We start from the raw sequence: 144179 nt of genomic DNA, 5'->3' as shown, positions 1-144179 counted from the left end.
CAATGTCCATCCTCATTCCTCTTACACAAACTTTCTTGTCACCAATCTTACATTCTTTTCCTTTCCAAGTCCCTAACCGGGTGTTAGCCACTGTCCCAAACTCAGTGTAGATCAATTTCTTAGGTTATTCTTCTCCCGTAGTGAATAGTCATAAGAATTGCTCCAAGCTCTGTCTACTGGCTGGAATTTCCTTCACCACTATCCTTGAACGTCATGCCTAATTAGACTGCAATATGGCAGCATCCACTTCTGGCTAGAGCACCTGTAAACCAGGCTCAAGTTCTTTCTTTCTCTATCAACTAGGTAAAGGGAGGTCCTCATAAGGGCACAGGTGTGAGGTGAAGGAGCACCAGCACTACAGCAGAAGATGGTAGATGTAACTTGCTTATGCCATACAGATCTACTTGAACCTGATCTCATAGATACCACTTCCATTTGAAAAGAAATTGTTTCTGTACACACCAACCCTTATGGCTTAGTGGATCAGAGAGCACTCAATTCATGACAGGAAGCTCAAGCAACATAGTCACTCAGAGTCCATGATATAGTGGATCCTATGGCACCCTGCCCAGAGGCCCCAATCCAGGACTGAGACACTCATTACCCTGCTGTAATGACACTATTATGAGAACGTGATCACAGTTGATCCCCTTCTGGAAATTTCCCAGAGCCCATGGAAGCAGCCTTGCTCAAAGTTATGCTGCCCTCCCTGGGGGCAAAGACCACATCCAGTACCTGGGTGATGTGGCAATACCTGGTTCCCTTTCCTCTTCAAGGCAAGACGACTTTATAGAAACATCCCAACTCCAGAACTCCCTGTGTGACCAACTGAGGCCTCTGTTGCATCTGCATCACAGTTCAACTCCTCCCCTTGCCCAGTCCTGACTCTTTCACTCTCTTAGAGTTGTTGCACCCAAGTGCAGTCCCCAGTATGCCTCCTGTACACCAGTCTCCATCTCAGACTTGGCTTTGTGGGGAACCAAACACACAGTCAAGTGCTTAGACTCTGTGAAGTCCTTGAGGCATGCCAGGGTCTTCTTCTCAAAGGAAGAATAGTTATCAGCTCAGAAAGGCACAGCTTTGCTTCAAAACTCTATGGGACTATGGTGTGATTCTCTTACTGAGATTTCCTATTCCAAAAAACTTTGAGTACCATTGAATCTGTTGGGTCATAGGCCTGAGTGACAGCCTGTACCCACTAAAGAATCTGCTCTTACTCTGATCCCCTCTTGAAACTCACAGTCTTGCAGGTTACTTGGTAGATACAGAATATATATCCACTGAAATCTAAAGAAGCTCAGAAATAGTACAGATAGTTCAGTAAAATACATTAATTTTATAGACACTTACTGATGTCTACTATGTGTCAGTCACTCTGGGAGATGCAGGAAAGAAATGAAAAGTGGCTTCACACTTAGAAGAATTTCATCTAGTTAGTTGCAGAGCAATAAGAGTCATGATGATGGCTTTTTGTGGGCAATGCCATACTACATTTATGTATGAAGTGTCACAAGCATGCAAGAAGAGAGTAATCATTCCTGCCCTGGGCTGAATAGGAGGAGTAGGTGATATTTGGTCATATTAAACTGTGAGCTGATCAGCTCAGTGAACAACAAAATACTTTTTTGAGGCCAAATATGAAAGGTGTTAAGATATTTAATGACCCTGAGATTTAAGCTGTTCCTAAGTACGTAATTCACCTATCAGATAAATTTGCTTTCTGGGTTTGGAGCCTAAAAAATGCAACAGAATGAATTTCTGTTTCAACTTTGTGAAGGGGGAATTTAAAAATAATTTCTGACTTCTCTTCAAAACAACAATATAATTCTCACCATTGTCATTTTCTGCTCATGGCCTGGCATTGAACAGTGATAAACAACTATACACTTAATTATAAATTATGTGCTAAATGGATGTTCTAAGTAGATTGTTGGACATATAATATCCTCACCAAATTTTGAGAGTTGAGTACAGCCTTTCTTTTGTCTCTTATTGATGAATCAGATGCAAGATACTCAGAACACCCTAGCATTAATTGTCATTCAGTATTTCTAAAGTGTTTTTTTTTTTTTTTAAATAGGAAGTCTTCTTAGAAATGAAGTCAGGAAATGTTCAGCAACTTGGAGAAACAATCTGTATACAATATCTCATGCAGTCTTAAGTCAAACACGATCAAGATTGAATAATTTATAGTTTGCTATTGACATAAAAGATTATTCTGAACTTTTTCTTACAAAAAAAGGAATTTCTCTGATGCCTTTTTATTCTAAACGAACACACACACACACACACACATACACACAGAGCTATTGAAATGTCTTGCCTTATAGTGTCATAGCTAATATTTTAAGGCTTAATGTATACTTGAGGTGATGTTGATAGTTAACAATAGTGTGTGCAAGCAATATATCTCTAATAGTTTTCTTGAAAATTCAAGGCTTTTTAGCTGACTGTTTGTCAGACCTGATTATTGGATGGTTGATGTTTTCAACCTTGTAACCTGGCAGGAGATATATCAGGTTTGCCTCTTTTTTGTTGTTCAATTGTGCTTGCTCTGTTAGTGTTCTCTTTGATCCAAGGCCCCTTTGAGGCCCAATTTTACGATATTTTGGGAGGGTTACTTAAGTTAAAAGGAGATAATATAGTCTGTAAATCCATGTAACCCAATGCCGGTAAATGTCAGTGCATTGCCATTGGCTGGAAGAGAGGAAGCTCTCAAGGGCACCGTTGTCAGCTTCTCCAGGTCATGGACCCACCTCTCATCCCTCACCTCCTGGGGTTCCCCTGGAGAACATGTGGATGTCATGGTATTGGTGCGATATGAACTAAGTATTATCACTAATCTAATTCTGTGTATCCGAAATTCGACAGTAAAAGAATTGAGGTAGGTGAAATCTGAGGGCGTGGATCTGTCCACGGCATCTACAGATGGATTCCACTGCTTTCTAATGGAGGCGGCAGAGCTTGTGATCTTGGGGACTACGCTCTTCAGCAGCTCTCCTGGACAGGTGCTTTAGGCCAGGGCTATCCCGGAAAGCGCTCAGATTTCGCTGTGTGTCCTGTGTGGGGTAAACTAAGGCAGCTCTGCATCTATCCTGAAAGAGAGAGCCCTTGAGACTGGGTGGTGTATAGTCTGCTGCCTGATTGTGTGGGCCAAGCGTCAGCCCCTTGGAGACCACTGCAGGGGATGCAGTTGGAAGGGGCCTAAAAGTCTAGATCTTAAAAGTTCTCACCACACAGAAGAAGAGGGTCTTGCTCGTGGGGCGGCCTCAGCAGGGAAGGAGGTAGAGAGTTGGGTCCGCAGAGGCTGGTAAGGTCCAAGAGCGCGGTCCTCGCACGCAGTCCTCCTCAGAGGGGGTTATTCTACAGAAGCCCAGAGCCGCTGGAGGGGAGGGGCTCACTTCAGGTTTCAGGAGCCCCACCTGAGAGCCTGTCACTCCTGCACCTGGCAGGTGCTGTGTAGGAGGGATGACCAGGCCCACAGCTGCCTGTTCTGTGTGCAGCAGAGACAGTGATGGTGGCTTCTCCAGCCCGGGGGTCTGGTGGCAGATCAGGAACATTCAATCACTCACTAGGAGAGCTCCCCGCCAACTCGAACCTGGCAGGGGACCCTCTCTGATTTGCCACCAAACCTAACTGTCATCACCCCCTGAGGCGGCCTTGACCTAGTGTAGGGGCTGCTGTTTGGATTTGTTAGGTTCAGTTCTGTCCACTGACCCCCCTGTGTTCTCTTTGATTTCTGTTTATTTTTATATATTTAAATGTTTATGAATAGGTAATACGATGACATAGTCCAGAATTCGAGAGCAATAAACAGTTATATACAGTGAAAACTCTCTTCTATCCCCCAGTCCGTCCTTCTCTCCAGAGGTAACTGTTGTCAGATCCTTGTGACTATCTGAGGCTTTATATACATATGTGTATGTGTATCTCAACAAGCATCTATTCTTTTCTATCCCTGGCACACTCATGGTAGAATACCATGTCCATGGTCTTATACTTTTTTCATTTAATTTATCTCAGAGGTGTTTTCATATTAGTTCATTAAGAGCTTTGTTATTATTTTTAACAATCACATGACTTTCCTCTGTATGTATGTATGGTACCTTATTTAACCAGTCACCTATTGATGGATATTTAGATGTTTTCCAATCTTTTGATATTACAGTGTTACACAGAATGACCCGGTACAGTGCAATTCCCATGTGTGAAAATATCTGTAAGGATTAATTCTGAGAAGAGGAAAATCCCAAGGCAAAAGGTATGTATACTCATGATTTTGATAGATACTGCCAAATTATCCACCATAAGTGCTGTACTAATTTTCAGTCCCACAAGGACTATGTGAGAGAACTTGTTTATCTGAATCTTTACCATCCTAATGTGTTATCAATCTTTTTGATTTTTGCCAGTCTACTAGATTAAAAATGATATCTTGGTGGGTTTCTAATTTGTTTTTCCTTAATAAGAGTGAAGTTGAGCATATTTTTATATGTCTAAGATGAATGCATGAATGCATTTTTTTTATCTGTGAACTGGTTGTTCAAATCTTTTATCCATTTTTCTATTGAGTTATTTGTCTACCAGTGATTTGTATGTCCCTTTGGGATGTAGTTTGAGTATTTCTGGCACTCACATTTTGATTTTTCTCATGGTATGTTGAGTGTGTGGGTAGCCAGATTTATCATATATGTATATATGTATGTATATGTATGTATACATTCCCCTCCTGCCCCTTTTTGCATGGCTTCTGGATTTTTGTCTTAGAAAAGGATTCCTCACTTCTTATATTGACATTTTTTCACCTTTATTTATTCTAGTACTTTGATGGTTTCTTCCATTTTTTATACATACATTTTGATCCATTTGTCATTTGTCCTTATGTAAGTTGTTAGACATTGGTGTTCACCTGATTTCCCAGATGGTTACCCAGATGTTGCAATACCATTTATGAAATAATTCATCTTTTCCCCACTGATTAGAACTATCATCTTTATTACCACATTTTTTGTTTGTATTTAGATCTATTTCTGAATCTTCTATTATTTTCCATTGATTTCAGTACCACCTTTTAAACTACTATAGTTTTATGTTTTAATATGTGAAAGGAACGTTGGCCCGTCATTATTTTTATTAGAATTCTTCTAAATATTATTGTTTATTTACTGTCTTATTGTTAAAAAAAATTAGAACCAGCATGTCTAGACGCACATATACAGACGAAAAAAACCATGTTAACTTAAGGAAAATTGACATCTTTGATGTAGTGATTGATTCTTCCCATGCATGTGGTAAATTTATATTTGTTCAAGTAATTTCTTGTGCCCCATAGGAGTAATTTAAAATTATATCATAGATCTTGCCCTGGAGTTCAAGTATGCTGTCGTGTGGTCACTGTTAGACCAGTGAGAAGGGTTAACCACCCAAGGGGCCACCAGTGGTATGCATCATTTTTTTTAGAAAATCAACTTTATTGATTTATAGTTTACATACAATAAATTGCATCCTATTCATGAATTTTTACTCAAAAATTAAATGTCAAAAAATTGTTCACTGCAATGAAATACCGCTTCACACTTTTCAGAAAGGCTTTCATCAGAAAGACAACAAGTGAAGGAGAGGATGTGGAGAAAAGGGAAACTTCACGCACTGTTGGTAGGAATGTAAATTGGTGCAGCCACTACGGAAAACAGTATGGAGTTTCCTCAAAAAATTAGAAATAGAACTACTGTACAATCTAGCAAATCTATATACTTCTGGGTATTTTTCAAAAAAAACCCAAAACACTAATTTGGAAAGATATATGCACCCCTATGTTCACTGCAGCATTATTCACAATAGCCAAGATATGGAAGCAAACTATGTGTACATCAATAGATGATGGATAAAGAAGATGTGGTATATATACATATATCTATACACACACACACACACACACACACACACACACACACACACAATGGAATACTACTCAGCCATAAAAAAGAATGAAATCTTGCCATTTGTGACCACATGGATGGACCTAGAGTGTATTATGCTAAGTGAAATAAGTCAGATAAAGACAAATACCACATGGTCTCACTTATATGTGGAATCTAAAAAACAAAACAAACCAACAAACAAAACAAAACAAAAACAGACTCATAGATATAGAGGACAAATGGGTGATTGCCAGAGGGGACGAAGTAGGGGGAGCAAAATAGGTGAAGGGGATTAAGAGGTAGAAACCTCCAGTTATAAAATAAATGTCATGGGTGTGTAATATACAGTGTAAGCAATATGGTCAATAATATTGTAATAACTTTGTATGGGGATAGATGGTTACAAGACTTGAGGTAATCATTTCATAATATATGCAAATGTCAATATCACTGTGTAATACACCTGAAACTAACATAATATTGTACATCAACTATATTTCAATTAAAAAAAAGGAAAAAATATAGCTAAATTTTTTAGCTATAAAATGACACTAAAAAGGAAGGTGCCAGGAGCTTTTCCCAAACCATGAGTGCATAGTTTAATCAAGGACTGCTTGGTACACTCCCTGCTGCATTTGCCTCCCTCTGGTCCCAGATAGGTCATATTCAACTCCTTTTTGGAGTCTGTGACCCCAAAGCATCATGGGTTCTTGGAGCTGGAAGATGCCCTTTGGAGGCTAATGAGTCCAGCTGACCAGATCAGTGTCATGTAGGAGAAAGAATGATGCATCAAGGCAAAGGAGACCTGGGCATCCTCATGTAGGCCCATCTGGTATCCACCTGACTGGCCAACACTTTCAGCTTTTTTGAGACTCAATTTCCACAACTGTGACAGAGGGATAAGTAATACCTGCTTGGTCTACTTTTAGGATTGTTATGAGGGTGAAATGAGATAGAGCGTGTGCAAGGTATTAGTAAGTCAAAAGGTAATGAAAATACAAGCGGCTATTATTAAACAGATGGGAAAATAAGATGTGGACATATTAAAATCCCCTGTACCCAAGGTCATCTTTTTTGGCTTGGTGGCACCAATCAAAAGAGCTCTGTATCATTCAACAAACTCTATAGAGCTTACCCTCTGTCCAAGCATTGTGTAAAGGATACAAAACAAGAAAAGAAAGACATGGTTATCCCTGCTCTAAAGAAACTCATCATCTAACGGGGTAATATATTTCTTTTTGAGTGCTGGTAACAAGAGTATGTTTACTTTGTGAAAATCCATTGAGCTGTACAATAACTTGTATACCTTTCTGTATACATGTTAGGTTCAATAGAGTTTACAGAAAAGTAAACTGGATTCATTTTAACTATATGTTTGTAAGATGCATTCATAGATTTGAATGTGGCATCGCTTTTTATTATATGTTCCACTAGAATTTATTTGCCTGTTCTACTGGTGATGGACATTTGGATTGTTTCTGTTACGGGGCGTTTGTGAAAAATGCTTATATGTGTCTCCTGGTGTGCATGAACACAAGCTGCCCGGGGAGGGGGACAGCTGAATCATTGTTTGTGGCCATCTTCAAGTTTACTAGATCGTGCTAAACTGGTGTTTGAAGTGGTTGCTCCAATCCTCCTTCCCACCAGCAGTGTGTGAGATTACTGTAATTGGTTTGACAGTCATTACAATTTTTGCCAGTCTGACCAGTGTCCTGTGGTATCTTATCGTGGTGTCACTTTGCATTTTCCTGATGTTGAACCTATGTTTACTGGACTTTTGGATTTCTTCCTTTGAGAACTCCTTCCTCAAGACTTTGCCCATTTCTCTACTGGGATTTTCTTTTCTTATTTTTTTTTTTTTTATAAATTTATTTATTTATTTATTTTTGGGTGTGTTGGGTCTTCGTTTCTGTGCGAGGGCTTTCTGCAGTTCCGGCGAGCGGGGGCCACTCTTCATCGCGGTGCGCAGGTCTCTCACTGTCGCAGCCTCTCCATTGCGGAGCACAGGCTCCAGACGCGCAGGCTCAGTAGTCGTGGCTCACGGGCCTAGCCGCCCTGCGGCATGTGGGATCTTCCCAGGCCAGGGCTCGAACCCGTGTTCCCTGCATAGGCAGGCAGATTCCCAACCACTGCGCCACCAGGGAAGCCCCTTCTTTTCTTATCGATTTGGATTGAGGATTACTCAAGAATTCTGGGACTCTGAGTGGACAGGTACTTAGAGTCATCCTAATATATCCCACGGGAAGAAGTTATAGCTTCCACATTTCTCAGGTCACCAGCTGTGCTTCTTTTCTCAATGTGTCACTGGGGAGGATGGATTTTCCATTATGTTTTTATTATTGATTCCTATCTTAATTGCATTATAGCTAATGCTTTGAAATTGTTGAGATTTGACTTATGGCCTTACTGTACAGGCAATTTTTGTAAATATTCCACGTGTGATGTGAAGGATGTATATTTTGCAGATGGTTGTTGCAGACACACCATGTGCGTTACATCGAGTGTGTTACATGTGCTCTTCAAATCTGTACCCCTCGTTGATTTTTTGGTCGCTTGTCCTATTAATTACCGAGATGAGTATAGTAAAATATTCCATTGAAATTACAGATTTGTCTATTTATCCTTGTAATTCTTTCCACTTTTGCTTTACATATTGTAAGACCGTTTCTGTCTACTTTTGCTTTACGTGGTACAAGTCCATGTCCTTAGCCCAGCTTGCTGTCATAGGAAAACAAGCCCCTATGTCTGCCTGGTAGTGTGTCTACAACCTCTGTATCATGAAGCTTTTCCTTTCATCTCCCTTTATAATCCTGCCTCTCTTACTTTACAGAAGGAACGTACCTTACCCATTTCCCTTCTTACTATGCTTCTTTGCCTCCGGAGCACCAAAGGGTACTCTGAAATATTAGTTATTAATATTAATCAAGACACCATAAATTGAAGGCAAGGCTTTGTGTTTTTCATTAGTTAGACATTTATGTGTTAGGGACACAGCATAGCATTAGATGATGATAGGATTTGGGACATATAACTTAAGAATATTTTAAAAGTTGAATGACATTACATAACAAAATTTCTCCCATTTCCACCCATTGATATATATAAACATATTTTCTAATGATTTACATATATATAGAAATGGAAAGAGGAATAGAATTTATGCTGACCCTTGTTTCATTCTAATAATCAGTCATATTTATCACAGATGTAGAACTAATTGAAAAGCAAAAGCCCCAGTCATTTCATTAAGAAATACATACATACTTTAATATAATTTAAATATGATATATTTAATGTAACTTGAAATTTTATGTTTAAGAAACATAAAAATTTATAATTATGATGTTTTAGCTAAATTTAAATCAATTTTCCCATGTTTTAGTTGCAGATAAGGGTGATAAGGTAATCAGTTTTCAAAACTTTGAAATATAAATGTGTATTTTTATGTAAAATTCTGAGTTCAAGGAGAAAAAAGAATTATGTAAAATTTTTGACTGTTAAAGATGAGTTCATTCATAATATGTTTTAAATGGAACAACAATGGGAATCAAATCGCATAGTGTTTATTTTCCATTGAGTGTATTTAAAAGAATGATGTGAAAGTTTTCTTTTAAAATGTCAATTTCTGTAATGTGCAAGAAATAACAAAGGTTTTTGAGATCAACTTTTAAAAAGTGTACAGTTCTTTTACGGGTATGTGAGCAGAACACGGTGAAGACCCTGACCTCATGCTGCCCTAGTCCATCTCCTGTCTCTGGGCATTCAAATCCCGCTGGACACTTGAAGAACTATGAATTTCCTGGGAAGAAGTTTCCTCCCTCGGTAAAAGTGTTTCAGTATCTCAGCACATTTACCATCTGGGAATACTGATGCTTACCTTTCTATCTAATGGAAGGTACATGTGAGAAAGGGCTTTATTGTCCAATCAGGAAAGGAGTGTCACCGTGTAGCAGTGAGTGCCCAGAGCTGGAAGTACTCCAAAGGAGCTGGAATGGTGGACCTCGCTCCCTTTTAGAGCTCACATCTGATTGCCCACCTTACTCCTGCTGGAAAGAATAGGGAGGAAGGGAAAATGAACAGACAGGCTAGTTATGAACTGCCTACCATGTTTGGGTATCTTACTTGTACTTTCCTGTATGTTGTTTGATTTCTAGAACAATTCATCCCTACAGATGAAGAAATGGAACCTCAGAAAGATGACAGGTGTGCCAAGTTTGCACAGCCTGTCAGTGGCGAGGCTGGGGTTTGATTCCAGGTCTGTCTGACATGGCTACATCCATGGCCTCACAATCGGAAGATGCATGTGCCCACAGGCAAATTACTTAGCTTCTCTGAGCTCAAGCTCCCTCATCTGTAAAATGGCATAGTAATAGCTATTTTGCAGGGTGGTATTCACAATCTAGGGAGTTAATGTGTGGACATACTCAAATCTTTAGCATAGGGCCTGGCCCATGGAAGGCCCTGAAGATATGAGAATGAACTATTCAGGCACAAAGTTGGGTATTCTGGCACAATACTTCTGCCAGCAAAGTGTTGGCTAGTATTGGGGACATAAACCTTTGGGCATATAGCTGTGTCTTGAAGGCGACAAACTGAGTGGTGACTTGCCTTAAACTTTGAGACCAATTAGGTAAGACTGAAGGCTGGACTTGGACCTGGGGGTAGCCAAAAGCAAAGATGGCTGTTGCCTCCCAGACCTGTCCATTCCAACCCCTCTTAACCAAGAATTTCCCACCACCCACTATGTTAAGACAAAACAATGTGGTCCACAGAGCCCATTCTTCTGTCTGCAGGAAAAGAATAAAACCTCATGTTGCCTCATCCAGGCAAGGCAGCAGCCACAAGGAGACACCCTGCCTCCAAGGTTCCCTTCCAACCTTCTTTTTTTTTTTTTTGGCCTCACCGCACAGCTCCTTGGATCTTAGTTCCACTGCCCCGCCCTCCAACCAGGGATTGAACCTGCGCTTGGCAGTGAAAGTGTGGAGTCCTAACCACTGGACCACCGGGGAATTCCCTCCCTTTCAGTTTTTTATATGACAAAGCAGTTTCAAGCCCAAGACCCATCCTCAGCCTAGCTGCAGATGGTAAGCTTTATCAGAAAATGGCAAGCAGAAAAGCTCTCTTTAGGTATCCTGGACTGAGGCAAATCTCAGAGAGTGAGGGCTATTCTTTATTATTTTTTATTTTTGAATCACTATTCATATAACCAACATGATCTTTGATGCATTCGCTATTCAAAGCACTAATGTGTGTGTCTAAACTTTCCACTGAAAAGATGAATCTATTGGGACTTCCCTGGTGGCGCAGTGGTTAAGAATCCACCCACCAATGCAGGGGACACGGGTTTGAGCCCTGGTCCAGGAATATCCCACATGCCGCGGAGCAACTAAGCCCATGCGCCACAACTACTGAGCCTGTGCTCTAGAGCCCGCGAACCACAACTGCTGAGCCCACGTGCCACAACTACTGAAGCCCACGCACCTAGAGCCCATGGTCTGCAACAAGAGAAGCCACCACAATTAGAAGCCCACGTACTGCAACGAAGAGTAGCCCCTGCTCGCCACAGCTAGAGAAAGCCCATGCACAGCAACGAAGACCCAATGCAGCCAAAACTAAATAAATAAATAAAATTTAAAAAGATGAATTTATCAATCTGGGAGAATCCAGCCGTCAAGTTCTTGGAGCCATTGGTGTTGTTTGGGTGCCACCTGGTGGCCAATGACCTTCCCTGTTGGAGAGGTTATTGGCACTGGTCATCAGTTTCTTCACCCTGGCTACCTGTTAAGAATCACCCTGAGATTCCTATGGGACTTCCACTTGCTAGTTCTGCATATAAGCGTCACTCTGCTCTGACAATAAGTAAAAAGCTGAACAGATTGAGAAACCAACAACTCTTTTAGGATCCCTAAGAGAGATGGGACACAGGGTAAACCACTGCCCCCAAGATTAGAGAGACCAACAGGCAGGTACAGAGAATAACAGCTTAATGGAGCAGAGATTCACCAGGCAAAACGGCTACAGGAGCCAGTGCTGGGTAGGAAAACCTGAACTGTAGCTGAGGAATTGAGGAGCCTGTCACGGGGGGACTGCCACAGTATTATGAGATTTACCTCCAGGAGCTTGATCAGGTTCCACAGTAAACAGCAGAGAAAAATCCCCTCAGGCTTCCATGAGGGGGAGGGGGAAAGGAACCATTTTGAAATATGCCAGAGCACTTTGTTCTTCTTAACACCTGCCCTCAGAAGAAACTGGTTAAGTAGAGCATAACTGACCTGGGGGAAGGGAAAACCCAACTCCAGCCCACTCTGGACGGCCTGTTCCACCTAAGGGGGTGGGAGTGGGGATGAGAAACACTTGTGAAGCTCACAGTCCAGAGGCAGAGGCTTACTAAGAGACTGAGACCTAATCACAGGACACAGGACAACGGAAAGCTTCCCCTCCTCCCCACACTGCCCCCCCCTCAACATTACTAAAGGCCCATTTACAGCCGTTCCTTCTACCTGGTACATCACATCCAGCTATCAAGAAAAAATTACAAGCCACGCCGAAAGGCAAAAATTTGAAGAGATGGAGCAAGCATCAGAACCAGACATGGCAGGAATGTTGGCATTATCAGACTGGAAAGTTAAAATAACATGATTAATATGCTAGGGCTCTAACGAGTAAAGTAATCAGCATGCAAGAACAGATGGGCAATGTAAACAGAGAGATGGAAATCCTAAGAAAGAACCAAAAAGAAATGCTAGAGATAGAAAACACTCTTACAGAAATGAAGAATGTCTCTGATGGGCTCATTAGTAGACTGGACACAGTTGAGGAAAGACTCTCTGAGTTTGAGGATATCTCAATAGAATCCTAAAAAGAAAAAGCAAAGAAAAAGATTGAAAAAAAAAAACCAGAACAGAATATTCAAGGGCTTTGGGGCAACTGCAAAGGGTGTAACACACACAATGGAAATACCAGAAGGAGAAGAAAGAAAGGAACAGAAGAAATATTTGAAACCGTGATTGGGAATTTCCCCAAATTAATGTCAGACACCAAACCAAAGATTCAGGAAGCTCAGAGAACACCAAGGAGGATAAATGCCAAAAAACACCCTACACCTGGGCACATAATTTTCAAATTACAGAAAATCAAAGATAAAGAAAAAATCCTGAAAGAAACTATAGGGGAAAATATATCTTATCTATAGAGAATCAAAGATAAGAATTACACCCAATGTCTCCTCAGAACCCATGCAAGCAAGACAAGAATGGAGTGAAATATTTAAAGTGTTGAGTGAAAAGAAACCACCAACCTAGAATTCTGTACTGTGTGAAATTATCCTTCAAAAATGAAGGAGAAATAAAGGCTTTCTTAGACCAACAGAACTGAGGGAATTTGCTGCCAGTAGATCTGCTTTGCAAGAAATGTTAAAAAAGTTCTTTAGAGAGAATGAAAATAATATAGGTCAGAAATATGATCTACATTAAGAAAGGAAGAACATCAAAGAAGGATTAAGTGAAAGTAAAACAAAAACTTTTATTTTTCTTATTCTTTTAAATTTATTATTTATTGTTAAATACTATTATTACATTTTTCTTATTCTTAATTGATTTAATAGTTTGTTCAAAATAATAATGGCAATAGTGTATTTAATTATGATGCATGTATATATACATATACATTTACATATGCTTATAGATAAGTGAAATGGTATATGGGAAATCTCTGTACCTTCCTCTTAATTTTTCTGTGAACCTAAAACTGTTCCAAAAAAATAGAGTCCTTTAAAAAGAAAAAGTCTATGGTTGGGATGGACATTAGTATTGTTAAAAAAAAAAAACCCAACTCCATAGGTGATTCTAACGTGCAGCCAGGGCTGAGAACCACTATACAAGGAGAATTTCATTTAAAATTACTGATGGATGTTTTTCTTTGATTGATTCCCTTCAAAAAATATTATTGAGCTCTTACTAGGTGCTAAGCACTGTGATAAGAGATGATGAACCAAAAAGACCAGTCTCCTGTTCTCATGTAGATTACAGTCTAAATAAAATAAGTATGCAATTCTTTAATAGTTATTACAGCTAAGAACAGGGCAACCTGAACTCATCTAGGGGTTAGCAAAGGTGTACCTAAGGAATTGACTTTTTTTTAAAAAATTAATTAATTAATTAATTTTTGGCTGTGTTGGGTCTTCGTTTTTGTGCGAGGGCTTCCTCCAATTGTGGCAAGCGGGGGCCACTCTTCATCACGGTGTGCGGGCCTCTCACTATCACAGCCTCTCTTGTTGCGGAGCACAGGCTCCAGACGCACAGGCTCAGTAGTTGTGGCTCACGGGCCTACTTGCTCCGCGGCATGTGGGATCTTCCCAGACCAGGGCTCGAACCCGTGTCCCCTGCATTGACAGGCAGATTCTCAACCACTGCGCCACCAGGGAAGCCCAGGAATTGACTTTTGAAGTGAGTTCTGAAGAGTGAGTTGGAGTTATCTAGGTCAGGGTGATATACTGAACTACCCAAGTAATTGCCCCAGCTGTCCTTGCCCTTTTGGGCGAATGGCCTATGAAGCTGGAGGTAGGTCTTCCTTGATCTGACTCTGATCTCTCCCGAAGTGGACAAGCATACCCCTGGGTGACTGAAGACGATTACATATTTATTTCACTGGGTTAACGTGAGAAAACATTAAATGTAGGAAAGTGTTGTCTCTAGGGACAGCTACAGGTGTGTGGCTGAGGAAGGTAGGGGAGGGAGGCAAGATGGAGCACTGAAAAGAAAGAAATGCAACTTAAAACAAAAAGGTGTCATATTTGGTGAAGCCAATTGGCAAAGGCGGATAATACACAGTGCTGGTGAGAATGGAAAATCTCTCTGACCCAGCAAATTCACTGTTAGGAAATTACCCTAGAGAATTATGGGCATGGATATGTGGAGAGTCTAGCAGAGAAAGGGAGCGTGGCTGGGCTTAAATAATAGGATCATAGCCCCGTTGGCAGAGAGGTTTCTTTCTGAGAGAGGAAGAGTACGTACCGTGTAGGAGGTTGTCTCAGAGGCTGAATGACCATTGATCTCTCCATGTGGGATTATGTAAAAGCAGATTCATGTGTAGAAAAATTTCTACATAACAACCTCTCCCATCCTTTTAGTTTCAGTTCAGTTCAACACACTTATTGAGGACCTGCTGAACAAGTCTTTGGCAGGGATAAAGAGCTGCATTACAATGAGAATGGTTAACACCCTGGCTTCCTGTACTTCAGCAACATGGTCTAGAAAGGAAGGCTGACATGTGACAAATCCAAATACAGTAATTATACTGAAATAATTGTTATATTCTGGGTATGAGAATGTGGGTTTAAATGTGTTGTACGAAAGGAAAAGCACAATAAATTGTAATTGAAGAAATGTGAGTGAGGAAGATTCCCAGAAGACATGATATTTGAACAAATTTTGAAGAATTAATTCGACTTCCATAGATTTGCCATAGGAGTAGGGGAGGCGGCAAGGTGCTTCTGCTTTAAAGAAAGAATTGCACGAAGCTTTATTTCTTTGATAAGTCTTTGTTGAGCTCCTGCTGAACATGTTATAGATGCTGTGTGGGATACAGAAGGATGAGGACCTTCCATCATGAAAAGAGACAAAAACACATCACAAGGAGAAAAAATTATGATGTTAAATTATGCTGTGTAATTAGGTGTCAATATTGTCAGCAGGACCCAGGGATGGGGCACAGCCATTGCCCCAAATATTTGCACCATAGTGGAAAAGAGCCTGCTGATGGCAAAGGGAAAGATGAGAGGTACATTGTTACCATCACCTTTCCTCAGGCTTCTGGATTAATATGTATTATATTTCCTAATGTTTTATGAATTATATCTGAAAATATTTTGGCAAAAAATTCAAGCATAAAAGGTAAAAAAAGAAAATCAAAGCCTCCCTTTACCACTCCCAACTCCCTCCAAGCCCACATCTTTCTGCAGATATAACTGCTATTGCCAGTTTGGTGTGGATCCTCCCAGAACTTTGTCTATGCATTTACATACAAATCTGTGTATACGGAAATATATATAGTTTTTTGGTCTCTGTGTTTTATAGAAATGGTAACATTCTGAACATTTTCAACTTTTTTTTACTCCAATATATTTAGGGAAATTTACATGTTAGTCCATCTATATATACCTCATTTTTAAAAACTAGTGCTCTATGGTATGGTGCATCTTACTTACTTACTTAACTATTCTATCTGATCAACCATAAAATGGGCAACACATTCAGGTTCTTCTTTTTTTAACGTTTTATTTTATATTGGAGTATAGTTGATTAACAGCGTTGGGCTTCCCTGATGGCGCACTGGTTAAGAGTCTGCCTGCCAATGCAGGGGACACGTGTTCGAGCCCTGGTCGGGAAGATCCCACATGCTGTGGAGCAACTAAGCCCGTGCGCCACAACTACTGAGCCTGTGCTCTAGAGCCCGTGAGTCACAACTACTGAGACCACATGCCTGGAGCCCGTGCTCTGCAACAAGAGAAGACACTGCAATGAGAAGCCCGTGCATCGCAACGAAGATTAGCCTCCACTCGCCGCAACTAGCGAAGACCTGTGCTCAGCAATGAAGACCCAACGCAGCCAAAAAATAAATTAATTAATTTTTTAAAATCACTGCTTAGTTTGTATTAAAAAAAATAATAAACAATGTTGTGATAGTTTCAGGTGTACAGCAAAGTGATTCAGTTATACATATATATGTATTTATTCTTTTCCAAATTCTTTTCCCATTTTAGGTTGTTACATAATATTAAGTGGAGTTCCCTGTGCTATACAGTAGGTCCTTGTTGGTTATCCATTTTAAATATAGCAGTGTGTAATGTCAATCCCAAACACCCTAACTATCCTTTCCCCCACTCTTCCCCCCGGTAACCATAAGTTCATTCCCTACGTCTGTGAGTCCTTCAGGTTCTTCTTGATATATACAACAACAACAACAAAACCCAGTCTAGGTTTAGTAACTGGAGGCTTGTCTTAAGCCACCATTCTAGGGAGTCATGGTGCCATTGCTGATTCCTAGATCTGAGTCAATTCACAGATCCAGGAAGGAGGGGAAGCTGGGGAGCCCTGAAGAAGAACCCAGTGACGGCACTAAGAGGGTGAACTGAGAATCTTACTCCAAGCCTTCCCCAAAGAGACTAGTGGCCATTGACTAAGTAACTGGGTGCTGAGTAAAGGGCAATACCGAGAGCTTGTCAGCCATCGTTGTCCATCAGTGAGGATGGGGGCTCCTAGTGGGCAAGGGAATAAATGGTGCTTTGATTTGAACCCATCTCACAGTAGGCTGATTGGGGCATGGACCTTAAAGACATTCAAAAGTGTTTGGGGTGGGGTAGGGAGGCCTTGATAGAGCTCTTTGCCTCACCAAAAATTAAGGAAATGAAGATTAAAACACGATCCCCGGGACTTCCCTGGTGGCGCAGTGGTTGGGAGTCTGCCTGCCAATGCAGGGGACGCAGGTTCGAGCCCTGGTCTGGGAAGATCCCACATGCCGCGGAGCAAGTAGGCCCGTGAGCCACAACTACTGAGCCTGCGTGTCTGGAGCCTGTGCTCCGCAACAAGAGAGGCCGCAATAGTGAGAGGCCCGCGCACTGCGATGAAGAGTGGCCCCCGCTTGCCACAACTAGAGAAAGCCCTCGCAAGAAATGAAGACCCAACACAGCCAAAAATAAATAAATAAATAAAAATTTAAAAAAACAAAACAAAACAAAACACGATCCCCATTTTACCAAGCTGATCGTTAAGTCAATACATTGTTTATGGGATGGAAATTAGTATTTTCCCTTTGACCCAGTGATCCCACTTTTAGGAATTATCCCTTAGAATTACCTTCACTGATAGGTAGAGAGAAGAGAATGAGAGAATCTGGTAAACTTCTATTTTACTTAAATTATGGAATTAAAAAACCTCTGAGGTAAGGTATTTTGAACCTATTTGGTAATTATTTCCCAAATTCCTGAATGTATAGTTGAAATTGATATACTTAGAAATTAGCAGAATCTTCACACTGGGTCCCTGATCCATGGAGAGAGAGCTATTATAGTTGGAAAACCCAGACCTCCCCCTTTTTACCAAATCAAAGAGTAATACTGCATCCCTGGGAAAATTGCAGCAATTAGTGTTGCCATCAAAAACTTGAAAGATGCAGAAGTGATAATTTCTCTTCCATCTGCAATTTACCTGACAGTGTGGCTAATGCACAGTTTAGAAGAACTTGGAGAATGGAATGACAATGACTTTAATAGCATCTGCTTTCGCAGATGTTGTCTCTTACATGGCCCCTGATATGTATTATCAATTTGGCAGGTGCTTTTCTCCATGTCAAAAAACAGTGACACCAGAAGCAGCTTGCTTTCACATGGCAGGGACTGCAGAATACTTTCAATATCTTGCCTCAGACTTATAGCAGCTCCATGGTTTTGTGCTTCAGTTTTGTACTTAGAAACCTTGATCATCTCACCAACCCACAGGACACAGTCCTGGTCCTCTACACTGATGTCATCATGCTAAGTGGGCTTGATGAGTGGGAAGGACTAGGTCCCCTGGCTGCCTTGGAAGACACAGGCATGCTGAAGTTGGTAGATAAATCCCAAGAAAAATCAGGGAACTACCATATCAGTAAAGTTTCTGGGAGTCCAGTAGTCTGAGTTATGATAGATACTTGCTCCAGAATGAAAGACAAGTCTCTTCATCTTGTGCACCCCCTACAATCTTGACAGATATACTATATAGGATATTTTTGGAGAAGCAAAAGCTTGCCAGCTTTGAGTGAGGCCTAGAGAAACGGAACACTTCTCAAGCTAACTAGGCTGCAATGAAAGTAATCTGACCCCTAGCCTTTCTGGCCCAGTATATCCAATGATGTTCTAAGTGTCTGTGGAAGATTGGGCTGTGTGGAGCTTGGGGCAAGCAGTATGAAGGCTACTGTATATATGGCCTAATATTTCCATTATTGTAATTTTCCTGTGATGGTACTACATGATTTTTGTTGTTATTGTTAATATTTTAAGAAAATTTTAATTGTGTAAAATATAGATAACATAAAATTGACCATGTTAACCAATTTTAATTGTACAGTTTAGTGCTGTTAATTACATTCACATTATTATGCAACCATCCATCTCCAAAACTTTTTTTCACCTTGCAAAACTGAAACTCTGTATCCATTAAACAATCACTTTCCATTCCCTACTCCCCCAGCCCCTGGCAACCACCATTCTACTTGCTGTGTCTATGAACTTAACTGTTCTAAAGTACCCCAGGATTTTAATTTTGATCTCTGTATAGTATCTTTTGCTCTCTAGAAAGTCAAATTTTTCCTCATTACTCTTTAAAAAATTTTCCTGAACACCCTTGTACATTTGATTTTCCAGTTGAGTTTTTGAGTGAGCTTATCACGTTTCATAAACAATTCAGATGGGATTTTTGATATTACATTGAATTACCATTTCTAACATGTGACAATTCAAACTTCAGAAGCAATTTGTAATTTATTAAAGCAAGTTAAGTCTATTATATAAAGCCATAAGACTCTAATGACTCCAAATGGAGAATTTCTTTTATTTTCAAATAAGTAGTCCTATACTCAGGTTAATTTTATTCAGGTAAGAAAATATTTTGTTTAAATTTAACTAAGTATATTCTCAGGATGTTTTCATTATATCCCTACAGAAGGATAAGACCCTTCCCATGGACTGTTAATAACCAGGCTCATGAGACTTTCTGCTCCTCCAACACATGGTGTTAGAAGGGGAAGGACAGGGGCATGGAGGGTGTTGGGGGGAGGAATCTAAAGACTGAGGTTACAACCTCAAATTTTCAAAATAGTTTTGTATCAGATAACCTAACATTCCTAACTAGGTTTTAGCCATCTTGTATCATAAAATGATTTGATTCTCCCCAAATTCCTTCCACCATATGCCAACCAGCCATAGGGTGAGTTTTGTTGACCCTCGCAAATGCTATAATTCAATATGGTGTGTGGAATCTGTGTAACATGGTAGTCCTAAAGGTATTGTCTCATAATTTTACTTTCTTTGATGATAAATATACATCTTTTTAAAAATAGATCTTTATTGGAGTTTAATTGCTTCACAATACTGTGTTAGTTTCTGTTGTACAACAAAGTAGATCAGCTATATGCATACCTATATCCCCATATCCCCTCCCTCTTGAGCCTCCCTCCCACCCTCCCTATCCCATGTCTCTAAGTCATTGCAAAGCACTGAGCTGATCTCCCTGTGCTATGCTGCTGCTGCCCACTAGCTATTTTACATTTGGTAATGTATATATGTCAATGCTACTCTCACTTTGCCCCAGCTTCCCCCTCCCACCCCATGTCCTCAAGTCCATTCTCTACGTCTATGTCTTTATTCCTGCCCTGCCACTAGGTTGATCAGTACCATTTTTTTTCTTTTTAGATTCCATATATGTGTGTTAGCATACGGTATTTGTTTTTCTCTTTCTGACTTACTTCACTCTGTATGACAGACTCTAGGTCCATCCACCTCACTACAAATAACTCTATTTTGTTTCTTTTTATGGCTAATATTCCATTGTATATATGTGCCACACCTTCTTTATCCATTCATCTGTCGATGGACATTTAGGTTGGTTCCATGTCCTGGCTATTGTAAATTGTGCTGCAATGAACATTGTGGTACATGTCTCTTTTTGAATTATGGTTTTCTCAGGGTATATGCCTAGTAGTGGTATTGCTGGGTCATATGGTAGTTCTATTTTTAGTTTCTTAAGGATCCTCCATACTGTTCTCCATAGTGGTTGTATCAATTTACATTCCCACCAACATTGCAGGAGGGTTCCTTTTTCACCACACCCTTTCCAGCATTTATTGTTTCTAGATTTTTTGATAATGGCCATTCTGACGATAAATATACATCTTTAAGAACACTTTTAAAGTCATGCCTAGGACCATGGAGCTTATAATGTGATGTGGGATAGTGCCCCTTTCCCAGAAGAGGAATCCGTTAAAACCCTACCAATTCATGTATGGATGTGTCCCATTCAGCTCTTCTAAGCAGAGGCAAACAGCTTATTTCATGTAGTACAAAGATTGGAGAGGGTTACCTAGGAGCCAGAACTCCCATTACAGAGAGTAAATGAGGATAAACGGAATATATGGACAGAGCCCTTCCTTAGTCTGAGTGGTAGAATTTGATATTGGAAAATTCCTGGACTGACAATCAAATCAAAATCCAATGCATTATAGTTAAGTTTTTAGAAATGTCCTGGCTTCACCCATCTTGATGATTATCCTTTCATGTGGTCTAGAACGTTGAAAGAAGACTTCTCTGGATGGCATTCTAATTATACCAAATTTGAATCAATCACTTTGTAAGTTGAAGTATTCAAAAAGTATATATGACTAACCACATGCTTGACATTAAAGAAATTTTTTTTACAGAATGAAATAATGCTGTTTGCAGCAACATGGACGGACCTAGAGATGATCATACTAAGCAAAGTAAGTCACAAAGAGAAAGACAAATACCACATGATATCACTTATATGTCAAATCTAAAATACAACACAAATGAACCTATCTATGAAACAGAAACAGACTCACAGACATAGAGAACAGACTTGTTGTTGCCAAAGTGGGGGGAGTGGAGGAGGGAAGTATTGGGAGTTTGGGGTTAGCAGATGCAAACTATTATATATAGGATGGATAAACAACAAGGTCCTACTGTACAGCACAGGGAACTATATTCAGTATCCTGTGATAAACCATAATGGAAAAGAATATATATGTATAACTGGATCACTTTGCTGTACAGCAGAAATTAACACAACATTGTAAATCAACTATACTTCAGTAAAATTAAAAAAAAAATTTTACACCACACTTTAGAAAAAACACTGCCCTCCATATTTTACAAATAGAAATTATGTTTGTAGTTTCTGAGATAATTTTTATATGACTGATTATTTTACATATGTCAAAAAGAAATAGAGTTACATCCCACATATAAAGGCTGAGTGGTTTACCCGTGCTACATGGCAGTACTGAGAATGGGACAACCAGATGTGCCGTGCGTCCTGAGATGATGAAACATGCAGTGCACAGCAGCACAGAGACAGTGCCCTTGCCTAAGAGAGAAAAATTCCTGAACCCAAGTCTAATCAACCAGTGGATCCAACAACATGTTAAACAACATCACAAGGATACAGTCAGTTTAAAGATACCTTTTCATTAAAGAATATCACCACTTTCCAGATTATTGGTATACACTATTGAACTAATTCCACAGAATTAAAAATATACACACCCACCATAATGAACAAGAATTCATCTTACTGAACCTTGACCAGAATTGCTTATTGTATAATTAATTTTAAATACTGTACACTATTTGTATTAGGCAAAATGGCATTTGTTATTACATTAATTTGCATACAGGTGAGGCTAAATGTATTTTTGCCTGTTAGTTATTTTTTCTTTTTTTTTTTTTTTAGAATCGTCTATTTATATTTTTTGCCTATTGATCTGTTTGATCCTTGATGGTTTTCTTACTTCTACTGGAGGCCTTTATTTGGTAAAGATATTTACCACTTATCATATTTGTTGCAATCTTTTTCCAGCTTCTAGTTGGTCTTTTAATTTTGTTTATAGTCTCATATAGATTTCAAATATTTTAATGCTGTTAAATATGCTGCTACTTTCCTTTGAGTTTCTGACATTGCTCTTAAAATTGGGAAGTTATTTCTCATTTAGGGAGATATGCTGCTTGATGAATAGAACCTGATAGATATGCAACTTTATTTTTTTCTATTTATGGCTTGATGCTTACATATTTAACTCCTTGATCTACCTACACATTTTTTTGGCATAAGGTAGGAAAATAGGATCTAACTTATTTTTTTGCCCAAATAAAAAAACCTGTGGCTTGAGTACTATATTGAATAATTCCTATTTTCATATAATCATTAGTAAGTGAAGTTACAATGTCATCAAGACCCCATGTTCCTTCTTTATTGCTGATCTAGAAAGACCAATTTTGCCAAGACCTGAATTGCTTTGGTCTGGATATATTTTGCTCTATTTTATTGTTTCTGTGAGGTAAAAATGGAGGCTAGCTTTTTCCTCCCTTATATTACTGAATAACAAACAAGAGATCAACTCATTTGCATTTGATATTAGTGAATATTTTGCCTGTTTCACATTTTGTAATTTAATATCATTTAATTTTCACCGGTAGCAATACATTTTGATTTCTGTTTGCATGCACTAGCTAAAACTAGGAAAGTCAATTTCTTAAATTACTAAAGGTGAAATCCTGACTGATTCTGGCTTTAAAATATACTCCTAAAGGGAAGTTCAAAATTTAAAAAAATCAATTCACAAACAGAGAAAATAAATAACAGCCAGCATGTCTATTGAATTAAAGGACCACAGGAAGTAAAGAGAAGATGAATTTTGTCATGGGAGGAGGGGACAAGAGGGCTGCCTGCCCGAGGACAGAGCCAGAGTGGGGGATGGCCCAGACATTCCAGAGTCGCTGTGAGATCCAGGGAGAACCCAGCAGGGCTGCATTCTGGTATGCTGCTGGAAGATATCTTTTAATATATTGAAAACCCCATGGTGAAAACATTGTCTGCCTCGGGATACAACACTGGGTTTAAATATACTAAATGATGCCAAAGAAGGAGCATATGCCAAGTGTATATGAGCCTTCCACGGCCATTCCTGCATGTCAGAATTGAGCACAGGTGCTGGGATTGAGTAGAAAAATCATCCAGTGAAGACAAAGTTGTGTTATCCATTGAATTATTAATACACTGTTAAAATATTTCACTCTTCACACAGCTGACATTTTGAGTTCATTCTTTTACAAATTAGTAAAGAAGCAAGCCAAATTGCTCAAGCTAAGTTATACAAGCTTTTCAAAGGTAAGAGCAGAAAATGTTCAGAAACTGTTCAGTGAGGGCCCACACTAGCTAGACCAGAATGTCTCAATAAATTAAAGCTAAAGGTAAACATGCAGCTTAGTTTACCATGCTTTTGTAATAAATATAAAGTGTTCGTATTGACGTATTTTATGTTCCCTCCCCACAGGGGAGGAAAAAACCCATAAATGTCTGTCCTTAGAAGCAGAGAGTATCATGGTATCGATATGACCCATCACTAAAGGGTAGAGCTAGCCTGGGAAGAAAATGGAAAAGTTTGGAACAACCTATGCCTTCATCGGACATGTAAAACATCTCAGCCTGATGGTGTCATTACCGGCATAATGGAACACTCTTTGACAATGCCTAGGGTCTATTTAAATATTGGACCAAGGTGGAGCTGGCCATGCAGATGTGCAATACAGTACATCTTCAAGTGTCTGCTATGGGTCTGTCCCCAACCACTGCAATTAACTGTTGGGACCCTGTGTGGGTCTCACCTCGTCCATGAGCCTGCAGGGATGGGGCACTAACCCCTGAATATTCCTGCTTCTGGTCTAGCTCCCAACAAGCTCTCCTGTGTACTCACTGAAGAGCATTCCAGAGGGGCCCACAGTTTATGGAGACGCTGTCTGGAAGGTCTCACAGACATTAATTTATATTTGAAAAAAAGAAAAAATACATTTGGGAGAACCATGGCTGCTGTTGTGTACAAAATAAAATTTTTTTTTATTGTTTTGCACTTTAAACAATAGATTCTTTTGCAGCTGAACTTCTAGACCTAAATCTTTTCGACCTTGAACTACACTTGAAAAATGAGCACAAACAGATTGTGAAAGATGATTGCGAGGTTGTGGAAAGTACTGACGTCAGAATCAAAAGAACAGAGTTTAAGTTTCTGCTCGTTTAGTTTTTGAATGTGTGATCTTGAGCAAGCCACTTGACCCATATACAAAAGACGTAAACAAAATAGAGGAAAAAGTTAATGTTAAAGAAGATACATGCAAACTTTGGGCTGGCCAAAAAGTTCACTCGGCTTTTTTCCATTGGATGGCTCTAGTAGCACTTAGTTGTCTTTAACTTCATTTGAAACAATTTTGTTAGATTGTATGTGACAGCTGTCATTATCAGCGTGCATTTAAAAAAACATCAAAATTGGTGAATTTTTGTGTAGCCATTTTAATATTGAAGATTGATGAAAAAAAGCAACATTTTTGGCATATTATGCTTTAATATTTCAAGAAAGGTAAAAACACAACTGAAATGCAAAAGATTTGTGCAGTGTATGGAGAAGGTGCTGTGACTGACTGAACATGTCAAAAGTGGTTTGAGAAGTTTCGTGCTGGAGATTTCTCACTGGAGGATGTTCCACAGAGTTGGGTAGACCAGTTGAAGTTGACAGCGATCAAATCGAGACATTAATTGAGAACAATCAATGTTATACCACATGGGAGATAGCTGACATACTCAGAATATGCAAATCAAGCTTTGAAAATCATTTGCACCAGCTTGATTATGTCAATTGCCTTGATGTTTGCATTCCACATAAGTTAAGCGAAAACAACCTTCCTGACCGTATTTCCTCATGCGATTCTCTACTTAAACATAACGAAAACGTTCTGTTTTTAAAACCAATTGTGATGGGCAATAAGAAGTGGATACTGTACAATAATGTGGAATGGAAGAGATCGTGGGGCAAGCGAGATGAACCACCACCAACCACACCAAAGGCCGGTCTTCATCCAAAGAAGGTGATGTTGTGTATATGGTGGGATTGGAAGGGAGTCTTCTATTATGAACTCCTTCCAGAAAACCAAACAATTAATTCCAACAAGTACTGCTCCTAGTTAGATCAACTGAAAGCAGCCCTCGACAAAAAGCGTCCAGAATTAGTCAACAGAAAATGCATAATCTTCCATCAGGATAATGCAAGACTGCATGTTTCTTTGACAACGAGGCAAAAACTGTTACAGCTTGGCTGGGAAGTTCTGATTCATCTGCCATATTCACCAGACATGGCACCTTCAGATTTCTATTTATTTCGGTCTTTACAAAATTCTCTTAATGGAAAAAACTGCAATTCCCTGAAAGACTGTAAAAGGCACCTGGAACAGTTCTTTGCTCAAAAAGGTGAAAAGTTTTGGGAAGATGGAATTATGAAGTTGCCTGAAAAATGGCAAAAGGTAGTGGAACAAAAAGGGTAAATACGTTGTTCAATAAAGTTCTTGGTGAAAATGAAAAATGTGTCTTTTATCTTTACTTATGGGCTTCCCTGGTGGCGCAGTGGTTGAGAATCTGCCTGCTAATGCAGGGGACACGGGTTCGAGCCCTGGTCTGGGAAGATCCCACATGCCGCGGAGCAACTGGGCCTGTGAGCCACAGCTGCTGAGCCTGCGCGTCTGGAGCCTGTGCCACGCAACAGGAGGGGCCGCGGCAGTGATAGGCCCGTGCACCGCGATGAAGAGTGGCCCCCGCTTGCTGCAACTAGAGAAAGCCCTCGCACGAAACAAAGACCCAACACAGCCAAAATAAATAAATAAAGTGAAAAGAAAAAAAAAACAAAAAACCAAGGGATGGGGACTTCCCTGGTGGTCCAATGGTTAAGACTTCGCCTTCCAATGCAAGGGGTGCGGGTTCAATCCCTGGTCCAGGAGCTAAGATTCCCACATGCCTTGTGGCCAAAAAAACCAAAACATAAAACAGAAGCAATATTGTAACAAATTCAATAAAGACTTTTAAAAATGGTCCACATCAAAAAAAAAAAAAAAAAAAACTTAAAAAAAAACCCAAAAAATGAAGGAGCTTTTTGGCCAACCCAATACTAACGTATTTAACGTCCCATATCCTCTAAATAATCTTTACAAGAGTATTTTCTGTAATAATCAGTAATAATAATTTTCTTGATTTGTTCTTTAGTTTTTTATAACAACTAACTATTTAAAAAGAATTGATATAGGGCTTCCCTGGTGGTGCAGTGGTTAAGAATCCGCCTGCCAATGCAGGGGACACGGGTTCGAGCCCTGGTCCGGGAAGATCCCACATGCCGTGGAGCAACTAAACCCGTGCGCCACAACTACTGAGCCTGCACTCTAGAGCCCGCGAGCCACAGCAACTGAAGCCCATGCGCCTAGAGCCCGTGCTCCGCAAAAAGAGAAGCCACTGTGATGAGAAGCTCGTGCACTGCAACAAAGAGTAGCCCCCGCTCACCACAACTAGAGAAAGCCCACGCACAGCAACGAAGACCCAACGCAGCCAAAACAAAAAAGAATTGATATAAATTTTAAAGATATTTCACATGTGAAGTAAAATTTGCACTTACCAATAAAAAATGTATTTCACAATTGGCTATTTCAGTTTTCAGTAAAAACTCCAAGAGGTCGCAAAGAGTGATGGAATTGAAGTAACTCAGGCTCTGCTTCTTTCCTCATTGCTTAATGTCAAATTTACCATCTAAAGGCATCTAAATACACCTAAAATCGTATCACAAGCTCTGGAGGCACACACACTACACCAAAGAAAGCTTGAATGATCCTGAATGGTTTGAACTTAATCTCAAAACAAAAATGCATAGCTGAGTGTGTTGGGGTCAACAGTATAACTGGGAGTTTTCCAAATTAGTCTCCACATAAAGCATAATGCTTACCAAAGTATAAGTGGTAAACAAATGTGCTAATTCAACGCTTACATATGTTCTTAAAACTCAACAATAACTACTATTGTTTAGAACATAGACCAATAACCTTTTTTTTAGGGAAGAGTATTTTTAAAAAAATGTTATTGAAGTATAGTTGATTTACAATGTTGTGTTAATTTCTGCTGTACAGCAAAGTGACTCAGTTATACATGTGTGTATATATATATATATATTCTTTTTCATATTCTTTTCCATTATGGTTTATCACAGGATATTAACTATAGCTCCCTGTGCTATAAAGTAGGACCTTGTTGTTTATCTGTCCTATATGTAATAGTTTGCATCTGCTAATCCCAAACTCCTAGTACTTTCCTCCCCCCAGGGAAGAGTGTTTTTTTGGGGGGGAGGGAAGACTATTTTATCATTGACATGTTTTAGAATTGTCAGAAGTAGTGATAACAAAAAGCAGATCAGCTTTCAGTCAGTTTTATTATTATTTCTAAATTCTCTTCAGTGTTCCCCTGTTGCCTGCTTACCTTGCCCTTGGTAATCCACCCTCCCAAGTCTCTTGCATTTTGCCACTTTAATGGTGAGATAACCACTGACTCACACCCGCCAGCCCACCTCCCCCCAGCAGCCTATCATGGCCCAGGGCTCATATTCACAGAGGGTTTTACATTTAGATGTGTCATCTATATGAATCTATTTTTTAAAATATATGAAACGGTATTTATTCTATGGCTCTGGTAGTTTTGGGACCAAACCCATAACTTGCTATTCACTGAGTGCACAATCCTGTTTGCGCCAGCATTGTATTCTGCATTCTATTACTCTAATATGTTGTTTCAGATGAAAGATATTATGCTATCCTAATTCCCATACAACATACCACATTTCTAATTCAAATCTTTGGTCAAGGATCATATTTTTTATGAAGACCATAACATTCTTACTTGCTGTCTTTTTTGAGGCCCTGTAAACCTTCCTACCTAATTATTATTATTACTACTCAGTAGTCATGGTAATTACTTCTTGGCTGCCTGTATTCTACATTAGAATGTGAACTCTTCAGGAAAATGACCTATTTCTTCTTCACCTTTCTATCCACAGTGCTTAATTCTGTGTCTTATGTATTCTAGGTTCTCAAAATTTTATGCTTAGTGAATGAATATTAAATTAATGAACTGAAATTCTGGATATATGATTTTAGTTTCCATGTAAACTCTAATTGTGGTGGATTGAGAAAAAATACACAATTATCTTTGTCTGTATATGTTGAAGGTTTGTATACATCCTCCACAGGTGGATATTGATTTAAGAGGTGAGATTGTGAATGTGGATTTGAGGAATCTTGTTAATATTTAATAATGAGAATTTCCTTTTCTGTTCAAACTTATTTGACTGTGCCCTATTTTCTTCAGTAAAAAGTATAAACTCTTAAGCATCGTAGTCAAGGTCCTTCCTGATGTGCTGTTTCCTTATTGTTTAGTTTCACGGTTCAACTTTTCCCTATGATGCTTCTTTCACTTAGAATATTATTATGTAGTTGATTTCTTTCAACCTTATGAAGCTGTTCTTGTGGTCACAGAGACAGACCAACAAGAATGAAGGAAGATGTTCACCTTACAATTTTTAACTTGTGTCATTACTGGACTGCTACACGTACATTAATATTGTTTAAAATTCTGAAATTATCTTGTGACTAGCACAAGCATAATGTATTGTACATTTGGGGTGTTTAAAGTAGGTTATTTTGTTGTTACATGTAAATGTTAAAACGTGCCACAATTTTTAATGACCATTTTGTCATTTCTACAAAATGACAAAGTAATAGATGTAGCTGAGCCTGTTTGCACCACTAGGGTGACCAATCCTATGAGTTTTCCAGGAACTAAAGGGGGTTCTCTGGGTTACAGGACTTTCAGTGCTAAAACTGGGACAGTTCAGGCAAACCCAGATGGTTAGCCATCCTACCTGAGCCCCTCAGAGAACAGCACACTCTGATCTTATAGGATGGCTGGTTTCTCGCGTGCTGAGTCTGGCAGTCTTTTCTGAAGAGAAGCAGAAGCCAGCCATTTCCGCTTCCTGCTGAAACAGGCACTCAGACTACGAGCCTTCAGCCTAGAAGCATGACTGTCTCCATACACCGCTGTCCTCTCCTCCCTAAACTGATGACCTCTCTCTACCTCAAACAGAGCATTTCTTTGATGACAACAACAACAAATGCTATTAGGTAATGTCCTTTATATAAGTCACAGTAGAGTGTTTTACAACGAATGCAAGAAGAATGTAGACATTTTGCAAATTTTAAAGAACGTAGAGATTTAGCTTTCTGGAGATCATCCGAGGCTGCTGCCGCACCTGTGTGATGTAAATCAGAAAGCCCTGGATTTGGGGTTTCAGAGCTGAAATTTGAAGTGTCCAAGATAGTTGAGGGATCCAGACTTTTGAATATGTAATGAAATAAGAGGCTTGGACAGTATATGGTCCTGCTAAAACTGTACCCCATTTGAGGTAAATAACTAAAAAATCAATACCCAGTGTTACTGACAACCAAGCTATTGTCTTGTGGCGATTTTGTGCTGAAACAGTTAGCAGTAAAAGAGACTGGTGGAGTTTTTCACGCATCATATGTTGCCCTCCAACCAAAGGCATGATCTGGGGCAATCCATAAATGATGATTTATGGCAGGACTCAATTGTTGAAATAAGTCATTTGTGATCAAGTTTGATGAACATCTTTGCCTGTTTTTACTTTAAAAACAATAAAATAAAAGGCATCTAGGTCTGAAAGATAATCATCAACATGTAAGGAGAATAGCTTACAGAAACTTCATTAATTGAACACTTAAAACTTGGTCTTTTGCAGCACCCGTAAGATTTAAGCTGCAAGGTCAGTCAAAACAAAGGCAATTGTCGTTGATGAATGATTGAACATGCATTAGCTTTATGAAAGTGGAGAGCCAAATAGGAAGGTCCCAGAACAAGGGTATGATTTGAACACTCACATCTGTGTTTGTTGGAAGGTATATTGGTACAAATTTTTTGGGAGGCCATTTGGCCTTATATACAAAAATTTTAAATACAATGTCCTCTGATTGAGCAAGGCCATGTCTAAGAATTTGGTGCATTGACATATTGGCACGGATCTGCAAAAATATATGAACAAAGAAAGCTTATTGCTGAATATTTATAATATTTGTGATAGTGAAAAGTGGACAACCTGTATGTCTCATAGTAGAGTTAAAAACTTTATTGTAGATCCATACTGAAGAATGCTATGCAGCCATCAGAACAAAGGAGGTAGCTTTATGTGCTTTGGCTTGGAAATAAGACTGGGATATATTGGGGAGAAGATGGCAAGTTGCAGGGCAGCATGCATAGTATGATTTTATTTTGTAAAATAAATTTAAGAAAACAATCTGAATACACATTTAATGTGCGCTTCTAAATAATTCAGGAAATACTATATTTGCAGCAAACTGTTAAGAGTGGTTAATACTTGGGAGTGGAAGTGGGGTGCTTCATTTGAATTTTTTAGGATGCACTTACCTTACTTTTTGTGTTTTAAGACAATATTTTTTTTTCTTTCTTTTGAGAACCAGGGAGCATGTTGTCAGTTAGGTCCTGACCGAAAATCATTGTACTTTTCCCTTGCACTGACCACATCCGAGACAAAAGACAGTGGTGATTGGATATAAAAAGACACCATTGACACTGTAAGTAAAATCAGACCTCGCCATCAAAAGAGAGAGCTGCTCTATCCTATGGTATTTTTGGCAAAAGATTTCAGCTGGGTAATGTACTAAAGTCACTTATCAAATAGAGATCATATATTTATTTAAGGAATTAAAGTTATATATTTGTGCCTATTTATATTGCTCTATTTTAAGTTTGGAGGTTGGAGAATGCTTTTTCGTCTTCCCTAAGTTATTTCTCATTTCCTGGGTCTTCCCAAGCCTACATCTGTCTCTCTCTAGACACCATTCAATTAAAGTAAATTTTAAGATATTTTAAAACAGGAAGCAGAAGCTGTCTTGTGAGTGGCTCTAAAAGAAGTGTTATTTCTGGAAGTTTCCAAATGGGCTAAGGGAATGGAGTGGGTCAGGACATACTTGTGGGATCCAACAAGTAATACAACAATTATTAAGAGACTGAAGAGCAACTACCCAAAGACCAAGAGTTCTCACCACTATGGCAATTATGTCTCCACCCGTGAATAATGCCTATCAATCAACTTAGTACCTGTGAAAGCAACCAAAGAACTAACAGAGAGTATGAACAATATATTATTCAATTGCTTTGAATAATAGCAGTTTAATCTTGCAAACATCATTTGAACTCTTATAAAGGGATTAAAAAAACTTTTAATTGAAGTATAGTCTACAAACACAAAAGTACACGTATAGTATATGTACAGCTTGTTAAATTTTCATAAACTCAACACTTCCATGTAAGTAGCATCCAGATTAAGAAATAGTACATTATCAATACCCCAGGAACGCCTTATTGTTCTTAATGTCAGGTGACAGTATATGTGTGGGCCTCTTTCTGGGCTCTCCTGGGAAGGATCAACGTTGTCACAATATTGAGTTCTCCAGTTTATCAACATGGTTTATCTCTTACAAAGGGAAGCTTTATGATTCAACAGCCTTCCTGGGAAATGCAGGACAATCAGGAAAAAGTGACTAAGTTCATCAGTTTCTCTGGGGCTTCTGAGGGTCCCTGCAGGGAGATGTCCTGCTTCACCACTTCCTCCAGGAAGAAGGTGGATACGCCCCTTGGTTCATGGAGTGGGTAGACTTGCCAGGTGGAGCCTCCAGTTTTCTAGCCATCACCCCCATTTCACCTTCCCAGTCACTGCAGGTATTCAGTGGCTTCCTCCCTCCGTAGGACGTACTCCATCATCTTATGCCACTTTTTTCTCCAGTTCCTCTGCTGAGAATTTTTAGGATGGCCCAGAGCAAAGCACTTTGGTGGCCTTCCATCTTAGCGCAGGGATCTTGGTCCAGCCTCCTTCCTTTCTGGTCACTTCTAGTGGTGCTACTAGTTGTTCCTTGTGGATTGTGACCTCCTATCCTGGAACTTTCCTAAATTTATTCTTCATGCTTGTGTGTCTTAAGGGCAAACAGGGATACATTCTTATTTTTTATTGACGTATACTTGATGTACAATATAAGTTACAGGTATACAACATAGAATGCACAATTTTTAAAGGTTATACTCCATTTATAGTTCTTATAAAACATTGGCTATATTCCCTGTGTTGTATAATATATCCTTGTAGCCTACCTTATACCTAATAGTTTGTAACTTTTAATCCCCTACTCCTATATTTCCCCTCCCGTCTTCTCTCTCCCTACTGGTAACCACTAGTAGAACCGCTATAGAACCACTTGTTCTCTATATCTGTCAGTCTGCTTTTTTTGTCATTGTATTCACCAGTTTGTTGTATTTTTTTTTTAGATTTCACATATAAGTGATATCATACAGTATTTGTCTTTCTCTGTCTGACTTATTTCACTTAGCATAATGCCCTCCAAGTCCATCCATGTTGCTGCAAATGGCAAAATTTTATTCTTTTTTTATGGCTGAGTAGTATTCCATTCCATATATATATATATATATATATATATATATACATACATACACATACCTATATATATATATACATACACATATATATATATATATACACACCACATATTCTTTATCCATTTATCTGTTGATGGGCACTTAGGCTGCTTCCATATCTTGGAATATATACATTCTTTTTCTATATTCTTTTCCATTATGATTTATCCCAGGAGATTGGATATAGTTCCCTGTGCTATACAGTAGAACCTTGTTGTTTATCCATTCTAAATGTAATAGTTTGCATCTTCCAACCCCAAATTCCCAGGCAATCCCTCTCCCTCCCCCTCCCCCTTGGCAAACACAAGTCTGTTCTCTATGTCTGTGAGTCTGTTTCTGTTTTGTAGATAGGTTCATTTGTGCCGTATTTTAGATTCCACATATAAGTGATATCATATGGTATTTGTCTTTCTCTTTCTGACTTACTTTACTTAGTATGATAATTTCTAGTTGCATCTATGTTGCTGCAAGTGGCATTATTTTGTTCTTTTTTATGGCTGAGTAGTATTCCATTGTATATATGTACCACATCTTTATCCATTCATCCGTCGATGAACATTTAGGTTGTTTCCATGTTTTGGCTATTGTGAATAGTGCTGCTATAAACATAGGGGTGCATGTATCTTTTTGAATTACAGTTTTGTCCAGGTATGTGTCCAATTGTAGGATTGCTGGATCGTATGGTAATTCTATTTTTAGTTTTCTGAGGAACCTTCATACTGTTTTCCATAGTGGCTGCACCAACTTAACATTCCCACCAACAGTGTAGAAGGGTTCCAAAAGGGATCCATTTTAACCTGAAATGCTTCGCCCTAATTTCCATGATAAAATTTTTAACATAAAGAAAGAAAGAACAAATTGAAGAGTTCATACAAATCAAGTAGAGTTAACAATTGTTAACATTTGCCATATTTGCCACACTGATCTTGTTAAAGTGTTGTAAAGTAAATACAGATGTTATCATATTTCACCCTAAACATCAGAAAGAATCTCTAAAAATTAGTACCTTTTCCTACATGACTAGAATAACAATATCATCTCTAACAATATTAAAGATAATTCCATTATATAATCGAATATCTAGAAGTTATTCAAGGTTTTCCAACTGTTCCCCAAATATCTTTACAGCTGCTTTATTCATGTGTTGTTTTGTTGTATGTTTCTTCATCTTGGACTACCTTACCATTCACTTGTTGAAGCCCCACCATCTGGATTTGTCTGCTTGCTTCCTCAGAGCAGTGTGAGTTGTTTCTTCATCTCATCCAATTCCTTTCACCTAGGAGTTAAATATTTTTTGGCAAAAAAATACTTTATAGGTGGTGAAGTATATTTCATATTTCATCATATTAGAAGGCACATGAATCTAATTCTCTCAATATTTGCAATGCTAAGATTGATCCTTGGGTGAAGATGATAACAGCCTGATCCTAGGATTATAAAATTACATTTTCCTGCTTGTGCTTAGCAAGTAATCTGTGAAGTGAAATTTTGCAAACATGTAAAGCACTGGTTCCCCGTCGATCTTTCATAAAATGCATTTAACATCTTTTGTTGATCCTTACCTGAATCAATTCTCTCACTAAGGGGTTGTAAATTGATTTCCTAATTCTATTATTTCTTTTACATTTATTATCTGGCATTCTTGTATAACTAAGACTCTCCCTCATCAGCAAGGTTTATTTGATTATCCTGATAATAATTCCTAATGAAAAAGCAGAATAAATGCCTAATTACTTTCCTTTAAAAAACTGTTTTCAAAGTAAGAAAGTAATTACCAATTTTCAAAGTTAATGTTTAGCCACCACCACTGATAACAAATGAGTTTGTTGTTTTATTCTTATTTGAATATCATTATGGATTTTTAATATGATATCATTATGAATTCTAAATATTTCAAATATTTTTTATGTTTACATTGTTATACATTTGGCCAGTAGAACCCCTTCAAGCTGGCTTATTCCTCTGACAAACTTTTATGAGCCTTTGAAAGTTTCACAAGTTTCTTAAACTCTCTAAGCTCCAGCGTCTTCACTTACAAGATACAAATAGTGGTACCTACCTCATAGGATTAATAATAAGAATAAATGGGATAGTGTTAATTGGCATGGTAACTGACATTCAGTAGGCAGGTAATGAGGCATAGTTTTTATTATTATTGGTCCAAGCTTTGCATTTAACAACCCTAGTAACCTTGGATAAGACATTTGTCTTCTCTGGGCCTCAGCTTCTCTATCTGTACAATGGGAGATTTAAACTTTGAGGTCCTTTCTACTTTCAACATTCAGTAATTTTTTTTGGTAACCAGACCAGTGGTTTTGTATGGGCTTAACAAGAAAACAAAAACAAAACAAGAGAAAAACCCCAAGAAGGGCATTTATGAAAGTCCCATAGCTAACATCATATTCAATGGTGAAAGACTGAAAGTTTTCTCCTTAAGATCAGAAACAAGATAAGAATGTCTTCTTTCATCACTGCTATTCAACATAATACTGGAAGTTCTAGCCAGAACAATTAGGAGATGAAACATGTTGAAGGAGCACTGAAGTAGTGCCGTAGGACTGAGCCACTGTGCAAGGGCTGGGAGAGGTTTTTCTCTCCGTGTCTGTCTGTCTCTCTCTCTCTGCATTCAATTCCTGGTATCCAAGGAAATCTGTCAAAATGCCAGCTGAATATAAGCTAGAGGAAAAGAGACGTCAGAGACCACATATAAAAAAGATTGAAGACTTTACAAAAATAATTTAGAAAAGTAATTCAGCAAACAAACAGCCAAAGCTTACAGCAAGCAACAAAAACAAACACTGAAGGAAGGAACAAGCTGATCTCCAGAGCTGCTACATTATAATATTCAAAATGCTCAGTTTTCAAAATAAAATTACGAACCATGAAAAGCAACAAGAAAGTATGGCCCATTCACAGAAGGTATTAACAGAAACTGTCCCTAAGGAAGTTATTGAACTTACTGGAAAAAGACTTTAGTGCCACCCCCCAACCCTGCCCACAGCCGCACCACCGCCTCGCTCAGGAGGGACCCAACAGCCGAAGCCCTATTTGCCCTCGGGGCCAACCGCGAGGTTCAGTGCCTGGAACCCAGAAGTGAAACTGAGAAAAAGCAGACTAACAAGAGAACAAAAAAAGTTTAAATGACATATGTACAGAGAAACCAAGATGGCAGAGGAGTAGGAGGATGTGGAGTTCATCTCTCTCCACAAATGCATCAAGAATACATTTGTAGATGGAACAACTCTCACAGAACACCAGCTGAACACTAGCAGAAGACCTTGGGCACTGGAAAGGACAAGAAAGATCCCGGCATAACCAGGTAGGATGAAAGAAAGAAGGGAAAAAGAAGAGAAGAGGAAGCAGGGCAGGATCTGTGCCCCTGGGGTGGAGCTAAAACAGTGGAGAGGTTCCCACATCTGGGGGAGCCCCCTCACCAACGGGGAAATCAGTTGCAACAGAAGGGGAGCATCTGAGGCTTTCGGAGGAGGGTGAAACGGCCAGTCTGTGGCAGACAGGACAGAGTGAGACCTACACAGACAGTCCATGCCACAGCCCTGCATGCCCCAGACTGGGACATGTGTCCGCTAATGCACATGGGGGCTGATAGCTGGAATGTGGGGACTGCAGAGAAAACCCAGGAGGAGGAGTGCTGTTGGCTTCAAGCAGACAGCATGAGGGGATGGGAGGGAGGAAATCCACAACCAGGAATGCTTGTGGAGGAAACCCAGACTGCCATTGAAGCAAGGCGCCACTGATGAGTGATGCACAGGGGGTGGAGCCACCATTGCAGCCTCTCTTTCACCATGCGCTGGCCCCCTGCCCCACCAGGCACTGGGAAAAGCCCCCACCGGGGCTGACCTTTTCACACTGGCCAGCAGGCACTAGGAAAGGCTCCCACTAGGGCCGGATCTCTCACGCCCATGGCCACCAGCTTTCCCATGCACCTGTTGCCACCAGAGCCCCCGCGACCCAGGCATTCATGCTACCTCCATGCCTTGTCCTCACCGGGGCAGACCCAAGTGCTCCAGGGCAGCCTCGGGAGCAGACTTCTGTGGGTGGCCCACATGCAGAGGTGGGGCTAAAACCACAGCTGAGCCCCAGGGGCGGGGCGACTAAGGAAGAGGAACAAAAATCTTTCCATGCAGCTGCACAAACTGCAGATTAAATCCCCGTGACTGGCTTGGTAAACCCTGTATCTATGGAATATCTGAATGGACAATGAGTGTTCCCACAACTGAAACCAGCTTAGCTCTAGCAGCTGTGGACTTTGGGGACTAGAACACGTGGGAGCTGGGCCAAGTCAAAGTCTGAGCTGCCCTCACAGCGCCCACAGAGGAACCAGACACCTACCTAGAGGTTGTGGAGGGCCTCCTGGGGAGGCAGAGGTTGGCTGTGACTCACAGTGGGGGCAAGGACACTGACAGCTGAGACCGCAGGAAAATATAATTATTACTATTTTTTTAAATGTTTTGTTCTGTTGTTTTTTATTATTATTTGTTTTTATTTTTTTTAGTTAAAATTTTTAAAATATATTTTTTATTTTTAAAGTATTTCTATTTCTACATTACTTTTTTGTTGTTCTGTGTTTTTTCCTTTTGTTTTCTTTCCTTTATTCTATTTTGTTTTTATCTTTTTTCCCTTTATTCTATTCATTCTTATCTTTTTCTTAACTTAAAAAAATCATTTTGTGTGTTTGTTTTGTTTTCTTTGCTTTTTCCTTCAGTTTGCCTTCTGCATTCATTTTGTTTTTTATTTTTTGTTTTTGTTAGTGTTGTTTTTAATTGATTTCATTTTGGGATTCTTTTGTTTGGTTGTTCTCTTGTTTTCTGTTTTCTCTGTTTTTGTTTTTGTTTCTTATTTTGTAGGTGTGTGTTTTTCTTTGGTTTTTTGTTTTTGTTTTTGTTTGGTTTTGCTTTTACCATTAGTCTGGGGTTTTGTTTGTCATTTGTTTGTTTTTAATTGTTGCTGTTGCTGTTTGCTTGTTTTTGTCTTTGTTATTTGTCTTGGGCTTTGTTTGTCTGTTTGTTTTCATTTGTTTTCTTCCCACCCTTCTTTTTTCTTTTTTCATTTCTTTTTTTTTCCCCTTTTTTCCTAAGCCTGTGGCTTGTAGGGTCTTGTTTCCCAGGCTGGGTGTCAGGCCTGAGCCTCCGGGGTGGGAGTGCTGAGTCCAGGATGCTGGAATGCCAGAGAATTCCCGGCCCCAGGGAATATTAATCGGCAAGAGCTCTTCTGGAGCTCCCCATCTCAACTCCAAGACCTGGCTCCACCCAACTGCCTGCAGGTTCCAATGCTGAATGCCCCATGCCAAACAACAAGCAAGATGGGAACACAAACCCACCTATCAGCAGACAGGCTGCCTAAATTCACACTAAGCCCACAGACACCCCAAAACACACCACCTGAAGTGGCTCTGCTATCAGAAGGAAAAGATCCAGCTCCACCCACCAGAATGCAGGCACCAGTCCCTCCCACCAGGAAGCCTACATAAGCCACTAGACCACCCTCACCTACTGGGGGCAGACATCAGAAGCAAAAGGAACTATGACCCTGCAGCCTGCAGAAAGACCTCAAATACAGAGAGTTAGACAAAATGAGAAGACAGAGAAATATGTTGCAGACAAAGGAGCAAGGTAAAAACCCACAAGACCAAATCAAAGAAGAATTCAGAGTAATGATAGTAAAGATGATCCAAAATCTCAGAAATAGAATGAAGAAAATACAAGAAACATTTAACAAGGACCTAGAAGAACTAAAGAACAAACAGTGATGAACAACACAATAACTAAAATTAAAAATACACTAGAAGGAATCAATAGCAGAATAACTGAGGCAGAAGAACGGATAAGTGAGCTGGAAGATAGAATGGTGGAAATAACTGCTGTGGAGCAGAATAAAGAAAAAAGAATGAAAAAAATTGAGGACAGCCTCAGAGACCTCTGGGACAACATTAAACACACCAACATTCGAATTACAGGGGTCCCAGAAGAAGAGAAAGAGAAAGGGTCTGAGAAAATATTTGAAGAGATTATAGTCGAAAACTTCCCTAACATGGAAGAGGAAGTAGTCAAGTCCAGGAAATGCAGACATTCCCATACACCATGATCAACTGGGATTTATCCCAGGGATGCAAGAATTCTTCAATATACACATATCAATCAATGTGATACACCACATTAACAAATTGAAGAAGAAAAACCATATGATTATCTCAATAGATGCAGAAAAATCTTTTGACAAAATTCAACACCCATTTATGATAAAAACTCTCCAGAAAGTGGGCATAGAAGGAACCTATCTCAACATAATAAAGACCATATATAACAAACCTACATCAAACATTATTCTCAATGGTGAAAAACTGAAAGCATTTCCTCTAAAATCAGGAACAAGACAAGGGTGCCCACTCTCACCACTCATTCAACATAGTTTTGGAAGTCCTAGCCATGACAATCAGAGAAGAAATAGAAATAAAAGGAATACAAATTGGAAAAGAAGAAGTAAAACTGTCACTGTTTGCAGATGACATGATACTATGCATAGAAAATCCTAAAGATGCCACCAGAAAACTACTACAGCTAATCAATGAATTTGGTAAAGTTGTTGGATACAAAATTAATACACAGAAATCTCTTACATTTCTATACACTAACAACAAAAGAGAAATTAAGGAAACAATCCCATGCACCACTGCAACAAAAAGAATAAAATACTTAGGAAGAAACCTACCTAAGTAGGCAAAAGACCTGTACGCAGAAAACTGTAAGATACTGATGAAAAAATCAAAGACAACACAAACAGATGGAGAGGTATACAATGTTCCTGGATTGGAAGAATCAATATTGTGAAAATGACTATACTAACCAAAGCAATCTACAGATTCAACAAAATCCCTATCAAATTACCAATAGCATTTTTTACAGAACTAGAACAACAAAAAAAATTTGTATGGAGACACAAAAGACCTCAAATAACAAAAGCAATCTTGAGAAAAAACAAAAACAAAAAAATGGAGCTGGAGGAATCAGGCTCCCTGACTTCAAACTATACTACAAAGCTACAGTAATCAAGACAGTATGACACTGGCACAAAAACAGAAATATAGATCATTAAAACAGGATAGAAAGCCCAGAGATAAACTGACGCATCTATGGTCACCTAATCTATGACAAAGGAGGCCAGAATATACAATGGAGCAAAGACAGCCTCTTCAAAAAGTGGTGCTGGGAAAACTGGATAGCTACATGTAAAAGAATGAAATTAGAACACTCCTTAACACCATACACAAAAATAAACTCAAAATGGATTAAAGATCTAAATGTAAGGCCAGGCACTATAAAACTCTTAGAGGAAAACATAGGAAGAACACTCTTTGACATAAATCACAGCAAGATCTTTTTTGACCCACCTCCTAGAGTAATGGAAATAAAAACAAAAATAAATAAATTGGACCTAATGAAACTTAAAAGCTTTTGCACAGCAAAGGAAACCATAAACAAGACAAAAAGACAACCTTCAGAATGGGAGAAAATATTTGCAAATAAAGGAACTGAGAAAGGATTAATCTCCAAAATATACAAGCAGCTCATACAGCTCAATATCACAAAAACAAACAACCCAATCAAGAAATGGGTGGAAGACCTAAATAGACATTTCTCCAAAGAAGACATACAGATGGCCAACAAACACATGAAAAGATGCTCAACATCATTAATCATTAGAGAAATGCAAATCAAAACTACAATGAGGTATCACCTCACACTGGTTAGAATGGGCATCATCAGAAAATCTACAAACAATAAATGCTGGAGAAGGTGTGGAGAAAAGGGAACCCTCTTGCACTATTGGTGAGAATGTAAATTGATACAGCCACTATGGAGAACAGTATGGAGGGTCCTTAAAAAACTAAAAATAGAACTACCATGTGACCCAGCAATCCAACTATTGGGCATATAACCAGAGAAAACCATAATTCAAAAAGACACATGCACCCCTATGTCCATTGCAGCACTAGTTACAATAGCCAGGACATGGAAACAACCCAAATGTCCATCAACAGAGGAATGGATAAAGAAGATGTGGTACATATATACAATGGAATATTACTCAGCCATAAAAGGAACAAAATTGGGTCATTTGTAGAGAAGTGAATGGACCTAGAGACTATCATACAGAGTGAAGTAAGTCAGAAAGAGAAAAATAAATATCGTATATTAACGCATATATGTGGAATCTGAAAAAATTGGTATAGACAATCTTATTTACAACGAAGAAATAGAGACACAGACGTAGAGAACAAACGTATGGATACCAAGGGGGAAAGGGGGTGTGGGATGAATTGGGAGATTGGGATTGACATATATACACTGTTGATACTATGTATAAAATAGATAACTAATGAGAACCTACTGTATAGCACAAGGAACTCTACTCAATGCTATGTGGTCACCTAAATGGGAAGGAAATCCAAAAAAGAGGGGACATATGTATACATATAGCTGATTCACTTTGCTGTACAGTAGAAACTAACACAACATTGCAAAGCAACTATATTCTAATAAAAATTTTAAAAAAGAGAAAGAGAAAAAGACTTTAAATCAATTGTCTTTAATATTCTCAATGAGCTAAAGGAAACCATGAACAAATAGACAAAGGAGATCTGGAGAACAATATGAAAAATTATGAAATAGTAACACAGAAATATAAATGATAAAAAAGAGCCAAAAAGAAGTTCTGGCACTGAAAATTACCATAATTGAAATGAAAACTCACTAGAAGCATTCAAGAGCAGATTTGAGCAAGAAGAAGAAAAAAATTGGTGACCTTGAAAACAGACCAATTGAAAATACCCAGTTTTAGGGACAGAAAGAAAAAAGAATGAATAAAATTTAACAGAGCCTAAGAGACCTGTAGGACACCATCTGTCATACCAACATATGTATAATGAGGATCCCAGAAGGAGAGAAGAGAGAGAAAGGTACACAGAGAATATCTGAAGAAATAATGATCCAAAACTCCCCAAAATTTATATAACACATGAATCTATACATTCAAGAAACTCAACAAATTCCAAGAAGGATAAACACAAAGAAATCCACACTGAGACACATAAGTAAAAGGCCAACAGCCAAGGACAAAAAGAAAGCAGCAAGAGTTAAGTGAGTCTGTATGTAAAAGTATCCTCGATAAGATCAACAGCAGATTTCTCACCAGACACATGGAGGCCAGAAGGGAGTGGGATGACATTTTTGAACGTTCTGAAAGAAGAAACCTAGCAGCTGAGAATTGTGTAGGAGTGAAGGAAAAATTAGGACATCCCTAGATGATACAAGCTAAGAGAATTTATTGATAATAGAACTGCCATACAAGAAACACTAAAGGTGTTTTTAGGTTGAAATAAAAGGGCACTAACAGTATCCCAAAGCCATATGAAAAAAATATAGATCTCCTATAAAAGTGACTACATAGGTAAATATAAAAGCTGGTATTATTGTATTTTGGCTTCTAACTCCACTTTTTATTGATACATCCTACATGATTAAAGGACAAATGCATAAAACAATTATAAATTTGTCTCAGTGGGTGCAAACATATAAAGATATATTTTGTGAAAAGAACAACCTAAAGGGGGAAATGGAACTGTCTAGGAGCAGAGTTTTGTATGCTATTGAAATTAAGTTGGAATAAATTCAAACTAGATTGCTATAAATTTAGAATGTTAATTGTAATCCCCATGGTAACTACTAAGAAAAATATCTAAAAATTATACACAAAAGGAAATGAGAAGGCAATCAAAATGGCACACAAAAAAAGTTAAATAAGCACAAAAGAAGGCAGTAATGGAGAAAATGAGGGAAAAAAAGGTATAAGACATACAGAAAATAAGTAGCAAAGGGCAGAAATAAGTCCTTCCTATCAGTAGTTACCTTAAATGTAAATGGATGAAACGACGCTAACAAAAAGCAGAGATTGGCAGAGCAGATATTTTTAAAAGAATGATCCAGCTATATGTTGTCTACAACAGAGGCACATTAGATCTGAGGACATGCATGGGTTGAAAGTGAAAGGATGGAAAAATATATTCCAGGCAAATACTAACCAAAAGAGAACTGGAGTGACCATACTGAAATCAGAGAAAATAGACTTTAAGTCAAACACTATTATAGGAGACAAAGAAGAACAGTATATATTAGTAAAAGGGTTGATTCATAAAAGAAGTTATAACAGTTATAAACATATGACAGAGCCCCAAAATATATGAACAGCGACAGAATAGAGAAATAGACAGTTCTACAATAGTAGTTGGAGACTTCAATATCCCACATTCAGTAATGAATAGAATATCTAAAAAGATCATAGGAAAATAGACTGATAATATAATAATAGGACAACACTATACACTGACTAGATTTAACAGACATATATTGGACATTCTACCCAATAGCAGCAGATACACATCCCACTCAAGTGCACATGGAACAGTCTTCAGGTTAGGCCATATATTAGGCCACAGAAAAACCTCAATACATTTAAAAAGATTGAAATCCTACAAAGCATCTTCTCCAAACATAATGGAATTTGAATAACATAAGGAAAACTGGAAAGTTTAAAAATATGTGTAAATTAAACAACATACTCTTAAACAATCAATGGGTCAAAGAAGAAATCACAAGTGAAATTGCAAAACATTTAGAGATGAATGAAAATGAAAACACAACATATCAAAACTTACGGGATGCAATGAAAGCAGTGCTAGGAGGAAAAATCTATCGATGTAAATGCCTACATTAAAAAGAACAAAGATCTCAAATCAACAACCTAAATTTACAACTAAGGAACTAGAAAAAAATATAGAAAGTTAAACCTACAGCAAGCAGAATAAAGTAAGTAATAAAGATTAGAAAGGAGACAAGCAAAATAGAAAATAGAATTATCTATTCTTTTCATAGAGATCATCAATGAAATCAAAAGTTGGTTCTTAGAAAAGATCAAAATTTACAAACTTTTAGCTAGAATTACTAAGAAAAAAAAGAGAGAAGACTTAAACAACTAAAATCAGAAATGGAAGTGGGGACATAAAGACTGACCTTACGTGAATAAAAAAGATTGTAAGAGAATACTGTGAACAACTGCGTGCCAACAAATGGGATAACCTAGATGAAATGGAAAACTCCTAGAAACATACAAATGACCAAAACTGGCTTAAGAGGAAATAGAAAATCTCAGCAGACCATCAACAAGTAAAAGGATTGTGTGAGTAATTAAAAAAAATTCCCAATAAAGAAAAGCCCCAAACAAGATGGTTTCAATGGTGAATTCTATGAAACTCTAAAGAAGAATTAACACCAATTCTCAAACTCTTCCAAGAAATAAAAGAGGAGGGAACACTTCCTCACTCATTCTACAGAGCCAGTATTACCTTGATGCCAAATCCAGACAAAGACATCACAGGAAAGAAAACTACAGACCAGTATATAAATATAGATATAAAAACTCTCAACAAAATAGTAGCAAACTGAATTCAACAGCATATTTAATAAGGACTATACACCATGGCCAAGTGGGGATTGGCTTTTCTCACTCAGCGTAATTCCTTGGAGATTCATCCCAGTTGTCAAATCGGTAACTCTTTCCTTTTTATTGCTGAGTAGTATTCTGTGGCATCGATGTACCACAGTTTGTTTAACCATTTATCCATTGAATGACAGTTGTTTCTAATTTTCTGAGTTATTATGAACAAAGTTGTTATGAATATTCATGTTCAGTTTTTGTACATTTTCAAGTCTCTTGGATAAGTGCCCAAAATTGCAATTCCTGAGTCATATAGTTGTTTCATGTTTATTATTATTATTGTTAGTTTTGGCCGCACCGCACAGCATGTGAGATCTTATTTCCCTGACCAGGGATTGAACCTGCACCCCCTGCACTGGAAGTGCAGAGTCTTAACTACTGGACCACCAGGGAAGTCCCTTCATGTTTAGTTTTATAAGAAAATGACAAACTGTCTTCTAGAATGGCTACATCATTTTACATCCCACCAGCAATTTATGAGTGATCCTGTTTCTCTGAATCCTCAGCAACATTTGATGTTGTCACTCTTTTTATTTTAGCTATTCTGATATGTGTGTATCTTGTAGTGATTTTAATTTGCAGTTCTCTAATGACCAATAATGGTGAACATCTTTTCATGTGTATTATTTGCCACCTCTGTATCCTCTTCAGTGACGTGTCTGTTTGTGTCTTTTGCTCATTTTCTAATTGAATTTTTTTCTTTTACTCTTGAGTTTTGAGAACTCTTTATATATTCTAGATACTAGTTCTTTGTCAGATTTGTGGCTTGAAGATATTTTCTCTAAGTTGGTAGCTTGTCTTTTCATCATTTCTTGGACTAAATGTTATTAATTTTGATGAGGTCTAACTTATCAAATTTTTTTCTTATAGAGATCACGTTTTTAGTGTCAAGTCTAAGAATTTTTCACTTAGTCCTAGATCCTGAAGATTTTCTCCTGGTTTTTTTTCTTAAAGTTTTATACTTACGTCTGTGATTCATTTGAAGTTAATTTTTGTATAAGGTGTGATGTTTGGGTCGAGTTTCATTTTTAATACTGTGAATGTCCAATTGCTCCAGCACCATTGCTCAAAAAGGTTATCCTTTCTCCATTGTTTTGTGTTCACATTTTGGAAAAAATCAGTTGGGCAGATATGTCTGGGTCTATTTCTGGATTTTCTGTTCTGTTCCAATGATCTATGTGTCTATCCCTCTCCCAATACCACATAGTCTTGATTACTGGTTAATATTTTTTTAAAGCTCTGCACTATTTATAAAGTACAGTAAGGACTGAGACCCACTGCTGGAGCTAGAAAAAAAGCTTCCAAGAGGTTTAATAGTCAGCGAAAAGTTTGCTGTACTTAGAGTCAAAAAACCTGGGTTTTGTAGTCTTATTGCATCAGGATATGACTGGGTGACCTGGCCAGATCTTTTAGCCTGAGCCTCATTTTTCTCATCCACAGAACTGGGATGCTAATACCTGTGTAGTTCACCCTCCCAGTAGGCTTGTGGGTATAAAAGGAAATATAGAGTCTATAAGGTTTAGACTAAAACCAGTATTCAAATATAAAATGTTATTATTTGAGGGATAAGGAAAATGAGATCCATAGAGATCAAGGTCCTTCTTACCAAAGGTCACCTTCTACTTGATTTGGTAGCATCCGCCAGAAAGTTTCACATGTTATTCAACAAATACTTACACATTCTTCCAGGTACTGTGAAAAGTCCCTGAGACGTAGATACAAAAAGACATGGTCCTGTCCTTATGAATCTTCCTTTTTAGTGGGAATGTATTCCATTTTTCAAAAATTAAGTGAATTCAAATTGAATGTATATCGAGCACTCCTTTTTAAAAAAATTGTATAGTTATCTTAACTACTCCCTTTTATTGAAACACTTTATTTTTATTTTTTTATTTTTTTGGCTACACCATGTGGCATGTGGGATCTTAGTTCCCTGACCAGGGATCAAACCGGTGCCCCTGCAGTGGAAGCGCAGAGTCCTAACCACTGGACTGCCAGGGAATTCCCTGAGCACTCCTTTAGAATTCCAGGACCCTTCTAGATGGATGGATCCATGGAGCAATAAATCATTGTTCTGACTTCTCTGTAAGACACCAGCTATATCCTCAGACTTTCACGGGGCTGCACACTGACTTCAGCAGAGCCAAAAGGAAAGGGGGAGGGTTTTCCTGGACAAAAGTAAAAACACTCTGAGGCTCACATTCTTGTCAACCCTTCCCAGCTAGCCCCATCTCCAGTCCAGGATTTCTTTGCCATGTATTTATTAAAACAAAACAAAGACATCCCATGGAGCCAATTCAGAGTCCTGTAACTGTGAATAAAAAACACATTTTGCCTGCTTCAAATAGGGCAGAACCTGTTGAAAGGGTCAGCCTGCCTCATCTGTATTTTCCCAGGTCTCATTTTACAAAGTGATTTCAGTCCAGGTTTGTCTGGACTGAAATCAATTTGTAAGATGAAGTAGTTTTAACAGTCAGAGAAAGACTGGATATTCATCATTCCTCTTGAGAGCCTGCAATGAAGAAAATCTCACTTGGAAGATAAAGGCTATTATTATTTAATCATTTAAAGTATTTTTACATGCTATCTGGTACATTTACAAAGCAAAGCATTAGAGTAAAACAAAACACACAGTAGCAAAACATGCTCCAGCGCAACAAAATCAGAATCCTGTTCCTAGGCTCACAGCTGGAGGAATATTTGGAAGTAATTCCAAGTACCATCCCAGCCATTGGTGGGGCTCTGCTGCCCCCAGGTGGCTGAAGCCCTTCTCTGACAATGCTGGTGCTCTAGTGCTGATATTAGGGTGATTTTCAGAAGGGCAGAGTGGATGAATGGATAGGGAGGGAGATGAGTAGATTCATTCGTTTACTCATTCATTTAATAAATATAGAATTTCAACTATTTTGCCAGGCACTGTGCCAAGTGCTGTTAGGAAGTGGCATTTGAGATCTGAGATCTGAAAACCGCCTTGGCATTAAGAAGGCAAGGGCCATGGTCAGAGCTGCCCTGTGCGTTGGTCCCAGGAGAATAGTAGGAGCAGTGGCAAGGACTGGAGAAGTAACCTATGATAATGCAGGCAGGATTTCCCAAATATGCTTCTTCCCCCAGGGGCACAGACATATCTCATAGCCTATTAATTGAAATCCACTGGGTTAACAAGAGAAAGAATAGAGAGTAGGTAAACGTGAGCTTTGGATACACACTAGAAAGTATACAGGGAATGTTTGAGGTGGGGACAGGAAGAGAGAGTAGGCAAATCCCTTTGCTTCACTGAAAAAAATAAGTGAAACAGATTAAAACAACAGGATACCATATTTAACATGGCTTAGCCTCAAAGATTATGACACCCAGTATTAGTAAGTCACTATAGTATTGATGGGTATGGAAACTGGTGCATTCCGTTTGACATAGCAATTCCACCATTAGCAATTCATTGCCCAGAACTACTTGCAGAGGTATGTAGAGAAAAGAGCATGTGCCATTAGTTTCACCTGGGCTTAAATGATGGCATCACAGATGCTTAGAGCTGAGGGGTTCCTTCTTGAGATTGAAAATTGTGCTGGCAGTTGCCTCTGTGGCTGGTTACTATTCTTATCTCCTTTTAAGATTCTGTAAAAGCCTTTATAAAATTCCCAACCTTTTAATTTCAATTGAACTCAAACATTCATTTACTGAGCACCTGGTGAATGCAAGACTTTGGCTCGGTGGGAAGAGTACAATAAAGGAACGACTTAGATTTGGTTTCCTGCGCTCAAGGACCTTGGTCTAGAGAAGATTGACTTGTAAAAACATGAAATACAGTAATTCAATAAAATAATGTCTATAACATAGCATTATGGAAATATGGTATAGGGAAGATACAGTACATTCTATTTAGAGGGATAAGGGAGGGGTGGATTCCTAGCAAGTGTGATATTTGAGCCTTGGAACACAACAGGATTTTCATATATCCGGGAGGTTGGGCATGGGGGAAAGGAAACCGTATCTTTAGGATGGAAGAGCATGAGCTGTTATTTGTTTAGTCAGTCTTCACTAAGCACTGAAAGGTGCTATGTGAAATAGAGGAGCATGAGTGAGAACCACTATAAAGGGGAGATAAAAATACATCCCTGAAAAAAAAGTCATGTAATACTAAATGATCCGGAGGTGAAGCAGAAATGCAGGCTAAATACTTTTTTTCTGGTAGTGAATTAGCCACTTTAAAAATATTTCAGTGAAGTCAGCAGGAGAAAGCATAAAGCATAAGATACATATTTATACCACTGTCCCCCTTCTCCAAGCTTCCAGATTTTGTAAAAATTTATTGTTTTTATTTTCTATTACATGAGCAATGCATGTTTGGAAAAATGCAAGGGATAAGAAAAATATTTAGAGTAAAATTCTTCCTTTAAAATCTCCTGTTCTCTGCCCAATCTCATTTCCTTTCCTAAAAGCAAGCAATGCTCTCAGCTTGGTGTGTTTTCTTCCAGAATGATTTCTAGTGTATGTATGTAAATATATAACTCTGCCGTGATTTCACATAATGGATATATGTGTTTTTCTGCATTCTTTCTTTAAAACTCAATACCATATTTTGGAGATTTTTCTGTTAGTACATAGAGTTAAAACTCATTCTTCTTAACTAGAATTCCACAGTAAGGCTATACCTCAGCTATTTCACCATGCCCATTTTGATGATCCATAACGTGAGAGCCACTAAGGTCTTATCTGATTTATATAAACAAGCAGCGAAAACAATCCCAACTCTGGACCTAACAAACAGACATCTTTTTTTTCTTATTTATTTATTTATTATTGAAGTATAGTTGATTTACAGTGTTGTCTTAGTTTCTGGTGTACAGCACAGTGATTCAGTTATATATATATATACACTTTTTCACATTCTTTTTTCATTATAGTTTATTATAAGATATTGAACATAGCTCCCTGTGCTATACAGTAGGACCTTGTCGTTTATCTACTTTATATATAGTAGTTTGTATCTGCTAATCCCAAACTCCTAATTTATCCCTCCCCCCGAACTTTCCCCTTTGGTAACCATAAGTTTGTTTTCTATGTCTGTGAGTCCATTTCAACTTGTCTTATTTACAACTTGTTTTGTAAATAAGTTCATTTGGATCATATTTTAGATTCCACATACAAGTGATATCATATGATATTTGTCTTTCTCTGCCTGATTTACTTCACTTAGTATGATAATCTCTAGGCCCATCCATGTTGCTGCAAATGGCATTATTTCATTATTTTTTATGGCTGAGTAGTATTCCATTGTATTTATATATAATATACCACATCTTTTTTATCCATTTATCTCAAACAGATATCTTATTTGAAACTCTCACTTAAAGCTCCTCACCCAATTCCCTTGAACTCTACCCTGGAAAGGGAGACACAAACAATCTTTGCAACCCCCAAACCTATCCAGGCTTCTGTCTGCAAACTACAAACTCCCTTCTCTGCTCCCAGAAATTTTACCCTGCATGGGGGAAGCAGACCTTCCATCTCCTGAATCCACATCCAATCTATGGTTTTTGCTCTCCCGCTGTCCAGTTTCCTTGACCTTTGATATCCAAAGCCAAGCATGTCCACTAAAACACCAACAAAACAAATTAACAAAACTTTTTACCCAAGCAGCAGCTCCTACAGAAGTGCTTTGACTTTCAACCCCACCGTGAATTGAAAAAAAAATCAGCCCCTCTTTTAAGTCTCTTGAGATTCTAGCTGGTCTTCTCTGAGGCAAGTGGACTAATATCTCAGTGGTGGAATGAAAGGTAACAGGACAAGGAAGCCCAAGGAGGGTGAGACCTGAGTTAATACCTCAAATATGATCTACTACAACTTGAACATTTTCCCAAATTAGGTATACTTTACAAGCATCATTTTAATGGTTGCCCAGTATTCTAACCATCAAATATAATTTACCATTCTCTTATTTTTTTAAATTATATTATAAATGATCCATTATGGTTATCTTAGGACATACTCCCCCACCCCACCCCACCCCACCCCAAATCTGTATTATACAATTTACATAATAGTATTTATATTATGTTAAGGCTTTTGTTGCTTATTCCAAATTGCTTTCCAAATAGTTGTAACTGTTTGAGTCTAGAAGGCTGTCGTACTTGCATTAAGCACTGGTAGAGCGCATAAAGACTCCTGCCCCAATCTTGAAAAAGCTGTCTGTATTAGCTGTCACCGCATCCTCACCTCTTACTCATTCCTCAACTCACTGTGGTCTGGCTTCTGCCCAAATCACTCCACTGAATTTGCTTCTGCCAAAGATCTTGTTGCTGAATCTAAGTCCTTCTCTTGTTTGACTTCCCAAAAGCATTTGAGAAGCTTCTATGCTCTCCTAGGTTTCTTCTCCCCATATTCAGTCTCCTTTGCAGGTCTGTCCTCCTCTTTCTAGCCTGCCCATATTTCCCAGGGATCTGTCTTAGGCCTAATCACCTTCTCACTCTAAAAACTCTCTGATACCTGAAAACTGGGTTCACCTCATGGTGGGTGTTGAGCCAAAAGACACAACCAAGCCAAAGATCAGGAGAAGGAAGGATTTATTATTACTTGCAGCAAGTAAGAGGAACACCGGAGATCTCTCCCCGGTAAGAGGTGTCTCCCCCAAACACCAAAACTGAGGAAGTTTTAAGCTAAGGGTATATGTATATTCATGAAGGAGCTTGAACAGAGGAAAATTCAGTATAGAATTGGGGCAAAGGTCGACAGAGTCCAAGCTTTAGTTGAATGAAATTAGGAGGGTCAACATCATCATTCTGTCCTCCACCTGGATAGGGGCCTTAGTTCCTGCAGAACTCAAAGACTATCTCACATTGTCATGTACATCCCTTGAGGAGGACCTAGGACTCTATTTTATTCCTGAATAAAATTTATTTATTTCTTGACTGCTTTTCCTTTGTTCCTGCATTCCCTTACTTTTCTTAAGATCATTATTACTGAGACCTGCTTAAGGGCAAGCATTGTGGCCAGGCTTAGATCACAAAGTGGTTTAGGCCAAAATGGCTTCTCTTATGTCGAAGCCATTCCTGGTTCTCCTTCTCCTGGGACCCCCTAACCTACCTGCTTACATCTCCTCAGGCAATCTCATACATGCCTGCTTCTAAATGCTGATGCCTCCTAAACCTCCAGCTCCATTCTCAGCTCCCTCCAGAGCCCTATGCCCATCTGCTCACTGGACAGGCCACTCCAGTAGGAAGTCCCAAGCCCATCTCAATAGAACAATGTTGAAACTAAACTTACCTTCTTCCTCCACCCCTGCCACCCCTGTATCCCCCATTTCACACCACATGTGAGGTGACCAAGCTAGAGGCATGAGCATTCATGTCTCTCATTCCTCACTTTCAATTAATTTCCCAGTCTTGTTGATTCTAGCTCTAAACGTCTCTCAAATCAGTCCACATGTCCCATGTCCTCTGTCACTATGAGTTCAGGTCTGTATCAATGAATGGTGCCTGGATTACTGGATCAGGCTCCTAACTTGGTTACCTGCCTCTAGTTTTGCTTCCCTCCAACCCAGTTTTGTTTTTGTTTTTGTTTTTTGCCATGCTTCATGGCTTGCAGGATCTTAGTTCCCTGACCAGGGATCGAACCCAGGCAACAGCAGTGAAAGCCCTGAGTCCTAACTATGGGACCACCAGGGAATTCCCCCTCCAACCCACTCTTGACACTGCAAGGATAGTAAGCTTTCTGAAGTGCAAATCGAATTACACCTTTCCCAGCTCATAACCTTGCAGTCTTTCCCCACTGCCTCAGAATAAACTCCAAGCCCCTTGCTTCCTGAGGCAGAGGTATGGGTGTCTGTAAATTTAAAAAATTACCATACAGTAAAATTGATTCTACAGTTCTGTGACTTTTAACACACGTATAGATTCTGAGGCCATCACAACAATCCATCACCCTCCCCCCCAAACCCCTCATGTTATCCCTTTATAGTCAAGCCCTTCCCCATCCCTAACCCCTGAAGACCACTGATCTATTCTCTACAGCTATAGTTTTGTCTTTTCCAAAAAATGTAATGCAATCTTTTGAAAAAAAGCCCCTTAAGGCGGCTTTAATGCTTCTACCTAGCTCTCCTCCCTCACCTCCAACAACTGCCCCTCCCCCGCCCTTGCAATTAGACTGAACTATTTTCAGTTCTTGGGGAGCTCCAAGCTTTCCTACATCTAGGCAACCTCCCCGATCCCTGCCCTTTGGAATAGGGGGCCCCTCCTCTGTTCTGCACAGTGCCTAGGGTTTCCCCATTACAGCACTTCCACGCTGTTGTAATGGCCAGGTTATTTATCGATCTCGTCCATCAGACACTTCCTTCTTCGCAGAGGCCTTGTTTTAGGCACAGCTACAAGTCCAGTTTCCCGCATGGGCCGACACCACCACACACCCACCCTTAAAGCCCCAGTATTCCCCCGGGGTGTCAAGACTTTCGGAGGCCTGCGAAGCCTCAGCAAGCATGTGCACGGGGGAGGGGCGAGGCGCCGCGACCCCGCCCCCTCTGCGCGGCGCTAAGAGCGGGCGGGGCCACGGCCTTTCGCGCGCCCCTCATCCACCGTTTCTGCGCTTGCGCGCTGGAGGCAACCGTTGCCTGGCGCCCGCGGCCCTGAGGTAGGAGCGTCAGCCGCCGACGCCCTCCGCTTTCGGCCTGAGGTAACCGGCCTGGCGGCCCCAGGACGTTCCCGACGCATGGCGGAGTGCTGCGGACGATGCCCATGAAGTTCGCAGTCCTTCTAGTTGCGCTGTTGCTATGGCCTTCGTCCGTGCCGTCGTATCGGAGTGAGTGACCGGCCCGAGGTAGCAGCCACCCCAGGGGACACTGCTGGGGGAACTTCCCGGGTTTCAGGGCCCGTCCGAGACCCGGCTCTTCTTTTTCTTGGTCCTGCGTGCCTCCCCAGCCCCACTGTCCAGGGGCCCTACCTCTGGTACTGAGGTGTGTCCCTGTCCTACTCAGACCCCACCTGCGCGCGACCAGGCAGTGATCCAGGCAGTGGATCCCAAACGTGACCGGGCTGCGCCGGGCTGGGTCCCTGGGGCTGCGGGGGTGACCTCTTCACCCCGGCGGAGACGGTCCTTGCTCCCCTGGCCCCGTTTACCGGAGAGTCGCTGCAGCTGTGATAAAGCGGGGTGGGCCACCTGCGGCCAGAGGGCCCGGGCGGCCGGCTTTGGTTTGGCTGGCTGGCTGGCTGGGCATGGTTTTCACATTTTTAGCCGTGAATGTGAAATGTGATCTTTCGTGACTTGCGCAAAAGTACGAAATTCCAATTTCATTGTTCGTTAAGTTTTCCTGGAACACAGCCAGCTCATTCTTTTGTGTATTGTCCAGGCTGCTTTCCCGCCTTTTAACAGCAGAGTCCAGTAGTTGCCACGGAGACAGGATGGGCTGCAAAGCCTGAACTATTTGCTCTCTGGCCCTTTACAGAAAGAGTTTGAGCCTGTGGTTAAACAGGGGGAGCGTGTGGATTGCGGGCAGCTGTCTGGGACGCTCGCTGACCTCCTATGCACTTCCACAGAGCATCGTCGGGTGCACAGGATTCAAAACCCTAGCTGAGCAGAACTACAGCTTCCCACTTGTCCCCCCCCCCGATGGCTGAAAACTAATAAGGTCATATTCAGGGGTGCTGAGACTATTAACATCACACGGACACCTCGAGGTGTTTGTGTCTGATAGCTGATATTCCAGATGGGACCATGAGGCCTGTTCATCTAGTCTAACGGTAGTTTATTGTAGCATCTAGTAATGTTGGGGTTTCATTTAACTATCTAACTAAATAAAATTTAACTGGTAGGTGTGAAAAAAGTACTAAGGTACACGCTAGCTATGCAGAGCTGTATTTCAGACTTGTTAGAAGGTCTTAGTTAAAAATTAGATTTCAAAAATGAAAACACAGCACAACCTAAGTCATAAATAGTAGTGGATAAAGTTCTGAATAAAGTGCCCTAGATAACTAAAGTTGACCCTTTCAATACTAGCCCTTATGATAGTTGTTTTAAACAAAAGTCTTTGTAAAATTTATCTTTTTTGTGGTAAAGGAACAGAACATACTGAAGAGGATAATTGTCTTAACATGGCTACTTTCTCTGTGAAACTAGGCTTATCATTGTGTTTGATTTAAGTCAGTTATGTATTCTTTATTTTGTATGTCCAGTGTTCCAACAGTGTTGGCAAGAGAGTCATATAAAAGAAATGCTCTCATGCCAAAGTAAAGGCATATAGGTTTTCATAATGAAAAGTGCATCTTTAACAATTTTTTTTTTTAGAATACAAGACAGTTTTGAGGTTATCTTATACAAACATCACAGGTATGTATTAAGTAATTATAGTTGTTGAAAACATCAGTACTTCTTGTAATTACTCATAACGTTTTAGTTACAAGTACTTCTTGTAACTACTCATACCTTTTAAGTATACCTTATACTCTTTTTGAGAGTTGGGTGTACAGCAGTCTACACTCGTCTACATACACATAGATCCTGATGATGCAGGATAAACATCTTTTTACTATGTACTTAAATTTATATACATTTAATTAATTTCCTTATATTTGATTTTTCCTTAGTTTTAGTTGTATTTTTTCAGCTTTAAAAATCATGCCTCTTTAATGCATTGCATTGTACAACTTGCTTTTTTTCTTTTTAAAGAGAATACTTTTTGCTTTTTTAAAAAAGTGTAACTTCTCAAGTAATATTAACATAATAGTTATATATTTAAGTACTATTAACTACTATTAAAATAAATTATATAATTTGCCTTTTATAATTTTAAGTCACTAGATATTCATGGGCCTGAAGCTATAAACGCAAGAATGTGAAATATTAGTTTTAGGGCCTTTTTTTTGGTATCTCATGAATAACTTGTTTTTTCCTAGTCATCTCTTTGGATAAATCAGCAAGAGTAGAGGTAATGATAGAGGATTGTTTTAATAGGGTAACAAAAACTCTTAACTTGGTTCTCTAGGTTTGTGTTAAAAGAAGGCTCGATATGTGAGTCTTTTTTGTCTTTAGGACGGCTTTTGTCCTAATGGACCACAGAAGGCAAGGGAAGTAGTAGTAAGGCAATAATTATTCAAATCTATTGGCAATTGATGGAGTTGAAAAGGAAAAATTGGAAGGAAAAGCAGATTCCTTTTATTTCAAGAACATTAAAAAGGTAAAATTCGCTTGGTTCTGGTGCTGCAAGTTCACTTTTCACTGTTTCAAGGACCAAGGCCATGGCACTTCGGAGAGTCTTTCAAACCTGTGAACGGAATATCATGACACACTTCATTAATGTTTTAGATAATGAGGAGCATGTCTTCTAATGCGAAGGTCCAGAGGGTGGCCTTTGGAGGTATAGTAGTTTCATTAGCCTGTCTATTAATATTTTATGGGGAAAAAGTTCTGTTTTTCTGTTCTTTTGAGCTGTCTTCTGTGTTCTTTTGACAGGATCTCATGTATTTTTTTTTTAATAAATTTATTTATTTATTTATTTATTTTTGACTGTGTTGGGTCTTCGTTTCTGTGCGAGGGCTTTCTCTAGTTGCGGTGAGCGGGGTCCACTCTTCATCGCGGTGCGCGGGCCTCTCACTATCGCGGCCTCTCTTGTTGCGGAGCACAGGCTCCAGACGCGCAGGCTCAGTAGTTGTGGCTCACGGGCCCAGTTGCTCCGCGGCATGTGGGATCTTCCCAGACCAGGGCTCGAACCCGTGTCCCCTGCATTGGCAAGCGGATTCTCAACCACTGCACCACCAGGGAAGCCCAGGATCTCATGTATTTTTAAAGACTTCTTGTTTCCTGACATTAACCAGTTGTATCAAGACCACTTCGTATATTCTGTGTTCTGAATGGGATTAGCCATCCTTTTGAGGAGACAAAGTAGAACATGGTATTAGAGACCAAAGTACCTGGGATGCATATCAGTGCTGGGTGATATTATTATTTAGGTTATTTTACTCAACAGAACTAGAAGAGATATATTTCAAGGTCATGAATTTGTTTTGGTTCTGATTAAATTTTAACATTACTCATTGGATAACTTTCTGATTTTTAACTCTTTACCTAAACTAAATTTGTATTCCTTTTTCAAAATATAATTTAGTGAAGCTGTTTTGGTTATCTGTTGCAGCATAGAAGACCATCCCCAAATTTTATTATTTCTCACGATTCTGTGGGTTGTCTGGACTCAGCTGGGCAGTTTTGCTTCATATGGTAGAGTTGAGGAAGCTCAACTTGGATGAGAACATCCAACATGGCTGCTCGTATTCCAGGGTCTTTCTCTACATGACTTCTCATCTTTGAGTAGTCTAGCCCAAGTGTCTTTATACCATGGCAGCTTGCTTCCAAGAGGGAGCTTTATAAGCCCCCTGTACGCAAGCTCTTATAAAGCCTATGCAGTGTCAGATTTGCTAATGTCCTATAACAGGCCAAGACAATCACATAGGGAGAGCCTGTATTCAGTGGGGGAAGAAAGACACTACCCAAAAACATAAATACCAAGAAGTGCAAAGCCATCAAGTTATATTTCTTCTTTTTTTTTCAGCTTCATTGAGGCATAATTGACTAATAAAATTATAATATATTTAAAGTGTACAATGTGATGATTTGACATATGTGTATGTTGTGAAAGAATTCCCACCATTGAGTTAATTAACACATATCACCTCACATCTTTACATTTATTTTTTATTTTTTAAAGCTTGATGGTATTCACATTGCTTAATTTGTGTCATGATTTATTTATTTATTTATTTATTTATTTATTTATTTATGGCTGTGTTGGGTCTTCGTTTCTGTGCGAGGGCTTTCTCTAGTTGTGGCAAGCGGGGGCCACTCTACATCGCGGTGCGCGGGCCTCTCACTATCGCAGCCTCTCTTGCTGCGGAGCACAGGCTCCAGATGCGCAGGCTCAGTAATTGTGGCTCACGGGCCCAGCTGCTCCGCAGCATGTGGGATCCTCCTAGACCAGGGCTCAAACCCGCATCCCCTGCATTGGCAGGCAGATTCCCAACCACTGCGCCACCAGGGAAACCCCATCTTTACATTTTTGTATGTATCATCAACTGTTGTCACCATATTATACATTAGATCCTCAGGCTTTATTTTTCTTGTAACTGAAAGTTTGTACCCTTTTACCAGCCTCTCTCCCTATTGCCCCTATCCCCAACCCTAACATTACATTTCTTTAACAAGGACATTTAATTAATATAAACATAATTACTTGTTTGTTTTACCTGCCAGCAAAAATTAAAATTTGAGTTAACAAATTATAGGAAAACTGCTGGAAGAATAACAAGATGCAATGTTTCTTTTTGTGATCATCTTTTGAGTACACACCACTAATGAAGCATAGTTATTACAACTTTGATTTGAGTTGGAAGTACTTCAGCTCAGTTATTCAAGTTCATTTTAATTTGAAGGTGTTGGTGTTTTAGCTGGCAGTTCTTACATGATGACAGCTTTCAGGTATTAATTCTTACTTGCAACATTTAACTTCTGTAGAGTATGGGAAGTCTATTCTTTGTGAGCTCATTTCATGACATGGATGGAAAATACAAGCAATTTGTTCTCCAAAGTTAAGACATTCAGCCAGAGTCTGGCCCACCTATAAATGATTCAGTGTGTGCGTGTATGCTAAGCTTTATATACATGAGTTCTTTATTGATAAAGCCATTCTGGTTTTCACTCTTGTGGTAATAAAAATCCTAGTTATATTTGAATCTTTTAAAAGATGAGCATCCATGATTTTGGTTAAATTTTGGGTGCAATCACCAGTTGCTGTATCAAGATTACAGGCCAAGGGCAAAGTAAAAACATATGAGTTCTTAAAGCACAATGACCAGACATATTCCATTGAACTTTAATTTTTTTTGTCATTATGTGAAAAGTTTAAAAATTGATCTTTCCTTCTTTACTGAGCTACTAGGTTTCCCCCAGTTATATGGAACATTTTTCTACTACTTTTAACTTACCAGGTATTTAATGTTATACCAATTTTTTTGTTTAAATTAACAATATTATTGGGCTTTAAGGCCTTAATTTTTTAAAACATAAATTGCATTTTAAGCACATGATCAGATAGCAGCCATCTTATATTGAGAGAGATAGATTTTTTTAGAATTCCATCTTGACTTGTAGTGTTTTTGAGTGTGTTTCTTAGTACTGCCTAGGTATTACATTATGTATACATAACATCACAATCTATTGGTATCAGCATTTTACCAGTTTCAGTGAAATGTAGAAACCTTACCTGCCTTTATGTTCTTTTACCCTCTCCCATTCATAATATAATTGTCATATATATTTCTTTTACATACCTTGAGAACCATATCAGATAGTATTATAGTTTTTGCTTCAACTTTCAAACTTAATTTGGAAAACTCAAGAGGAAAAGAAAAGCTCACTGAATTTACCCATATTTTTCCTCCTTCCGTTATTCTTTCTTCCTTCTCAACGTTCAGGATTCCTTCTTTTATCATTTCCTTTCTGTTTAATGAGCTTCATTTAGTCATTCTTTTAGGGTAGGTCTTCTGGCCACAACTTATCTTAATTTTCCTTCATCTGAGATGTCTTGATTATTCTTTCATTCCTGAAGGATATTTTCCCTTGATAAAGAATTCCTAGGTTGACAGTCCTTTTCCTTTTAACACTTGAGAAATATTATGCCATCTCCTTCTGACCTTCATGATTTCTCATGAGAATTCAAATTGTCATTTAACTTGCTTCTTTCAAGATTTTTTTCTTTGTCTTTAGAGTTTTCAGAAGTTTGACCATGATATGTATTGACATGGATTTCTTTGGGTTTATTCTGTTTGAGATTCACTCAGCTTCTTGAATCTGTAAATTCATGTCTTTTGCCAAATTTGGGAAATTTTCAGACATTAATGAATCTTTGAATGCTTTTTCAGACTTAGCCTTTTTCTTTTTTCCTTTCAAGGCTCAGATGACATGAATGTTAGATCTTTTCATTGTAGTCTCACAAGACCCTGAGGCTCTGTTCAATTTTTTTTTTTTTTCATTTTTTCTCTGTTATTCAGATTGGGTAATTGCTATTGTTCTGTCTTCCACTTCACTGCTTCTTTCCTCTTTTCTGCTGTTGAGCCTACCCATTGAGTTTTTCATTTCAGTTATTGTGTTGTTCAGTTCTAAAATTGAATTCATCCTTATATATTCTATTTCTTTGCTGAGATTTTCTATTTATTTGCTAAGACTTTCTATTTTTCATTTGTTTCAAACATGTCCATAATTGCTTGTTGAAGCATTTTTATGATGGCTACTTCTAAATCCCTGTCAGATAATTTAAACATCTGTATCATCTCTTACATCTCTTTAGCTCTTCTGCTACAGATTTAAATAGACCTCTGACACCACTTCACTGGTGGATGGGGAGTGTTGCGTTGTTACCACAGGGTGGAGAAGAAAGTCCTAGCTCCTTACTTAGTCTTCTCTACTTGAAGAGAAGAGGTATTCACACTTTCAGTGGCATTTCTGTGGGATAAGGGCAGAGGGGTCGGGGCAGCTCAGTGAAGCTTGATGAGGGTGAAAGTCTATGTTCTCCACTCAGCCTTTGCTGGTGGAGGGGTAGGATTGCAGTGTTTTCTGTGGTTTTGGCTTCTTAAAAAATTTTCTGTCTTGCTCGGCTATTCTTTTCCTGGTCCTTTGGCTATGCAGAGAGCAGTCTTTTCTTGGAGCCTTTTTTGTCTGTGTCCATTGGTGCTTCTGGATTGCCAGCATCTCCAGTCCCCAGTCTAGGGTATATGTGGCAAAAAGAAAACCCAGGGAATTCACTGCTGTGTCATTGCTCAGGTCCTGAAGTCCCTAGTTGGTCTCTCTTCCTCTCTCCACCTTTCCAAGTCTTCTTATCTCATGCTTGTCTTGCATATAATGTTCAGGGGTTTTAACTGTGCTTAGTAGTAAGGATATGGGGAAAAATACATGTTTTCTGTCTTTTTGGAAGAGGAAGTCCAGATACATTGTTTTAAAACATTTTATTTGGGGCTTATGGAAGAGGCAGTGTGTTTTACAAGTAAACAAGATACCTAAGTAGGACATGCATGGGAATTATGTGATGACTTGTTTTTATTTTGTTCAAAATATGTTGGAATTAAGCTTACAGTGCTTTTGTCTATATTATTTTCCAGTTTGTGTATAAGGTACTAGTTGTTGGAAAGGAGAGAGAAGTCCTAATTGACTATCAGATATCTATTTAAGTTATTTAGATAGAATTTTATCTGAGTAGTGATTCATAGTACTCTAAATAATTTAGAGAGACTGTAAATAAATTCAGTATTTTGAGAGTTTATCTAAAATTGTCCTTTAATTTTTAATTATTATAGGCAATTAACCGTTATACATTATTTTACTAGCAACATTCTTTTTACTTTAAAATCAGTTTGATGCCAAACCTCAAGTTTTTTTCTTTTAAAAATCTTTAGATAAATACCTATGCTATTAATCTAAAATTGTTTTAGTTTGCAGGTTCATAATTAAGAATGTCAGTAATTATAACCAAGTTAATGTCAAAGTAAAATACAATTCATATTAAGTATTATCAGAGAACTATAAAAGGTAAAGACTCTACACAGAACATTTTAATGGAAGAATTCTGTTGGTCCTTGTGACTTTACAGTATTGTATAAGTTTTATAATAACCAGTTTTTAAGATACCAAGTGTTTGGTTTATAACACATTTCAAGTGAAATCCCATATTCACATTTTATTTATGTGTTGTTCAATACAGTTCTTGAAAAGTTTAGCTATATGGACCTCAAGTGCAAAAACCCAAATTCTGCATAGATTTGGATGTGCCCTATTTGCTTTCCAGTTTTGTATTCTGTGATAACTACACAATCACCATACAAGTAAAACTCATAAAAATACTTTCTTAAGAGTAAAAGTTTTAAAAAGACCTAAAATTGACCAATATTCTTCTGAAATTTTAAATTGTTACATTAAATAAGGAACTTCCCAAAGATATATTAAAATTACCTACTTTTATTATAACCCTATATTTTATTACCCTTTGAAGTAAAGATTTTTCATATTAAAGCTCCCAAATTTGAGGTTATATATCTTTTAAAAGAAATCAACCCCCCCCTGCCCTTTTTTAACCAAAGAAGAAGTGGGAGTGGTTTAGTTTTCCTCTTTATTCGGCTTAGAAACTATTGGTTCTTTGGCCAAGATTTAGGGTGACATGTTTTTTCCTTTTTTAAAATTTTAGTCTCAAAGGAAGTAGGTGTGTTTCTAAATAAGCTTTTTAATGTTAGCATTTTATTACTGTCATTACGTTTTATTGTAATTTTTGGCATGCTGTCACTTTTTAGGAGCATAAAAACTCTCCCCCCACCCTTTTTTTGAGAGTAAGGTTTTTCTGGAAAAAATTGTTAGTTAAAACACTTAGTGCATTTTAGCTTTACTGATTAGAAAATCTCTCCAGAAACAGATAAAGGTGTAGCCTTCGGGATGTTTACAAAAAATACATTTATATATTTCCATTCTTTTAAATAGATGTTGTAGAAGAAATTTTTTTTTCACACCTATTACCAAGTGAAGTTTTATTCAATTAGATATATTCATGCAATTAGATATTTTAATTGGTGCTTAATGGTGCATTTTTAAGAACTTGGGACTTCCCAATATCATTTTCAAAACTTGATTAGTGTACAGTATATTTGCACAGATAACAGAGCACTAAGTTTTCTTGGAGTGGTTTTTTATGCAGTTTCTTGAGCAAATAAAATAAGCCAGTTAATTTACATATGTTAAAACCATTATTTATAGCTTAAAATGAGTAACTAAACCTAAAAATCATATTTTTTAATTAAAAAAAATTTACAATATCTTTGGTCACATAAACCATAGTTTCTTAGCTGTGATGGGGAACCAAACCACTCCCAACTCTTTGGTAGAAGAAGAAAAATCTTATGAGTTCTATTTTCAGATTCATAATCTTAAATTTAAGAAATTTTATATTAACTTCCTCTTTAAAGTAATAAAAGTTATGGCATAATGAAACTGGTAAATATAACTCTTGGTTTATATATGTCTTCAGTTAGCTCTGCTAACTAAAATGAAAATAACATCTTTGATAAAATTAAATTTTATAAATTCTGGTTCTTTAAAAATGATTTTTTAAAATCTGTGTTAATGTCTAGTAACTATAATGCAAAACAGTTACAAAAATGAGATTTTAAATATATAATATATGTAGAGTAAAGTGCACAATCACAATGTATGGCTTAATGAATTTTTATAGTTAATGCTCCTGTGTAACCAGTGCCTAAACCAAGAAACAAAATATTACCAACTAGTTTACAAGCATTATATTTTAATGTATGCAAATATATAAAATCTTGCATAGAAATTTAAATGACTGGAATTTTCTAAATTTCTTGCACATACAAAACTGGGTTTACCAGAAAGAACTTGTATAAAAAAGAAAGGTTTGTAGTACATGCATAACCTTGTATAGAAAGGTTATGCACATAACCACATGAGTCATTAGGTTAATCAAATAAAATTCTTGACAGTGACAGATCAAACTGCTTATATTTTTCATCCATCTGATAAAGTATACTAATAAAAAACAGCCATGAACACTCTATGACATACATCACAGCAAGATTCTTTTTGACCCAGCTCCCAGAGAAATGGAAATAAGTACACAAATAAACAAATGGGACCTAATGAAACTGAAAAGCTTTTGCACAGCAAAGGAAACCATAAACAAGACCAAAAGACAACCCTCAGAATGGGAGAAAATATTTGCAAATGAAGCAACTGACAAAGGATTAATCTCCAAGATTTACAAGCAGCTCATGCAGCTCAATAACAAAAAAACGAACAACCCAATCCAAAAATGGGCAGAAGATCTAAATAGATATTTCTCCAAAGAAGATATACAGATGGCCTACAGACACATGAAAGAATGCTCAACATCATTAATCATTAGAGAAATGCAAATCAAAACTACAATGAGATATCATCTCACACCGGTCAGAATGGCCATCATCAAAAAATCTAGAAGCAATAAATGCTGGAGAGGGTGTGGAGGAAAGGGAACACTCTTGCACTGTTGGTGGGAATGTAAATTGATACAGCCACTATGGAGAACAGTATGGAGGTTCCTTAAAAAACTACAAATAGAACTACCATACGACCCAGCAATCCCACTACTGGGCATATACCCTGAGAAAACCATAGGTCAAAAAGAGTCATGTACCAAAATGTTCACTGCAGCTCTATTTACAATAGCCAGGACATGGAAGCAACCTAAATGTCCATTGACAGATGAATGGATAAAGAAGATGTGGCACATATATACAATGGAATATTACTCAGCCATAAAAAGAAATGAAATGGAGGTATTTGTAATGAGGTGGATGGAGTTAGAGTCTGTCATACAGAGTGAAGTAAGTCAGAAAGAGAAAAACAAATACAGTATGCTAACACATATATATGGAATCTAAGGAAAAAAAAAAAAAAAAAGGCCATGAAGAACCTAGTGGCAAGACGGGAATAAAGACACAGACCTACTAGAGAATGGACTTGAGGATATGGGGAGGGGGTGGGGTGAGATGTGACAGGGTAAGAGAGTGTCATGGACATATATACACTACCAAATGTAAAATAGATAACTAGTGGGAAGCAGCCGCACAGCACAGGGAGATCAGCTCGGTGCTTTGTGACCACCTAGAGGGGTGGGATGGGGAGGGTGGGAGGGAGGGAGATGCAAGAGGGAAGAGAAATGGGAACATATTGTATATGTATAACAGATTCACTTTGTTATAAAGCAGATGCTAACACACTATTGTAAGGCAATTATACTTCAATAAAGATGTTTGAAAAAAAAAAAAAAAAAAAACAGCCTTCCCTTAAACTCTAGTATTGTAATGCTGCTACCAAGAAAGAATTGTCAGTTAAAACATCAACAATCTCAAATTAAAATTAAAGAATTAGAATAGAGAATACATCAGATAACTGTATATTTAACAACAAAACAATTTAAAAAATTACAAGTAACCCCAAACAAGATAATTTGACTGTTCATTAATTGGAGTAGAATGTAGTAAAATTATACAAAGGCAATTGTAATATTTAACCTTGTTATTGTGTAAATACTTTTATGCTAAGTTTTAACATTAATAAGTTGTTATTGACAGAACCAATAATTATACCAGTTTTAATCAAGATTTTCAGCTACAGTAATAGTTGTATGGTTTATCGTGTTACAAAAAGGAATGCAGTTATAATTTAGATAAGGGGTTTAAAATTAAAGTAAGTGTGCCTTAATGTTAAAATTCAGTTGGAAAAGAACAGTAAAAATTAATGTCTTTACATATATATTTTCTAGTTCTGTTGACTAAAATGGCCTAAGAACAATGTCAGTCCATAAAGCCAATCTTGAAATGCACCTCTAGCCCACAGACTTTTGTCTCTAATATTGTGTTCCACTAAAAGAAACCAGAATTTCTTGAAAGGATACCTGATTTTCTTAGGCAGATTATACTTAGGCAGATAAAGTACAGATTGGAGGGGTAAGGGTAGAAGTGGGGTAGGAGATGGGAGGGAGGCAGGCAGCAGTAACTGCCAGATAGCAAGCAAGGATGTTTTGAAAATTCAGAGGCTCCCTCAAAAGGACACAAGAGGCAGCTTACAGTGGCTCCAACTGACTAAATTGTGACCATTTGAACATAAAAAAAGAAAAGATAATATTATAAGTTAAGACTGTAAAAAGCCTATGAGTCATAATGAAACTCAAAAATATAAGACCTATTTTTCAAATAATGAATACTTAGGTGAATTTTATTCTAATATTTAAAGATATTATTTACATTTAATTTTATTTATGTTCCTAAGGTAAGCAAAAGGGTTTCCATACACAAAAACAAATACAAATCAATGCTTACAAAAAGACCATACTTTCTTCCTGTAGAGTATTTATAGACAGGCTCATGATTCTTTTGCTGCTATCCCAGAGGCTCCCCTGCCAACAGGATTCACATATTAGAAGATAAGCTACCATATTGTTTCAGAAGTCAATGAAATGTGTCAAGATGGTCCATTCACACTAAGGAGCACTCCCAACTGATCCTGATGGCTATACCACACAGGATAAAGAGAACTTGATGCTCCAAAGCCAAGTGAATTTAACCTTTTATATGTGCTTAATATATATATAGAATTATACTTTCTCCTTAAATTTATTTGCTTATTGGTAGGTTTACCAGTTGTTGCTGGTTGCTACCTTAAATTCTCTTCTTGCCCTATGTGGTTCTTGAAAAGAATGGAGTAGATAAAAACATTCCCAAAGACAATGTTAGAAGCCAAGGACTTACACACCAGGTCTTCTGCTTTCCTGGTCCAAAATAATCTTACTTTGTAAATTTCATTTGCAACATTTAGTCTTAGGAGGTAAAATGAAAAATAATTTATTTGTGTTGCTTACTCTTCAGATGAAAAATAATGTTCCAGATTCTTGGATTTGTGGCTTCAAGGCCAAGAAAATTTAATGACTTAAAAATGTATGAGGCATATCTTAATAAAAAAATTTTTTAAACACTGATCAAGTATAGTAGTATGTATAGTATGATTGTAGTTATGTAAATATATATAACTTGAAAGATGTTATAAAATGTATATAGCATGGCAATACTCCTCAAATTGATCTACACATTCAACACAGTCCCTATCAAAATCCTAGCCTGCTTTTTTTGTAGAAATTAACAAACTGATACTAAAATTGCTATGGAGTTGCAAGAGACCCAGATACCCATAACAATCCTGAAAAAGAACAAAGTTCAAGGAGATTTCGAAATTTAGTATTACAGCTGCAGTAATCAAGACCGTGTAGTACTGGCATAAGATTAGACATATACATATAGGAGTTTGGGATTAACATATACACACTACTATATATAAAATAGATAATCGACAAAGACCTACTGTATAGCACAGGAAACCCTACTCAATAATCTGTAATGACTTATATGGGAAAAGAATCTGAAAAAGAATAGAGGTGTATATATACATATAACTGAATCACTTTGCTGTATACCGGAAACTAACACAGTATTGTAAATCAAGTATACTCCAGTATAAAATAAAAATTAAATTTAAAAAGAAAGAAGAGAATAGAAAATATAAAAGTGTGCCACACATTAAAAAAAAAAAATAAAGAATAGACATATATATTAATGGGATTGAATTGAGAGTCCAGAAAGGAACTCTTACACTTATGGTCAATTGATTTTCAACAAGGATGCCAAGACAATTCAGTGGGGAAAAGAAGAGTCTTTTCAGCAAATGGTGCTCGGACACAAGGAAAAGAAAATGAAGTTAGACCCTTACCTCAAACCACATACAAAAATTAACTCAAGCTGGATCATAGATCTAATGTAAGAGCTAAAACTATAAAACTCTTAGATGAAAATGTAGGTGTAGATCTTTGTGTCCTTGGATTTGGCAGTGGTTTCTTAGATATGACACCAGAAGCATAAGCAACAAAAGAAAAAAAAAAGATAAATTGAACTATATCAAAATTTAAAACTTCTGTGCTACAAATGATAACTTTAAGAAAGTAAAAAGACAACTTACAGGGGCTTCCGTGGTGGCGCAGTGGTTGAGAATCTGCCTGCCAATGCAGGGGACACGGGTTCGAGCCCTGGTCTGGGAAGATCCCACATGCTGCAGAGCAACTAAGCCCGTGCCCCACAACTACTGAGCCTGCGCGTCTGGAGCCTGTGCTCTGCAACAAGAGAGGCCGCGATAGTGAGAGGCCCGCGCACTACAATGAAGAGTGGCCCCCGCTCGCTGCAAGTAGAGAAAGCCCTCGCACAGAAACGAAGACCCAACGCAGCCATAAATAAATAAATAAATAAAAGAGAACTCACAGAGTAGGAGAAAATATTTTCAGATCATATAAATGATAAGGGACTGGTCTCCAGAATATATAAAGAATTCTTACGACTCAATAATAATAAAGCAACTCAATTAAAAGCTGGGGAAACTCAGAATAGACACTTCTCTAAAACAGATATACAAATGGTCAACAGGCTCATGGAAAGATGCTTAATATCATTAGCTGTTAGAGAAATGCGAGTCAAAACCACAGTGAGATAGGACTTCACACCCACAGAGATGGCCATATCAAAAGGACAGACAATAACAAGTATTGGAATCATATGGAGAAATTAGAACCCTCATATACTGCTGGTGAGAATGCAACTGCTTTGGTAGTTCTTGAAAGGATTAAACATAGTGTCAGTTCCACTCCTAGGCATGTACTCAAGAGAAATGAAAATGTATTAATACATCCACACAAAAACTTGTACATGAATGTTCATAGCAGCATCACTTATAATCACTAAAAAGTAGAAATGACCCAAATGTCCATCAACTGATGAATGAATAAACAAAATACGTTACATCCGTACAATGGTCTATTATTTGGCCATAAAAATGAATGGCATACTGATATATGCTACAACATGGATGACCTTGAAAATATTATGCTAAGTGAAAAAAGCTAGTCACAAAAGAACACATATTGTATGATTTCATTTATATGAAATGTCTTGAATAGGCATTTCATAGAGAGACAGAAAGTAGATTAGTGGTTGCCTAGGGCTGAGGGGTAGGGGTGGGCCTCTTTTTGGGGTGATGTTTTAAATTTAGATTGTGGTAATGGTTCCACAACTGTGGCTATACTAAAAACCGTTAAATTGTATACTTTAAAATATGTAATAGAGAAACCATGAAGATATTTTAACATTGCCTAAGATTATAATTTTCTTAAAGTTATGTTAATGTGATGTTATTTTAGAGATTGATAAAATCCAATAAAAGAAAATTAATAGAACATAAACAAATTCAGTTAAATTTATGTGATCTCAACTTATATTATGCCCTTTAGTAAGAACCAGTTAGAAGTTCGGGGGCTTCCTGAAAATTGGAGCTGTTTAACGACAATGTTTATGATGTTGTTTTAGATAAACTTCAGATGTAGAAATTTAGAAAAATATGGTTAAAGCAGTATCTTTTATTATAAAAAAACTGCCTGCTTTGCCTAAAATAAGAACTGTTTTTACTTGTCCAGATTTTCTCCCTAATTATTTTTGGACTATTATCCAAAAGCAAACAAACAAAAAGCAAACTTAAACCAAACCAAAACAAAGAAACAATAAAAAACAGTCTTTAGACCAGCAGATTTATCTTAAACATAACATGGAGTTTAGTTTTCCTCTACAGCATTCTTCTTTAGAAATTTTTTTGCGTGTGATTATTTCCTTAAGGTAAGTTATGGGAAGTACAATTAATTTACATACTTGCCAGCATTTGGTTCATTCATTTAATCATTCATTTAACAGATGCCTTTTGACTGTCTACTATGGTGCTAGGCACTGGTTAGAACAGGGGAAACAGAAAACAAAGCAGACATGGTCACAGCTCTCAAAGAGCTTATAATATGTAGCAGTTAGCAAACATTAAATATATACATAGTCAAAATTATCCCAAGTTTTATAAAGAAAAGACCAGCATGCTAGAGAGAGACTAATGAAAGATCTGGGGATCAGAAAGTAAGGAAGTTACTTCTTTTACTAAAGAAGTAACATACGCACATGACAATCCTAGGTTTTATTGTTTAAAAATTTTTTTTGCCTAATTGGTAAAAGAAAAATTGTTTTTAACTTGGCGTTTGTTTATGGATAGTGAATTTTAGCAAGTTTTCATGCTAATTGACTTTTATGTTATTCCTTAACCCTCTTCTTCCTCCTTTAATTGACGATTCTGTGAGGAGGAAGTGTGTATTTTGAATGTATTGTTTGTTGATTGAAGTTTTATATTTCATTACTCATTTTAAATCATGATTTTATTATTTTCCTCAGAATAAACTCAAAATCAATTAATTTGCTTTTTTACCTCTGTCTGAAGTGAATATATTCCTTCGTAGGTCATTGACTGTCAGTTCCTACCCATACGTGTGTTAAGAAAACGTTAGGGACTTCCCTGGTGGTCCACTGGTTAAGACTGTGCTTTCACTGCAGGGGGCGCAGGTTTGATCCCTGGTCAGGGAAGTAAGATCCCACAGCGTGGTGTGGGAAGGAGAGAGAGAGAGAGAGAGAGAGAGAAGGAAAGAGAGAAAGAAAGAAAACATGTTAAATTTGGATCAGTTATTTTTAATATTGCCAATACATCTTAATACATGAAAGGGATATATTTTGGTCCAGTTGACAGTAGAGCAAAATTTTGTATATTTTACCTATTTATTTATGATATTTTAGTATTCACGTGTATTTAAAAATAGAGCTGTATTCCTTCAGAACAATTTTATTATCATACTTTTACTATTTTGCCAGCATCCTAGTGTCATCTTTTTATGACAACATTGTGTAGTTGTTATGTGTACCTGCTTGAAGTAAGGCAGCCTGTGTTTGAATCCCTTATTACCACTTATAAATTAAATATAATATCAGGCAAATTACTTATCCTTTCTAGGTGTCCTCCTTTTCCTCTTTATAAAAACACTTCACTGGACTTCTCTGGTGGCGCAGTGGTTAAGAATCCGCCTGCCAATGCAGGGGACACGGGTTCGAGCCCTGGTCTGGGAAGATCCCACATGCTGCGGAGCACCTAAGCCCGTGTGCCACAACTACTGAGCCTGCACTCTAGAGCCCACGAGCCACAACTACTGAAGCCCGTGAGCCACAACTACTGAAGCCCGCACGCCTAGAGCCCGTGTTCCACAACAAGAGAAGCCACTGCAATGAGAAGCCCGTGCACTGCAACGAAGAGTAACCCCCGCTCACTGCAACTAGAGAAAGACCGCTCGCAGCAGCAAAGAGCCAACACAGCCATAAATAAATAAATTAATTAATTAATTAATTAATTTATTAATTTAAAAAAACATTTCACATCCAAAGCCTTTAGTATAGTGCCTGGCACATAGTAATCGCTCAGTCAGTCAGAGCTGTTATGGTCTTTTCAATCACTGTTTTCCAATTTCCCCTTCAGATTTCATGCTACTTTTGTTCCTACAGTTTTACTATTTTGTTTACTTTTCTGTTATTTCTGTCATGTGACTAATTCTCCCTGTACTATTTCAAGAAGAAAAGTGCAGACAGTCCCAAGCTCAGCTATTGATATAATCTCCATATCTGTGATTCCTGTTAAACCTCAAGCCTGCATTAGCAGGTAGCCATCCTGCTTAGTTGAGGCACTTTCCAGGCAGCATTATGGCTTCTCAGGGTGGAAGAGATTCTTACTTTAGCCACATTCTAAGACATTGCAGTGTTTGGTTGGATCACTAACTGGTGAACATAGAGGGAATATTATAAAGTACACCAGTGTAGACAGCAAATATCCAAAGTATAATAACCAAACTTCTAGCAGAGTAGTCTGGTCTTTGTAAGAATTTGAATTTTGTTCATCTTTCTAGCACCTCCTGAAGAATGGGGAATAGCAGATTTTCACAGCAGCCAGGGCCATTTGTAGGGATATTTGAGCCTTGATTATCTTTTACTACCTTGCTTTGTGAACATTTAAAAAAATTTTTTATTTTATATTGGAGTATAGTTGATTTACAATGTTGTGTTAGTTTCAGGTATACAGCAAAGTGATTCAGTTATACATATACATATATCTATTCTTTTTCAGATGCTTTGTGAACAATTTTATAATGATCAAATTGACTGGCAAGACCAGTCAATATGAAATATGTAGATGTTTTTGGAGGAAAAAAGCAGGAGGTGGGAAGTGTGTGCGGAGAGGATGGATTTAACAATAGACCAGTGTATAGACAAAGAGTACATGAAGAGGGGAGGAAAAGCAAGGTAGAAGGTAGGGTGCTCTGTTTTTAGGCAGCCATGAACAGGATTTTTAGTGTTGCCTGAGTTTCAGTATAAAGGGATTATGAGTACTTCAGTTCTTTTAGGAATCAACTAGCAATAAGTATCACCTATTTCTGTCCTTTGACAGTCTAATTTGCCTAATAGTGACCTGGGTATCCTATATACTACTTTGAGAAGAGACAAGTTAATTAAAAATTGAATGTTTAGCAGACTGTAATCTAATAGCAATGTCTTTTAAGAAGCATTTAAACCACTGTTGGTTGCAGACTTTAGATTTGCTTGTGAATAGTTGCCCAGAATTGAAATTTTTCCAAAACAGGTTTTTAAAAACATTTTATCATGGAGAAGTTTAAATATATACACAAGTAGAAAGAATGGTATAATCTTCATATATCTATAACCAGTTTCAACTATTATTAACCTATGATTAATCTTGTTTCATTGATATTTCCACCCACATTCCTTTCCACCATACCTCCTTGATCCCTCTCCCCAAGGCTTGGTCCCTCTCCCCAACTCCTAAGACTTGGATTATTTAGAAGCAAATTCCAGACATCACATAATTTTATCAGTAAATATTTCAATATAAAGCACTAAAATATAAGTACCTTAAAAAACTACAAAATGTGAATTTCACACCTAAAAAGATAATAGTTTCTTAATATTATCAAATATCTGGTCAGTGTTCAGACTTTCCTGATTCTCTCTTTTCCAGTTTAATTGAATTCAGATTCAAATAAGATTCATGCATGTAATTCATTGATATGTCTGTTAATTCTCTTTTAATCTGTAGTTTCTCCTTCATCTCTATTTTTCCCCTTGCAGTTGTTGAGGAAATTGGATCATATGTCCTATAGTTTCCCGTAGTCTAGATTTTGCTGAGTATATGCCCATGGTGTACTTTATATTTTCTTTTGTTGTCTCTTGTACTTTCCATACATTGTTAGTTAGATCTAGAGAAACTTGTTAGATTCAGGTTTGACCTTTTTTGGAGGCCACTTCATAGGTGGTACTGTGTTCTTTTATCAGGAAGCATATGTCTGATTGTGTCTTTTGTGATGTAAATAATCATTGATACATTGCAAAATAATTATATTCTAATTATAAATGGCTTCTTCATTTATTAGCTGGAATAATTCATAAATTGAAACCTTCCCTCACCTTTAGCTGTATTTCAATATGCAGTTGCATCTATTTCTGTATTTTCTGTTCCATTCATCTGTCTATTCATGTACAATGCTATACTATTTTTATAATAGAGGCTTTGTAATATATTTTAATGTATAATAGGGCTAGCCTCTTGTCTTTCTGGCTATTCTTACTCTGTTCAAATGAACTTTATAATCTATTTTTATAACTTCATTAATATTATTAACATATTAATGATATTTTACTAGGAGCATATTAAGTGTAAAATTAACAGAGAATCTGACATCTGAGCATCTTTATTTTGAATCTTCTGGTCTTAGAACATGGTATGTCTATTTGTTGAAGTTTTCATTATGTCTTTCAGAAGATTTTACTATATTCCTATATCAGTTTTCTGTGACTGCTATAACAAATTACCACAAAGTTGGTGTCTCAAAACAACAGAAATTTATTCTCTCACAGTTCTAGAGGCTAGAAATCTAAAATCAGCTTTACTGAGCCAATATTAAGGTGTAGGGCAGAGTTGTGGTCCCTCTGCAAGCTCTAGGAGAAACTATTTTCCTTGTCTCTCATTCTTTACCTTATGGCCGCTTCACTCTAATCTCTGCCTCCTCTTCTGTGTTACTTTCTCCTCTTCTGTGTGTGTTTCAAATATCGCTCTGTCTCTCTCTTATAAAAACACTGGATTTAGATCCTTCCCAGCTAATCCAGGTTAATCTCCTTTGTCAAGATCCCTAACTTAATCACATCTGCACGGACCCTTTTTTCTTTTCTTTTAAAAAATTTTTGTTTATCTACCTCTCTGTTCCCCCCACCACCAGTTTTATTGAGTTATAATTGACATACAGCACTGTATAAGTTTAAGGTATACAGAATAGTGATTTGACTTACATACATCATGAAATGATTACCACAGTAAGTTTAGTGAACATCTGTCATCTCATATAGATACAAATTAAAGAAATAGAGAAAAAAAATTTTCCTTGTGAAGAGAACTCTTAGGATTTACTCTCTTAACAACTTTCATATATAATGTACGTCAGCGTTATATTTAGCGTATTGTACATTACATCCCTAGTCCTTATCTTATAACTGGAAATTTGTACCTTTTGACTGCCTTCATCCAATTCCCCCTCCCGCCCACCCCCACCTCTGGTAACCATAGATCTAATCTCTTTTTTCTGTGAGTTTGTTTGTTTGTTTGTTTTTGAAGTATAATTGACCTACAGCACTATGTTAGTTCCTGTTACATAGTACAGTGATTGGATATTTCTGTACATTTCAAAATGATCACCACCATGAGTCTAGTCACCATACAAAGATATTACATAATTATAACTATATATTATAACTATATTCCCCATACTGTATATTTCATACCTGTGACTCGTTTATTTGTAAGGTAACATTTACAGGTTCCAGGGATTAGGACCTGATCTCTGGATGTCTATATTCAGCCTAGTATAATTCCTCATATAAATTTTGGACATGTCTTTTTAAATTTATGATTTGATATTTTCTTTCATTTTTTGTTATCATAATAGCATCTTCTTTCTCATTTTATCTTCTAACTGGTTTATATTTGTATATTGATTTTTGTGTGTTGATTTTATAACGTGCTACTTTACTAAATTCTCTTACTCCATGTAGTAGCTTTTCAATGGATTCTTTTGTGTTGTCTCGATGTATAATTATATCATCTGCATATAAAGATAGTTTTATCTTTTTCTTCCCAATTCTCATGCTTCTAGTTATCTTATCTAATTACATTGACTGATACCTCCAACATGATGTTAAATAGTAATGGAGATATTAGTATTCTGATCTTGTTCCTTATCTTTAGCAGGAGAGCTTCTAGTGTCTTTTTACTAAATAGAATCCAAAACCTATTTCTTTTTAGGGATTTAAATTTATATTTTAAAATGAGAAATGTAACCAGTTTTGCCTTCATAGAGAATAATATTATCTTATATAGTGCTCTGTAGCTTTTCAAGTGTTTTCAAATAACTAATTTATTTAGTTCTGTGAGATAAAAGGGCAGATATAGTATCTTAATTTCATAGTTAAGTACATGTTCAGAGAAATTAGGTAGTTACCTAAGGTCATGATGCTAGAAACTGGTAGAACCAGGACCAGAATGAAAGGTTTTTTGACTGCACTAGGCTACAAATTCATTTTACTTAATATTTTCCTTCAGGAAAACTCTAGATTCAGGACAATGCATTTTATAAATATAAGAATACATAAATAAGTTATTTTCCTTTTTAAAATGTGACTTTTAATGGTTTACTATGTTAAGTGATTGTGTGTGTGTGCTTAGAGAGTAAAACATTATAGATAAGTCTAATGACCCCTTTAATAACCAACTTCAGTCCCATTCCCTCTCCTCTGGGGCAAATGCCCACATGAATTTGGTATGTCATGCTTCTAATCCATTAAAAAATGTTCTCAATTCACAGACAAATGTATGATGCTATGTCACTGATTCATAAAAATTATAAGGATAATATATAAATCTACCTTATATTCTATATCTTTCTTTTTTCACCCATCATCATCAAATGGACCTCGGGGTATGCAAGACTTTTCTGAACATGACATAATACGCAGAGTCTCCTTTTAGAATCTAGATCTCTAGTAGACAAGTCTAGTGTCTTTCCACTATCATTTTGACTCACTAAACTGTTCTGGTTAAGATTTTTAAAATTTAGAAATATAATTTCAATTTTGATTAAAATTCCATCTGGTCTTTCTAAGTTGTAACAGATGAGTTAAGGAAGAGAGGAGGTAAATCGTTTTTGGACTATTTTGTGCTTGCCAAAGAGCTGAATAAAAGTGCCTCCTGAGCAGAAAGTTTGTTATTTCATTTTGCCTGCAGAGGGAGGGTTCAGATAGAAGTTATTCATTAGTGTTTGGGAAAAAGTGACTTACTTCCTTGAATTAAATCAGTTTGTATCCATGATAGTGGCGAAGTCAATTCAAAATTACTTGTAACACAAAATCCTAGCACTTAAAATTATAAACTTCTGACTCTGGAGTTGGGGAGTTGAGCAGAATTTCAGAATATGTTATTCAATAATCTTTTCCGTTTTCCACATTGGAAATGAGAGGCTTCACCACTCAGATACTGCAAAATACCAGTATAAATAGAACTGCCATTTTGTTGTAAGAGTAAAATGTTGATGATTTAAACCAGGAATCAGTAAACTTTTTCTGTAAAGGGCCAGGTTGTATTTTCAGCTTTGTAGGCCATATCGTCTCTGTTCCAACTATTCAACTCTACTGCTGCAGCCAAAAGCAGCCATACACAATACATAAACAAAGGGGCAAGACTGACTGAGTTCCAAAAAAACTTTATTTATGAAAATATTTGAGTGGATGTGACCCACAGGCTGTAGTTAGATTTTTGCTGGGTTGAAGGCAGTGGTACACTGGTAAATGTTTAACAACTGGCTTTTCCGAGAGGTGGGTACACCCTGACTTACAGCGTTTGCCCATTTACGTGAGGCAGATACTCTCACCATGGTTGATTTCAAACTACCTACTTGACATCACTCTTCAGGGAGGGGAAAGAGATAAACAGTGGCATACCATTATATAGCATTTATAACATACTAGATGTAAATAACCTCAAGAGCATAAATAATAGTAAAATGAAATAAAATAAAAGTGATAAGTTTTGAATATTACCTTGTTTTGAATACATAATTGTAAATTCAGATAATTTAATTTTTAACAATGTCTGTGTTTACCATCTGGCTCACAAAATTCCTAAAAATTTAATAATTGGCTCTGGTGAGCCACTGTAAGCCTACTACGGCACACCGCTGTGTTAGAGAACATAACCAAGAATTTTGTTTTAATAAGTTGCCTACTGAACCATAAGCTATATGGGAGAGTAAAAGCAAAGAGATATAGAGAATTGTGTTAATATGTAACTTTTGCACTAATTTTGCTCATCTGTTTTAATAAGAATCTGAAGAAATAATTTTGTTCCTGTAAATGAGAGTTGACTGTGTCAAAGGTGCTTTATTTCTTGGTTCTTTATCTCAACTTTTAAGTGATGGCATATGAAGTAAATTTAGGTGAGTAGATTCTGTCAATATGACATACATAATAATAAATGTTACTTATTGTTTGGTTTTTTGCCTTAAGGAATAACTGTGACGCCTGACGAAGAACAAAACTTGAATCATTACGTACAAGTTTTGCAGAACCTAGTACTAAGTGTTCCCACTAAGGAGCCAGGTCGTCAGAAAAAATCAAAGTCTCCAAATAATGCTGATTTTGTAGGATCGAGGGTATCAAAATTTAAGGAGGTAAAGTTTACACGTGATGAAGCTCCAGCCGAGAATGATGTTTTAATCAATCCTGTCAGTGAAGAAACTACAGCTTTCCCTACTAGGGGCTTAACACTAGAAATAGAGAAGAAAAAACATACTAAAAGTACAGCTTTCTGGTCAATTAAACCAAATAACATTTCTGTTGTTTTACATGCAAAAGAACCTTATATTGAGAAAGAAGAGCCAGAGCCAGAGCCAACTGTACGTCAAACTGAGACACCAAAGCAATTGCCAAGTGTTACTGAATCATTTACAAGTCAAGGTGTCACCTCTTTAAGTAGGAACACTGACTTGGATACTGCCACAGAAGAAGATGTTCCTCAGCTCTCAGGCGACTATGAAATGGAAAATCCTGAACCACACCATTTGTATAATGAAGACATTTTGAAAAAAATTGCAGATATTGGTTCACAGGTGCAACAGGTACCTCTTCCTGAGAGCTTCAAGCCAGAATATAGAGCAGACATTCGAGCCTCTAAAGAACACCTAAAAAGAAGCCTTGCTCTAGCAGCAGCAGCAGAACATAAATTAGAAAAAATGTATAAATCCCAGATGTTACCACTAGGACAAAGCAGTGATGGAGTTGATGACATTGAAACTGTTATTAACATGCTGTATAATTCTAGATCTACATTACCTGAGTATTTAGATATTAAATATGTTCCACCAGAGATGAGAGGAAAAGCTACTGCAGTATTCAATATATTAAAAAAAATATTATGTGTAAGTCAAGGAGAAACTCAAAACCTCATTAGGAAGTTATTAAACAATAACATAAAACTTTTAAAACTACTTGATATTCATGACAAAGTTGATCTAAGCTAACTGTGCATTCATTCACAGGGGAAATAAGCATATTAGTGATGTAAAAGTTGTATAAAAATATTTTCTATTGTAGTTCAATGTGCTAACATCTTTATATGTCATGTATTATGAAAAGTTTTCATATACACTAAAACCTAACAATTTAAAATAAAATTTTGGTTCAGGAGTTTGTAGTTTTTTCTCATTAATTTTAAAAGTTATAAAGATCTAATCTATAAAATGTTTAAGCTTTGATTTTACTTGAATAGGTTAGTAAATTCATCCATTTTATAAGACTTAAGAGACTTATGCAGTCTGTATATGTAGCTGGTTTTAAATAATTGCATATAAATGTAAAATTTTAGGATATGTGGTCTTTATTACTCTTTCAGAGGATCTGAGTTTTCTATCTGAATAGCATAGTTGGAGTATGTATCAGAACTACTTTTATTTGAATATATATGTGCCTCCTTTGAAAGGTGGATGATACATTAAGATACATCCTTGTTCCTTTGTTGTTAAATACTTTTGGAGTATCAGTGAGGGACTGTAAACGGGATTTGTAATGAAATCATTCTCACTTATTTTCTCTTTTTGTTTGTTTATATACATATACACTGAAGCTTTGCAAATCTTTTATTTGGGAGTATGACTAACACCATTTAGGTTAACTGTAATATTATAATTATGGTACAGGTAATTCTGTTTCATGATTTGACCAGTATTATATTTAAATTCATTTATTTATTCATTTATCAAGTCAGTCATTTATAGTTTAATAAATATTTATTGACCTTTTACTATGTGCAGGACAAAATGCTGGATTTGGGGATACTTAGTTCCTTCTCTCTTTGAAATCGTATTATAGCAGCAAAGACAGGCATAACTTCAACAATTTTTAAATTTCAGTTGTTATAAAAGTATGAGAAATTTGACCTCACCAAGACCAAGAATAATGGGAAAGCTATCCTGAGAAAGTAGCATTTAAAGTGAGATCTGAAGGATGAGGGTGTGTGTAAGGGAGAAGGGAGCATTCCAGAAAGAGAGAACAGCATGTGTGAATGCTCTGAGTTGAGAATGAGTATGGCAAGTTCAAGAAGTAGCTGGAGTATAGAAGGGCAATGGAGAGCATCTTAAGGTGGAGCTGGTAAGGTACACAGGGTTGGAATAGATCTTGCAAGGCCTCAAATTGCATATTAAAGATTTTCGCCTTTATCTCATGATCAATGAGAAGCCATTAGTAGATTTTAAGCAAAGGCTAGGTATGATCAAATTTGTGTTAAAAAAAAAAAAACCCACTCTGGCTACGGTTTTGAAAGTAGGCAAAAGTTGAAGTGTACTGTGTGCAGGCCAAATTTAGCTTGGACTAAGATGGAAAGAAGTGGCAGTTAAGAGGTAGAATCAACAAGATTTGGTGATTGAATGGATATGGTGACTGAGGGAGTAGCAGGGATCAAAAATAATTCACACACAATTAGCTATATTACAAAAAGGACTACAAAGGTTTTGTTTCATAATAGCACTTTTACTGTTTACTACTGTTGCTTTTTTTTTTTTTTAATTTATTTATTTATTTTTGGCTGTGTTGGGTCTTCGCTTCTGTGCGAGGGCTCTCTCTAGTTGCGGCGAGCGGGGGCCACTCTTCATCGCGGTGCGCAGGCCTCTCACTATCGCGGCCTCTCCTGTTGCGGAGCACAGGCTCCAGACGCGCAGGCTCAGTAGTTGTGGCTCACGGGCTTAGTTGCTCCGCGGCATGTGGGATCTTCCCAGACCAGGGCTCGAACCCGTGTCCCCTGCATTGGCAGGCAGATTCTCAACCACTGCGCTACCAGGGAAGCCCCGCTTATTTTTAAAAAATAATTTTACTATGGAAAATTTCAAACATGTGCAAAATAAACAGATTAATAAACACATGTACCCATCATCCAGTTTCAACAATTATCTACTAATGACCAGTCTTATTTCACCTAAACCGCTTTCCCTCTTTTCTATTTTATGTTGGATTAAATGCCAGATACTTTTTCATTTCATCTGTAAGTATAACAGTGTGAAGCTCTATAAGCTTTTTAAAAAAACCACTACCACAATATCACACATAAAAATTTAATAATTCTTTAAATCATCAAATCTAGTCAATGTTCACATTTCTGATTGTCTAATAATTTAAAAAATTTAGTTTGTTTGAATGAAACAAACTAAATCCAAATAAAGTTTACATGTTGAGATTGGTTGATTTGACTCGTTAAGTCTCTTTTAAACTACACCTCTTTTTTTCACCTTGAAATTTATTTGTCAAAGAAATTGGTCACTGGACCTATGGTTTTACACAGCACAGATTTTGCTGATTATATCCCCATAGTGCCATTTAGTATGTTTTCGGTAAGTTGGTAGTTGACTGTAGAGAGGCTTTATCAGACTCAGGTTGGTTTTTTTGTTTGTTTTTGTTTTTTTTTTGTTTGTTTTTGTTTTTGTTTTTGTTTTTGTTTGTTTGTTTGTTTGTTTTTTAATTTTTATTTATTTACTTATTTATTTATGGCTGTGTTGGGTCTTCGTTTCTGTGTGAGGGCTTTCTCTAGTTGCGGCAAGTGGGGGCCACTCTTCATCGCGGTGCGCGGGCCTCTCACTATTGCGGCCTCTCTTGTTGCGGAGCACAGGCTCCAGACGCGCAGGCTCAGTAATTGTGGCTCACGGGCCTAGTTGCTCCGCGGCATGTGGGATCTTCCCAGACCAGGGCTCGAACCCGTGTCCCCTGCCTTGGCAGGCAGATTCTCAACCACTGCGCCACCAGGGAAGCCCTTGTTTTTGTTTTTTGTTAAGATATTGATGTATTCTTCAATCTGGTATGTTTCTTTTGTATTTTTAGCAGTCTTTGATGATTATTACGTAGATAAACTGATCAAGTGTTACAAGAAGGGGATATCATTCCTTCCTTTATTAGCTGGAATATGTCTATAAAGAGAAAGTTCCTCCCATATATTGTTTGAGTGCCCAGTGGTCCAGTGTGTATTGGAAAGGTATCAAATGCTTGAATCTTTCTCTGTGTTTAACAGTTTTCAAAACAATCTGTTCATAGAATCCTCCAATGGTGCCCAGTTTTTTTTTTTTTTTTTTTTTAAAGGATTTTTCTTATTTTTATTTATTTATTTATTTATTTATTTTTGGCTGTGTTGGGTCTTCGGTTCGTGCGAGGGCTTTCTCCAGTTGCGGCAAGCGGGGGCCACTCTTCATCGCGGTGCGGGGACCGCTCTTCATCGCGGTGCGCGGGCCTTTCTCTATCGCGGCCCCTCCCGTCGCGGGGCACAGGCTCCAGACGCGCAGGCTCAGCAATTGTGGCTCACGGGCCCAGCTGCTCCGTGGCATGTGGGATCTTCCCAGACCAGGGCTCGAGCCCGTGTCCCCTGCATTAGCAGGCAGATTCTCAACCACTGCGCCACCAGGGAAGCCCCTGGTGCCCAGTTTTTAAAAATTAGATCTTTATTCTGTTAGAGCAGTTGTAGGCTTGCAGAAAAATTTAAAAGTACAGAGTTCCCACATACCTCCCTCTCTTCCCCCATAGTTTCCCCTATTATTTATATCTTGTGTTAGTGTGGTACATTTGTTACAATTGGTGAACCAATGTTGATACATTATCATTACTGAAGTCCATAGTTTACATTAAGTTTTACTCTTTGTGTTGTACATTCTGTCAGTTTTGACAAATGTAAAATGACATGTATTCACCATTATAATATCATACACAATGGTTTCACTGTCCTTAAAATGCCCTGTGCTCCACTTATTCATCTCTCTCTCTCCCACCCCTCCAGCCCACGGCAACACGGATATTTTTACTGTCTCTATACTTTTGCCTTTTCCAGAATGTCAGATAGTTAGAATCATATGGTATATAACCATTTCAGATTGGCTTCTTTCACTTAGCAATATGCATTTAAGATCCCTCCGTGTCTTTTTGTTGCTTGACAACTCATGTCTTTTAGTACTAGATAGCATTCCATTGTACGGATGTACCAATAGTTTATCCATTCACCTATTGAAGGACATCGTGGTTGCTTCCAAGATTTGACAGTTATGAATAAAGCTGCTATAAACATCTGTGTGCATGTTTTTTAAAAAATTATTTATTTATTTATTTATTCATTTATGGCTGTGTTGGGTCTTCGTTTCTGTGCAAGGGCTTTCTCTAGTTGCGGCAAGTGGGGAACACTCTTCATCGCGGTATGCGGGCCTCTCACTATCGCGGCCTCTCGTTGCGGAGCACAGGCTCCAGACGCGCAGGCTCAGTAATTGTGGCTCACGGGCCTAGTTGCTCCACGGCATGTGGGATCTTCCCAGACCAGGGCTCGAACCCATGTCCCCCTGCGTTGGCAGGCAGATTCTCAACCACTGCGCCACCAGGGAAGCCCCCTGTGTGCATGTTTTTGTGTGGACATACATTTTCAGTTGTGCCAGTTTTTTCACACTTTGAAAGTGAGATACTTTACCAAACTTTTACATTTGGCCAATCTGATTGATGAAAAATGCTAGCTAGTTGTTTTAGTGTATATTTCTTAATTATGAGTTGGACATCTTTTCATATTTATATTTTTATCTGTAGAAATGATCTATTCATTTCTATTTCTCTACTGGTTTGCTCTTTCTTAGTGATGCATACAACCTGTTTATATAATAAGGAAATCGGAATTTTGTGTCGTAGTTTTACAGATATTTTGTCTAGTTTATTATTTGTATTTTGGTTTTTCCATGTAGAAATTTAAAACATAAGTCAAATTTACACATTTTTTCTTTGGGTGTCCTTATGTTTTGTGTCTTGCCTTTCCCACTCTGAGATTTTACAAAATTCCCCTGTGCTATTATAGTGTTTTAATGGTTTTACCTTTTGAAAATCAGACTATTTTTCAGAGCAGTTTTAGGCAAAATTAAACAGAAGATAGAGATTTCCCTTATATCACCTATCCCCATACATGCGTAGCCTCCTCCATATCAACGTCCCCCACCAGAGTGGGACATTTGTTAGAATTGATGAGCCTACTTTGACACATCATTATAACCCAAAATCCATAGTTGACATTTGAGCTCACTCTTGGTATTGTGCATTCTCTGTGTTTGGGTAAGTGTATAGTATCATAAAGAGTAGTTTCAGTGCCCTAAATATCCTCTGTGTTCTGCCTATTCATCCCTCCCCCTAATCCCTGGCAACCATTGATCTTTTTTACCTTCTCCGTAGTTTTGCCTTTTCCAGGATGTCATATAGTTGGAATCATATAGCTTGTAGGCTTTTCAGATTGTGTTCTGTCACTTAGTAATATGCATTTAAGGTTCTTCCATGTCTTTTCATGGCTTGATAGCTCATTTACATTTAGCTCTGTATAATATTCCATTGTCTGAGTGTATCCCAGTTTATTCATTTGCCTGTTGAACATTTTGGTTGCCTCCAAGTTTTGGCAATTAAGAATGAAGTTTATGTAAACATCCACGTGCAGGTGTTTGTGTGGACACAAGTTTTCAGTTCCTTTGGGTAAATACCAGGGAGCACAACTGCTGGATCATATGGTAAGAGTATGTTTAGTTCTATGGAAACTAACAAACTGTCTTCCAAAGTGGCTGTACCATTTTGCATTCCCACCAGCAGTGAATGAGAGTTTCTGTTTCTCCACATCCTCACCAACATTTGGTGTTGTCAGTGTTCTAGATTTTTACCATTCTAATAGGTGTGTGTAGTAGTCTCATTGTTGTGACCTATTATTTTTTAATTAAACTTCTTATTTTTTGATAAATATAAATAAATACACAGTTGTAAGAAATAATACAAAGAAATCTAGTTAATGTATTCCTTACTCATATCACTTATGGTAATATCTTTAAAAACTATAGTACAATATCACAACTAAGATACAAATATTGATACAAGATACAGAATATTTCCATCAACACAATGATCCCTCATATTGCCCATACAGTCACTTTATAGCCACACCCACTTTCGTCCTGCCTTCACCTTTCCCTAACCACTGATAACCACTATTCTGTTCTCCATTTTGATAATTTTGTCGTTTTAAGAATGTTATATAAATAGAATCAAACAGTACATAATCTTTTGGGATTGACTTTTTTCACTCAACTTAATTCTCCAGAGACTTATCAAGGTTGTTGCATGTATCATTAATTCCTTTTTATTGCTGAGTAGCACTCCACAGTTTGTTTAACCATTCACCTGTTTAAGAACCTCTTGTTCTTAAATAGGTCAAGCACCTCTCCAGTTTTTGGCTATTACAAACAAAGCTCCTATAAACATTCATTAGTAGGTTTTTGTTTGAACATAAGTTTTTATTTCTCTGGCATAAATGCCCAGGAATGAAACTGCTGTGTTGTATTCAGTTTTATCAGAAACTCCCCACTGTTTTCCAGAGTGGCTGTATCATTTCATATAGCCACCAGAAATATATGAGTTTCTCTGAAAGCTTGCAGGCATTTTGTGTTATCACTATTATTTAATGTTTATTTTAAAGTGTACAAATCAGTAGTTTTAGTATATTCATAAAGTCTTACAACCATCACGCTATCTAGTTCTGGAATTTCATTACCCCAGAAGGAAACCCTATGTCTCTCCCCTAACCTCTAGCAAGCACTAATCTGTGTCATGTCTCTATGGATTTTTCTATTCTGGATACTTGATATAATCATACAATATGTATTCTTTCATTTAACATAATGTTTTCAAAGTTCATCCATATTGAAGCATGTACCAGTATGTTATTACTGCTTATGGCTGAATAATATTCCATTATGTGGATATACCACATTTTGTTTATACATTCATCAGTTGATGGGCATTTGGGTTGTTTTCACTTTTTGGCTATTAGAAATAATGCTGTTATATATGTACATGTGGACATATGTTTTAAATTCTCTTGGGTGTATACCTAGGAGCAGAATTGTTGGGTCATATGGTAACTTTATGTATAACTTTTTGAGGGACTTCCAAACTGTTCTCCAAAGGAGTGAACCATTTTACTTTCCCACTAGCAATTTATGAGTTTTCAATTTTTCCATGTCTTTCCTAACAGTTGTCAAAGTCTGCTTTTTTTATTATAGCCATCCTTGTGAGAGTGAAATGGGTATATCATTGTGGTTTTGACTTGAATTTCTCTAATGTCTAATGATGTCAAGCACCTTTTCATGTGCCTATTTGCCATTTGTATATCATCTTTGAAGGAAAGTCTGTTTAGATCCTTTACAATTTTAAAATTAGGTTATTTGCCTTTTTATTATTGAGTTGTAAGAATTCTTTATATATTTTGGATACTAGTTCCTTATTAGATACATAATTTGAAAATATTTTCTTCCATTTTATCAGTTGTATTTTCACTTTTTAAATGGTATTGTTTGCAGCACAAAAGTTTTAAATTTTGATATAGTCAAATTTATATTTCCTTTTGCTACTTGTGCTTTGGTGTTATATCTAAGGAACAACTGCCAAATGCAAGGTCCCCCATTCAGTATGACTGGTGTCCTGTTACAAAAAGATAAGAATGCCATGTGAAAACAGAGACACAGAGAGAACACCATGTGATGACAGAGGCAGAGATTAGAATGCCAAGGATCAACAGGCACCACTGGAGGCAAGGAAGAAGAAAGGAAAGAGTCTACCCAGAGTGTCAGAGGGAGAATAGCCCTGCTAACACCTTGATTTTGGAATTGTAACCTCCAAAACCATGAGAGAATAAATTTCTGTTGTTTAAAACCATCCAATTTGTGATACTTTAATACGGCAGCCCTAGGAAACTAAAATAGCCAAGGTGTTTAATTTTTTTTTTTTTGGCTGTGCTGCAGGGCATGTGGGATCTTAGGTCCCCCGACCAGGGATTGAACCTGCACCCCCTGCAGTGGAAGTGTGGAATCTTAACCACTGGACCACCAGGGAAGCCCCTAATTTAAAAAAAATAATAAATTTATTTATTTATTTATTTATTTTTGGCCGCGTTGGGTCTTCGTTTCTGCGCACAGGCTTTCTCTAGTTGTGGCGAGCGGGGGCTGCTTTTCGTTGCAGTGCGCGGGCTTCTCATTGTGGTGGCTTATCTTGTTGCAGAGCATGGGCTCTAGGAGCGTGGGCTTCAGTAGTTGTGGCACGTGAGCTCAGTAGTCGTGACCCACGGGCTCTAGAGCACAGGCTCAGTAGTTGTGGCGCATGGGCTTAGTTGCTCTGCAGCATGTGGGATCTTCCTGGACCAGGGCTTGAACCTGTGTCCCCTGCATTGGCAGGCGGATTCTTAACCACTGCACCACCAGGGAAGCCCCCTAATTTTTTTTTAACATATTGCTTAATTCTATATGCTAATAATATTCATTAAGGATTTCTGCATCTATATTAATGAAAACTATTGGCCTGTAGTTTTCTTCTTTGTGTGTGTGTGTGTGTGTGTGTGTGTGTACTGTCCTTGTCTGCAAGTTTTGGTATCAGGGTAATATTAGCTTCATCAAATGAGTTGGGAGTGTTTCTCTCCTATTTTCTGGAAAAGATTACATAAATTGGTGTTAATTCTTTCAACATTTGGTAGAATTCTCTAGTGTACCCTTAGTTTTCCATTGTCTGAAAATATCTTCATTTCTCCTTCCTTTCTTTTTTTTTAAATTTATTTATTATTTTTATTTATTTATTTGTTTTTATGTTTGGCTGTGTTGGGTCTTCGTTGCTGTGCGCAGGCTCTCTCTCATTGCAGCGAGTGGGGGCTACTCTTCCCTGCAGTGTGTGGGCTTCTCATTGTCATGGCTTCCCCTGTTGTGGAGCACAGGCTATAGGCACATGGGCTCAGTAGTTGTGGGCTCCACAGCATATGGGATCTTCCTGGGCCTGGGATCAAACCCGTGTCCCCTACATTGGCAGGCGGATTCCTAACCACTGCGCCACCAGGGAAGCCTCCCCTTCATTTCTGAAGGATATTTTTGCTGGATATAGGCTTCTGGATTGATAGTTTTTTTTCTCTCATCACTTTAAAAATGTACTGCTTTTTTCCTGCCTCCATGGTTTTTGATGAGAAATCCACTGTCATTTGTTTTGTCTTTTCTTAGGGTAAGATGTCACTTCTTTCTCACTGCTTTCAAGGGTTTTTCTTTGACTTTAATTTTGAGAGGTTTGCCTATAATATGTCTTTGTGTGGATTATTTTGGATTTATCCTATTTGGAATTTGTTCAGATTCTTGAATCTATAGGTTTATGGGTTTTGCCAAATTTGAGAACTTTTCATTCATTATTTCTTTGAGTACTTTTTCAACTCTACCTTCTTCTCTCTTTCTAGGTCTCCAATGACAGGCATGCTAGATCTTCTATTATAGTACCATGGGTCCTGGGGCTCTCTTCATTTATTTTTTCAGTTTACTATCTCATTCAGATTTGGATAATTTCTATTACTCTGCCTTCAAGTTTACTTTTTCTTTCCTCTGTTCCCCACTCCCCACCCCACATTCTTCTGTTGAGACCATTCACAGAGCTTTTTGTTTCAGTTATTTTCCAGTTCTAAAATTTTCATTTGGTACTCCTTTATATCTTCTAATTCTTTGCTAAGACACTCTATTTCTTTGGGGAGATTTTATACTTTTTCATTTATATCAATCATGTTTATAATGTTCATTGAAGTATTTTTATGATGACTGCTTTAACATCTTTATAATATAATTCTAACATCTCTTTTATCTTGGTGTTGACATCAGTTGATTATCATTCCTGCTGGGTTAGTGGTGAAAGTTCTGACTCTCCACTAGGCCTCCTCTTACACCACTGTAGTGGTGAGCAAGAAGGATGACTTATTATTGCTGAATGGAGATGGAAGTCCAGGCTCTCCATGTGGTCTCCACTAACATGTAGTGGGGGATTCAGTACACCCAACAGGGATGAAAGTTCTGGCTTCTTACTCATCCTTCTCTGACACCATGCTGGTGAGGGCAGCATCCCTACTTGGCTTTTGCTGGTGGAGATGGTTGGATTGGAGGTCACAGTTTTTCTGTACTATTTGGCTGGAATAGAGTGGTTACTGGCTAAAAGTTTTCTGCATTGCTAGCCTGCCCCTTCCAGATCCTTTGGCTAAAGAGAGTGGCTTTTATGGGACTTTTATGTATGTGCCTTCTCCTATTTCTGGGTTGTCAGCTTCTTTAGCTCCAAGTCTGGGATATATGAGGCAAAGAAAGAAATCTGGAGAATGCACTACCATGTCATTTCTTGGGTTCAGAGGTCTTTAGCTAGTATACCTTTTTTTTGGTCCACCTTTTAGAGTCTACTTATGTCTGTTTTATATATGATGTCCAGGGATTTTAGTTGTGTTTAAGAGTTTGTACTTTATCCTAAAGACAATAAGAATATTTTAAAAGATTTTAAGCATTTTTAACAAATCATTCTATTTGGCTGCAGTGTAGATAAAGGATAGGAAGGAACAAGACTGGAAGTAGAGGCCAGTTAGGAGACTTCTAGGAATCTGGTGAAAGATGATGATGTCCTGGATTTGGATGGTAACAGAGGAAATAGAAATAAGTAGTTGAATTTGAGAGATATTTAGGAATTAGGAATCAGTAGAATTTGGTGATTGATGTACAAGACAAAGAAAGTAGTCAGGAATGATTTCTATGTTTCTGACTTGAGCCATTGGGTACATGTTAGTGTACTTTGTTTTTTTAATGGCATTTATCATAATTATAATTTTATAGTTATTTGTATAATTATTTGTTTAATGTTTGTCTCCCCTCACCAGACTAAGTCTAGGAGAGCAGGGGCCATGAGAGTTTTGTTCACTGCTGTAATCCTAGCACTTAGCACAATGCCTGGCCCATAATTATATGTTCAGTAAGTATTAACATATTACAGTATATTTAAGAAGAAGCATGTTTATGGGTGAGATGATTTTGGAAATGTTATTTTTGAATATATTAAATTTAAGATGCCTATGAGACATGTCCCAGTTAGATATATTGGTCTAGAGCTTAAGAAATAGCTGTAAATAAGTATTTGGGAGCTATCTGCATATAAATGAAAATTTAAGCCATTGAAGTGGGGGGATTCTCTATATAGTATATAAGGGAGAGAAGAAGGCCTAGAACTAAGGTTTAAGGAACTCTAATTTAAAGAGACAAATAAGGAAAAGGAGCTCCTAAAGCAACTGGGGGTAAGAATAGAGAAGTAGAAGGTATACTAGGAAAAGTATAGTTAAATAGAAGCCAAAGGAAAAATATTTAAAGAAAGAAGGAGGAGTTAACACTGTTGTAACTGAGAAATTGAGCAAGATAAAGACTGAAAATCACCTACTCAATTAGTGCAAAAATGGTTGTGGTAGAAGTGTTGATAAGGAAGGCATATTGGAAGAGTAAGTTGAGATAAGAAAATGGAAATAGAAAATGTAGACAATTCATGAAGTATTTAACTGACTAGAATGAGAGGAAAAGATGATATCTGGAGGGGAAAGTAAAACCCAGGGAAACTATTAGTTTGTTATTTTCAGATAGGTGAGACTAAATCATGTTTAGGAGCTGATGAGAAGGAGCCAGTAGAAAAGGAGAGGTTGAAGATAGTTAATGGAGCAAATGAGATCCAGAGCACTGGTAGAGGATTTTTACTTTAGATGAAAAGATTTAACATCTCCTTTATTGAAATAGGAGGGAAGGAGAAAGAATGGATTGAGACAAAGGTGGGCTTATAGGTTCGGTAGCAAAAAACTGAGGGAATTCCAGATTGTAGCTTCTATTTTTTTTTAGTGTAGCTTCTATTTTTTTTTTAGTGATGTAGAATACCTGTTGATATTGAGTGAGTTAGAAGGTTTAAAAGGAATAGCATATGTGAAGGGACTAGTACATACTAAGTGCTTAATAAATGATAGCTTTATGTTACTTGCAGCTTTAAAGAGGTTTTCTATGGTTATGAAGGGCCAGTGCCATATAGCGTGATTTGAAAACATTCAAAATATCTCCTTTATATTCTGGCAAAGTGCTTGAAACTCTATTTTGAGAAAATGTTTACATTGGATTAAGGCATTTTAAGATACTGTTTTATGTGTTCATATTTTGGTTAAATATATATATATTTTTTTTCTTTTTTTTTCCTTTTTTTGCCACACTACATGGCATGTGGGATCTTAGTTCCCGGACCAGGGATCGAACCTGTGCCCCCTGCAGTGGAAGCTTGGAGCTTGGAGTCTTAACCACTGGACCACCAGGGAAGTCCCAGTGTTAGCTCTTTTTGTTTGTTCATTTGAAAATTCTTTCTTTAGTCCTTGCTTTCCAAGGTGCATATGATAGTGTAAATTTTATTAAGAGTTTTGTAGTATGAGCTCTTATATTTAGGTCACTGATCCATTTTGAGTTAATTTTTGTATGTGGTGTGGGGTAGGAGTTGAACTTTATTCTTTTGCACGTGGATATCCAGTTGTCCCAGCACCATTTGTTGAAGAGACTATTTTTCCCCAATGAATGGTCTTGCACCAATGTTGAAAATCAACTGGCAATAGATAAATGAGTTTATTTCTGGGCTCTCAATTCTATTCCATTGATCTATATGTTTATTCCTATGCTATTATGACACTATTTTGGTTACTGTAGATTTGTAGTGAGTTTTGAAATGGGAAATGTGAGTCCCCCAACTTTGTTTTTCTTTTTTAAGATTGTTTTTGCTATTCAGGGAACCTTGTAATTCCATATGAATTTGAGAACTGGCTTTTCCATTCCTGAAGAAAAAAGGCTGTTTGAATTTTAAAAGGGATTGCATTGAATCTGTAGATATCTTTGGGTAGTATTTCTGTCTTAAAATAGCAAATTCCATCAACAAAGGATGATTTTTTTTTTATTTACGTCTTCTTTAATGCCTTTTAACAATGTTTTGTATTTTCTAGTGTAAAAGCCTTTCACCTCTTTGGATAAATTTGTTCCCAGGTACTTCATTCTTTTGAATGCTATTGTAAATGGATTTGTTTTCAACTTGTTCATTGCTGATGTATAGAAACACGACTGATTTTGTTGGTGTTGATCTTCTACTGTGCAACTTTTCTGAATTTATTTGTTAGTTATAGTAGCTCTTTTGTGGATTATTTGAGATTTCTATATATAGGATCATGTCGTCTGCAAATACAGATAGGTTGACTTCTTTTCCTTCTGGGTGCATTTAATTTCTTTTTCTTGCTTAATTACTCTGACTAGAACTTCCAGTAAATGTTGAATAGCAATGGTGATGATGATGATGATGAAGTGATCATCTTTATCTACTCCCTGATCTTAGGGGGAAAGCTTTCGGTGTTTCACCATTGAGTATGATGCTAGTTGTGGGGTTTTTATAAATGCCCTTTATCATGTTGAGAAAGTTCCAATCAATTCTAGTTTTTGAGTGTTTTTATCATGAAAGGGTGTTTGAATTTTGTCAAATGCTTTTTCTGCATCAGTTGAGATGATAATATGGTTTTTTCATTTATTTTATTAATGTGGTGTATCACACTGATTGATTTTTTTATGTTGATCCACACTTGCATTCTTGGGATATATCCAACTTGGACATGGTGTCTAATCTTTTTAATATGATGCTGGATTCTGTTTGCTAGTATTTTGTTAAGGATTTTTGCACCTACATTCATAAAGGATATTGAGCCATGATTTCTTTTCTTGTAATGTGTTTATCTGACCTCATAGAATGAATTAGGAGGTATTCCCTCCTTTTTTTTGGAAGAGTTGTGAAGGATTGTCATTAATTTTTCTTTAAATCTTTGGTAGATTCACTCGTGAAGCCATCTGGTCCTGAACTTTTCTTTCCTGGGAGGTTTTTGATTACTGATTAAATCTGTATTGGTTATAGGTCTGTCAAGATTTTCTATTTCTTCGAGTCTGTTTTTGGTACCTGTGTTTCTAGGAACTTGTCCATTTCATCTAGGTCTAATTTGTTGGCATACAATGGTTCATAGTATTCTCTTATAATTATTTTTATTTCTGTAAAGTAGGTAGTAATGTCCTCATTTTCATTTCTGATTTTAGTTATTTGAATCTTCTCATTCTCTTTCTGTGTCATTCTAGCTAAAGGTTTGTCAATTTTGTTGATTTTTTCAAAGGACTAACTTTATTTTCATTGATTCTATTTTCCTATTCTCTAAGTCTGTTATCTTCACTCTAATATTTATTATTTCCTTCCTCCTTTTAGCTTTATGTTGACTGTGTTCTCCTTTTTCTAGTTCTTTAAGGTGTAATTTTTTTTTTAAGAGCTCAGCTTTTTATTGAACATGTTACTAAAGAGGTTTAGTCAAAAAGACCAAAGCCCATGTCATCATCAGACTCTTCAGATTATTCTTTCTTTTCTTCCACTTACTTCTCCTCAGCTGGGGCAGCAGTGGTGGAGGGGGCAGGAACTCGTGCTAGTGCAGCACCAGCTGCTGGGGCAGGTCCACCCGCCCCCACATTGCAGATGAGGCTCCCGATGTTGACATTGACCAAAGCCTTTGCAAACAAGCCTGGCCAGAAAGGTTCAACATTTACACCAGCTGCTTTAATGAGGGCATTGATCTTATCCTCTGTGACCGTCACCTCATAGTCATGCAGGATGAGGGCTGAGTAGATGCAGGCGAGCTCTGAGACGGAGGCCATGGTGCGGGCCAGTGCTAGGAAGGGGCTGCCAGGCGCAGTGCTAGTCTCCGGATGAAGTGAGGGCCTCACCCCAATGCAGCCTTAGCTTCCTTGGAAGGACCAAGCACCTTATCGGCAGCTGAGGAAAGGGCTAAGGTGTAATGTTAAATAATTATTATTATTTTTTATTTTTTGGCCGCATCACGTGGCATGTGGGATCCTAGTTCCCCAACCAGGGGTGGAACCCATGTCCCCTGCATTGGAAGCATGGGCACCAGGGAAGTCCCTAAATTATTTATTTAAGATGTTTCTTCTTTTTTTTTTATTAATTAATTAATTTTTATTTTTGGCTGCGTTGGGTCTTTGTTGCTGCACACGGGCTTTGTCTAGTTGTGGCGAGCAGGAGCTACTCTTTGTTGCAGTGCGCAGGCTTCTCATTGCAGTAGCTTCTCTTTGTTGCGGAGCATGGGCTCTAGGTGTGCGGGCTTCAGTAGTTGTGGCACATGGACTCAGTAGTTGTGGCTCGCAGGATTTAGAGCACAGACTCAGTAGCCATGGTGCATGGGTCAGTTGCTCCACAGCATGTGGGATCCGTCTGGACCAGGGCTCAAACCCATGTTCCCTGCACTGGCAGGTGGACCCTCAACCACTGCGCCACCAGGGAAGTCCTCTTCTTTTTAATGTAGGCATTTACTGCTATAAATTTCCCTCTCAGCACTGCTTTCATGGCATCCAAGACATTTTGGTATATTGTATGTTCATTTTCATTTGTCTCTAAGTATTTAATTTCCCTTGTAATTTCTTCTTTGATCCATTGGTTGTTTGAAAGTGCATAGTATAATTTCCCCATATTGGTGAAGTTTCCAGTTTTACTTCTGTTATTGATTTCTTGTTCTTTTCTATTGTGTTTGGAGATAATATTTTGAATGATTTCAATCTTTTAAAATTTACTGAGACTTTTTTTTTGTGGACTGATATATTGTCTAGTTTGGTGAGTGTTCTATGTGCACTTGAGAAGAACAGGTATTTTGCTGTTGTTGGGTGGAATACCCTATATATGTCTGTTAGGTCTAGTTTGATTATAGTGTTGTTCAATTTTCTTTCTGTTCTATTTCCGTATTAATCTTCTATTTAGATGCTGAATACATTATTGAAAGTGGGATATTGAAGTCTCTATTATTATTCCTTCTATTCCTTCAACATTTTCACCATATATTTGGGAGCTCTGGTATTTGGTATGTGTATATTTATAATTGTTATATCTTCTTGACGAATTGACCCTTTTGTGAATATATGTTCTGCTTTTTCTCTTGTAACAGGTTTTCAATTAAAGTCTATTTTATCTTATAGCAGATAGCCGCCCACATCTCTTTTGGTTACTCTTTGCATGGAATATCTTTTTATATTTTTTTACTTTCAACATATGTATGCCTTTAGATCTAAAGTGAATCTTTTTTGACAGCATATAATTGGATCCTGTTTGTTTGTTTTCACTCATTCTACCAATCTCTGCCTTTTGGTTGGAGAATATAATCCACTTACATTTAAAGCAATTACTGATAAGGAAGGACTTACTTCTGCTATTTTGCTATTTTCTGTATGTCTAATATCTTTTTGTCTCTCATTCCCTCTACTACTCTTTTCTTTTGTGTTTAGTTGATTTTTGTAGTGAACTTTTTTGATTCACTTCTAATTTCCCTTTGTGTATAATTTTTAGATATTTTCTTAGTAGTTATAAAAGGGATTACATATAACATATTAAATTTATAATGATCTAGTTTGAATTGATACCAACTTCAACAGCATACAAAAACTCTGCTCTTATAGAGCTCTGTCTTCACCCCTTTATGTTAATGTTGTTACAAATCACATCTTTATACACTGTGTGCTCAATAATAGATTTATAGTTTTTAAAATGCATTTTCTTTTAATCATGTAGGAAATAAAAAGTGGAGTTAGAAATTAAAACTACAGTAATGCTGGCTTTCATGTTTACCCATGTAGTTACTTATACTGGAGACCTATATTTCTTCATACAGCTTTGTGTTACCACCAACTGTCCTTTTATTTCAACTTGAAAGACTCCCTTTAGCATTTCTTGTTGGTCACATCTACTGATAAGGAACTCCCTCAGCTTTTATCTGTGAATGCCTTAATTTCTCCCTCATTTTTGAAGGATAATTTTGCCACATGTAGAATTCTCGATTGACAGCTCTTTTTCTTTCAGCACTTAATTATGTCATCCCACTGCCTTTGGCTCCATGGTTTCTTACAAGAAATAGGCTGCTAATCTTATTCAGGATCCGTTGTACATAATAAGTCACTTCTCTCTTGCTGCTTTTAAGATTCTCTCTTTGTCTTTCAACAGTTTGATTATGTCTTAGTGTCTTAATCTGTTGGGCTGCTATAGTAGAATGCCATAGATTACATGGCTTAAAAACAACAGAAATTTATTTCTCACAGTTCTGGAGGCTGGGAAGTCCAAGATCACAGTGCTGGCAGATTCACTCTCTGGTGAGAGTCTGCTTCTGGTTCATAGACAACCATCTTCTCACTGTGTCCTCACATGGCAGAAGAGGCAAGGGAGTTCTCAGAGTTCTCTTTTATAAGGGCATTAATCCCATTCATGAGGGAAAAGCTCTCATGACCTAATCACCTACCATAGGCCCCACCTCCTAATACCATCACATTGGGGGTTAGGATTTCAACATGTGAATTTGGAGAAGGTGGGGACACAAACATTCAATCTATAGCACTTAGTATGGATCTCTTTGAGTTTATCATACCTGGAGGTCATTGAGCTTCTTGGATATGAAGATCCATGTCTTTAATAAAATTTGGCGAGTATTCAGCCATTATTTCTTCAAATATTCTTTCTACTTCTTTCTTTTTCTCACATCCTACTAGGACTCCCAAAATGTGTGTGTTGGTACATTTGATGGTGTCCCATGGGTCCATTAGGCTTTGTTCACTTTCCTTTATACTTTTTATTTCTGTTCTTCAGACTTTCATAATTTTAATCATCTTATCTTCAGGTTCATTGATTCTTCTGCCTGTTCAGATCTGTTGAACCCCTCTAGTGAATTTCTCATTTAAGTATCGTACCTTTCAGCTCCAGGATTTCTATTTGGTTCCTTTTCATAATTTGTATCTCTTTATTGGTATTCTCATTTTGTTCTTTATTTTCCTACTTTCTTTTAGTTCTTTGACCATGGTTTCCTTTAGCTCTCTGATCGTATTAAAGATAATTGATATAAAGTCTATGTCTTTTTGTCCAATGCCTGGATTTACTGCTTCTTTGTATGTCTTGTGACTTTTGTTGAAAACTGAACATTTGAATATTACAACGTGGAAACTTTGGAAATTAAATCTCCTCTTCCCCAGGATTTGCCATTTTGGATTGTCACTTTGAAGCTTCAGTCACCTATGGTTTAGTGACTTTTCCAAATTATTTTTTCAAAGATTATATTCCTTGCCATGTTTTGTTGTTGAAGTCTACATTCCTTTAGCTTATGGTTAGCTAGTGTTTTGACAGAGATTTCCTTGAATGTTAGGAGCTAAAAACAAACAAACAAACAAGCAAACCACCTCTCCTAGTCTTCACAGATTAACTCTGTGCTGGGGCAAGCTGTTTAGCCTTAGCCTTCGCTTCTTGCTTGTACCAAGTCTAGAGATTAGCCAGAAGTGGAGGCTTAGTATCTTCTCAGGTCTTTTCTGAGTATTTGTGTGATTTTCTAAATTCCCCAACATACTTAGAAACTTCCCTTCTTTGGCCAGCTTGCCACTATCATCTTGGATCCTCCACATCTACTCCACAACTCCTTTGTTTTTAGCTGCCTACTTCAACCCAAAATTCCAGCACCTTCCAGTTCTCCAACCCAATTCTACATCAAGCTCTGAGTCCTTCACAGGTCAAAATGCATAAAGAGACCCTGATAAATATTTGTCAGTCTCCTCAGAGTCTGTGTTTAGCAGCACAAAGAACTGGCAGTAGCTTTGGCTCTGTAGATTTTGGGGGGTTTTTGGTTTTTAATATAATTCTTTTAGGCAGAGTACCTCTCCCACTATGGAAAGAGAATTTTCCTTCTCTGTGGAGCATGTTCCATGAGTCATGGGAAGGGCCTGGTCTCCCATTTGCATCACTAACTGTAGCAGGGGTGAGCGACTTTACCATTTCAACATCGGCTGGAAAACTAATACTAATTTACTAATTAGTAAATACTAATACTAATACTAAAACTAATACTAAATTAGCCCACTCAGGAGCAAAGGCAGAGTTTACTGCCAAATACCTCGGCTGCTCTAGACATCTCTGTGTTCTTGCTTTGAAGGAATGACTAGGAGTCTGGAGGCAGGCTTCTGGATTTGTCTCTACTAGAGTGGGTTGGAGTTCCTTACATCCTTATTCAGCTCTGCAGGAGGGAGCTGAGCAGGCAACTAACCCCAGGTGGCCAGTTCCATTGACTGGGCTTCCTCAATCCTGGGTACTTTGTCCCTATGCAGGTGGCAGGAGATGGGGATAGGGCCAAACTTCTTACAAACTTCCCAGCGGTCACTGACATTTCTTGAAGGAGGCAGGGGTTGTCAGATGAGTTTTCTGGTCTGGGTCACCAAGATGGGGTCTGGAGTATGTGTCAACCAGTAGCCTTTGGGCTTCACTTTCAGTCACAAAACAGCCTCCCCTGCCCAGGTTTCATAGATCTGTGCCCGTGTGGTGTTGAAAATCAACGTGGCCTTCAGAAAGCCTAAAATATTACAACTTGTGTACACAGGAGGATGCCCTAACCCACCAGCACACAAGAGCATTTTTAAAAAACATTAAACTGTTTTAAACTGTGAAATTTCCTAGACTCTTAGTGTGTTAAAATTGGAGATCTACGAGCTAGGCTGACCCCAGCCCCTCACTTTACAGATGATGAGACAGAGGTCACGAGAGGGGAGGCCTTGCTCAGGGTCACCCTGCAAGCCAGTGGCACGACCAGGACTGCCCCAAGTCCACCCACTGCCCTCACCACCAGTTTGGGGATGAAGGTCAACACATTCTCCTTTTCTTATTCTTGCTTCTCCTCAGAGCTCATATTTAGAATTCTGTGCCCATGTTCCTTCTTATCTAGTCCTACTACCACTGCCTTAGTTAAAGCCTCTTGTCCTCTTGCCAGGATGGTGATGATGGTAATAATAACATTAATGATAGCAGCAGTTGACACTGATTGAACCCTTACTGCTCACCAGGCCCTGTTCTAAACTTTACGAGTATGAACACTTTAAAATCTAACAGCCCTTTGAGGGAGATACTAGTATCACTGTCATCTTAGAGATGAAGAAACTGAGGCACAGAAAAGCACAAGGTCATAGAGCTGGTAAGTGGTGGAGCCAGATTAGAATTTGGGCAGTTCGACTCTGGAGTTCATGCTCTCAACCATATTATTAAACTGCCTTTAGGGGATATTAACATAATGGGTAATAATTACTACCCATTTTACAGACCAAGAAACTGTCTTGGTGAGATTAAGCAAGGTCACAAGGCTAGTAAGGAGCAGAGTTGGTTCTCAGACCAAAGCGCTGGCTCTTAAACACCAGTTATACCTCTTCTTGTCATCATGACCACCCTGCCCCCATCAAACTGACAAAATCTAAACCTCCAACAGGAAGGCCAAGAAACAGTATTTTTAACAAACAAATTTAAGAACAACTGGTGTCAGGAGTTTGGGATTGACATGTACACATCGCTGTATTTAATATGGATAACCAACAAGGACCTACTGTATAGCACAGGGAACTCTGCTCAATATTATGTAACAACCTAAATGGGAAAAGAATTTGAAAAAGAATAGATACGTATATATGTATAACTGAATCACTTTGCTGTATACCTGAAACTATCACAACGTTGTTAATCAACTATACTCCAATATAAAATAAAAAGTTAAAAAAAAAAAAAGAACCCCTGGTATCAATGGTATCAAGATTAAGGGACTTTGGAATCAAACAGTACAGAGTGTGGGATCCTGGGCCTATCACTTTAACCCCTTTAAGCTTCATTTCTCTCTTTTCTAAAACAGGAATATTAGTTCTTTTAAACCATAGCTAGTATTTGTCACCTGCTCACTGTTGCCCAGGCCCAGCGCCTCACATGCAGTTTCAACTGAACACAGTGCTGTCCCACCAGGTTGTGGTGGCAGTTAAATGAGATAACACCAAGTGTTGACCCGGCATGGGCTCACGCTCAGCAGTTAATAGCTATAATCTTAGCCACGATGATTGCTCTTCGTCCATTTTGTGTCTTCTCCCCTCTGGTTAGGAAGATCCTCACAGTTACGATGTGTGTCTTACTCATTTCTGTGTCTGACCAGGGTCTGGCTCGTAGCCGGTGTCCAGTCAATCTGTAGAAATCTGTTGACACAAAGGCCGAGAGCATGTCCTCTGCTTGCTTCCAAGCCCTTAATGATTTTTTGGCTGAAATGAGCCTCTTGCTTTTCATTTTGTTCCAACTGTTCCCAGTTCTTCCATGAACCTGAGCTATATATGCTTCAGTGATTGTGTTTTTGCTTTAGGGATCAGGGACAGCGTAGGGTGGAATTTTGAAGATTTTGCAGACGAGGATGGAAAACCCAGGCAGCTTGGACCAGCCACCGTCACAGTGTAATGGAAGATGTGAGCTGACACACTGGTGGCCAAGGTGGGCGGTGATCTCTCCAGACTTTTCCGTCTGCATTTGAAGTCTCATGAGGCTCATCACTGCGGCTATGGGAGTGTTTCTCTTGATGTCACCCATAAAGTGGGGTGACCACTGCCTTCCTACATCACAGGGTCACCGTGAAGATCAAATCAAATGACCACATGCTTGTGGAGGCTTTTGCTAACTGTAAAGCTCTGTACTGGGGCTAGGCCTTGGTCAGGTGGGTGTTTGGTTCTCAGTGAGTTGCCCCTCCCCTCGGTGGAGACGTCCCTCTCCCAGGACCCAGGGCCTTACCTTCTCATTGTTCTCTCCTCCTACGCCTCTGTTCATTCAGCTCAAGCCAGGCTGGGCTTTCCTGACTTGCTTCTGGATTCTTTCAGACCCACCTTCCTTATCTTTGCCCCCTTGCTTTCAAATTCTTAGCTGACATTTTAATTTTTCTACAGAAACCAGAGTCTTTGCAGCATTTCCATCTTACTTTAGTAGTGCACTGTGTCTGCTGGTAAGTCTTATTTGGCAGTCCTGGCTCATGGACCACTGCCTGAGCATGCAGCTGTCTGATAAGCTCTTAGCCATGTGGGGGAGGTCGTCTGTTCCTGTCTTCATCACACACATGCAAGCCTCCTGTCTCCCGGAGCATCCTGTCACGTTGCTTGTCCCAAGCCAAGATCTCGCCTTTCAACAGAACCTCATTCAATCTGTTTCCTTACTGACCTCATGTCATTTCATCAGCATGATCTTCTGGTCCCTTGGTGGCCCTCTGAGTCACTCCAGCTGATGGGATCTAACCCAGAGTTCTGAGAAATTGAACCTGCTGCTGGTGCCAAGAGCTAACAGGCAGGGAGCTGTGAGTGGGACTTGTGCCTGGGACACCTCGGTATAGACACAGCAGGTCCCAAAGGAGGATCTGTTCCCTGCCAGTTGCCCTCAGAAGTCCTGGGCAAAGGCTTGAAGGGCAAGGATCACTAGTGTCCAAGTAGGGGGACCAACTGTCCCAGCTAGCCTGGGTCCAGGAGTTTTGCAGGGCACAGGCCGTTCAGTGCTAAACAGAGAAAGTCCTGGTCTCCCCGTGTCTGGGACAGTTCAGCCTCAAGAGGACAAAAGGGGGTCCTTTCACTTCCGATTTGGATTTGAGGCCCCTCCATTGATTTTTCTCAACTGATGAGGGTGTGAGCAGTGGTTTTGCCTGAGCCTGAAAACTCTGTCCCTGTCCAGGTGAATGATGACAAGAGGCAGGCCCAGGCAAGCCCTTGCTGGCCCTCAGCAACCTGCCTGATGGGTGGGGAAGTGAGACTCATACATGGGGAGAATGGAGAAAGAGCATTTCTGTTTTAGCTAAGGTGGCAAGGCTCCATCAAGACAAGAGAAACCCCAGGAAATAATGATACAGCCCATTATCAGGTAAGTTTGCTGTTGACCAACGATGCCCATATATGGGGTCCTGCAGAATGTACAAATCAGACCTTTTCTTCAGGTGAACACGGTGGGGGAAGGATTTGGAAATGCGTCCTCGATTTACTGCATCTGCTTCCGAGGCCCCTTGCTCACCCGCCACCACTCAATGCATACACGCATATGCACGCACACGCGGCCAGCCTCTCCTCCCCTCCTGCACATCCCCACAGGTCCTTGACCCTTGCTGGTCCTGTGTCCAGACCATGACCGCCACTGGGCTTCCAGATCCACAAAGGGAGCTGAGTCTCTTGGGCGATGACTTTCAGCCCTAACAGCCTCGCTGGCCTCACAGATGTCCTCATGTAGCCCTTTGGTGGCTGAGGGATTGCTGTATCTATCCCCCTGCCCTAATCATTCCAGGAGCAAGTACCAGATAGCTAGGGACAGCCCCTGTGCCCCAGAGCCCGCTAGAATTATTCAAACTGGCCAGTCCTAAGCCTGCTTACCCTGCCTCACCCATCCTTCCCATGGAAACTGCAATAAAGGCTCTTGCCCAGTTTCCTCTGCTGGCTCTGTCCTGACTGGCCCTGGTGTTACCCCATGTGGCCCTGCAAGGCCTGGGGTGCCTCCTGTTTCTAGGGATCTGTGAGTATAACACTCTTCTTCCTTTGTGACAGTTGTTTCTATGTCTGCATGTCTTACCCTACCTGACAAAACAAATATCAGGTAGCTTTATCATAGTCAGGCACACACCTGAGCACTCACTGTACATGGATCATCTCATTAAATCTCAGCACAGTCTGTGAGGTGGGTGCTATTATATTTTGCAGATGAGGAAACGGAGACCTGAGTACATGCAATTAAAATAACAGAGCCAAGATTAAGAATTCAGGCATGCCAATCTGAAAGGCTGCACTCCCAACCTCCACTCTGATTTGCCTCAATTATTATTGAGTAGTTGCCTTATTATTATTATTACATTAGCAGGCAGGGGCAGGGCAGTCTGGTGTCCCCATAAGCTCCCATGTGAGGGCAGAGGTCATGTGGGAGAGCTGAGCCATGTCTCTGGTCCTGGTCCTAAGCAGCCCCACTTGAGAGCTATAAAGGGCCCACGGAGGAGCTGGACCCTAGGTGGGAGGCAACTTTCTGGAGCAACCTGTCTTGATGGATTTGAAGGGCCCTGGGGCAGCCCCTGCCTAGAACTCTCTGTCCAGTGATCTGTTTACAATCACCCTCTACCCCCACCAACTGTCAGTCAAGGTTTTAGGTTATGAGCAACAGACACCAGCTCTGGGTAACTTAAGCAACACTGATTAGAAGACTACTGGTACAGTAACAGAATTGATAGAGAACTTAGAAAGCCGGCGTAAGAATCATTACACACCAAGAGGAAACTGGTGGCTAGGAACACAGCAAATTCACCTTCAGGAACAGTGTGATCAGGATGCAACCTGGCACCCCGTCCCTGGACTCTCACTGTTGTTACTCTCACGCTGCTGTGTCTTTCTGACACTGACTCAAGATTCAAAGCCAGTGGGCACTTTTGGGGGTGGTGGATATGTTCACTGTCTTCACTGTGGTGACGGTTTCATGGATCTCTACATATGTCAAAGCATATCAAATTGCACATTTGAAATATTTGTAGTTCATTATATGTATTCTTTCCTTAATAGCACTATTTAAATAATATAGTCTGGAGAGAGCCCTGGTGCCTAAAGCTGGGAGGCAGCAGGGAGGGGAGTGGAAGATGAAACAGAGAGTGGGGGGCAGAGGTCAACAGGCCAGATTCATGTAGAGGCCAGACTGGCCAAGAGAGGCAAACCGAGGCTCCTCTCCCCAGCTCTTCTGGAGGGTCCTAGACCTCTTGCTGGGTCGTGGTTTGTCAATAGCAAGTTAAACTTGTAGCTGATGTTAGCTTTGATGGAGAAACTACTTCTTCTTCCTCTTTAGGCCTAGCTTTCTGCTCCTGTAACCATCTTTTACTCACTGAGCCTCAGTATGGGAGGAGCAAACTCCCTTCCTTTAGGAGTGGCATTGAGAAAAGTCTCAATGTCTAGAACTGTTGAGGGATAGCATTGCTCAAATGGGTTGCCCTGAAGCAGATAGTGAGGCATGAATTTGTAGCAAGTCATTTATTTAGCTCTTAGGGGACATAGGTAAGGGGATGGGGAAGCAGGACAAAGCCTGGGGCCCCTCAGACAAAGGCCTATGAGGGCAGCTTCTGCCAATCCCTCAGGGAAGTCTGGAGTGGGAAGAACACCTCAGATGTCCCAAGCTGAGCTGGGCTCGCATACTGTGGCCCACCACCCCACCCGCTGGGAGAGGAGGAGGATGCCTACTTCCAAGCATGCCCTGCATTCTTCACTCCAGCAGCCGAGGGCAGCTCCCCCAGAAGAGGTGGGAGTGCTGCTGTGGGAGGTGGACAGGGGCCCAGAAATGATGAAAGGTGCTCTGGATGCAGCACCAACCCTGTCCATGACAAGCCAGTGTCTCCTTCAAATCCCAGCAAGTCCAGGGCTTGGTCGACAGAGGTAATGGAAAGGCAGCCTCTTTGGAGGAAGGTGAGCCTTGGCGCCCAGAGACCCCAGACTTAATGATCACACGATTCTTTTACTTGGCTGTGTGCTTTAAGCCTATAGGGCAAACCAGGCTTAGTTACACACATCTGACACATTCTTCCACTGCTCACGTCAGAGGTATGCAGAAAGATCAGTTTTCAAAAAGTACTACACCTTCGATTTTAGTCTGACTACTAATTTTGTCACACTACTATTATATTCTGCTGGAGACATGTGGGGTATCTGCCTATGGGGCCGGTGGGGTGGGAGGGAGAGCAGGGAGAGTGTGAGGGGTCAGTGCTCAGAGTCAGCTGACTGGTTTCACAGGCAGGACCACGTGCCGCTGCACAGAACAGAACGTGGGGACTGGAAGTGTGAAGACTGTTTAGTCCACAGGCCTTATTGTACAGATGGGGAAACTGAGGTCCAGAAAGGAGAGACTCTCCACTCCTTTAACTTATATTTACCCAGCACCTCTCTGTGCCAGGGCTTGCACCAGAGCCTGGGAACAGAATGCCAGGATGCCACAGACTCCGACCTTTTAGCTTTTCACCTTGAAATAATTATAGATTCACAAGAAGTTGTAAATATGGTACAGAAAGGTCCCAAGTGCCCTTCACACAATTTTCCCCAGTGGCAACATCTGGAATAAAATTACAGTATAATATTAAAACCAGGAAACTGACATTGGTACAAGCACACAGTGTTTACATGTACTAATTAATGTGTGTACAGGGGTGTGTGTGTCTGTGTGTGTGTGTGTAGTTCTAGGTACTGCTATCACAGGTATAGATTTGTGTGCCCATCATACAATCGAGACATGGAGCTTTTCTGTCACTGCAAAGGAGCTCCCTCTGTGTTCCCTTCATAGTTGTCCACATCCGCCCCCCCCCCCATTCCTCGGCCACTGCTAAACTACTTTCCATCTCAGACCTTGCTTTTAGGGGGCTCACCTTTTAGGAGGGAGAGAGATGCAGATACAAATCTTGGCAATACGAGGAATAGTAAATGCCTATATATGTATAGGAATGAAATAATACCATGACATTTGGGTGCAGTTAATGTCACACTCCTGAGGGTGTCTAAGTCAGATTGAATCCATTGAAAGGGGACCAGAAATGGGGTAGTTTCAGCCATTAAAAAGAATGAGGTCGCACTGAGTTAGCCGACGTAGAACAATCTTCAAAGCAGACGACGGAAGGCAAAGGACAGAACGGTACATTCTGGCTTGTGTGTGTGTGTGTGTGTGTGTGTGGCAGCTCTGTAATCAAATGTCATGTGTACATACACAAACACCACTAATGGTATCACCTGTGGAAAGTTAGACCAGCGGCTGAGGAGGGAGGGATACTCGTCTCCTTGTCTACTCTCTTGTGCTATTTCAGTTTTCACTGCGTGCGTGACTTGCTTTTATTAAAAGGAAATGGAATCATTTTGGATCCTCCTTAAGCAAGGAGGAACGTATCCTGTATATTCGTAACTTCAGATCGCCACATCCTTGCTTTCTCCTCTCCCTTGGGTTTGCAAAAGGCCCTCTAGGGACTTAGCAGTCTAAAAAGGGGGTTGTGCAGCCTCTAGTTGCCATGGTAGCTGTTGCTCCTGGTGACACAAGATGCAGGCCTGGCCCTCCCAGCCCTGTGAGCAGGGGGCTTGGAACCCCCACACCACCCTGGGTACCGGATGTTAAAAAAGATGTCTCTATCAGTGCTAGCGTGGGATGAGTCGGTTGTGTGATTTCAGGAAGACACTGTGTTCAGTGGTCTGCACTGCATGGTGTACGCTTTCTAAAGACAAATGTTCTTTACCTAAAAACATCTTTACAACTACCTCGGAGCACCAAGCCCCATTCTCCTCCCCGCTGGGATAATCTGGTTTAACTGCCTCTACTGGTTTCTAAACACAGAGTCTGGTTTAGCGGTTGTCTTGGGGGCAGCCCATTCTCACACCAGGGTCCCCTCCCAGCCCATTCAGCTTCCTCTCTCAGACCGGGAAACAGGGAGAATTGTTTATTGCTTCTTAAGGGGCTGGAGAACCCTTATTGACCACAAGAAGAAAATCGAGCTACCTTCCAGTGGGTGGGGCTCATGTCAAGACAGCTTTTGTTCTTTTCTGGTGAGTCAACAAGAGCAATAAATGACATAAATTAATTTCTTAATAAACTATTGTGATACATTAAATTCCCAATAGGTTCTTCTGCTTCAGTTCAAGTGTGTGTTGATAGAATAAAAGTAAAATGCAGTGAGAACTAGAGGAGAGAAGTAAATTAGCTCTCTTGGGGAGGAGTGGGCTGGGGAAGGGAATTTTTGTGGTGGCCCTTGAAGGGTGGGTAGGAGTTCACCAGGTGAAGAAATGAGAAGGCGAGCTATCATATGCTTGGTGCTAAAACCAGGGGCCTGACTCTGACCAGAGATTTTCAGAAATATACCATGCTTCCATGGCCCCGACCCGTCTCCATCTCCAGGACTGAAGGCATATGTTCAGGTGAACTCAGAGCCTGGAGAGAGGCGATGCTGTCTTGTCAGCTGGCCAGGACATGTTCAGTCCAGATGGAGCCTGTAATACGCCGATGTGGACCGAATTGCCAGATACTCCACTTCTCTTGTGGAACCAGTGTCCTGGGAACAGGCCGGGGCTGCTGCCCTAAAGTAAGGCCTTACCATTCATGCTGTGATTTCTGTGGGTGCAGACTAGACAGGGTTAAAAGACTGGGGAGAAAAGAAAGGCAAGGCAAGGTGGAGAAAGCAGGAAAGGCCAGGCAAGTTTGTTTTGGTGAAGGTCTCAGGCCACGACTCACAGTGGGAACATGATTCACAGACATCCTCCAAGGCCTGATTATTCGAGGCTCACGTTTACTTCCTCTGGGACTCCCAAAGCCTGATGGTTCTTGGCACCTCTCAAAAACAAAAGGCAAAAATAATATTTTAATTTTCTCCAACAGAAAGTCTGTGTTATAGCTACTAGCCTTATTCCAAGAACCAATTCTTAGGAAATTGGATTAGGACATAAATTTACAGAGTTCCTGGATCAGCCCAGGATTCTTTTTCCACTTACGCCACATGTGCTCCACCCTGCCTTCTTCCTCTTTGCGTCTGAGATGCAGAGCCCAGCCTTGGGTTTTGCAGTCACCCCCTCAGTGTGGAGGCTGGTGGAAAGAGCCGCATTAGGGAACCAGGGCTCTAGTCCCAACTCCACCAACTCCTGAGATACCGCCAGGAGACCACATCCACTCCATGGGCCTCAGCTTCCCCATCTAGAAAGGAAAGGTTGCACTAGATCTTTCACAGAAAAAAATCTGCATACCCATTTTTTACGGAGGGGAGTCAGTTAAAATTTTACCCACATAACTGAAAATTAAAGTGTTTGGAAGCCACTGGAATAAATCATCTTCAAGGCTGTACCCAGACCTAATTTCTGTAAGTCTCTAGACTTCTCCACGCTCAAAAGTGGAGGTAGAGTGGGGAGGAGGGAGGTGGATTGGCTTCAGCCAGGTCCCCGCAGCAACCCTCCCACCGTTGCCCTCTTTTTTTTTTTTCTTATTTATTTATTTATTTTTGGCTGTGTTGGGTCTTCGTTTCTGTGCGAGGGCTTTCTCTAGTTGCGGCGAGCGGGGGCCAGTCTTCGTCGCGGTGTGCGGGCCTCTCACTGTCGCGGCCTCTCTTGTTGCGGAGCACAGGCTCCAAACGCACAGGCTCAGTAGTTGTGGCTCACGGGCCCAGCTGCTCCGTGGCATGTGGGATCTTCCCAGACCAGGGCTCGAACCCGTGTCCCCTGCATTGGCAGGCGGATTCTTAACCACTGCGCCACCAAGGAAGCCCCCGTTGCCCTCTTTTAATAAAGGAGTGTGTGTCACACATGTCACCTGTCTCCTGGGCTGAATGGTGGTGGCACTGGCAGCGGGCTCTTGCTGCACATGTTTCTGATGGCTGGAGCAGTGAGGGGGTCTCCTGTGCTAAGGATGCAGAAGGGGGTGGGAGGGGAGTGGCGTGGCTGAGGAGGAGAGGCTCTTGCCCAGCCGCCAAACCCTTCCCTACCCTCTCTGGAGAACAGACCACTCCAGAAAGGAGAAGGGAAGGGGCCTGAGATAATGTATCCAGTATGACCCACTGGAGTGTGTACTTGCGGTGTCTCAGTGGAGTCACACAGCCTCATGGGGGTAAGTCTGAGCGTTACTGAGTCCAAGCTCATACCGCTCGCTGCACGACAGGCCAGTCAATCGAGAGGCGAGGCGTTGGGGTAAGGAACAGCGATTTTATTCAGAAAGCCAGCAAACAAGAAGACAGTGGACTCATGTCCCAAGGTTTGGACACTAGTTCCTTTTATAGAACAAAGAGGGGGAGGTGAGGAGGTAAAGTAAAAAGAAGGCGATCGGTTGTTGGAAATATTTCCTGGTTCCGGCCAGACTCCAGAGGGGATGTGTTAATTTCTTCCTTCCTGCAGCCATTCACAGGTGGGCCTGTTGGTGGTGGTGGGGGTTTCCTGTGAGCTAAACAAAGGTATTTTAACTTAACACTCAGGCATGGGAGGCAGGGTTCCTGGAGAATGGGCCATTATGTATACTTTAAGCTTTAGGCAACATCCCTTTAGTGATTAACTTGCAGCAGAAGGAATACAGTACAAAGGTTAAAGTGAAAGCACCATCCCAATATGGAGTCAGATTTGTTCTTCCCTGTTTCAGGAGCAGTCCCTTTCTACAGGTAAGCAAAGTGAGGAAGAGGGAGAGGAAGCACACTGGCCTCAGGCAACAAGTGGTGAGCCCAAAGTGCTGATTCTGGGGGCGGTGGGGTGGGCAGGACCATCAGGGCCATGACCCCTGGGTAGGCAGGTGGGGCCACATGAACTCACCTATTTCTGCTTCAAGAAGACTAGTCAGGATTCTTTTTCTGGGACTTGGGAAACAAAGCAGGTGGTTGAGAATGATCAAAACGGCCTTCTGAATGAGTGAAAATGAACTGAGTGTCTCTGCTGGGTCAGGTGCTTCTTCATGGGGTGTTTCATTGAATCCTCACAACCATGTGCTTTGGTATTCGGGGCAGACACCCCTCACCCCCCACAGAGACCTCAGAGAGGGTGAGGCGGCTGCCAGGGAGGGCAGAGCTCCAGCCAAGGCCAGCCCCTCTCACTCACAGGTCTTGTTCCCATCAGGAGGCCCGCTGGCCACACTTGCCAAACAGCTGATTGTCCCACGTGAGTTCCATGCGTACAGTCAGCCCCTCCCTCCTGTCCCTGACCCAGTGCTGGGTACGGAGGAGATGCTCAGAACCAGAGCATGAGTGTTTTCCAGCCTATTTTGAAGTATTTGAAGCCACTGTTGTGAACTGCTCTCCCCCACCCCTCTTTCCTCCTGTGTGCTCCTGTGTGCCAGAAAGGCTTCCAACAGCTAAAGGGAAAACAAGTCTTTCCCTTTAGCAGGAAACTATACCTCAGTGGGGTCCTAGGAAAGGAGCACTGTGCTGGGAGTCTAGTACTGGAGCAACCACAAGCCCACTGCATGCTTCAGTTTCCCCATCTATGCCATGAGGGTGCCTTTGGTGAGCCTTAAGCCCTCTTCAGGGCCCATGACCCCTGACGCTTTATGGGTGGAGCTTCCAATCTCTCCCAGGAGCAAGGCCCAGAAGGAATCCCTTTCTAGGTTTGCCATCCAGAGGCAGCCACACAGAGATCCCATCTCTGTGGTCCTTGCTGCTTTTCTACTTAAAAATAGTCCTCACTCAGCTTTGACTAGATCAAAGGGACACACTGCTGGAACTTGCTGGCCAGAGGCTGTCACTGTTAACTCTTGCCCGCTGGTTACAGGTGGATTATAGCAAGTCCTGTGGGGACATAAAGAAGAAATAAGGAATATAAGTTCTGTGAGGGCAGGAACCATTGATCGTCTATTTATCTCTTGGATGGCATAGAATATTTCTATGCCATAAAGAAGAAATGAGGAATATAAGTTCTGTGAGGGCAGGAACCATTGATCATCTATTTATCTCTTGGATGGCATAGAATATTTCTTGAAGGAATGTTTGAATGAAATAGTGAATGAGCAGAGGTGATTCCTACCTAGAGCTGATAGGCTTGTTGGGGAGAGAAGAGATATATACACAAAAAGTTAAATAATGATCTAAGGACCGAGTTACCATGCAAAGCAATGGTATGACATGTTGCAAGACAGCATTTGTGGTGCAGGAACACAGTGTAACTAATTCTGGGCTGAGGAGAGCAGGAAGAGCCTCCAGAAGAAGTTGGACTTTGGGCTGGACCTTGAGGGATGAGTCCGGTTTGAGGGGTGTGGAGCCCCCAGATGCTTGCCCTGAAGAGGCAGTTCCTGCAAAGCTTCCGTGTTGGAAATGAGCAAAACATGCTCAAGCTCTCCAACAGAGGATGTGTCTCTGCTATGGAGAGAAGGGAGACTGGACAGGACTGGCGGGGCTCAGAGTGTTCTGGCCCAGGCTCTGCCCCTCAGTTTGTCTGTCTGACAGATGGAGGTCAGAATGTCTACCCCCCTGGGATCTTGTTGGGATTTCCTGGGATGTGTTTGCACAAGCATTTTGCGGTCTGAGCAATGTTTTGCAAATACTCACTGTAATCCCAAGATGAAACCTGTTGCTCAAGGCAGGCACAGTGTTTGCTCTCTCTGTGTTTTCCTCAAGCTGAGGGACGGCGACTCAAGGCCCAGGAAACAAACACTGACCAAATCAGTAACCGTTTATGGAGCTGCTACTGTGGGTGGAGCCCCACAGGGGATACAAGAGGAGGAAGATGGGTCCCAGCCATCGAGGGCTTAAAAAGGAGATAAGAAAAGCGGGTGAAAACTTAATATCCCCTGAGATTTTGTGTATCAGTTGAAAATGATAATAGAACTTGCTGGAATGATATTAGGTCAACTTAACTGCCCTGTTTTCCATGAGAAGGTCATTTCAACCCCAAAGGTGTGAGACTGGGGTGGGGTGATAGGCCATATTCCATCTCATTAGCATGAGCCCTAGTGACATCAGCAGGAAAACAGAGCCTCTGCTTACTTTTCTTGGCCCCAGGGAACAGCTCCTTGTGAGCCTCTCTCCCAGACACAAGGTGCATAATGTGGGTGGGTCAACTTTGATGGTTCTAAAAATGTATACCCCTGTGTCTGCTCTTACACTGTGTGCCAAGGCAGGGAGAACAGGAGAAAATCTCCATTGAGCAGAGGAGGGACTGTATCCTGAACAGGGGAGGTGACTTTCCCAGGCCAGACAGTGAGTTAGCCTGGGCACAGAAACCCCCTCTCCTGATTAACGCCTGGAGCTGCTTCGGTCCCTGCTGACCCTGCTTAGAACTGGAGTTGGGCATTGGGAATGGTTGACTGGAGTGGGGAGATTCCTCTGTGGGATGCTGATGTGGCTAGTCTACTACAGTCATTCACTAAATATCGATTGAGTAACTATTATAATCCAGGCACTGGATTATAGTGTGCTATATACTAGTGCTCTAGTGTTGAGATTCATTCGAGAATAAAACAGACACAAGTCCCCGCCCTCATGGAGCTTACATTCTAGTGGGAGAGGAGGCAGACGAAAAACAATAAGGAAGCACATTATATAGCACATTAGAAGATGATACGTGCTGTGGAAAGAAGGGAGTAGAGCCGGATAATGGGGATCAGTAGTTTGGGGTGGGTGAGAGCCATCTTTAAGACAGGGTGCTCAGGGTAGACTTCATTAAGAAGGTGTGAGATGAGCAAAAGCTTGAAGGAGGGGAGGGAGTTAGCCAGGTAGATCTCTGGAAGAAGAATATTCCAGGCAGAGGGAATGGTCAGTGCAAAGGCCCTGGGGCAGAAGTGTGCCCGGTATGTTCAAGAAATACTGAGGAGGCCAGTGTGGCTGGAGCTGAGTGAGCAAGGGGAGAGCCCAAGATGAGGGCACACAGGTCATGGGGCCATGTCATGGGGAGGAATATGGAGGGCTTTGTAGTTATTCTCAGTGGGATGAGAAACCATCTAAAGGTTTTAAGCAGGGGAGTGACTCATCTAATTTACATTTGAACAGCATCTCCAGGGCAGCTGAATAGAGAACAGACTATAAGGGGATGAGGGTGGAACAGGGGGTGAGTTAGGAGGCTGTCCAGGTGAGCGGTGATGGTCCCTCTGGCTTGGGTGGGACCTGCGGAGGGGCAGTCAGAGTCTATATCTATTTCCAATGTAGAAGTAGAAGCAGCAAGATTTGCTTGTGGGTTGGATGTCAGACATGTGGAAAAGAAAGGAATAGATGAGTACTCCATAGTTCTGAGGTGAATGGGGAAGGGGTCATTTACTGAGATGGGAACAGTGGGTGGCTCAGAGTTAGGGATACCGTGAGTCCAGTTTTGGACGTGTTAAGTTTGAGATGCATATTGACATCCAAGTGGAGATGTTAACTGGCCTTTGGAATTACTGGACCACAGTTCAGGGCCAAGGTTGGGGATGGAGACATGCACTTGTTGATGAGCTAGTTGACAAGGAATTTAGTTTAGATAGAAAAGATAGGCTGAGCCCAACTTATAAAGGCCAGATAAAAGAACAGGATCTATCCATAAGTCAGGACACTGAGAAGGAGACAGTGAGTTAGAAGGAAACCAGGAGAGGGTGGGATTCTGGAAGTCAAGAGAAGACAGAAGTTCAAGAAAGAAAGAGAATTCACCTTCGTCAAACACTGCTAAGGGCTGAGAATGACCCCTTGGCTTGGCCATGAGGACATTGTTGTTCATCTTATTAAGAAAGGTTTCCTTGGGCGATAGAAGTCCGATTGGAGTGGGTTCCAAAAAAAAAAGGGAAATGACGAAGTGGAAACTGAATATAAGCAACTCTTTCAGAAGGTTTTGCTATTAAGGAGAAACTGGGCAATAGCTAGAGGAAAGAGAAGAGGAAAATGATGCAGAAAGCAAGGAGATAATTGCAGGTCACAATCCTTGAGTGGGTGAGGGGATGAGGACTCCAGGGCACAGGGGGCGAGGCAGCCGCAGGGAAGAGCACATGGAGGTGAGCCATCGTTTTCCCTATGGCTTGTCCACATCTCAGCTGCCTTTCCGGACTCATCCTGGCAGAGGAAAGTGGCCGTAGCAGTGTTCCCACCCTACAGCAAGCAGAGCAAATCCATGGGCTACAGACTCAGGTCTTAAAATCAGCCCAAAGAATCAACAAATAATATGTTATAGGGCTGGAGTGAAGACATCATGCTTTTGACAAAAAAAATGTAGAAGAAAAGTGCTTTAAGCCAAAAAACAACCAGTTGGGAGTATGTCATGTAACGAAGCTCTGTGTCCCCTCTACACTAAAATATGTCCTACTTTACCCAAGAAATGAGGAAAAGAGGGTTTCGCTATTTTTCCTTCCATGATGATGTTTCACTTTGTTACTAATCAGACTAAGGCAAATAAAAATTGAAAATATCATTTTTTGCCAAATGGACAAATATTTTAAGGGATAATTCTTAGTATTCAAAAAAGTTCTGTTAAACAGGCATTTCTTAAAACGTGGGTGGGAGTGAAAAATTGGTTCAAGATCTTTGAGAAGCAGTTTGGCTATTGGCTGTAACCAAAATACTTAGGAAATTTCATACTTCTTGGGCCCAGTAATTCCTCTTTTGGGAATCCAGCCTAGAGAAACCATTGGAAACTTGGACAAAGATTTAATAACAAGATTTCTCAAAAACTTGTTTATGGTAATGGAATAAATATAAGAAAGTTAACTGTCCAAACATAGAAGACTAGTTTACAACATTTTGACACATTCATATTTAATAATATGGAGAAATGTTTAACATATGTTGGTAAGTGAAAAAAAGTTACAAAATTATTCCAAGTGAATTATTCAATCCCATCTTAGGGATTGTACATCCACTCTTTAATTACATCTAGACTAAAAATTATGTATTGAATTATTTAAAATTTTAATAACCATATGTTTCTCCATATTTCTAGTTGCATTTTCTTCATACCAACTGGGCTGGTTTCATTTCTGCCCATTTTTATTTAAGTTCTTATTCTTTTTTTATGAATGTTTTTCTTTCCTTTCCTTCTTTGAGAATTCTTAATATGCTTAATGTCTATTATTTTTGCTTCTTACAAAATGAATTCCCCCTATTATTGGTTTGATTGGCTGTCTTCTTTGCAGTCATTCTTTTGAGGTCTTTTGGAATACCAGCTTGTTGACTCATCTTGAATGGTGTGTGTGTGTACGTGTGTGTGTGTGTGTGTGTGTGTGTGTGTGTGTGTTGTGTTGTGTTTGTGTTCAGCCCTTCTCTAGAAGTTCTGCGTTGCTTCCACCCAGCTTCCTGGTCCCCTCAGTTCAATATTAGCCTTACCTTGGTGGCCTGGGGCTCCCATCCAGGGAGAGCTGAGGATACCATGGGTCCAGTCACCAAGCAGCAGTTGTTGTGGCCCAGCTCTTGGCTAGGAGGCTAAGTACAAAATATAAATCACAGTCCCAGGCAATGGTCAGACACAGCTTTTTCCAGCCCTCTCCCATAAGCAGGGGCATGGCATGTTTCTGCTTCATCTCTGGTCAACAGAGATGTTTATCTTATTTGAGATCAGTTGGTCTTTTAAACTAAAAAAAATTTTTTTTATCTATCATTGCTTTGTGTGTGGTACAGATGAGGGGGCCTCAAAGAGTGAATGTAGTACCATCTTAACCAGAAGTCCCAAGTCTCAGCTTCTTACTTTTCTGACTCTGGCTTGTGGCTATGAAGAAGTGTCATTAGCATTTATGCCCACCTTTTGCTAACTGCTTCGCTTACTCTACTCCCAATTTTCCCCAGGTACTTGGGTGTCTCACATGTGCTCACGAGCCAGCCTGCTCAAATTCCACCAATCTGGTGCTCCTGGAGCTGTCTACTACCTGGCAGCCCTCCTACTGGCTGTACTGTCCTAGCACCTCCCAGTACAGGGGTGATCTCCTGGACTTCCAAACATTCAAGACCCCCGAGTCCAAACAGTACCAGAGTCTCCTGCAGTCCCTGCAAAGAATTCCCTGCATTCCCTATCTCTTTAGAGAACTCAGACCAGAGTTCAAGGGCAGAGCTGAAGAACGGACCCGTGCTTCCCTCTCCTTCTTCCCAGGTTTCACCCCCAAGCCCTCCACTTACAATGTTCTCCTCAGTGGCCCCTTTCACACAGGTGACACTGATTTCTAGGAGACAGCAGTGAGCGGTCCTGAGAGAGATCTTAGTTCCCCTGCCCAGGAATTGAACCTGGGTAGCCTGGATGAAAACCAGGAATCCAAGCCATTAGTCCACCAGGGGCTACAGGCTAGAAGCAAAGTGCCTCTGGCTCTTTCCCCCATTGAAAGCAAGAATGTTTCAAGGAGGCAAAAACTGCAAAATAGGTACAAAGTTTATTATTAGAGACACAGCCCAATGTATGGGAGAGCACACAGAGAAAGAGTTTATTTATTTGTCAGAAGCAAGGCAGAAATACACACCCAGAGAGAAAGGGTATGGCCGTCCTTCCTAATGAGGAGGCGTGCAGGAAAGAGGTGATTTAAATCACTTACATAGGACAGTTCTTCCGGGTCTTTGTTTACCTTTGGCCAATTATCTGGTTTCTTTTTCCACACCTGACCTGCCCTAGGACCCTCCCCAACATGCCTGCCAACTTTTTGCTAAGATGGATCCCACCGCAGAGGCCTGTGGCAGTATGTCCCACACCTATTATGGGGTGGCACCCCCTCCCTTTTTGACCCCCAAGGAGCCTTCCCACCCATGTGCAGACAGGGAAGTTTTCCTTGACCTCAGGAGTGGTCATCTTATCTCTTTACTTCAGCAGAGCTCAGCTTCTGCCACTAGCTTAGTCCTTGGAGCGTCTGGGTGAGAGCAAAGCTTCAGTTTTGCTCCACTTGACACATACCAGCTGTCCAGCCCAGGGGCCCATCTATCTCCTACCTCAAAACCAGCTCATGTGAATGAGTCCATCAAACACAACCCCCCTCTGAATCCCAGGCTGGGCTACCTTCTGCATGTGACTAGAAATAAATGCTCAACATTAGCAGTGATTTTATTTGGGTAGGTAGATTATAGTGATTTTTTAAAAATCTTTTCTAAAGTGTGTGTGTGCTTTTAGGTATTTTTCTAATTCTCTACAGTTAATGTTTACAATTTTGTAATCATGCAACAATATTATTGGGGACATTTAGGTTTCTTCCATGTCATGGCTATTGTAAATAGTGCTGCAATGAACATTGTGGTATGTGTATCTTTTTGAATTATGGTTTTCTCAGGGTATATGCCCAGGAGTGGGATTGCTGGGTTGTATGGTAGTTCCATTTTTAGTTTTTTAAGGAATCTCCATACTGTTCTCCATAGTGGCTGTATCAATTTACATTCCCACCAACAGTGAAGGAAGGTTCCCTTTTCTCCACACCCTCTCCAGCATGTATTGTTTGTAGATTTTTTGATGATGGCCATTCTGACCTGTGTGAGGTGATATCTCATTGTAGTTTTGATTTGCATTTCTCTAATAATTAGTGATGTTGAGCAGCTTTTCATGTGCTTCTTGGCCATCTGTATGTCTTCTATGGAGAAATGTCTATTTAGGTCTTCTGCCCATTTTTGGATTCGGTTGTTTGTTTTTTCAATATTGAGCTGCATGAGCTGTTTATATATTTTGGAGATTAATCCTTTGTCCGATGATTCATTTGCAAATATTTTCTCCCATTCTGAGGGTTGTCTTTTCATCTTGTTTATGGTTTCCTTTGCTGTGCAAAAGCTTTTAAGTTTCATTAGGTCCCATTTGTTTATTTTTCTTTTTATTTCCATTACTCTAGGAGGTGGATCAAAAAAGATCTTGCTGTGATTTATGTCAAAGAGTGTTCTTCCTATGTTTTCCTCTAAGAGTTTTATAGTGTCCGGTCTTACATTTAGGTCTCTAATCCATTTTGAGTTTATTTTTGTGTATGGTGTTAGCAAGTGTTCTAATTTCATTCTTTTATATGTAGCTGTCCAGTTTTCCCAGCACCACTTATTGAAGAGGCTGTCTTTTCTCCATTGTATATCCTTGCCTCCTTTGTCATAGATTAGTTGACCATAGGTGCGTGGGTTTATCTCTGGGCTTTCTATCCTGTTCCATTGATCTATATTTCTGTTTTTGTGCCAGTACCATATTGTCTTGATGACTGTAGCTTTGTAGTATAGTCTGAAGTCAGGGAGTTTGATTCCTCCAGCTCCGTTTTTTTCCCTCAAGACTGCATTGGCTATTTGGGGTCTTTTATGTCTCCATACAAATTTTAAGATTTTTTGTTCTAGTTCTGTAAAAAATGCCATTGGTAATTTGATAGAGATTGCATTGAATCTGTAGATTGCTTTGGAGAGTATAGTCATTTTCACAATTTGATTCTTCCAATCCAAGAACATGGTATATCTCTCCATCTGGTTGTATCATCTTTAATTTCTTTCATCAGTGTCTTATAGTTTTCTGCATATAGGTCTTTTGTCTCCCTAGGTAGGTTTATTCCTAGGTATTTTATTCTTTTTGTTGCAATGATAAATGGGAGTGTTTCCTTAATTTCTCTTTCAGATTTTTCATCATTAGTGTATAGGAATGCAAGAGATTTCTGTGCATGAATTTTGTATCCTGCAACTTTACCAAATTCATTGATTAGCTCTAGTAGTTTTCTGGTGGCATCTTTAGGATTTTCTATGTATAGTATCATGTCATCTGTGAACAGTGAGAGTTTTACTTCTTCTTTTCCAATTCGTATTCCTTTTATTTCTTTTCCTTCTCTGATTGCCATGGCTAGGACTTCCAAAACTATGTTGAATAATAGTGATGAGAGTGGACATCCTTGTCTTGTTCCTGATTTTAGAGGAAATGCTGTCAGTTTTTCACCATTGAGAATGATGTTTGCTGTGGGTTTGTCATATATGGCCTTTATTATGTTGAACTAGGTTCCCTCTATGCCCATTTTCTGGAGAGTTTTTTTCATAAATGGGTGTTGAATTTTGTCGAAAGCTTTTTCTACATCTATTGAGATGATCATATGGTGTTTTTTTTTTTTTTTTTTTTTTTATTTATTTATGACTGTGTTGAGTCTTCGTTTCTGTGCGAGGGCTTTCTCTAGTTGCGGCAAGTGGGGACCACTCTTCATCGCGGTGCGCGGGCCTCTCACCATCGCGGCCTCTCTTGTTGCGGAGCACAGGCTCCAGACGCGCAGGCTCAGTAATTGTGGCTCACGGGCCCAGTTGCTCCGTGGCATGTGGGATCTTCCCAGACCAGGGCTCGAACCCGTGTCCCCTGCATTGGCAGGCAGATTCTCAACCACTGCGCCACCAGGGAAGCCCGATCATATGGTTTTTATTCTTCAATTTGTTAGTATGGTGTATCACATTGATTGATTTGCGTATATTGAAGAAACCTTGCATCTCTGGGATAAATCCCACTTGATCATGGTGTATGATCCTTTTAATGTGTTGTTGGATTCTGTTTGCTAGTTTTTTGTTGAGGATTTTTACATTTATATTCATCAGTGATATTGGTCTGTAATTTTCTTTTTCTGTAGTGTCTTTGTCTGGTTTTGGTATCAGGGTGATGGTGGCCTCATAGAATGAGTTTGGGAGTTTTCCTTCCTCTGCAATTTTTTGGAAGAGTTTGAGAAGGACGGGTGTTAGCTCGTCTCTAAATGTTTGATAGAATTCACCTGTGAAGCCATCTGGTCCAGGACTTTTGTTTGTTGGAAGATTTTTAATCCCAGTTTCAATTTCATTACTTGTGATTGGTCTGTTCATATTTTCTATTTCTTCCTGGTTCAGTCTTGGAAGGTTATACCTTTCTAGGAATTTGTCCATTTCTTCCAGGTCGTCCATTTTATTGGCATAGAGTTGCTTTTAGTAGTCTCTTAGGATGCTTTATATTTCTGCGGTGTCTGTTGTAACTTCTCCTTTTTCATTTCTAATTTTATTGATTTGAGTCCTCTCCCTCTTTTTCTTGATGAGTCTGGCTAATGGTTTATCAATTTTGTTTATCTTCTCAAAGAACCAGCTTTTAGTTTTATTGATCTTTGCTATTGTTTTCTTTGTTTCTATTTCATTTATTTCTGCTCTGATCTTTAGATTTCTTTCCTTCTGCTAACTTTGGGTTCTGTTTGTTCTTCTTTCTCTAGTTCCTTTAGGTGTAACGTTAGATTGTTTGAGATTTTTCTTGTTTCTTGGGGTAGCCTTGTATAGCTATAAACTTCCCTCTTAGAACTGCTTTTGATGCATCCCATAAGTTTTGGATCGTCGTGTTTTTCTTTGTCATTTGTCTCTAGGTATGTTTTGATTTCTTTAGTGATCTCTTGGTTATTTAGTAATGTATTGTTTAGCCTCCATGTGTTTGTTTTTTCCTTTTTTTCCCTGTAATTGATTTCTAATCTCATAGCGTTGTGGTCAGAAAAGACGCTTGGTATGATTTCAATTTTCTTAAATTTACTGAGGCTTGATTTGTGACCCAAGATGTGATCTATCCTGGAGAATGTTCCGTGCACACTTGAGAAGAAAGTGTAATCTGCTGTTTTTGGTTGGAATGTCCTATAAATATCAATTAAATCTATCTGGTCTATTGTGTCATTTAAAGCTTGTGTTTCCTTATTAATTTTCTGTCTGGATGATCTGTCCATTGGTGTAAGTGAGGTGTTAAAGTCCCCTACTATTATTGTGTTACTGCTGATTTCCTCTTTTAGAGCTGTTAGCAGTTGCCTTATGTATTGAGGTGCTCCTATGTTGAGTGCATATATATTTATAATTGTTATATCTTCTTCTTGGATTGATCTCTTGATCATTACGTAGTGTCCTTCCTTGTCTCTTGTAACATTCTTTATTTTAAAGTCTATTTTATCTGAGTATTGCTACTCCAGCTTTCTTTTGATTTCCATTGGCATGGAATATCTTTTTCCATCCCCTCACTTTCAGTGTGTATGTGTCCTTAGGGCTGAAGTGGGTCTCTTGTAGACAGCATGTATATGGGTCTTGTTTTTGTATCCATTCAGCAAGCCTGTGTCTTTTGATTGGAGCATTTAATCCATTCACATTTAAGGTAATTATCGATATGTATGTTCCTATTACCATTTTCTTAATTTTGGGGGTTTGTTTTTGTAGGTCCTTTTCTTCTCTTGTGTTTCCCACTTAGAGAAGTTCCTTTAGCATTTGTTGTAGAGCTGGTTTGGTGGTGCTGAATTCTCTTAGCTTTTGCTTAGGAACACTAGACAGTACTTCAACATTACTCCTGGGGGCCATTTTAAAGAGCAAAACACCAACGAAGAGCACAAGAATGTGAAACACACAGCACTAAATAGATCGTGGGAAGGACATTTGTTTACAGTCTGAGAGCTGAGACAAGTAGGCAGATCATCGCTTTGTTTGACCTCAGCTGGGAACATGCACATCAGGAGACTCAAATGTATTCCCACTTTACCCATGTCCACAATGACTTCAAAAATGCTGCAAGTATTGATTTGAGGGTTACAAATAAATTTTAGCAAGTAGGTGAATTCACAAATGTGGAATCTGCAAATAATGAAGATTGATTGTAGCTAAATCATTTAAGGCTATATTAAACTCATGGGATACAGACAAAAGCCATTCTCACAGAGGAAATTTATAGAATAAGATGCTACAAATTCTCACTTATTGACTCAATTTTGTATTGCTGGGTCCTGATGCCACAGAAAGTGCTGTCCTCATTTCATCACTAACCTCTGTTCTGATCACAGTATAGCTAGCCCATCTGTGAGGGTTTTAGATGGCTGATGCCCTTGTGACATTGTAGGTATTCTGGACCTGGAGAGTCAAGCCTTGAGGTCTCAGTCCTGGCGTGGCTTGTACTTGAACTGTTCAGGCAGAGGGTGGAGGCTCTGGGGTGTGATGGAAAAAGCACTGGCCTCAGAGTTGAGCTCTGTCTCTAACCTGCTGAATAAATTCTGCTAAATAACTCAAGTGCTCTGAGCCTGTTTCCTCTCTGTAAAATATCATAGGGAGGAAATAGCCTCAGAGAAGTTGAGTATTTTACATTTGGTAACAGAGACCAGAGGAAATAGTGCGTGGGAAGGATTTTGAAAACAGTAAAGAGCCATGAAAATGTGAGGTGGGACAGTCACTGTCATCGTGTTAATAGCACCCCTGGAGTGGGCCATTCTCTGACCACAGTCTGGGGTCCATCTCACTGGGGCCCTGTCATTCTAGAAGCTAAAGAGACTTAAGCCTGGTCTGGCCAATGCCAGATGGAAGGAAGAAACGGGGACTTAGAGACGTAAAGAAGCAGCTGTGGGGAAGCACTGCTCCCTCCCTGAAGCTGGTTCAACCCCATGGGAGGCCCGAGGCCCTAATTGGGGGAAGACAGAAGTCCTGGGGCCACCATGAGTCCTCCTGAGTCCTTGGCCACCCCAAACCGACAAACCTGTCTCCTTTGTCTGCCAGCACCATGAGTGCCGAGGAGGACGCCAAGTGGCTTCAGTGGGTGACACACCATTTTGAGACCATTGCGGGAGAAGACAGGAAAATCAACCTGCAAGAGCTCAAAAGAACCCTGAACGTGAAAGAGGTAAGTGTCCGCTCCAGAAGTGGGGACCCCGCACTCATATTTTGTAGAGGAAGAGTAATCTGCTTTGCAGCACACAGTACCTCACAAGGAGGGAAAAGTTGCTCCCTGGGTTTCTCCGGGCTTGAGGCTCCACTTCTAAGCAGGGCCAGAGGATGTTTCTGTCTCTGCTACTGGGGTCCTTCCATCCCTCATGGTAGCCATGGCCTCCTGGGGTCTTCCAAACAACACGTGAAGTTGGAAATCAGTAGCCTGTCAAATCTTAAGAAACATTATTGCCCTCACAATTACTGCTAGCCTCACGGGCAAAGGTGATGCTATGACTTAAGCCTCCTGCCACAAAATAAGCTTTTCCATGATTTGTATCCATTAAAGGCCCATTTGCACTGCCACGCCATCCCCAGTCCTCTCTCTTGGTTTCATAGGTCCTCTGCCCATCCCCATAACAGCCTGCATGCCTGACAAACAACGGAGACGTTAGCAGAGAGGCGGAAGGAGTGAGCCTCGCCCCAGGTGTCCTCTGGGCTGGCATCTCATGGTGGCCTGTGTCCTCGATGGGCGTGAGCCAATGAGCATTTGAATGCCCCTATTTTGATGGGAGAGCCCCTCATTTGCTGGTAAGAGAGATACTACTTAGAACTCTAAATGCTCTGCCTCCTTTCATAGTCAATATGGGGAAGGAAAAAAGGATCTTCTGCCTAACGGGCTGTAAAATATCTTAAGATAAAGGCCATTTGGCATGGTACAGAGTGATAAAGGCCTTACTCAAGGGACCAAGGGGAAAAAGAGTGAAGCCAAGGCAGGGTTGGACTGCCCATAGTAGACTTCCTGCTTGTGAACTGAGGTCAGACACTAAAGCCCTTAGGTTCCTCTCGCTGCCTCAAGGGGAGCCTCCGGGCCTGGCATATCTGTGGCACTGACCCAGCCTGTTTTCTTAATTTCTGTGTTTCCAGTGCCTAACACCAGGCCTGGCAAGCAGAGGCTGCACAGACATGATTGTTGAATGAATGAATGGATGAATGATGAATGGAGTGAGTAAATCGGCATTGAGAACAGGTGCTGTTCAGAACAAGTCTACGTTAAGAACACTTAAATGTAGGCTGTAGGCAGCCCAAACAACAGGTAAAGGCAAAGACACAGGTACTCAAGTGGCATCTATTTTCTAAGTCCTTCCTGGCTTCACTATCCCTCGAGGTGACCCCAAGGGGAATGAGACAGCACCTGGGAGGAGCCTTCGAGGGACCCTCCATCTGACCCTTTTCCCATGGTGAGTAAGGGACCACCAGAGGTCTGGACTGCAAGGCTGATGGGGGCGATGGACTGTGGGGACGGAGAGCCTATGCAAATGACCAGGCCCGGGGGCCAGAAGGGGGCCAGAGGCCCAGACACAAGCCCATCCTCGCTACAGCTGAACAGTTCTCTCACCAGACCCCGAACTTGCTCTCAGCTGGCCAGATGGGCCACGGACACTGCCCCCTGCTGTGGCCTCGTGGGCAGATCACACACTGTGTTCAGGCACCTGGGTTCTGCCTGATTCCCACCACCCCACGGTGTGTACACACACACACGCAGATGCAGTGAATGAATTCAAAGCCTGGGCCCTGTGGCCATACTTGTGCCCATCTCCCGCCCCCTTCTGGTTACAGTCCTTCTTTGCCAAGAGATTCTTCATTCTGTTTGACTCGGATGGAAGTGGCACCATCACGCTTCAGGAGCTGCAGGAGGCGTGGACCCTGCTCATCCACGGCAGCCCTACAGACAAACTCCAATTCCTCTTCCAGGTGCATGATGTTGACGGTAAGGGCCCTTTGTGAGGTGGGGGGCAGGACTCAGTAGGGGGGACAAAGGGAATCGGCCTAGCTCAGTGACTACCCAGCATGGGGCTCTTTTCTCCAGGTGAGGCTGACAGCTCTCTCTCTCTGTCTCTCTGTGGGTTCCCTGCCCTCTCTCTGGTCTTTGCTTCCCTTTTGTTGGGGGAGAAGGTGGGTCCCTGGCAGGGAGACAAATGCCCTTGATTCAACTCAGCAGAAGCCAGAACTTTCCTTTGTTCTTTTCTATGTTTAAAAAAAGAAATTGTTTTGTTGCTTTTTAATAATACTCATAATATCCACTATGACAAAAATCACCCATAACATTTTTCTATACTGTCTTCTGATAGCATACACTCACCATCCACTTTTTAAAAAAAAACAAAATGGGATTATACTATACACACTGCTTTTTTTCACTAAACAATATAAACAATTGTTCATGTAAGACTGTATTGCTTTGTAATATCATTTTTATTGTAGTAAAATATACATAATATTAAATTTACCACTTTAACCAATTTTTAAGTGTATAGTTCAGAAGCATCAAGTAAATTCACATTGTTGGGCAACCATCACCACTATCCATCTCCAGACCTTTTTCATTTTTTCCAAACTGACACTGTATCAACTAATCATAACTCCCTATTCCCCCTCGTCCAAGAATTTGACTACTGTAGGTAGATTATATAAGTGAAATTATATAATAGTTGTCCTTTTGTAACTGGCTTATTTCACTTAGCATAATGTTCTCAAGGTTCATCCATGTTGTACCATCTGACAGGCTTTCATTCTTTTTTAAGACTGAATATTATCCATTTATGTATATTACACATTTTGTTTATCCATTCATTTTTCAGTGGACACTTGGGTTGCTTCCATCTCTCGGCTATTATGAATAATACTGCTATAAATGTGGGTGTACCAATATCTCTTCAAGACCCTGCTTTCAATTCTTTTGGGCATATACCCAGAAGTGGAATTACTGGATCACAGGGCAATTCTTTTTTTTGAGGAACTGCCATACTCTTTTTCCACAGTGGTTATGCCATTTTACATTCACACCAGCAATGCATAAGGGTTCCAATTCCTCCAACACTTGTTATTTTCTGTTTTTTTGATAATAGCCATCCCAATGGGTGTGAAGTGGTAACTCCATGTTGTTATAGCCTCATCTGTAGTGGCTGCATCATATTCCACTGTATGTCTGTGTCCTATGTTCCATGCAGCACAGCCTAATAGTTAAGATCTCTGATTCTTTTCTTTTTTTTTTTTTGTAAAATTAACTTTATTGAAATATTTAATACAGTATTTTAAGAGTTGAGTTCAATGAACTTTGACAAATTCATACATCTGTATAAACCACAACCACTGCAATCAAGAAAGAAAACATATTTACGAGCCTAAAATGTTCCCTCCCCTTTTGCTATCAATGCCTCCCACTCCACCACTTTCTATGACCATACCATTTCTAGAATTTCAAATAAATAGAATCATCTAGTATATACTCTAAGGTCTCTGATTCTGAGGCCAGGTTACCCAGGTTCAAATCTCAGCTCCACCAGTTATTAATCATGTGACCCTGGGCAAGTTACTTAACTTCTCCCTGCTTTAATTTCTTCACCTGTCACATAAAAATAATGACCATCATAATAGTACATACTCGTGAGGTTGCTAGGAGGATTAAATTAGTTAACTTATGTAAACTCAGGACAGTGCCTAGTTCGGGGTACCACCTTTACAGGTGTCAGCTGTTATTTATTACTATTTACTCAAACCCCATTTCCAAAAGGGAGAATTTCATTGTTCCCCCCTCCGTTTTTTGGCGTTGTAAGTGACACTGCAATGACCTTCATTCTTTGGCAACTTTGTGGCTTAAAGGGTGTCTAAAGACCCAGAATCATCAAAGGAAGGGAGGCTGAAGTGGGAAAAAGGCACCCAATGAGACTGGGGTGGTTGGTGAGGCCAGACAGGGCAGGCCCCAGGGGCCATGGTTTGGAGTCTCAGTACGACGAGCAATGGGGAGCCATTGGAGAGCACTGAGCAGGGGAGTCACAGGGCTGGATTTGCATCCTGAAAACTCAGCCCAGCTGCAGATCTGCTCCAGGGCAAGGCCCTCTGGCCTATGGGGCTTCTCTACCTCCCATTCCCGCCTGACAGTCTAGCCAGACCTCATTCTTGGAACCCACCTCCCAAGTTGACCCACACCACCACCACTACATGGGCAGTTGACTGTACCTGCTTCCTGAGCATCTTCCTCAGACCCCACCCCAATCTGCATGGGACCCTCTTCACTGACTGCTTCCTGACCACCAAGCTTGGCCCACACCTGGGGCTTATCAACAACCTCCGATGGAGAGGTTGGCCTGTGACAGGAGGAAGCGGCACACTCACCTCCTTGCAGACAGAGGTGGGGAAGAGGGCAGCAGGTGAGAGGAGGTTTGTAGTTTCAAGGCAGGAACTAGAGGGCACTCGCTTCCAGGGGTTCCAGTTTTCTCCGAGAGCCAGGCAGGGACTAGATGGGCATGGAGGTGAGAAGTGGTCTCGGCAGACAGCGGGACCGTGACCTTGCTAGAGAAGCATGAGAGGACTGCGGGCAAGTTGAAGGCCTTGCCATGGCTGGGATCAGACACTTCCTGCTCTCTTGGGTGCTTTTCTTCAGCAATGTTCACTTAGCTGCCCTGGTGCAGGAAAGGAGAAAACAGGTAGTTGGATTCACCTAGGGATGAGATATTTTTAGGGTCAGTGCAATAGAAGGACAGAGGGATAAGGAATAAAAATGTGCACAAGAATAATTATGAAGGAGAACCCTGGATTGGAAATTGGCTAAGGAGAGTATAAAGCTGAATGGATGAGAGGGTGTGAAGGGGGCGGGGAGGGATGGGAGCTCTGGATGTGGTCAGAGCACCCACAGGCCGTTGTGAACCCCTGTGTGATTTTGGCTATAAAAAGAGGGCCCGTTATCACTCTGCAGGGACTTTGGAAGTCCAAACCGAGGAAGTATTTCTTTTAAAAGGGACTTAAAGACTTCCATAGCCCTTTCAGATCGGGTGGCGAAGGCTTCAACCCATCCTGTGCAATAGTTGGTCTTGGGGGGACCCCCTCTTTCCAGGTTTTAAGAAGAACTTGATCCCTGGGGTTTATTTGTGAAGGAACTGCTCTTTCCTCTGTATTTTTAGTGGGAGCTGGAAGTGTCTTGTGGGCATAGTCCTGGATTGCCTTCTGAACTTGTCCTAGATTAATAGTCTATCTCAGGACCTGGTTCATCGTCCTCATCCAGTAGAATGTCAGTAGTAAGAAAAGGCCTCCCATAGGTCATTTCAAATGGGCTAAGTCTCAGACCACTCCTGGGGGCTACACGGACCCTGAAGAGTGCAATAGGAAGCAAGCTGGTCCAGGGTGCATGAGTTTCTTGGCAGAGCTTTGCTAAGGTTTTCTTTAAAGTATGCTTCATGCTGGCTCTTGACTAGGAAAACTGAAGGACGGGAGGTGTGGCTGGAGAGTGGCATGTTAGACTCTGTACGTGATTACAGACTTTGACTTTGGCCCAAGTGATGATCACAATACCAATAAGACTTTCCATTTATATGCAACTACCGTCTTCCATATACTGCATTAAGTGCTTTATAATTAATTATCTATTATCCTGAACCAATTCTGAAAGGGAGGAATAATTAGCCCCATTTTAGAGATGAGCAAAGTAAGGTGCAATACTCTAAAGGACTTATAGCCCACCATCACACAGTAAGGGGCAGAAGCATGTTGCTACCTCAGGTGTGTCTATATCCAAAACAGGCCACGAAATCACTAATCACGAGTCCTACAGCTCATGAAGAATGAAAATATATACAGGGGAAAAAAGTGCCCCAGATCCCATCTCAGTTGATACAGTAGTTTCTCTGATTGGTTCCAGGACCCCAGTGGATACCAAAATCCGTGTATGCTCAAGTCCCTTAGATAAAATGGAGTCATACAGTCGGCCCTCGGTATCCGTGGGTTCCACATCTGATGATTCAACCAACCGCGGGTGGAATCCCCGGATGCAGAACCCAACCTTTCGGAGGGTCGACAGTACTTCTGGCTTCCTTTTCACATCACTCTTAGCCACTCATGTTCACATAAGGCCACAAGGCTGGACTTGAGGGCCCAGCTGCAGCCTCTCAGGACAACATGGATGAGCAAATTTTGCTACAAGTTGGGGAACAACAGGGAACCTCTTCACCACCACCTCATATACAATTCGCCTCTGGATAATTGAAGCTCTGGGCACATAGCTCCTTATGGATTAAGTAAGCAAGTGTATCTTCTGGGCAGATGGTCTTGGAAGTTGAGTGGTACTTAGAGAGGAGGCTGCAGATTCTGGAGGAAGGCATGCGCTGAGGCCAAAGATTCTCCATGCTTGGGGAGATGTTCATCTCTGTTGAGGTCGGCAATAGGGAGCCATGGAAGGTTTGTGAGCGGAAGGTGCCATATGTCCTTCGATGCCTGGTCTCTGCTCCTGAAGGGAGTTGGTTGGCAGAAGGATGAAGATGAACGAACCATTGATGCAATGATTGTGCAAGGCAGGGCGAGTCTGCAAGTACAGAGCGAGGTCTGGGGGGCAGGCGCCCACTCGGCTTCATCCTCACTTGGGCCAGGGAGCGGCTCCATCAACGTGGACGAGCTGCGCATCGTGCTGCAGTCGTGCCTGCGTGAGAGCGCCATCTCGCTGCCCGAGGAGAAGCAGGACCAGCTGACGCTGGCGCTCTTCAAGTTGGCCAACAAGGACTGCAGCGGCGTCATCACCTTCGATGAGCTTCGAGACGAGCTGCAGCGCTTCCCCGGGGTCATGGAGAACCTGACCATCAGGTACCGCCCTGTCTCGTGCAGGGGCACTGCCAGTGCTGGGATTAGGCACCAGGTGCGAAGTGTGGCCTGAACTCAGGAAGGATCCCTCAGCCCGGCCCCGCCCCTCCCTGCCCAGGTCGGCCCCGCCCCGGATAAGCCCCGCCCAGCCCCTCCCCTCTTTGCCTGCTTTCTCTTGGGGACAAAGGTCTGTAGTGCAGGGCAGCTGTTGTCATGTGTCCATTTTCTACAGTGTTTCTTTAGAATCAACTCACAATAGTAAGCGCTGGGCATTTTTACCAATATACCAGTGCATAGCATGGAAAAGGAAATTAAAGTTACAAAAGGAATGAAGTTACAAAATGACATTAAAGTTACTTCACCTGAGGTAACACGCCTAGGATCACACAGATAGTTAGCAAAGACAGTTATTTATTCAACTTGGTTGAGCAGCTACTATGTACCAAGCCTTGTTCTCAGTAATGGCAGAGCTCTGCTGGGGCTACCTTCCAGACTGAGGGACAGGTAATTGATACCAATAAACAAGTACATAAACTAGATAAGTACAAATTTGATAAGCGCTGTGAAGAAAATAATATAAAAAGGGTGTAACAACAGACCCAAGTTTGTCTGACTCCAAGCTCTGAATAGTGCCGGTTTTGTAGTTCATTCTTTTTGTGTATTAACTTTCTTGTGGGTTATCACAAAATGTCTCAGATTCTTCCATCCTTTTCGATTACCTCCCCCGCCCCGCCCCCAGTTGGGAAGTAAGGAGAGGTAGTTAAAAAAAAAAAAGTCGTGCGTGTGGCATCCGAAAGACCAGAGATTCATCCCAGTTCCATCTAGCTGTGTGACTGTAAGCAAGTCACTTGACCTCTCTGTTTCCTGGTGTAAAAGAAAGCCGGCCTGTTTGCCACGAGGCTCCCCGAGAGTTAGTGGGCTGCAGAGGGAATGGGGTCTCTAGGTTCAGACTCTGGTGGTCCCCGCCACACCACGGCCTTCTGAGTGGGGCCCTCTCTCACAGTGCTGCCCACTGGCTGACTCCTTCCACTGCCAGGCCGCCCCGACACCGTCCTCGCCAGCTGACCTCTGCCTACTGGCACAACCATCACAGCCACCTGCCCTGCCTGGCCGCCTACGTGGGCCTCCATGTGATGCTCTTTGCCCTGGCAGCTAGTGCGCGCCAGGCCCTCGGCGCCAGTGTCATGGTGGCCAAGGGCTGCGGCCAATGCCTCAACTTTGACTGCAGCTTCATCAAGGTGGGTTCTGTGGGCACAACGCAGGGAAGCGGGTAGGGGGACTGATGTAGGCTCCTCTTAGACAAAATGACCCACATGTGGACACCTGCAGTGTCAGGGTAGGATGGCACCTTAGAACTCAACTGGGCCAACACTCACTGGTGGGGACTAAGGCTCAGAGGGGGCAGTGAGCTGTCCATAGTCACACAGCAGGTAAATAACATAGCTGGCATTTTTGTGTGCTACTATGTACAAGTCACAGCGCTAAGCACTTTCCAACTGATCCTCACGATAACCCTATGGTGGACCCAGAGGAGGTGGGCTGGCTCCTGTGCAGAGCTCCAACCAGAAAGAGAATACTTCCAGAGGTCTTGAATGCCAGAACGTGATCCTGGGGACCAGAGACTGAGGTCTCCAAGTGTATTTGATGACACACTTCAGCAACTGGAATGAAATAAAACACAACAAAAATAAACAGAAAACAAAAACCCCTCCCAATTACCCAGTATATGCTCACTTACTTATAATTATATGCATGCCCTGTTATCATTAGCCAGTAGGTTTATGGCACAATATAACTATAAGGCAAGCTTCATCCTTTTCTTTCTTTTTTTTTTTAAAATTTTATTTATTTATTTATTTATTTATGGCTGTGTTGGGTCTTCGTTTCTGTGCGAGGGCTTTCTCCAGTTGCGGCAAGTGGGGACCACTCTTCATCGCGGTGCACGGGCCTCTCACTATCGCGGCCTCTCTTGTTGCGGAGCACAGGCTCCAGACGCGCAGGCTCAGTAATTGTGGCTCACGGGCCTAGTCGCTCCGCGGCATGTGGGATCTTCCCAGACCAGGGCTCGAACCCGTGTCCCCTGCATTGGCAGGCAGATTCTCAACCACTGCGCCACCAGGGAAGCCCCCTTTTCTTTCTTTTTTTAAGATTTTCCTGATGCGGACCATTTTTTAAAGTCTTTACTGAATTTTTTACAAGATTGCTTCTGTTTTATGTTTTGGTTTTTTGGCCGCAGGGCATGTGGGTTCTTAGCTCCAGGGATTGAACCCGCACCCCTTGCATTGGAAGGCGAAGTCTTTTTTTTTTTTTTTCTTTTTTCTTTTTTTTTAATAGCTACTTTATTTATTTATTTATTTATTTATTTTTGGCTGTGTTGGGTCTTCGGTTCGTGCGAGGGCTTTCTCTAGTTGCGGCAAGCGGGGGCCACTCTTCATCGCGGTGCGGGGACCGCTCTTCATCGCGGTGCGCGGGCCTTTCACTATCGCGGCCCCTCCCGTTGCGGGGCACAGGCTCCAGACGCGCAGGCTCAGTAGTTGTGGCTCACGGGCCCAGTTGCTCCGTGGCATGTGGGATCTTCCCAGACCAGGGCTTGAACCCGTGTCCCCTGCATTAGCAGGCAGATTCTCAACCACTGCGCCACCAGGGAAGCCCGGAAGGCGAAGTCTTAACCACTGGACCGCCAAGGAAGTCCCAAGGTTCATTCTTAATGATCAGGGATGTACATCTCTAGTCCAAATACTCCTCCTGACAATATCAGCTTCTTATTAGAGTGGGTTTTATTTATAACCTCATTACTGGCTACAAAGAATTCACACCAGGGGTGGGAGACATGTGACTCATTTTTGTGGTCACTTGCTCTTGCCTTATTAACACTATTTGCAATCTGCATTTTCTCTGTAGGGAATCTTTTTAAGCTACTTGTCCCTTCTGAGGGGTGGTTAGCTTACTTAAGTTAAAAGCAGTTAATGTAATCTGCAAATGCACGTATCAGGGCATGCATAAATACATTGAAGTAAACGAGCAAGTGAGGGGACCTTCATCATAAACCCCTTGAAAAGCCCCAACTGCCCCCAGGACACCTCGAGAACCACATGTGACATGGTGCCAGTCTGACATATGACTAAATGAGGGCACCATGTCTACACAGATACTAAATATTAGTAAAAGCTTATGTGCTTCCCACGTGTTGAGATAAAAGTGATACCAGCAGACATTCTGTAACATTTTTTCTTCGCCAATTCTGGAGATCCTACTTTGCAGATCCCCAGCTTTGGACCTAGGGGAGCAGCGGAGGCTTGGGGGCAAGGGGAGGTGGTGACAGGGCCCCATTTAGGAAGCACAACAGGCTCAGGGTAGGGGAACAGCTGCTGGGGAGCAGAGGACAGGGCGGAGAGCGAGCCAGGTGGGGCTCTCTACCGCTTTGCCCGGCCAGGTGCTGATGCTTAGGCGCTGCCTCACGTGGCTGCGGGCCACGTGGCTGGCTCAGGTCCTGCCGCTGCACCACAACCTCCAGTTCCACCAGCTTATGGGCTACGTGGTGGTCGGGCTCTCCCTCGTCCACACCGTGGCCCATGTGGTGAACTTCGGTGAGTAGCCTGGGGCTGGGGGTGGGGACCTGGGCTTTCCACAAACAACTCGGTTATCCTGCCCCTGTGTGTCCTGCCGGCCCGATGGGCAGAGAAGGGGGAGGGGTGCGAACCCCAAAGGGAAAGTGCAGTGGGCAGAGCTTGTCTTGTGCTCGTCTCCAGCACTCCGGGCTCAGTCCAAGGCCAGCCCCTTCCAGTTTTGGGAACTGCTGCTCACCACGAGGCCTGGCATTGGCTAGGTCCGCGACTTGGCCTCCCTGACCGGTGTGGCCCTGCTGCTACTGCTGCTTCTCATGTCTGCCTGCTCCAGCTCCTGTGTCTGCAGGAGCGGCCACTTTGAGGTGCCCCAGCCCTTGCCCCTTTGCCTGTCCCATGCTGGGCTCCCAACTTCATTTCAGACTGTGTTCCCTCTAAATTACTCCAGAGCCCAGGAAGCTCCAGACGGTCTACATACTATGGACATGTGATTTGGGGTTCTGCCATTGGGCTGTAGTTTATGTCTGCTGAGTGAAAATGTTCTGTTCTAGAAGATTCTCCTGGCTTTTTTGCTGGCTTATCCCCTTGCTCTAATTGGATTAAACTGGGCACAGGGAGGGGAAGGAACACAGGCTTTCGGGATCCTAATCCCCACCCCACTACTTGCGGGTCACTCACTGTCCTCATCTGTAAAACAGAGCTATAATTCTCTACCTTTGAAGTTATTAATATTTTAGGAATTAAGTGAGATAATACATGTGAAGCCAATAACTACACACACCTGGCACATGGTCAGTCCAAAAGTATTAGGTCTAGCTTTGCTTTCCTCTCTCTAGCCTCCTTGAGATACAAGAGGTCACAGAGGATTTGCTTGGGCGACCGGGACTGTCCCTAGGACTGATCTGGTCACATCAGAAATAGACATATATATATATATATACACGGCACCTACTTGGGGCCAGCAATGATCCTTTGAAGTCAGAATCAGCATCCTCATTTGACCCATGAGGAATCTGACTCTCAGAAAAGTAAGTTACCAGGCCGAGGTCCCACAGCTAGTAGCAGAGCAGGTATTAAAACTCAGGGCTTTGCTTTCTCCTCCACTCCCAGAACACCATTGCTGTCTTTCCTTCCTTCCCCCTGAGAAAGGGTCCGTGGGCTGAGACATTGATGCTCATGAGCCCATCGGAGGGGGCAGTTCACTCTGCCCAGAACACCCCCAGGCAGATGTTCCAGATGTTTGCCACTAGCACCAAGAATCTTCCCTTACAGACTTTCTGGGCCAAGCCCCCAGAACAGAGAGGCAACGAAGCTTCCCACCCCCAACCTCCTACCCAAGCCTGTTCCCAGGAGAGGGTGTGTGTGGCCAAGGCTCTGGGCACAGTCCTGGCTTTAAGGATGGCCGTGAACCTTGGCTCTGTTCCACCCCCAGGCCTTGACTCTGGCAACTTACTCCCCACCCCCACAGGTGTTCTATTGGACCCACCTGTCCTACCTCCCATGTCTGCATGGGCCCAACTTCTGGAAGTGGCTGCTGGTCCCTGGCACCTTGTTCTTCCTGGAGAAGGCCGTCGGCCTGGCCGCATCCCGCGTGGAGGCCCTGTGCATCGTGGAAGTCAACCTCCTCCCTTCCAAGGTGCAAAGGGGGCCTGAGGAGCCAAGGGGAGTCACAGGTGGTGGGGTGCAGCAGCTAGTACTCTGTTAGACCCCTGCCCCCAAGGAAATGGGGAGCCCCATCACAGTGGAGAAGATAAGCAAAGTGCAAGACTCGATCCAGCCCTCCGGGAGTGACAATTCTGGAAGGGGAATGGCAGGTAGGCAGGGTACCACTAAAGGCCAGTGTGCACAGAATACCTTCAGTAAGTATATATTAGTGTCTATAAGGTGGCAGGCCCTGCGCTAGGTGACAGAGATGCAGAGAAGGCTCAGGCACTGTCCCACTCTCCATGGGCACACAGGCTAATAGGAGAGTCAGCCCTTCCGTTACAGTGCAGGGCTGTGTTGGTAAGAGAAGAAGAATCCCAGGAGGTGTTAAAACTCTTTGTCTTTGAGAGATCAGAGAAGCTTCAGAATGAGAGGGGAGCTGCCTTTTCAGGGTTTTGAAAGATGAATAGGAGTTTGTTGGATAGACAAGATAGGGAAGGGTTTGCTTGGATAAGGAACAGCATGGGCAAAGGCACAGAGTTATGAAAGGTCATACTGTGCTTGGGGGACTACAGGTAATTTGGTACAGCTGGAGCCAAGGTGCCAGGGAGAAGCTGGAGGGGTGGGCAGGGCCTAAGGGTGAGTGGCCTCACTCTTCAGGCCACAGGGAACCCTTGAGCAGGGTGGGGGACGGGCGGGCGGTGGTATTGAGCTGCTTTATACTCCAGCTGCATTTCTTTAGTCGCTCTGTAGAAGATGGCTTGGAGGGGACCACTGGGGAGGCTGTCACACAAGTAGATGAGAGCTCACGAGAGCCTTGACCTTGAACTGGGTGGGGAGGGGGCATGTCACAGAAAGACTCAAGAGGTAACTGGCTGCATTTGTGGTTGAGGTGGGGAAGGCGTCTAGGCTGTCTTGCAGGTGCCTGAGTAACTGGGGCCATTTTTGGAGAAAGGGAAGGCAGTTCTGGGTGGGTTTGACTCTGGACAGCTTGAGAGTGAGGACACGGAAGCTGACTAAGAGGCCGAGGTTTCTGTCTAGACCCTGGCATCAGACAGAGTGGTTGGAATTCAAATCCCATGGTTTCTTAGCTGGTGGCCTTGAGCAAGTCATTTAACCTCTCTGAGCCTCAGCCTCTCCTGCATAAAGTGGAGAAAGAATGACATGCATCTCAGAGAGTCGCTGTGAGGACCAGAGATAGCACTAGAAGAGCTCCACACAGCTCTGGCACCAAGTAAGTGCTCAATAAACCGAAGCTACTATCTGGGAGGCTGTTGTATCCTGGGGAGATGCCCGTTCACGGTTGGAATACCACCCAAGTGCCACAGAAGTTCCAAGAAAGGGGCTGGAGCAGTCAGGGGCTTCACAGAGGGGGAGGGCCCCTGAGAAGCAGTATTTACACCACGAGAAGTGGGATCACACCATGAGCCCCACTTCAGACACAGCCTGACTTCCCTTCTCTGATCACTGCCACCCCCTGGTTGGCAGATGTGCTGCAGGGGTGAGACCCCACTCACAGGCACAGAAGAGTCTCATGTCTGGGGCCGGCCTGGCTTATGGTGGAGAAAGATGGCCCAGCCTCCATCCTCTGGTCTTGGGGCCCCTGGCAGCTCTGGGCCTGCACAGATGACCCTGGTCTCTTTCTTCTCTCCCCAGGTCACTCATCTCCTCATCAGGAAGCCCCCTCTTTTCCACTACAGGCCTGGCGACTACTTGTATCTGAACATCCCCACCATCGCACACCACGAGTGGCACCCCTTCACCATCAGCAGCGCTCCCGAGCAGAAAGGTAGGCCTGCGCCAGCCCCACCGGTCACTCAGCAGGTATTACTCAGTCCTTGCCATGTGCCAAGCAAGGCTGGGAACCAGGAACACAGAGGTGAACAAGACCAGACACACAAAGTCGACCTCCCAAAGCTCCCTCTGGAACACAGAGGCAGACGTGCAGATGCTGACCGAATGGGGTGTTTGGGGCTGTACCAGCTGCCGTGAGGGTCACAGGGGAGGGCCTGGCCTGGTGGGGGAAGTGGGCAGGGTGGCATTTCAGCTGAACTTTGAAGGGTTCATAGGAGTTTCCTAGGTGGGGAAGGACGAGGGAGTGGAGGCAGAGGGAGAAGCATGAAAACGTGGAAACGTAGAAGGGTCCGATGTAGTTTGGGCTGAGTGTTGGGTGAAGTAGGGAGGAAGGAAGTAGGGGCAGGGAGGACGGGAGAGAGGGTCAGAGAAGGGACCAAAGGCAGACAACAGTGGCTGGCAAAGTCGACGGGAACCAGGGTGGGACTGGGAAAGACTTTGAATGCAGAGTGGAACGCAGGATGGCGCAGGCAGTTGGGAGCCCGCAGGGGTCTTAAGCAGAGGAAGAGCGGCTCAGAGGAGAGGGGACCAGGACATTTCCAAGGGGGCTGTGACAGGAAGCCAGGCTTCTGCGCTCCATGTGGGCATGAGCCCTGTGGGGCGCCAAGGCAGCAGAAGCCCTCGCACCCTTCTCCCCCATCCCTGGACCACCCCTATTCCCTCTGGATAGCCAGCACCCATAGGACCGCTCAGCTGACCCTCCCTTTGCCCAGCTGTCCTCTGACTTGCAACCATGCATGGGCCTGCCTTCTGGTCCTGAGCTGTTGGTCGGGCCACAAGCTGGACCTCTGACCTCCTGGCCGGGCATTGGCCTTCCCACCTCAAGTGGTGCTTCTGACAGAGGAGGCCTTGCGTGGCCCGTTACAGCGAGACCCTTGCTCGGCTTCATGAGGAGTAAAGGCTTCTGGTTGCCAGGGTTCTCTGACCCACCCCCACTAAAAGCTGTAGCTTCACTCAGGATGCCTCCCACCCCCTGGCCCAGCTCCCTCAGCTCAGGGCGCAGACCCAGGTCCAGGGTTCCCCACCCGAAGCTGCACAACACCTGCCCTGGAATCATGTGAGTGGTGGCCTGGATGTACAATGGGGTGAGGGTGTGGGTTAGAGAGGGTGGGTTATTTTCTTCCTATTTTTCTTTCCTTTGCTGTTTTGTAAAGAACAGAGATGCTTCCAGAAAATTCAGACAGTATAGAAACATGTCCCGAAGAAAATTAAAATCCCTCAAGTAATTCCACCCAAAGAAATCCATTGTCCCAAGGGGGAAAGGGGCGATGGGATGAATTGGGAGATTGGGATTGACATATATACACTCTGGATACTATGTATAAAATACATTCCATAATGAGAACCTACTGTATAGCACAGGGAACTCTACTCAATGCTCTGTGGTGACCTAAATGGGAAGGAAATCCAAAAAGGAGGGGATATGTGTATACGTATAGTGATTCACTTTGCTGTATGGTAGAAACTAACACAACATTGTAAAGCAACAATACGCCAATAAATTTTTAAAAAGAAAAAAATATAAAACCATTGCCTTCCAGATCTCGATACATCTCCATGGATAATCAGAAGCAGAGATAATTCTGCATGCAAGGGATTACTGTTCACACTGTTTTAAAGCCCACTTTTTCTCCGTGAATAGTATGTCACGAAAATCTTTGCATGTCAGTTCTTTTAAAAGAAGAACTTTTCCTTTTTGTGGCTGCATACTATTCCAGTGTATCAACACTAATATGATTATAATGACCACGTTTATTTTATGGATGTGTTATTTATTTGACCAGTTCTTGAAGGGGTTTCTTCAGGGTCTCAACTTGGAATCTGCCCATCTCATGGGCCCGACTCCCCCGCAGTGAGCTGAATGAGTCCGTACAGGGGCTAGTAAATCCTCCAACTTTGTTTGCAGAGCTGGCTTACAGAATCAGGAGTGGGACTCAGGCTGGCAGGTGCGGCTGATTGAATTCAGCTGACATTTAAGAGGCCTTCTCCATATGAGTCACTGTGTGAGGCAGTTCAGGGCGCATCTGTGTGACAGGGCATAGCCCAGCCCTCCTGCCTCTTTGTACCCTGAAGGGTGACAAAGCGCCAGGAAGGCGCATGGGAGTAGGGATCCAAGCACCTGACTTTTCAGTCCCCTCCTCACAAAGCTGTGAGAGCGTGCCTCACCTCTCTGTAAACACAGGATCCAACCAGTTCATTCAGGAACTTAGGTGGGCAAAAAAATGTGACATCTTTGTTTTTACTAACCGCTAGCTAAAATTTAGCATTTTCTTCAGGTATGAATGCAGGTAACAAACCGTAGTAGCGTTACCAATCCCTGTGCCTTTTTCAAAATGAAAACCATGGATTCTTCTTCATATCATGTTACGCTTGCTGTCCATACTTTGGGATATCATTCATGCTTATTGCTAATTCACGTTTCCAGGGGCCATGTGACTCCTGCTGCATCTCGTTATTTCATGTATTAACAAAAACGCACATGTATTCTTAAATCAAAATTTTAAAAAATATATTTTGATAACTGTCTCATTATAATTGGTTTCATCTGTAATTTCTACATATGTTATTCAATGTATTTAAAAACCTTACTCTGAGAAGGAGTCTATCCATTTCCTTCATAGGACTGCCAAAAGAATCCGTGGTTTAAAATAAAAGAAAAAGGATGAGAACCCCAGACCAGGAGATCTCTTAGGGGCCTCCTTACTCTCATGTGGGTTCTTTCTGGTACCCCTCAATAGAGGGGTAGCCCCCCCCAGGCTTTTCCATCAGTCATCCACTCAACAGGGAACCTTAGTAAGCACCCCCTGCATCCCAGACACTGGGGGCAATGCAAGCTGTTGTTCCCACCATTGATTGAGCACCTACTGTGTGCAGAGCCGTTGACAGACACCCGGTTGAATATGGGGGGGAGAGGGTCCCCACCTTGGTGAGACCCTGGCTTGATGGAGGAGGCCTGGCCCCCACCCCTAGGGAGCTCCCAGTGTGCTCAGGGCCACTCTGACCCCTGCCTTGGCAAAGGAGACTGAACCCTTAGGTTGACCTCACCGAGCAAGATTGCCAGGTCTGCACAGAGAGCTCGGCTCTCCAAGTCCCATGACTGTGACTGCTAGTTTGGGCCTGAGGAAGGATATTCAAAGGAGGACTTAAGGGGCGGACGCCCAGTCCCAATCCCTCCAAGTGAGACGGGCCTGTCCCTACTGGAGAACAGCACTGAACCCTTTCCTCCCTCCCTGTCTCTTGCTCAGACACCATCTGGCTACACATCCGGTCCCAGGGCCAGTGGACAAACAGGCTGTATGAGTCCTTCAAGAAATCAGACCCAGTGGGCTGTGGTTCCGAGAGGCTCTCGAGGAGTTTGAAGATGAGAAGGAGTCAAAGGAAGCCGCAGGTAAGTGACTGCTGGGAAGTAAGGCTCCACCATGGTGACAAACCCATGGGGACCAAGTTGCCTTCTTAGTTGGCAACCACTGAGCAGCTGTCGTGTACACCGGCTGGACGGTGGCACACAGGGCGAGGCAACTACAGACTGTGTGGTCCAAGAGCCTCCTCGAAACCTGAACACTCCAGATCCTCCCTGCTCTGGTGTGCTCCGTTAGAAAGAAGGGGACAATGCAAAGAGGGGGAAATTGAGATGAGAAACCCCGCCCCCCCACCTCTCTGCTCTAACGCTTTCTAACTGTATGGCCTTGGCCACATCTTTTAGCCTTGCTGAGCCTCAAGTTGTTCATCTACGAACTGGACGTGCTTCCCACCATTGGCTTTCCTTTTACACATGATTCTTTTACGGACCAATGGAATGAATGCATGTCAAGTATTGAGTGAACTGAGCAACATGGTCCAGAGGGATCATTCATTATCACCATCACCATCATCACCGCCACCATCATTAGCATCATCACATCACCATCATCATCACCGTCACCATCACTCTCACCATCGTCATCACCATCACCATCAGTATTGTTATCTTTTGAGCCCTGATGAACTGCACAAAATTGACAATCTGCCAGTGCCTGGAGTGAATACGGGTTCTGGGAGGTTTGGGAGGAATACAGAGAGATCAGAGCAGCAACTGAGGAAGCAGGGATAGATGCAGGAGGCTGAGGGTGTCTGAACGCTTAGTAGGCTGTACCACTAAGCTGGGAGACAGGTTAATATGTGGGAACCCTGTTGAAGGTCAAAGGAAGAAAGCCCCAAGGCCTGGGCCAGCCCTGCCTTGCCCCTGTGGAATTTAAAGTCCAGGGGAGAAAACCATGTGGAATCCTGCCTGGTCAGACCAGAGAGACCTTCTTGAACAGTGCCAAGAGCAAAGCTCTGGGAAATGGAGAGGTAGGTAGAAACAAGCGGAGTGTTCTCTCCTGTTAATCAGGGGAAATCTCCCAAAGCAGAAAGCTGATTTTCAAAACCGGGTGAGTCTTGGCACACTGAGATTGGTGGGTAGATACACTAAAAGCGGTGTTTCCTTGGGGTCTTAAGCACCGCTGCCAAAGAATAAATTGGCACAGTCTTTCTGGTGGGCAGTCTGGCTATACGTGTCAGCATTTTAATATCTATACCCAATGGCCCAGCAATGCAATTTTTAGGGATTTAGCCTAAAAAGCTAATTGGACACGTACACAAGCAGTGCATTAACCACCTTGTTCATTCATTCATTTAGCAAATATTTATTTAGCACAGGATCTACTGTTTTCCAGGTACTGTTTTAGATGCTGGAGATATGTCAATAAGCAAAATAGCCATTGGCACTGCTTCCCTTCTGGAGGGGGAGATAGACAGTAAATGCACAAATAGATATAAAATGTGTCACATGGTAATAAATGCTCTGAAGAAAATAAGTTAGGGTAAAGGGAAAGAGCTAATTTATATAATATACCGTGGTTGTTAACAAGAATGAGAAAATGAAGATAACCAAAATGCCCAACAATAGGGAAGCAGTTAAATAAATTACTGATCCCTCTTCTAATAGAATAGTAAGTTGACTAAAAAAGACTATGTGAATGTATATGCATTAGCACGTAAAGCTGGTCAAGATGTAGTAAGTGGAAAAGGCAAGTTACAAAGCAGTACGTTCCATTTATGTAAAAGTGTGTGTGTGTGTGTGTGTGTGTGTGTGTGTGTGTGTGTGTGAAAAAGGTCTGGAAGGACAGAGAAAATGTTTAGAGAAGTTGTGTCTTCCAATTCAGGGTACTTTTTTACATTATTCTTTAAAGTTCTATAGTTTCTGAATCTTTTAAAAAAACTAACACGTACTGATCTTGTGGTTTAAATCATAAAGCACTGTTTTTTTTGAAACCAAACAGGGTTTGCAGCCCCAGCCCATCTACTTTGGAGCCTCGGCACAGGGCACAGTGGCCTCCAACAAGGATGTCTCTGTGGAGCTGATGTCCTACAGGCCCAAGGGAACTCCACAGCAGGGGGATGAAGGCCTGGTGTACGTGGGGACAAAGGATGGGCTTCAGGCACAGTGGGAAGCTGCAGCCGAGGACCTGGGCCTGGTAAGGCTGAGGAAGCTGGGGCTGGAGGCTGGAAAGCCAATGATTTTTCTTCCCAGGAACGGTGGGTGGGTCCTTGGAACTTGGCAGAGAAGGCCTCAAGGGCAGGCCACACTCAGGAAGGACCACACGCCGTGTGGTGTTTCTGTAGCCAGTCACCTGCATAGCACCTTCATAACTTTTGCCATATTTACTTCCCACAGGTAATATTTCCTACTGAATCTTTCTCCTTACATCCCAACATTACTTTCAACTTAATCGTATTTTAAAAGGACTCTTTAGATTGCCATGTTTAATGAAGAACCAGTTATCATGTGCCATAAACAGAAGGTAACTCTGAAAGCAAAAACAATGTAATTAAATTCTTGCCAGATGTTGCTGCCTGCTAAGTGAGGCTCGGAGCCTGAGCTGCAGCCACTGCTTGTTCCCTCTCTCTCTCTGTCATGCTCTCCATCTCTTTCTCTCTCAGCTTGTTAAAAGAAAAAAAGGAGGAGGGATTAGTAAGTGTTAGAGAGATGTTAAAGATATAATAACCATGATGTAAGGCTTTCTCCCTGCAATCGGAAGGATTTTAAAAAATTGTAAGAGAAGTATCCTCTCACAGTGTACTCCCTAAAATAATCCTCACAAGTAGTTCACATCCAGCACTGTGGAGGACACAGAATTCAGTTGCCCCCAAAGAAGCAACGTGGTGTCTCGCGGTGAGCACGGGATGGGCAGCTGGAGACCCAGGCTCCACCCCGAGCTCTGTGGGAACTTGGGCGAGTCATTTCCACACTCTCGGGTTCGGCTTCTCTCTGTGAAATAAGGGATTTGCCTGGATGATTGTGAAGGTCACTCCTCACCAGAGAGAAACTATCACAGGCCCCTGCAGCCCTTTCGGTGGGGGGGGGGGGGGGTGGAGTCTGTTTCCTTCATCTTCAGGAAGGAAGCACTTTGAACTCAGGGAATCTGGTCTGCCTGTCCTCGGGGCTGGAGGAGTTAGGCAGAGCAGAGGAGGCCTGCTCCCTGCCCTCAGTCAGCTCCCTGTCAGCTAGCCCAGAGCAGGGTCCCAAGGGCAGGGGCGAACTCTGAGCCAGGCCCATGCGTGGCTTTTCTGCCTGGAGCAGCCGGGCAAAGCTTCCAGGAGGGGCAGCCGCTCCAAGTGAGCTGCACCCTGAAGGATGCACAGGAATTTGCCAGCTGGGCAAGAGGAGAGCGTGCTCTAGGCACAGGGAAAGAACGTTCAAGGCCGGGGCTGTGTCTAGAAACATGAAAGCTATCGGGAGTGGCTGAGCCCAAGAGGCGGCTGGGGTGAGTCTCCTCCCATCACACCCTGAAGCTGACTTGTGTTGGACCTCTAGAGCGATTGTTACATTTTCAGGAATTTTGAGAGCCAGTTATTAAGCGCGGTCATTGGTGGGAGCCATGATGGCAGTGTTTACACCGGAAATCTAGACACTAACAATCAGGAGTTCGTCGTTGCTGGTGGTGGTGCTTTCTTTTTCTGAAGAGTCCGTGTACCAGCACACCACTGATGTTCTCCGTGAAAAGTGCCCCATGCTCCCTGGAATGGTTGGGGCAGAAGAGGCAATTCCCTTTTTGTAAGGTTGCTCCGACTGGCAAGGGCGGGGAAGCCTCTGAGAAATGCCTGGCCCGCCCACTCCCAGAGACCCACCTTCTCTGCTCTACTCCCTGCAGGTCTCCAAGGTGTCCTCTGAGAACCACCGGTTCTGTAACATCAAGGTGAGAGGCTCAAGGGGGTGGCCCCAAGCAGAGGAATCGAAGCCTCTGCCCACGGGGAGGGCTTGCTGTGGCTCTTGGTACCCGGGTTCCACAGTCCCCACGGTCTGACTTCCAGGTCTCCAGGTAATGGAACCAAACCCCTGCCCTCACAGGGCACACGGGGCGTGCTGGCTGGGCCCTGCTCTCACCGGCTCTGCATGCGAACATACTAGGCCTCTCCCAGACTCGGGCTTAGAGCACAACATGTAGAATGTGCTCTGAGTGGGAGCCACTTACTCCTGGGTTCCAGCCCAGGAGATGACTGCCTGCATATAAAGGGAGGTCCTGAAGCGTCGGGGTCCGCTTCTCCCTCACCCACCCACCCTCTCTTTCCTCTAACCCCTCCTGCATGCAGTGCTACATCGATGGCCCTTACGGGACCCCCAACCGCAGGATCTTCGCCTCCGAGCATGCCGTGCTCATCGGGGCGGGCGTCGGCATCACCCCCTTTGCTTCTATCCTGCAGAGCATCTTGTACAGGTGGGTGGACAGGCTGTGGCCCTGCCTGCATCCCGGGGCAGAGTCCTGAGAGACGGCCTCCCCTCCCCGCCCTGCCTTCTCCCTCCTTTCACCTGGCTCCCTCTCCCCTTTTCTCTCTTTCCTCTCCTGCTCTTTTTTGGGTCTCATCCCTCCCCCTCCTCATGGGGTGGGCCCTGCCACCCCACCTCCCTCCCTGTGCCCTGCACTGTTCTCTGGGGTCCTGAGAAATCTCATACTCACCCCAAACTCAAAAGCCCCTCCTCTCTTCTCCTCTCAGGCACCAGAAGAGAACGCACATCTGCCCCAACTGCCAGCACTCGGGGAGGGAGGGTGTGCCGGATGCTGACAGGAAGCTCCTCAAGGTGAGTGAGCACCGCCTCCTGCAGGAAGAACTGGGGAGCTCCCCAGACACCAGAGCTAGGTGCCCCCTGTGCAGAGGCAGGGGAAGGATAGATGACCTCTCCCCAGCTTGGATCCGCTGGTCTCTGTGTTCAGGGCTCCCCCAGAGAGACATTCTGGGCCCTAAAGGCGGGCATCTCGTTAAAGAACACGGAGTCTGAAAGTCAGGCAGCCGGGATTCAGTTACAGCCATGATGCTTGCTAGCCATGACCTGATGGTGGTTTTAAAAACGAAAACGTTTGCCGTTTGAAAATTTATTATTCTGTGTAGGCCACTTCAAAGTGTTTCTAAAAAAAAAATAATGAAGTAATGTTTTTCTGGCTGTCCTAAACTTAAGATCTCAGAATACTGCTTGCTGTAAACAATAGATTATTAGAGAAAATCCTGCCCTGGTTGTCAGGACCCCGAGTTCTGATCCCATGCTGCTCTGTGGCCTGGGCAACGTTCCTCACCTCTGCGAGCCTCGGTCTCCCCATCCCTTAAATGGGGGCGATAATGTGTGCCCTGCTAACAGCAGGGTGGTTACACCAGGGCCCTGGGGATCACAGATATGAGTGAATGAGGTAGGCCCCCCTCTGAACTGGGCCCTTCTCCATAGGTGGACTTCAGCTGGATAAACCGAGGCTAGCGGTCTTTCGAGTGGTTTGTGAGCCTGCTGACCAGACTGGAGATGGACCAGGCCGAGGAGACTCAGGAGGGTAGGAGAGGGGCGGGGCCTGAGGATGATGGAGGTGCGGCAGCGGGGTTCAAGGGCTCTTTAAGAAAGTGTTTAGATTATTCTATTTCTATCAAAAATGTGGGGGAGAGGGGGCTGCTTTTTTCCCCCAACAAAATGTAAAATTTTGTGAAACTTAAAAGAGAGAAGAGAAAAAAAATTCATAATCCCATCTAGGTATCCAGGCATTTTAAAGGATTTCCTTCTGATATTTTTTCTTATTCACATTTTATAAAAATGTATAGCCTCCCCCACCCCATTTCTCTTTTTTATGACATTTCTTTTTATTCAAAATGAGCACTTAAAAAGTTAGATTACCAGACCTCATTCCAGACCTTCCAAGTCAGATTATCTGGGAGTAGGGCCCGGGAAGGTACATTTTTTTTTTTTTTGATTTGTATGTGTGTGTGTTTTATTATATATTAGTCTCTTAAATCAAACAGAAAACAAAAAGTGGAGCTACAAACCAAAGTTACAATAGTAGTAGCTTTTCTCATCGCCCGTCTATCTACTTGTACCAGAGGTCTTTATTTCTTCATAAGGCTTTGAGTTACTGTCTAGGGTCCTTGACTCCAACCTGAAGAACTCCCTGTGGCAGGCAGGTCTGGTGGTTAAGAACTCTCTCAACTCTTGATTAACTGGGAATGTCTTCATTTCTCCCTCATTTTCAAAGGAAAGTTTTGCTAGATATAGGATTCTTGGTTGACGGTTTCTTTCCTTCAACACTTCAAGTACATTGAGCCAAGCCATCTGGCCTCCGAGGCTCCTGATGAGAAATCTGCTCATGACCTACCTTCCTGGGAAATCTTCTCTCAGCTTCATAGACTTTCATAATGTACCTTATCGTGTCTTACGCAACAGAACATTTTGTATAGTATCATGAAGTCAGTTAAGTTGTAACATTATTTTGAGACCAGAATTTAAGGAAAAGGAATTGAATATTTCAAGTGTAGACATTATGAGGTCTTTAAAATTATTACACATTTTCAAACTAGAAATAAAAAGGCCACTGAAGTATCCTATAGATTTTAATTTATAACAAAGTGAATACCAATATCTAATAACACACGTAAAGAAAAATTTCTTTGGGATCCTTTTT

At 41.0% G+C, this 144179-nt stretch overlaps 3 protein-coding genes across 3 annotated transcripts; 2 read left to right on the top strand and 1 right to left on the bottom strand.

Moving 5' to 3' along the window:
• Positions 1-53351: 53351 nt before the first annotated feature.
• On the top strand, positions 53352-77967 carry SPESP1 (sperm equatorial segment protein 1). Its single transcript, XM_057544313.1, has 2 exons — positions 53352-53473; positions 76822-77967. Exons 1-2 carry the CDS (start codon positions 53404-53406, stop codon positions 77832-77834), a joined length of 1083 nt encoding a protein of 360 aa, XP_057400296.1. The 5' UTR covers positions 53352-53403; the 3' UTR covers positions 77835-77967.
• On the top strand, positions 53415-143203 carry NOX5 (NADPH oxidase 5). The gene is given in 13 exon segments (XM_057544312.1): positions 53415-53491; positions 120395-120518; positions 122162-122312; positions 126961-127171; positions 128172-128406; positions 132200-132367; positions 134032-134164; positions 137475-137617; positions 139530-139724; positions 141402-141446; positions 141841-141965; positions 142243-142327; positions 142964-143203. Coding segments are annotated over 12 exon segments (1851 nt in total). The 5' UTR covers positions 53415-53491; positions 120395-120398.
• LOC103008735 (60S acidic ribosomal protein P1-like) lies at positions 92035-92405 on the bottom strand. Its single transcript, XM_057544314.1, has one exon. It carries the CDS (start codon positions 92403-92405, stop codon positions 92127-92129), a length of 279 nt encoding a protein of 92 aa, XP_057400297.1. The 3' UTR covers positions 92035-92126.
• Positions 143204-144179: the final 976 nt, after the last annotated feature.

This window comes from Balaenoptera acutorostrata, chromosome 3, assembly GCF_949987535.1.
Source record: "Balaenoptera acutorostrata chromosome 3, mBalAcu1.1, whole genome shotgun sequence".
Classification (NCBI taxonomy): domain Eukaryota; kingdom Metazoa; phylum Chordata; class Mammalia; order Artiodactyla; family Balaenopteridae; genus Balaenoptera; species Balaenoptera acutorostrata.
This window is presented reverse-complemented; position numbering and strand designations above follow the sequence as displayed.

What these genes read in the sequence shown, in the direction of transcription:
- LOC103008735 (XM_057544314.1), bottom strand. Translation starts at nt 92,405, where the DNA reads ATGGCCTCCGTCTCAGAGCTCGCCTGCATCTACTCAGCCCTCATCCTG.
- SPESP1 (XM_057544313.1), top strand. Translation starts at nt 53,404, where the DNA reads ATGCCCATGAAGTTCGCAGTCCTTCTAGTTGCGCTGTTGCTATGGCCT. An exon ending in GTCCGTGCCGTCGTATCGGA is followed by an intron (nt 53,474 to 76,821) that starts GTGAGTGACCGG and finishes TTTTGCCTTAAG; the next exon opens with GAATAACTGTGACGCCTGAC.